At 41.4% G+C, this 144,179-nt stretch overlaps 3 protein-coding genes across 3 annotated transcripts; 1 reads left to right on the top strand and 2 right to left on the bottom strand.

The window, feature by feature from the left end:
- Nucleotides 1–13,821: 13,821 nt before the first annotated feature.
- Nucleotides 13,822–22,535, bottom strand: ghrhr2 (growth hormone releasing hormone receptor 2). Its single transcript, XM_064993547.1, has 13 exons — nt 22,482–22,535; nt 21,960–22,080; nt 21,646–21,753; nt 21,444–21,556; nt 20,894–20,991; nt 20,207–20,339; nt 15,459–15,612; nt 15,309–15,369; nt 15,014–15,080; nt 14,820–14,914; nt 14,338–14,467; nt 14,024–14,065; nt 13,822–13,914 (listed from the first exon to the last, which is right to left on the bottom strand). The coding sequence occupies exons 1-13, from the start codon at nt 22,533–22,535 to the stop codon at nt 13,822–13,824; spliced, it is 1,269 nt and encodes a 422-aa protein (XP_064849619.1).
- An 11,614-nt stretch (nt 22,536–34,149) lies between these two features.
- mapta (microtubule-associated protein tau a) lies at nt 34,150–78,257 on the top strand. Its single transcript, XM_064923674.1, is given in 16 exon segments — nt 34,150–34,423; nt 36,609–36,766; nt 48,924–49,106; nt 52,397–52,525; nt 54,175–54,198; nt 56,331–56,368; nt 63,285–63,348; nt 63,445–63,462; nt 63,618–63,874; nt 64,141–64,233; nt 64,562–64,654; nt 66,962–67,054; nt 68,540–68,621; nt 70,936–70,959; nt 70,962–71,041; nt 74,938–78,257. Coding segments are annotated over 14 exon segments (1,365 nt in total). The 5' UTR covers nt 34,150–34,423; nt 36,609–36,766; nt 48,924–48,940; the 3' UTR covers nt 75,142–78,257.
- A 3,521-nt stretch (nt 78,258–81,778) lies between these two features.
- On the bottom strand, nt 81,779–137,050 carry kansl1a (KAT8 regulatory NSL complex subunit 1a). Its single transcript, XM_064923673.1, is given in 15 exon segments — nt 81,779–83,414; nt 83,417–83,462; nt 83,780–84,023; nt 84,821–84,933; nt 85,407–85,586; nt 85,882–86,039; nt 86,316–86,537; nt 86,899–87,054; nt 88,015–88,186; nt 95,200–95,335; nt 95,499–95,656; nt 97,550–97,691; nt 124,545–125,940; nt 136,326–136,397; nt 137,033–137,050. Coding segments are annotated over 13 exon segments (3,204 nt in total). The 5' UTR covers nt 125,873–125,940; nt 136,326–136,397; nt 137,033–137,050; the 3' UTR covers nt 81,779–83,265.
- Between the last annotated feature and the right edge of the window lie 7,129 nt (nt 137,051–144,179).

Below are 144,179 nucleotides of genomic sequence, written 5' to 3'. Positions count from 1 at the left end.
AATTACATTTTTTACAAACAACGGTGAACAACCTTAGTTCAAGTGTCTTAAATACAGGTAAGGGTACAAGATTACTTTACAATCATAGTAGTAGTTTTGTACATAACACAGCAACAAGAGAAATAATACTAAAACAATGCTAAGTCCTTCCTCAAATGTATTTTTTGACAAAATGGAACTGGACATGATCCTTACCAATTACCCCCTTGGTTTGTCTTTAAAACATTTACTGAGAATAGAATAGTCCCACATCTAACGGAAAGACTCTGAGCAACGGTAAAGAGGCCGATAAAAAAACCTTCAATTAACCTAAATAGAGAACCTGATAGCCAGTTATGATAGCTCTACACACAAATGTTGAAATGAGACTAAGTTATCAGAGACAGTTTCACATTACACTACAACATGAAGATGTGACTCATGTAAGATATGATCTACTCATTGGGTCAAACAACATCATGGCTGGAAGGGAGGGGGGGGGGCTGAGTGATGATTGGAGAAAACTTATGGAAGGAGTAGATGACCAATGACAAAGTTGGTTTGGAAAACACCACATTTTGATTTTTTCTTTCACTTTGACCTCATTTCACCCTTTGCCTACTACGGAAAAATAGGGGAGGTCTTTCCAAGCAATCACATGCCCTCCCTTGGTGAAAGAAACCCAAAACCAACACCTTCTGCGTCCAAGAGCATGTGATACTCGGTGCTGCAACACACACACACACACACACACACACACACACACACACACACACACAGAGAGAGAGAGCAGATCGGTATACAAATGGCTGAGAACACCATTACACACACACACTGCAAAACAGCAATACCTTTTATCTAAACAGCTACACCTTTGATTCTGTCCCAATAGACCCCTTCAGAATGATGCTGCAAAACTTCTTAGGCAATCACGTGCCAGTAAAGTAGCTGGATGCCTGACTGATGGCCTACTTTCCAAGAAAATCAACGGATGATTTACGCAAAGTGTCTCATTACGAGGCACAAATCCACATTGAATATTGGCCTACATATCCATGTGTCTGGTTTAGAGGCAGCCTTTATGATTGGACAAATGTTTTAACAAATGTAATAACCGCTTTAATAACCACAAAACTCTGCACCTATAACCCTCCAAACTGCACTTGTAGCCTTGTCACCGTCACTAAAGGGGTCCATTGTGGCTGGGGAGCCAGCCAGGTTGCGTAAGAGGTGGCGTACTGCTGACAGGTAATAATACGAACGGGCCGCTACCACCTGATCTCCAAGTCTGCCCGACTGTCCAGGGAACAGCAATGCCTGGGGGCAATGGAGGGGCTGGGGGCCGTCTCCATCTCCCCACACCTCTGATTTGGGCAACATGGATTAGCGGCAGAGGAATGGTGGGGTACAACTGAGCATCCACAGCATCACAGTACCCTGCCTGTCTTCCATTAAGACACAGGCTAAATATAATCTGCCCCCTGGGAAGGAGGGAGGAAGGGAAATTGCCCAAACTGAACTAAAGGACCAGGTGCCTGGCCTGAAGTGTGCTTGTGATGAGTCAGACTGCCCTCACCTGCCAGGTTACAAAGAAAGGGGATATAGTACCGACACTACAAACAAATACTATATTTCAACAGTGTAGTAGCGCATTAAACATATGTAATTACGCACACACACACACACACACACCCGTACACATAGACAGACAGACAAGACAAGACAGACAAATGGAGACACTGTAAAGCTGGTTAAGTCAAATAAAACAATGAAATCCAAGCAAAACATCACTCCAAATATGCTCATAGCAATCAAAAAAATAATCTAACTGCATTTGTCAGGTGTCTCACCTGCAATCATTATCTGACATAGAATGTCTCCAATGCATCAAGAGCAGCTTTACAGTATGAGCAAAAACACTTTGCAGGAGTTTTAGATTGTCCATTCAATGAAAATGTGAAAATATCTTCATGCAGAACATAATATAGGGCTAGCCTTTCCTACTACTTTATTACAATTTAATAAATATTACAGTAGCTACATTGAAAATGTAACAATGAGGAGCAGTGCTGTTCTTTTGGTTTGTGTAAAACACATGGCAATACATTTGATTTGATGAGTAGCATATTGGGAAAGTATATTTTTTCAGATCCAATTTAAACCAAATCAATTAATATATGCAATTATCAACTGGTGGAACAGGTGAAAGAGAAAAGCTGCTGACCATCTAACAGGTAAGACATGTAAAAATAGCACCAAGGGTAAACAATGAGGAAAAAACTACATGATATTCTAGAACAGTGTGACCTGGGTCTTTACATAGTTCTGAATGGTCAGTGCTATCCGGTAACCTTGGGACGCTCTTATTCTAAATCCGAACCTTAACCCCTACCCTAACCTTTTAGCCTTAACCATAACCCTTACCTATCCCTAACCCTTACCTTAACCATTTTACATTTCAACTTCAATGGGTAGGGATGTCCCAAGGATCTCGAATTGCATGGACCAGCACGCCACAAAACAGAGCAGAGAGCGGTGGAGATTTTTTTTTTTTACCTTGCCCAGGAAAATAAATAGATTTCCACAGAACTCAAACTCCACAGAAATTCGCCTTCCTTCACGCCTTTTACTGAAGACTTAATTCTCTCCTTTTGGAGGCGAGTGCAGGCTCCAAGACAGCTGTTGCTGACACGGTAGTGTCTTGAATGAAACCGGAGAGTTGCTTCAGGTAGGATCATCACGTCAAAACTTTTTGACACTTCGAAGTTCCCACACTCGGTCCAGTCGGTCCTCGGTGCAACTCAGTCGGCTTAAACCGTCAGCATTTATGGAAGACGTAGGTTTATTTAGCAATGACATGCAGTTTTCTGTGTGACAGGTACTCCTTGAAATATGTCGACCTACTTAGAATGTGGAGAGTCGTGCAATGTTTCCTAGACCGAGCTGGTTCTTTCTGGTTCTGAACGTAGACTATCGGCTACAATTTATGTGCTATGTTTGAATGTCAATGTGTAGGCTAGGCTACGCTCATATGTTTTACCTTACACCTTTTCGGGTTTGTTATTCCTTACATTGCCTTCTTCTCATGAATGACTAGTGCATATTTTTTTTACCAGGTAGGCTATATTTTCCTCGTCGAATAAACGACCCGGATTAGTGGCCTGGAAGAAACAAAAAAGTGTATGTAAATGCACAAAACCAGAGTAGATTAAAGATTCGTTAGTTACGCGCATGTGCCGACAGGTGGAAATGCAGTGAGTGAATTAGTCTTGTGCCTTCCGATATCCCATCCGTGAGCCCACAATTCGATTGAGTGAGAGGAATCCTATCCTTGTAAAAGCTAAATTTGGCTGTAAGGTGCGTAATATGGTTATACATGGAAAATGATATGTGATTACAAACGTTTAATTTAGTGTCGTCGTCTGCTTCTTGGAACTTGTAGTGCCTCCAACATGATTTTCCCACGTCCCTGTCCATGGAGGCTATCTTCAGGACATGTTTGCTGTAAAACTCAAGCCTAAAGCACAGTCTTTATAGGTAAACAATATATTGGATTATTAGAAACATTACTTATTTTCTGCCATTCAATTTAATGATAAGACGTCAGAGGTAAAACCGTTTTAAGCCTGCCAACTGTTTTCAACACCCGATTATATAGTATGCTACATAGCCTACTCTTTAAAAAAAATAAGTTTAATTTCCAAATGAATATAAAAAGAAGCAAATCGGTTTTGATATATCATCAATGATATGGTTCTTCTTATTTCACCTTGCAGACCCAGAAGTTCTGAATAAAACGTTTTTTTTTGCACCCTTTCCACCCACCCCTTTCCTCTCTTCTCTTCACACTTGCTCATTCCAACCTATGTTGATCTAGACAAAACAGCTGAACAGAAACCTAATCTTGGGCTTGTTCGTTCACTCTGATGATGTTGCCATACTGCCACAGAATGACCAGGCGCTTCTTGGAAGGTTGAACTTCCCAGCGGGTTAGGATGGGTAACTTGGCTACTGATTTCAATACTTTTCACAGTAATACAAAATTCAAAAGGCACTCGCACATCTGAGCAATCTTTTTTGCAGGTGCATGGCAACAGTTGAACAAGATGAAGGAAAAAGGAAACTGCACACTGCTCTTGATAGTATCACTGATATTTAATAAGCTTATGTATCTGACGAAGGCCGTGAGGTATCAGTGATACTATCAAGTGCAGTGTGCGGTTTCCTTTTTTCTTCATCCTGTTCAACTGTTGCCATGCACATCTGAGCAATCTTTTTTGCAGGTGCAAATGCCTTTTGAATGTTGTATTACTGTGAAAAGTATTGAAATCAATAGCCAAGTTACCCATCCTAACCCCCTGGGAAGTTTTTTTAATATTTTTATTTTATTTTACCAGGCAAGTCAGTTAATTTTAAGAAGTTATTTGGCCACTTTAGTTGTGATACAAATCTTATTAAAACATATGGGTCAGGCTACATCAAATCAAAGTTTGTCACGTGCGCCGAATACAACAGGTGTAGGTAGACCTTACAGTGAAATGCTTACTTACAGGCTCTAACCAATAGTGCAAAAAAAGGTGTGTGTGTGTGTAGGTAAGTAAAGAAATAAAACAACAGTAAAAAGACATTTGAAAATAAAAGGAGCAAGGCTATATACAGACACAGGTATGGTTAAAGTGACTATGCATATATGATGAACAGAGAGTAGCAGTAGCGTAAAAAGAGGGGTTGGCAGGTGGTGGGAAACAATGCATATAGCCCGGTTAGCCAGTGTGTGGGAGCACTGGTTGGTCAGGCCAATTGAGGTAGTATGTACATGAATGTATAGTTAAAGTGACTATGCATATATGATAAACGGAGAGTAGCAGCAGAGTAAAATAGTTAGGGGAGGCACACAATTCAAATAGTCTGTGTAACCATTTGGTTACCTGTTCAGGAGTCTTATGGCTTGGGGGTAAAAACTGTTGAGAAGCCTTTTTGTCCAAGACTTGGCACTCTGGTACCGCTTACCATGCGGTAGTAGAGAGAACATTCTGTGGCTGGGGTCTTTGACAATTTTTAGGGCCTTCCTCTGACACCGCCTGGTGTAGAGGTCCTGGATGGCAGGCAACTTTGCCCCAGTGATGTACTGGGCCGTACGCACTGCCCTCTGAAGTGGCTTGCGGTCGAACAATTGTCGTACCAGGCAGTGATGCAACCGATGTTGCAGCAGTAGAACCTTTTGAGGATCTCAGGACCCATGCCAAATCTTTTTAGTTTCCTGAGGGGGGAATAGGCTTTGTCGTGCCCTCTTCACGACTGTCTTGGTGTGTTTGGACCATGTTAGTTTGTTGGTGATGTGGAAAACAAGGAACTTGAAGTTCTCAACCTGCTCCACTACAGCCCTGTCGATGAGAATGGGGGCATGCTCAGTGCTCCTTTTCCTGTTGTCCACAATCATCTCCTTAGTCTTGGTTACGTTGAGAGATAGGTTGTTATTCTGGCACCACCCGGCCAGGTCTCCAACCTCCTCCCTATAAGCGGTCTCGTCGTTGTTGGTGATCAGGCCTACCACTGTTGTGTCATCTGCAAACTTAATGATGGTGTTGGAGTCGTGCCTGGCCTTGCAGTCATGGGTGAACAGGGAGTACAGGAGGGGACTGAGCACGCACCCCTGGGGAGCTCCAGGGATGAGGATCAGCGTGGCAGATGTGTTGCTACTACCTACCCTCACCACCTGGGGGCGGCCCGTTAGGAAGTCCAGGATCCAGTTGCAGAGTGAGGTGTTTAGTCCCAGGTTCCTTAGTTTAGTGATGAGCTTTGAGGGTACTATGGTGTTGAACGCTGAGCTGTCGTCAATGAATAGCATTCTCACATAGGTGTTCCTTTTGTCCAGGTGGGAAAAGGCAGTGTGGAGTGCAATAGAGATTGCATCATCTGTGGATCTGTTTCGGTGATATGCAAATTGGAGTGGGTCTAGCGTTTCTGGGATAATGGTGTTGATGTGAGCCACTACCAGCCTTTCAATAAAGCACTTCATATCTACGGACGTGAGTGCTACGGGTCTGTAGTCATTTAGGCAGGTTGCCTTTGTGTTCTTGGGCACAGGGACTATGGTGGTCTGCTTGAAACATGTTGGTATTACAGACTCAATCAGGGACATGTTGAAAATGTCAGTGAAGACACCTGCCAGTTGGTCAGCAAATGCCCGGAGCACACGTCCTGGTAATCCGTCTGGCCCCACAGCCTTGTGTATGTTGACCTGTTTAAAGCTCTTCCTCACATCGGCTACAGAGAGTGTGATCACACAGTCGTCCATAACAGCTGATGCTCTCATGCATGCCTCAGTGTTGCTTGCCTCGAAGCGAGCATAGAAGTGATTTAGCTCGTCTGGTGGGCTCGTGTCACTGGGCAGCTCGCGGCTGTGCTTCCCTTTGTAGTTTGTAATAGTTTGCAAGCCCTGCCACATACGACGAGCTTCGGAACCGGTGTAGTATGATTCAGTCTTAGCCCTGTATTAATGCTTTGCCTGTTTGATGGTATGTTGCAGGGCATAGCGAGATTTCTTGCAAGCGTCCGGGTTAGAGTCCCGCACCTTTAAAGCAGCAGCTCTACCATTTAGCTCAGTGAGAATGTTGCTTGTAATCCATGGCTTTTGGTTGGGGTATGTACGTACAGTCACTGTGGGGACGACGTCCTCGATGCACTTATTGATATAGCCAGTGACTAATGTGGTGTATTCCTCGATGTCATCGGAAGAATCCCGGAACATGTTCCAGTCTGTGATAGCAAAACAGTCCTGTAGTTTAGCATCTGCTTCATCTGACCACTTTTTTATAGACCGAGTCACTAGTGCTACCTGCTTTAATTTTTGCTTGTAAGCAGGAATCAGGAGGATAGAGTTGTGGACGGATATACCAAATGGAGGGTGAGGGAGAGCTTTGTATGCGTCTCTGTGTGTGGAGTACAGGTGATCTAGAATTTTTTTCCCTCTGGTTGCACATTTAACATGTTGATAGAGATTTGGTAGAACTGATTTAAGTTTCCCTGCATTAAAGTCTCCGGCCACCTATGGGTGAGTGGTTTCCTGTTTGCTTTTTTCCTTATACAGCTGACTGAGTGTGGTCTTAGTGCCATCATCTGTTTGTGGTGGTAAATAAACAGCCACAAAATGTAACGGCGTTCTTCGTTTGTCGCAAGAACGTCGGACCGAAATGCAGCGTGTTGGTTACTCATGTCTTTAATGAAACAAATGACGATACATGAAATAACTTATAAATACAAAAACAACAAACGGAACGTGAAAAACCTATACAGCCTGTCTGGTGAACACTAACACAGAGACAGGAACAATCACCCAACGAAATACAAAGTGGAACCCAGGCTACCTAAATACGGTTCCCAATCAGAGACAACGAGAATCACCTGACTGATTGAGAACCGCCTTAGGCAGCCAAGCCTATACAACACCCCTACTCAGCCGCAATCCCAAATACTACAACCCCCAATACGAAAATACAATATATAAACCCATGTCACACCCTGGCCTGACCAAATATATAACGAAAACACAAAATACAATGACCAAGGCGTGACACAAAAAGTATAGCTGAGAACTCTCTAGGCAAGTAGTGTGGCCTGCAATTCATCACAATATGCTCTACTTCAGGCGAGCAAAATCTAGAGACTTACAAATATGCACAGACCGCCCCCCTCGTCTTACTGGAGTGTGCTTTTCTATCCTGCCGGTGCAGTGTATATCCCGCTAGCTGAATATCCATGTCGTCATTCAGCCACGATTCCGTGAAACATAGGATATTACAGTTTGATGTCCCATTGGTAGGATATTCGTGATCGTACCTCGTCTAATTTATTGTCCAATGACTGCACGTTGACGAGTAATATTAACGGCAGCTTTCCTACTTGCCTTCTGCGTGTCCTGACAAGGCATCCAGCTATGCGTCCTCTGTACCTGCTTCGCTTCCTCTTGCGAATAACTAGAATGCCGGCCCTGCCAGGTGTTTGGAGAATATCATGTGAGTCTTGCTTGTTGTTGAAAAACAATTAGGTGAGTGATCGCTGTCCTGATATCCAGAAACTCTTTTCTGCTTTAAGATACGGTTACAGAAACATTATGTACAAAATAAGTTACAAATAACGTGAAAACCCCCCACATAATAGCACAATTGGTGGGGCGCCCGTAAAACCGCTGCCATTTATTCTGGCGGCATTTTGTTACATGAGGTGTGCGACTAGGATTAGAACAAGTCTCAATAGTGTGCAACGCTGTCATCAAGACAAAGGGTGGCTACTTTGAAGAATCTCAAATATAAAATATATTTAGATTTGTTTAAAAAAAAATGGGTTGCCTTCCAGAGAGACATCAGAGATTGTAACATTCTCTGTTTCACAGAAACATGGCTCACTCGGGATACCTTATCAGAGTCGGTACAGCCACCCGGTTTCTTCACGTATTGCTCCGACAGAAACAAACATCTCTGGTAAGAAGAAGGGTGGGGGTGTATGCCTTATGATTAACGAGTTGTGGTGTGATCATAACAACATACAGGAAATCAAGTCCTTTTGATCATCTGACCTAGAACTCCTTAGAATCAAATGCCGACCGCATTATCTTCCAAGAGAATTCTCTTTGATTATAATCATAGCCTTGTATACCCCCCCCAAGCAGACACCTCAACGGCTCTGAAAGAACTTCATTGGAGTCTATGTAAACTGGAAACCACATATACTGAGGCTGCCTCTTATTGTAGCTGGGGATTTTAACAAGGCTCCCTAAATTTTATCAGCATATCGAATGCGCGACCCAGGCTGGCAAAATTCTGGATCATTGCTACTCTAACTTCCGCGACACATACAAAGCCCTCTCTCGCCCTCCTTTCAGCAAATCTGACCAAGACTCCATTTTGTTGCTCCCAGCCTATAGACAGAAACTAAAACAGGAAACGCCCGTGCTCAGGTCTGCTCAATGATGGTCCGACCAATCTGATTCCACACTTCAAGATTGTGGACTGGGATATGTTCCGGATAGTCTCAGACAACAACATTGAAGTATACACCGATTCTGTGAGCGAGTTTATTAGCAAGTGCATCTGTGATGTTGTTCCCACGGTGAATATTAAAACATTCCCCAACCAGAAACCATGGATTGATGGCAGCATTGGCGCAAAACTGAAAGCGCGAACCACTGCTTTTAGTCATGGCAAGGCGACCGGAAACATGACCGAATACAAACAGTGTAGCTATTCCCTCCGCAAGGCAATCAAACAAGCTAAGCGTAATTATAGAGACAAAGTAGAGTCCGAATTCAACGGCTCAGACACGAGACGTATGTGGCAAGGTCTACAGTCAATCACAGATTACAAAAAGAAAAGCAGCCCCGTCGCGGACACCGACGTCTTGCTCCCAGACAAACATCAAGTTTGCAGATGACACTACAGTGTTAGGCTTGATTACTAACAACGATGAGATGGCATACAGGGAGGAGATGAGGGCCCTCGGAGTGTGGTGTCAGGAAAATAACCTCACACTCAACGTCAACAAAACAAAGGAGATGATCGATGACTTCAGGAAACAGCAGCGGGAACACCCCCCTATCCACATTGATGGGACAGTAGTGGAGAAGGTGGAAAGTTATAAGTTATTCGGCCTACACATCACGGACAAACTGAAATAGTCCACCAACACAGACAGCGTGCTGAAGAAGGCGCAGCAGCGCCTCTTCAACCTCAGGAGGCTGAAGAAATTTGGCTTGCCACAAAAACACTCACAAACCTTTACACATGCACATTCGAGAGCATCCTGTCGGGCTGTATCACCGCATGGTATTGCAACTGCTCCGCCCACAACCTTAAGGCTCTCCAGAGGGTAGTGAGGTCTGCACAACGCATCACCGGGGGCAAACTACCTGCCCTCTAGGACACCTACACCACCCGATGTCACAGGAAGGCCAAAAAGATCATCAAGGACAACAACCACTCGAGCCACTGCCTGTTCACCCCGCTATCATCCAGAAGGCGAGGTCAGTACAAAAACAGCTTCTATCTCAAGGCCATCAGACTGTTAAACACCCATCACTAACATTGAGTGGCTGCTGCCAACATACTGACTCAAATCTCTAGCCACTTTAATAATAAAAAATGGAATGTAGTAAATGTATCATTAGTCACTTTAAACAATGCCACTTTATATAATGTTTACATACCCTGCATTACTCATCTCATTTGTATATACTGTACTCTATACCATCTACTGAATCTTGCCTATGCTGTTCGGCCATCGCTCATCCATATATTTATATGTACATATTCTTATTCATTCCTTTACACTTGTGTGTATAAGGTAGTTGTTGTGAAATTGTTAGATTTCTTGTTAGTTATTACTGCACAGTAGGAACTAGAAGCACAAGCATTTCACTACACTCGCATTAGCATTTGCTAACCATGTGTATGTGACCAATAAATTGATGTCTTCACTATTATTCTACAATATAGAAAATAGTCAAATAAAGAAAAACCCTTGAATGAGTTGGTGTGTCCAAAATTTTCACTGGTACTCTATATATATTAGTTTGGGTGTAATGTGTTTATTTATGGTGTATATACTGGGCACATTTGGAAAAAAAGAGACCTAGGTCTCAATGTGTCTTCCCTGTTAAATAAAAAGAAACTGTCCGAGTGCTGAAAGATCTGATAGAATGTTTGTTTTTATTGGGCATTTTCAAATGAATAATTTTCATATTTTACAAGTGTTTGTACTGAACTTATTTTTTAGAGGCAACAATATGTCTGTTTTAAGTATCTGTTGTCAACTGATGGCTTATAATCGATTTTTTTGGGGAGGTCAATATTCTGAAAAATATATTTTAAACACTGTTCTGCAATATATGCTTAAACAATTGAAGTATTTGCTGTGCGAGACCTGAGGGATAATGTTTGCTTTATAAATGTTGCTTTATGTTCTAAATTTAGGAAAACATACCAAAATGCTAAAGAAATTAGCCCTGGAGCATTTAATAGTGCTATAAAACAAAACAAAAATACTTTGAGGTTTGTATTACATATTTGAATAATCTAATGTCAATCAAGGCCTTTAAACACTTGTTGGACAATAATTGTAAAAAGGAAATGGCTTTTATAGTGTCTTACACAGTTGACATGAATCCAGTTAGTTGCATTTTATGAAAAAAAATACAAATATATTTGGAGGTTGTTCCTTTACGTCACTTGTCCACAGAGGGCGGATTTTCTGCAGGTTTTTGCTCCTCCCTTATACTTGATTGAGGAATTAATGTCACTGATTGGTAAGGAACTGCCCTCACCTGGTTGTCTTGGTCTTAATTGAAAGGAGAAACCAAAAACCAGCAGACATTAGGCACTCCATGGAATGACTTTGACACCCCTGCCTACATGGTATGATAGCTGATACGTTGGTCTATCAAAATATATTTAAAATTTTGATAAAAAAAAAAAGTTGAAGTTGTCCCGTCTTTCAAGAATCCCTGAGCTCTAAAACAGCTAAATGTTCTCTTAGCCTCATGGCAAAATGTGTAAAATAGCACGAGATTAGAAATACAACTGCAAAATGTTCTGTCTGCCAATGGGGGGCCCTTACTCAGACCTTGCGGGGGCCCTGTGAAACTGCGCTACACCACTATGTCGCTCAAGTCAGAATTTAGGCTAAAGGATGTTGACAATCGTATCATTAGGAAAGTAGGATGAGATGAAAAAACAAGTGACCTCCAAATCCACAGCATCTTGCAGTAATGCATCTCTAATCCGATATATATACTGTAGATTGTGCCATCCTCACATCCTCTAGTAAATACAGAAAATTACTAGTTCTGATAAAACTATCCACCTGTCGACTACTTCAAGCACTACACAATATACAGTCTATGCTTAAGCCACAGTATTATATACATGGTCATAAATATGTGAAATGCCATTGGTATAGTGTTAAAGAAAATATTTGTGTCAATGTATTAAACATTTAAAAACAGGAAAGGTAGCTTAGAACTGCAAATCTCCAGTTTTTCACTTCATGGCTCAATGATCTGACGGACAAGTGTAGGATATAACAACAAAAGTGATACTCTAGGTAAATTGTCATCACCACAATTATCAGTCATCAACACAAATGTGGCTGAATTATTTTTGTTGTATTACCCATTTTACCATGTGTGTAGCCTCATACAATAATCACCAAGACAGACAGAGGTACATTGCATTCGTAAAGTATTCAGACCCCTTGACATTTTCCACATTTTCTTACGTTACAGCCTTATTCTAAAATGGATTACATCGTTTTTTCCCTCATCAATCTACACACAATACCACATAATGACAAACCAAAAACAGGTTTTCATTCATGTTAGAAAATGTATTAAAAAAACTGAAATATCATATTTACATAAGTATTCAGACCCTTCACTCAGTACTTTGTTGAAGCACCTTTGGCAGTGATTGCAGCCTCGAGTCTTGGGTATGACACTATTTGGGGAGTTTCTCCCATTATTCTCTGCAGATCCTCTCAAGCTCTGTCAGGTTGAATAGGGAACATCGCAGCACAGCTATTTTCAGGTCTCTAGAGATGTTCGATCGGGTTCAAGTCTGGGCTCTGGCTGGGCTACTCAAGGACATTCAGAGACTTGTCCCAAAGCCACTCCTGCATTGTCTTGGCTGTGTTCTTGGGTTTGTTGTCCTGTTGGAAGGTGAACCTTCATCCCAGTCTTAGGACCTGAGTGCTCTGGAGCAGATTTTCATCAAGGATCTCTCAGTACTTTGCTCCGTTCATCTTTCCCTCGATCCTGACTAGTCTTCCAGTCCCTGCCGCTGAAAAACATCCCCACAGCATAATGCTGCCATCACCATGCTCCACCGTAGGGATGGTGCCATGTTTCCTCTAGACGTGGCGCTTGTCATTCAGGCCAAAGAGTTCAATCTTGGTTTCATTACACCAGAGAATCTTGTTTCTCATGGTCTGAGAGTCTTATAGTGTCTTTTGGCAAACTCCAAGCGGGCTGTCATGTGCCTTTTACTGAGGAGTGGCTTCCATCTGGCCACTCTACCATAAAGGCCTGATTGGTGGAGTGCTGCAGAGATGGTTGTCCTTCTGGAATGTTTTCATATCTCAACAGAAAAACTCTGGACCTCTGTCAGAGTAACCATCTGGTTCTTGGTCACCTCCCTGACCAATGCCATTCTTCCACAATTGCTCAGTTTTGCCAGGCGGCCAGCTCTGGGAAGGGTCTTGGTGGTTCCAATCTTCTTCCATTTAAGAATGATGGAGGCCAATTATGCAAAAAAAGGTTTGGTACCCTTCCCCAGATCTGTGTCTTGACACAATCCTGTCTCGGAGCTCGATGGACATTTCCTTCGACCTCATGGATTGGTTTTTGCTCTGAAATGCACTGTCGACTGTGGAACCTTTTATATGGACAGTTGTGTGCCTTTTCAATGCATGTCCAATTAATTAAATTGACTAGAGGTGGAGTCCAATCAAGTTGTAGAAACATCTCATGGATGATCAATGGTAACAGGATACACCTATGCTCAATTTCAAGTCTGATAGCAAAGGGTCTGAATACTTATATAAGGTATTTCTTTTTTTAAATAAATGTTCTAAAATTCCCCCAAATCTGTTTTCACTTTGTCGTTATGGGGTATTGTGTGTAGATTGATTATTGAAAAATGTTTTTAATACATTTTTCACAAGGCTGTAACGTAACAAAATGTGGAAAAAGTCCAGGGAGTCTGAATACTTTCCGAATGCACTGTATTTGTCCTTAGACTTAGGTTATTCAATGATAATAAACCATCTGAGATAGTCATCACCATCCTGAGTCTAGGCTACATAGTCCTGGGTTGCCAAATTGAAGACATTGTTTTCTGTCTGAGAACAACACCCCTTCATCGCCTTTCGAATTTCATTTTGTACCTGAAAAAACAAAACAATAAAGGTATTGATTTTGTAGCCTATTATTTGTTGTAAATGTAATTATGATTAATTAAATACATCACAGGGTTAACAAAATGGCACATCTTACCTCCCCATTCAAGAAGCAGTACAACAATGCAACTGTAAACCCCTGTAATTAAATGAAGCCGAATGAATAGTTGTTCACGATTTTAATATTTTCAGCCCTTTATGAGGAAAATAAGTTTTATCAGAAGGAAATAAGTAACAGAGACATTTTATACCAGTTTTCATTTAAGCCTTCCATATTGAGGTAATTATGAGTTATGAATCTGTTAAATTATTAATAATATTGATATTAGATCAATTGAATATTGAAAACCTGCAAATATGGCCATTCCAGAGCTGGGTTGGAGTACCGCTCAGTCTAAAATGCTCTCGTACCTGGAAGGAGCCCAGGACCAGCTCCAGGGAGAGTCGGGCCCCTACACCCACATGCTCAGGTAAGAGGGCAAAGACCACATAGTGCACTCCAAACAGAGGGATGAGAAGAAGGGTGGATCTTGTCAGCCTCCTGCAGGGGGCACCAGAGGAGAGAAAGAGAATGGGATGGTAAAGAGAGAAACATATGAGAAGTGAGAGCGAGACAGGAAGGGAGACAGGAGAAAGAGACAAACATGAGAAGCGAGACAGGAAGGGGGAGAAGAAAGTAGGGAGGGAGAGATAAAGAGGAACTTCCTGGATCCACATTAATTATGCTACAATACACTGGGGAAGTTTGACCCTTTTGAAATCCTACCCAATTCAGTCACTCTATAAACATATAGGGGGAACAGGGTGAGTCAAGCCAGTGGGTAAAATGAGCCAGCCCTTTTATTTTGTGCATTCTAACAGTTCAGCGCTTATGAGCGGTCAGTCAGTCTCACCTGTAGACCTGAAGTCCCTCACTTCCATTCTGGTCTGTGGTCTTGGTCTTCTGAATGATGATCCTACTGATGTTCACAAACACCACGAAGTTGATCTGTGGTTGAGAAAAACAGTGGTTTGATACCAAGTCTCAACCCTCTTGATTCATTAATTGAACAAGATTCATTAATGGACAGTGTTTTCTTGGTCTTACAAGGACAGAAAAGAGGATGGGAGTTTTGATGATCCACCACAACGCACTGTCAAGGTTGTCCCAGCATCTGTTGGGCAGAGAAGTTATAATGCTGGAATACTGTTGATTACAGTACTACACGATCACATTCAATATGTCAGTCTTCTCTTTTCTCGCCCTTGTTTGGGCCCCTTTATTTGCCCTTTTCACGTACTTCCACAAAGGAATATTGATACCAATACTTTCAGAAGTAGTACATGTAATTATGTCTAATGTAGACAAGTAAATAACTATTCTAGTTATTCGCTAGCCTCACCCTTCATTGTCAAACTGACTCTTCAGCAGGGTCCAAATTATGATGGTCACTGTGGGAGTGCCTGGAAGAAATGGAATGTACAGTCATATAAACACATACACACGCACAGATGCTCACACATACAAATACACACACACACACACACCTTACCCCAGCCTATGCCACTGTACAACCAGAAGAGTTTTCTCTTCTGCGCAAAGGTGAATACCAGCAGAGTTTGCAGGTACAAGCCCTCTACAAGAAGCCAGAAGAAGTTGGCCAAGACACAGTACTGAAAGAAAGTCACTGCTGCTTTACACGTTACCTAATGGATGGGAAACAAATTTCAATAACAACTACTTTTCTCACATATACAGTACTTAGACATTTAGATCTAGTAATTTTGACAAGTCTGTGACCACCGGTTCAACAAGTCAATAACAAATGTTCTTTATAATTTTTTATCTTTATACAGCATCTAATCATGTGTAATGCATTGTTGAAAACACATAGTAGTACAAGCAAAAGTCACAGGATTTGGAGAATGACATTTCAAATTTAAACAGGGAGTGGTCTCAACCCCCCCCCCCCCCCCCGGAAAAACAAATGTGTATGATAACCAATCAGCATGTTTGCTCAAAATCTGAGTGCATTACTACCCCTTAACATGCATTCCGAGTACAGGAAGGTCTGCATGAGCCCTCCTACAGGGAGAACATAAAGAGGCTTTCCTAGCTGCACAAGGATCAGGCAATGATTCCCATGGACCTCGCAAATGTTCTGGATTGAGTTTGTCATGAGACAAAAAGATGCTATTCACTTGCGCACCTGAGTCCTACAGATTGCTTTGGTACGTCTACCACTGTGGATGCCATGGCATTCCTTCAAGCTGCTGTTCTGGTGACTGGTGACTACTTTTGCTGTTCTCAGATGTTTATGCTTCAGGGTGCGTTGTAGACAAAAAAGAAACACGAGTAACTGAAAGTGTAATGAGCATTGGTGATGATGTATCAATTGGCTTGAATAGTGCTACTACTAATAGTAGATTGGATTATTGGAAATAATTTCCCAGGACGATCAAATTGCTTTACATTGATACGAGGGGAACCTCATCCATGACAGATCTGTCCAGCTATATTTGTTCCAGTGATCAACAATTCTCCTCAAATAGCTTTTTTGTTTATTTGTCATTCAGGGTCTGGTTGCTATAGTTGAATTTAGGGGCCAGTGATGATGCAGGATTAAGTGTGTGTGTTTGTATCTGTTTATAAATAAAAGAGCACTGTACTTTCCATTTACTGTCAGTTGTGTTACATCTGATAATGTAATAACGAAGAACCAATGACAGCCTTATGCTCAACAATAAAGATGGTAAGGTCAGGACATGGCAGCTCTGCAGTATTATTATTTTTTTTGTGTTATTTCTTACAGTATAAGCCAAGAACGTTTTTGGTGTTATTACATACAGCCAGAAATAACTTTTGATCATCAGAGCGGCAGCAACTCACCAGCATTACGACCAGGAATACGACTTTCCCAAATGGGATCCTTTGTTCGTACCTCCCAGGGCAATTTCATTTATCCCAGAGGCTGCTCCAAGACACCACCGGCGGAAAAGAGGTATTCGGAGTGGACTTCTAGTCTGACTCAGGAGGTGTGCAAATCATCCACCACTTCCGAGTATATTACTTGCTCATGTTTAGTCTCTGGACAATAAAGTAGACAAGCTCAGGGTGAGGATCTCCTTCCAGAAAGACATCAGGGACTGTAACATACTCTGTTTCACGGATCATGGCTCTGTGCAAACTGGAAACCACATATCCTGAGGCCGCATTTATTGTAGCTTAACAAAGCAAATTTTGAGGAAAACGCTACCGAAGTTCTATCAACACATTGACTGTAGTACTTCCGCTGGAAAAAAGCTTGATGACTGCTACTCCCACTTCTGGCATGCCTACAAGGCCTTTCCCCACCCTCCCTTAGGTAAATCAGATCACGACTCCGTTTTGCTCCTGCTTTCCTATAGGCAGAAACTTAAGCAGGAAGTACCCGTGCTAAGGTATATTGGATGATGGTCTGACCAATCAGAATCCATGCTTCAATATTGTTTTGATCACTTGGACTGGCATATGTTCCGGGTAGCCTCTGAGAATAATATTCATGTATACACCATCACGGTGACTGAGGACATCAGGAAGTGAAGTTCCAACTGTGACTACTAAAACAATCCAAACCAGAAACTGCGGTTAGAAGGCAGCATTGGCGCAAAACTGAAAGTGCGAACCACAACACTAAACCATGGCAAGGTGAATACAAACAGTGTAGTTATTCCCTCCATAAGGCAGTCAAACAGGCAAAACGTCAGTAGAGAGACAAAGTAGAGTCGCAATTCAACGGCTCAGACACGAGGCGTATGTGGCAGGGTCTACAGAAAATCACGGATGACAAAGGGAAAACCAGCCATTTTGCTCCCGGACAAACTGAACACCTTCTCGCCTGCTTTGAGGATAACACAGTGCCACCGACGCAGGGTGGGCTCTCGTTCTCCGTGGCCGCATAAGACATTTATGTGTGTTAACCCTCGCAAGGATGCCGGCCCAGACGGCATCCCTAGCCGCGTCCTCATAGCATGCGCAGACCAGCTGGCTGGAGTGTTTATGAACATATTCAAACTCTCACTATCCCAGTATGCCGTCTCCACTTGCTTCAAGATGTCCACCATTGTTCCTGTGCCCAAGAAAGCAAAGGTAACTTAACTAAATAACTATCGCCCCGTAGCTCTCACTTCTGTCATCACGAAGTGCTTTGGGAGGCTAGTTAAGGATCATATCACCTCTACCTTACCTGACACCCTAGACCCACTTCAATGTGCATACTGCCCGAATAGATCCACTGACGATGCAATCGCCATCACACTGCACACTGCACTATCCCACCTTGACAAGAGGAATACCTATGTAAGAATGCTGTTCATTGACTATAGCTCAGCTTTCAACACCATAGTACCCTCCAAGCTCATCATTAAGCTCGGGGCCCTGGGTCTGAACGTCGTCCTGTGCAACTGGGTTCTAGACTTCCTGATGGGCCACCCCCAAGGTAGGAAACAACCCCTCCACTTCACTGATCCTCAACACAGGGGCCCCACAAGGGTGTGTGCTCAGCCCCCTCCTGTACTCCCTGTTCACCCATGGCTGTGTGGCCACGAACCCCTCCAACTCAATCATCAAGTTTGCAGACAACACAACAGTTGTAGGCCTGATTACCAACAATGACGAGACAGCCTACAGGGAGGAGGTGAGAGCCCTGGTGGAGTGGTGCCAAGAAAATAACCTTTCCCTCAATGTCAACAAAACGAAGGAGCTGATCGTAGACTTCAGGAAACAGCAGAGGGTGCACGCCTCTTTCCACATTGAAGGGACCGCAGTGGAGAAGATGGAAAGCTTCAAGTTCCTCAGTGTACATATCACTGACCATCTCAAATGGTCCACCCTCACAGACAGTGTGGTGAAGACAGCACCTCTTCAACCTCAGGAGGCTAAAGAAATTTGGCTTGGCCTCAAGTCCTCTCAAACCTTTACAGATGCACAATTGAGAGACCACAACCGCAGGGCTCCAGAGTGTGGTGCGGTCTGCCCAACGCATCACCGGGGGCACACTGCCTGCCCTCCAGAACACCTCCAGCATCCGAAGTCACAGGAAGGTGAAGATCATCAAGGACATCAACCACCCGAGCCACGGCCTGTTCACTCCGCTACCATCCAGAAGGCAAGGTCAGTTCAGGTGCATCAAAGCTGGGACCGAGAGACTGAAAAACAACTTCCCTCTCAAGGCCATCAGACTGTTAGATAGCCATCACTATCTGGCTACAACCCGGTTACTCAACCCTGCACCTTAGAGGCTGGTGCCCCACATTCATAGACATGGAATCACGGGTCACTTTAATAATGGAACACTATTCACTTTACTCCTTTCATATGTATATACTGTATTCTATTCTACTGTATTTATGTCAATGCCACTCCGACATTGCTTGTCCTAATATTTATATATTTCTTAATTAAATTCTATTACTTTTAGATTTGTGTGTATTGTTGTGAATTGTTAGATACTACTGGACTGTTGGAGCTTGGAACACAAGCATTTCGCTACACCCGCAATAACATCTACTAAATATGTGTATGTGACCAATAAAATGTTATTTTATTTGATCAGTCACGTCTTTCTCATGCATTTTTAAATGTTGTTTTTAGCCTAAAGCAGGGCTGCTCAACCCTCTTCCTGGAGATCTACTGTCCTGTGCGTTTTTCAGTCCAACCCTAACTTAACACACCTGATTCTACTAATTAGCTGCTCAACAAGACCTTGACCGTAACTAGCTGAATCAGATACGCTAAATTTGGGTTGGACTGAAAACCTACAGGACAGTAGATCTCCAGGAAGAGGGTTTGGCAGCCCTGGCCTAAAGAATCGCAGAGTTAAGCATTGTTCTAGATCGCTTGATATTATCAGCGTCCATTTTTTATTTATATTCAAAATCTTAAGCGAACATGGGGTATTGTGTGTCCCGTACAGCTCAGTGTGTCTGGTGTGGCTCAGTTGGTAGAGCATGGCACTTGCAACTCCAGGGTTGTGGTTTTGATTCCCACAGGGGACCAGTATAAAAAATATAAGAATGCACTCACTACTGTAAGTCACTCTGGATAAGAGCATTTGCTAAATGACTAAAATGCATACTCTTACATACCTTCTTAATTTGAGATCTGACACTGGTCATTGCAGGATTTTTAGATAAAGGAGAATTTCCAACGTGAACTTGGTTCCATATGATACAGTGATAATAATGATACTGTGAAGCCTACTTTCTGTTGTTGATGTCCTTCCTTCCACAATCTAGAGGCCACAGTTGATTATTGTCCTACCGTTGAGACAGTGCAGTGGTCCATGCTCTCGTCTGCAAACAGTACGGCGTCCTTAACAAACACGGCCAGGCCACGGAGGATGAAGGTGGAAAACAGGTTGAGGTGGATGGAGGTCCTGATGCACAGCAGCTTCCTATGGAAGACACCAGACTCAAATGGGTAAAACTTTACTTGAAAGGTACCTACCTATGAGGACTACATAACACATTTATAACCCTTAAAGTCTACCATTCAAATAAAGCGTTAACAACGTATAAAGGCTTTATAAAAGGTATATAAGTAGTTTATAGATGGTTAATTATAAATTTATAGATAGTTATTGAATTAGTAATAAAAAAGTAACAACCCGTGATATAGAGGAGGATAAGCACAGTCCATGCACCTTTTTATTTGTGAACAGCCTTTAGGCACCTATAACGCTAAATCTCCATTCAACCTGCTTTGTAGTCTACAAAGCGTTAACTTGTGTCCAAGAAACCGGCCCATATTATTTATAGTCAGCAGACCTTCAAATGAAGTGGTACCAGGAAAGGAGATAAGGAAAGGAAGCTTAATCAGAAGCAATTATATAGCGTCACTTTATTTGAACTTTAGTGTTATGACACATTTTTTTTAAGTGTTACCACAATGTGCTATTCTGAGTTCTAGTTCTGAATGATTTATATTTGCTGAAATGTCAACGCTCACCTGAAGATACAGAAGACCAGAATGGCAATGAAGAGCGATGCCAGCGACAACCCATAGCCCACAGTATAAATGATCTTCACCGTAGCAAAGTAATTTTGCTTGAAGAAATAATCAAAAATGTATTGTCATACACACGGAAAAACAGTCAAAGGTCCCAAGTTGACAAAATGTAAATTAAACATGCCTGCATATTTTTTGTATTCATTTGCTATAATGACTACTCGTCAGTAAAGTCTAACATTTTGTCACAAGTGCTCATAAATGCCAACAATCACAGACTTGCATGTCACTGTATTGTATGCCTTATGCCCAAATGCAACCAACCTTCAGTGAGTAGACAACGGCAGATTTTGTACCGTAGCTGTATCCAATTTGTTGTGTCTTTATCTACATTTGCACCCGGTGTGATGATCATATATCATTATTATTCAAACTTTGACAAAAAAAATAAGTCAGCTGACATGTACACTTGATATTAAATAAAGATTTTGTGTGTGAAATGATCCTTTTATTAAAGTGTCACCTTAAAATGCTACTAAATCTACTCTACCTTATCCCCAGTCTCCTCCTCTTCTTCACTGCTGTCCTCAAAGTAACAGGCTTTGTAATATGGCAAGCTTGGCTTACTCCATCCTTCGGGGGTGCAGTTGCGTGTGATTAGAGCTGTAAAGAAAATATCACAGATTTAAAATATATATTGTTTAAATGGATGAGATGGTGGATGATATTATGAGTTGGGTGATTTATTGTACCTGGGGGAGAGTCTGGCTTCAAGAGGATCAGAGGACACGATACAGAGAGGCTCTCCCCATTTAGGGCTGCGGGCCAGCAGCTCACGCCATCCCACTCCATCAGACAACCTGTCATTTCCCACACAAAGTCATAAACAAGCAGTAAACGATGGCGGAAAGAAAGAAAAAAACAGGTTGAATGAACAAGTTATTTTTTTCACGTTATTTTGTATAAATGTATCTTAAAAATAAAGCAAAGGGATGTTAAACATGTAAAGATGTCCCCCTCTGTTTTTTCTACAAATGAATGACATTCTCATTGGAGAGAGAGCTACCTGTAGTGTTATTAGGAGTTGACAAGGACAGTGCCTTGGTGTTCCTCATCTGGAGTTTGCACTCGCCCTCTTTCTCCAAGAGGTGGAGGACAATGGAGCATTCAGGATGAGTGGTCCTGATCTGAGTGGCAGGAAGACGGACGGACGGACGTACAGATACAAGAAGGCAGACAGACAGAAGGACGGATGGACGGACACGGACAGACAGAAATACATTGATCCATTTCACCAGCTGTCTGCCCGTCCGTCTAATATATACAGTATTTATTACTATTTTCATTTTTTTACCGTACATTGGATAATAAACACACACATTCAAACTCTTTTAGCTAACAGTTTGAACTCTTTCAAGTTAATCGTTAATGCAGCATCGTTTATGTATCCTCTAGATCAGGGTTTCATAATGATTGCCCTGGAGACCCTGCACTAGATAAGACAGGCAAGCATAACCGTCAAAGTATATAATACTACAGTCATTAACTCAAGTGCTGTAAATACAAACATTTTGAACACTGCACTTACCACCCTTACACTACAAACAAGGATGAAAAATATGGCGACCAACTTGATGTCCATGTTCCTTGTGTTTATATGCCTTGTAAACATACTCAAAGCAGGTAACGTTTAATTCGGTCTTTATGGTCCCTCTTGCAGTCTCAGCTTCCCATGCAAAGAAGTGTTTCCTCCTTATTTGGCAGATGGTTAAGAGTTCACGGCCACCTCCCAAATGGTATAGCCTAGTTTTCAGGGTTACTTAGTCCATCGTCAACCCGCCATGTCAAACCATATTATTACTTAAAAGCCAATCAAAATCCTCACAGTGGCTTTAACAGTTCTCAAAATGCTCCAGACATGTCAGTGGTGATCTCCAAGCAGACACCAAACAGTCGTGGTGAAGGAGGTAGTGTATGCAAATGCAGTCTCTTTCAGTCCTGTTTCCTTATTCCCCTGCAGAGCTGGCTACCTTTCTCATTTACCTGTTTGTCCCCTTTTTCCCACCCGAGTGTGAGCGTGATTGGGGCTTTCTGCAGCAGTTAAGTCAAGTGATTTAAGGGATGACTGAACTTACATCTCCGAGATAAGAGGATGACATCATCACCTGGGAGGTATGCAGATTACCTTTGGCGAACACAGGTAAAAAGGCAAGGAAGTGTCTTTCATGCAAAACATAATGCATGCTGAAAATACAAAAACAACAACCCCAAAGTACCTTTGTAAATGACATATGTATACAGTAATGACTTGGAAGTGTTTTTCAGCATAGATGGACCTCGTTTCTTAGCTCATCCATTATTCAAATAGGTCTCTTTCCCAGTGGACCTTCTACCATGACAAGCAAAGGACAGTGAGTAAAAAAAAGTCTAGCGGCCTCCTTATTTAACAAATAACCATGCAATATTCAAGAAATGAGCACCAAGAGGATGGTAAGTGAAAATGAGAGAAGGGGGGGAAAGGGGTGAAAGATAGACATCACGGCTGAGGTTCACCATTGCTCTTGTTTCTAACAATTATAGGACTTTTTGTCATGACTAACCATTCGAATAATCCAACCCTCTAAAAAGATTGTACTTCACCAATTTAGGTTTAGGGTGTGCATTTTTACCCTCTATTTGAATGAAAGTAAGACATTACAGGGAATTCTTTCTAAACAATAATTCCCCCGCTAAGGTGGTTGCCCAGCCCAAAATTAGCCATGTGTGTCAATAGAACACAGATGGAACATGGTACTGTACATAGATGGAACATATAATAACGGCATGCAGGTGCTCATACTGTATATGGTTTCTTCCAAAGACATCCCCCAGGAGTGTGTGTTGGGGGTTATATACTTATTGAGAGCGTGGCATTTGTCCCAACATGTGTGTCTATCAAAGAAACCACCTCACTCCTACACTGCCACACCCTCTCTATTTTTTTTCTTGATTTTTGTGTTCTTTGGTCATGCCACCCAACGAGCCAAACCCCAAACAAGAGGATGCTGCTCTAGCTCCTGCGACATCCCCTGACTCAATTTCTGCTTCAGCTGCAGACCCAGCTCTTGTTGCAGACCCAGCTCTAGTTGCAGACCCAGCCGCAGACCCCTCTCCAGTTGCAGACCCAGCTCCAACCCCTGCTCCAAGTCCAGTCCTGGCCTCTGCTGCCGCTACAGCCCCTGTCCCACCTAAAGCCCCAGCCCATACTAAAGCCAAAGCCCCTACTAAAGGCCCAGACCCTACTAAAGCCCCAGCCCCTACTAAAGCCAAAGCCTCTACTAATGGCCCAGCCCCTACTAAAGCCCCAGCCCCTACTAAAGCCAAAGCCCCTACTAAAGTGCCAGCCTCTACTAAAGGCCCAGCAGCCCCTACTAAAGCACCAGGTCCTACTAAAGCCCCAGCCCCTACTAAAGTGCCAGCTTCTACTAAAGGCCCATTCCCTACTAAAGCACCAGGTCCTACTAAAGCCCCAGCCCCTACTAAAGTGCCAGCCTCTACTAAAGGCCCTGCAGCCCCTACTAAAGCCCCAGCCCCTACTAAAGTGCCAGCCTCTACTAAATGCCCTGCAGCCCCAACTAAAGCCCCAGTCCCTACTAAAGTGCCAGCCTCTACTAAAGGCCCAGCAGCCCCTACTAAAGCACCAGGTCCTACTAAACCCCCAGCCTCTACTAAAGTGCCAGGCTCTACTAACGGCCCTGCAACCCCTACTAAAGCCCGAGCCCCTACTAAAGTGCCAGCCTCTACTAAAGGCCAGCAGCCCCTACTAAAGCACCAGGTCCTACTAAAGCACCAGACTCTACTAAAGTGCCAGCCTCTACTAAAGGCCAGCAGCCCCTACTAAAGCACCAGGTCCTACTAAAGCACCAGACTCTACTAAAGTGCCAGCCTCTACTAAAGGCCCAGCAGCCCCTATTAAAGCACCAGGTCCTACTAAAGCCAAAGCCCCTACTAAAGTGCCAGCCTCTACTAAAGGCCCAGCAGCCCTTACTAAAGCACCAGGTCCTACTAAAGCCAAAGCCCCTACTAAAGTGCCAGCCTCTACTAAAGGCCCTGCAGCCCCTACTAAAACACCAGGTCCTACTTAAGCCCCTGCAAAGCTCCAGCCCCTGCTACAGATCCAGCCCCTGCTCCAGCACCTGCTACTGATTCGGCCCTTGTCCCAGAGCCCGAGACATCAACAGAGCCTGAAGTTGAAGGTCATTGTACAGGTCTGTAGTGACGCCTCAAGCACTGCGATGTGGTGCCTTAGACCGCTGTGCAACTCGGGAGGCCCAGAAGTTTATTTTTTATTTTTAAGCACATCCAAATGCACATCCATATTTTTGTTAGTCAAGAGATTGTTACCATGTCTCTATCAGTCAGCAGTGACCGGACACTTACTTGGAACCTTACTTTCTTTTAAATGTTTGGTCTTTGCAGCGATTACCAACTGTACCTATATCTCTAAATTAAATTTTATTAAATCATTTGGAATCTCATTGGGAAAGAAAGATGCCCTATGGAAACTTAACTGGAATATCTACATGGTGAAATGGGAACAAAAACAAAGGTGAATATGAGTAGCGAAGGAAAGTTTTTTTTTTTTTTTTTTTTTTACAAAATACAGTATCTTCATTAAATTCTTTACCAGAATGAACCCACCACTATATCCCTGCTGCATCAACAACATCTGACTTAAAAGGTTTAAAGTCAGAGAACCAATGATTGGACATATAAAAACTGCATTCAAACAATGATTTAACAGTGAATAAGTTTATGGCAGTAGGCTGAATATGGCATTATTCATGTAAAGATCACCTTTGCCCAGTGTGTGCCCTGGGCCAGAACCCAACTAATGCAGAAGTCATTAAAGTGCTGAGCAAGTCAAAACCAAAAGGTAAATTCTCAATGACCTGGGCCCGTATTTAAAAATTGTGAGAATCATTACAACAGGGCCCAATCAAATATCACATTCGGTACGAAAAGATGTCTAGCTAAAGGTGAACCTCAACGGAAGACTACCATAGTTAAAGACAGAAAGTCAATATGTTAAAAAGAGGCTAAATATTTGTGTTGGCCTCTCTTGTTGAGCTAGAAAGTCAGTACCAAATGGTTGAGCCAACTTCTGGCCACAATGGCAGGCTTTCTAAACAAAGCTTGACAGATGTATTGCACTGGACTATCTTGTAGTAGACATGACAAACAATACAGAACACAAATACATAAGTCAGTATAAAAAAATAAAAATAGCATGTCTTGCTAATGCTAATGACAGTGCATGTCAGAGCAAAAATCAAGCCATGAGGTCGAAAGAATTATGCGTAGAGCTCTGAGGGAGGATTGTGTCGAGGCATATATCTGAGGAAGGGTACGAAAACATTTCTGCAGCATTGAAGGTCCCCAAGAACACAGTGGCCTCTGTCATTCTTAAATGGAAGAAGTTTGGAACTACCAAGACTCTTCCTAGAGCTGGCCGCCCGGCAATCGGGGGAGAAGGGCCTTGGTTAGGGAGGTGACCAAGAACTCGATGGATCCTCTGAGGAGATGGGAGAACCTTCTAGAAGGACAACCATCTCTGCAGCACTCCACCAATCAGGCATTTATGGTAGAGTGGCCAGACGGAAGCCACTCCTCAGTAAAAGGCACATGACAGCCCGCTTGGAGTTTGCCAAAAGGCACCTAAAAAACAAGATTCTCTGGCCTGATGAAACCAAGATTGAACTCTTTGGCCTGAATGGCAAGCGTCACGTTTGGGGGAAACCTGGCACCATCCCTATGGTGAAGCATGGTGGTGGCAGCATCATGCTGTGGGGATGTTTGTCAGTGGCATGGACCAGGAGACTAGTCCGGAATGAGGGAAAGATGAACGGAGAAAGGTACAGAGAGATTATTGTGAATTTTATGAATAATGACTAAATGATGTATACATTTAACATAGAACTATACCTCACAGAATTCTACCCTGTTTTTCTATAATGATAAATAATGTTTGTTCATAAGAAAGAGGTTATGTAACATGGACCTGGAAGAAAGCAATGTATGTGTGTGTCGAAAGAGAACGAAGGGACCCATTAACCTATGTTTGAACCGACCCGGCTGTAACTCTGGGGAGATAAAATAGGACAGAGAGAGACCCTTCAGGTTTCCCATATCTGGTGGGGACCGGAACTGTCAGTTGAATGGTAATAAACTGTGGTGAGACTTCAGGAAAAAATCCTAATGTTAGTGTGTATGTATGTGCGTAGGTTAAGAGAATATTATAAAAGGAACGTCTTTGTATATGCACAGGAGAGCTCTCGTAAATAAACATTCTGACTATTGTAGACTGGCCTCTGTCTGTTTCATTTCAATAAGAACAAACTTGGTAACAGACAGAGTACTTTAATTGAAGTTCAGTTTATGAACATTGAGAACATCATTTTTGTGACACAGAGCACTCAGGACCTCCAACCGGGGTACATTTTGGAGCTCTTCTAGCTGTGCAGTTGAGGAGCTAGAGCAAGCACATTTGTAGTCATTTCGTTTGGAATACAACACTGCCTCCCCGCCATCACACAATTACAGTTGTTGTTTACGCAATCCCAAAAAGCTCCATTATAAATCACAATTTGGGTCAGACGGTGTCACGTCCTGACCATAGAGAGCCTTTATTTTCGGTGGTGGAATAGGTCAGGGCGTGACTGGGGGGTTAATCTAGTTTATATTGTCACGCCCTGGTCTATATTTATTATGTTATCTTCATGTATTGGGTCAGGCCAGGGTGTGACATGGGTTTATTTGTAGTGTGTTTCGTCTTGGGGTTGTGTGTGGTGTATAGATTAGTCTATGGCTGCCTGAGGCGGTTCTCAATCAGAGTCAGGTGATTATCGTTGTCTCTGATTGGGAACCATATTTAGGTAGCCTGGGTTTCACTGTGTGTTTGTGGGTGATTGTTCCTGTCTCTGTGTTTGTAACACCAGTCAGGGCTGTTTCGGTTTTCGACGTTTGTTGTTTTGTATTGTTTGTGTTTTTTTCATAATTAAAGATGTATCGAACGAATCACGCTGCATTTTGGTCCGATCCATATACCACCTCTTCGTCAGAGAAGGAGGTAGAAGAAACCTGTTACATATATTTTCTATGTGGGGTTCTAGTTTTGTTTTCTATGTTGGTGTTTGGTATGATTCCCAATTAGAGGCAGCTGGCTATTGTTGTCTCTAATTGGGGATCATATTTAAGTAGCATTTTTTCCACCTGTGTTTTGTGGGATATTGTTTATGGTTAGTTGTATGTTAGCACTCCATTGTCGTCACGTTTCGTTAGTTGTTATTATTTTGTTATGTGGTTAATTTATTTCTAAATAAAGATGTGAAAGCCAGATCACACTGCACGTTGGCCCGAATATGCTTCAAACGATCATGACAGACAGGCATGATTTGAAAGCTTGTTCTATTGTCAACATGACTAGCTAAATTATAAAATACGATCTTACAGTGTTAGGCTTCACGAGACATTTCAGAGAAACAGATGGTAATTTTGGTTCTAATAGAAAGGAGTCATGAGTACAGTCGTGGCCAAATGTTTTGAGAATGACACAAATATACATTTTCACAAAGTGTCTTTAGATATTTTTTATCAATCATTGTCGCCCCGATTTAACCTTAACAGGGGGACAAGGCAGGGTTGTGCACTGTCGCCAATGCTCCTTGCCCTAAATATCGAACCCCTCGCTCAGACGATTAGATCTCATGCAGCAATACACGGCTATAATACTAAAGATACTCTAAATAAGATTTCCCTATACACAGATGACATCCTCCTCTATGTAACAAAACCTCAGGCTAGTATCCCAGCTATTCTTGATGTGATCAATTTGTTTGGTACCTTCTCGGGATACAGAATAAATTGGAACAAGAGTGAATTAATGCCCATACGGTCGCAAAACACCTCCTGGCTAGAACATCTCCCAGTTATTTTTCTGAAGTTATCTTCAGAAAAATGTACCTACCTAGGAATTGTAGTTACCAAACAATACTCCTTACTATTTAAAGAGAATTTCCCCTCTCTGATACAAAAACTCAAAGCAAACATACTATTTTGGAGAACTCTCCCAATTTCTCTCCTCGGAAGAATTAATGCCATTAAAATGGTCTTCCTCCCACAACTGCTCTACCTATATCAGAACGTCCCAGTATTCATACCTAAATCCTTTCATAAACAACTGGACTCAATTATCATTCCATTCATCTGGGATTATAAAACACACAGGATAGGTAAAAAAACACCTCTGTAAATCCAAGATGGAAGGAGGACTGTCTCTCCCAAATTTTATATTTTATTACTGGGCCGCTAACCTCCGCGTTGTTACGTTTCTGCTGGATGACACACTTCCGTCATCCAGCTGGCTTAGTATGGAGCGTGAGGAGTGTCACCCCTTCTCTATTGACGCTGTGATTTTGTCGCCTGTCAATCTGGAGATGTCACTTTATTGTAACAATCCTATTATACATAGCACAGTCCGAATCTGGAAGCAAATTAAAGTCCACTTTGAGCTTAGACCAATGTCATTCATGCTCCCTGTTGCCCTCCTTTGCCCCTTCTAACCTTGATAACACCTTTGAGCAATGGGGAGAGCTGGGGATAAGTACCATAGGGGATTTATACATAGAAGGGACCTTTGCTTCCTTTAAGTTGCTGAGGGAAACTTATAGTCTTCCCAGAAGTAATTTTTTCAGATACCTACAAATTAGAGACTACGTTAGAAAACACCTCCCAACATTTGGGAATGCTAAACCTTCCATGTTTGACGGATGCATAAAATTATGCCCCACCTCAGATAAACTGATATCGCGTCTATATGATGCTTTTCAATCTGTTAGCACACCTTCTACAGATGCCATCAAGGCAAAATGGGTGAAAGAACTAGGGACTGACATTTCTGTGGCAGACTGGGAAGAGAGCTTGGAGTAGATCCACACATGCTCCATTAATTCCAGACATCGTCTCATACAATTCAAGGTTTTACACAGATTACACTATTCCAAAACTAAACTGCATAGGATATTTCCTGATACATCCCCTACATGTGATAAATGTCAGGCTGCGCAGGGTACACTACTCCACTGCTTTGCCCTATGCTCTAGCTTGCATGGTTATTGGTGTGGAATTTTTGGGATCCTCTCTGAAGTTTTGGAGATTTCAATAGATCCAGACCCGCTTCTGATAATCCTGGGAGTATCTGAGTCCCTAAACGGATTAACAAACCCCCAAAAACAACTAATCTCGTACGGTCTCATTTCGACAAAAAAACTCATCTTGTTGATTTGGAAAAGGAGGGAAGCGCCCTCTACCAAATTATGGCTCAGTGAATTGGCAAATACTATAAATTATCACACAATAAATTATCAACATTTGATCAAATCTGGCAGCCTTTCCTCTCCTACTTGGACGAGTCGGCGCTGTGAATTTGTACTTATTAACGCACTCTCAACTGTAATATTTGAATCTACCTTTGGGCAGCATGTGCTGGCCCTGCCACCCGAGCAGTTTGGGGTGGGGGGGGGGAATAAGTGCGGGATAGGGGGGACAGCTTCCCTCTTTCTTTCTACATGTCCTTGTTTTGTATGTCGTGTTTTGTATTATTTGTTTTGCACCCAGGGCTCTGGGTCTTGTTGTTCCTGAATGCTCTTTTATGTTTAGATAAGAATTGTATACATGTCTTGTATACCTATACCTTTAATAAAAATATTTGAAACAAGATATTTTTTATCAGATGTTACTATGGAATACTGAAGTATAATTACAAGCATTTCATAAGTGTCAAATGCTTTTATTGACAATTACATTAAGTTTTTGCAAAGAGTCAATATTTGCATTGTTGACCCTTCTTTATCAAGACCTCTGCAATCCGCCCTGGCATGCTGTCAATTAACTTCCGGGCAACATCCTGACTGATGGCAGCCCATTCTTGCATAATCAATGATTGGAGTTTGTCAGAATTTGTGGGTTTTTGTTTGTCCACCCGCCTCTTGAGGATTGACCACAAGTTGTCAATGGGATTAAGGTCTGGGGAGTTCCCTGGCAATGGACCCAAAATATCGATGTTTTGTTCCCCGAGCCACTTAGTTATCACTTTTGCCTTATGTGCTCCATCATGCTAGAAAAGGCAATGTTCGTTACCAAACTGTTCCTGGATGGTTGGGAGAAGTTGCTCTCGGAGGATGTGTTGGTACCATTCTTTATTCATGGCTGTGTTCTTAGGCAAAATTGTGAGTGAGCCGACTCCCTTGGCTGAGAAGCAACCCCACACATGAATGGTCTCAGGATGCTTTACTGTTGGCATGACACAGGACTGATGGTAGCGCTGACCTTGTACTCTCCGGACAAGCTTTTTTCCGGATGCCCCAAACAATCGGAAAGGGGATTCATCAGAGAAAATGACTTTACCCCAGTCCTCAGCAGTCCAATCCCTGTACCTTTTGCAGAATATCAGTCTGTCCCTGACGTTTTTCCTGGAGAGAAGTGGCTTCTTTTCTGCCCTTCTTGACACCAGGCCATCCTCCAAAAGTCTTTGCCTCACTGTGCGTGCAGTTGCACTCACACCTGCCTGCAAGCTCTGTATTGATGGTGCCCGATCCCACAGCTGAATCAACTTTAGGAGTCGGTCCTGGCGCTTGCTGGACTTTCTTGGGCGCCCTGAAGCCTTCTTCACAACAATAGAACCACTCTCCTTGAAGTTCTTGATGATCTGATAAATGGTTGATTTAGGTGCAATCTTACTGGCAGCAATATCCTTGCCTGTGAAGCCCTCTTTGTGCAAAGCAATGATGACGGCACATGTTTCCTTGCAGGTTACCATGGTTGACAGAGGAAGAACAAGGATTCCAAGCACCACCCTCCTTTTGAAGCTTCCAGTCTGTATTCAAACTCAATCAGCATGACAGAGTGATCTCCAGCCTTGTTTTCGTCAACACTCACACCTGTGTTAACGAGAGAATCACTGAGATGATGTCAGCTGGTACATTTGTGGCAGGGCTGAAATGCAGTGGAAATGTTTTTTGGGGACTCAGTTAATTTGCATGGCAAAGAGGGACTTTGCAATTAAATGCAATTCATCTGATCATTCTTCATAACATTCTGGAGTATATGCAAATTGCCATCATACAAACTGAGGCAGCAGACTGTGAAAATGTATATTTGTGTCATTCTCAAAACCTTTGGCCACAACTGTACATTCATTTGTGTGTGCTGCGGAAAACAAACATTGGCTCATTCTGTTCAGAACAACACAGTGTTTGACGCCATGTCATCTTGTAACTGTACATTAAAACAGTGATCATAAAACTTTGACACAGTACATGTATATGACATGAGTTTTAAGATTTGGAAATGTGAAGTACACATTTGGACTCACTGTATGACATCAAAGTGATATTTATTAAAATCCTCAGTGTCTCATCTCTCCAAATACATCAAGTAATCTTAATTTACAGCATTTCCCTCACTCAAACAACAAAACATGTGCACAAATTGCCCAATTACCAGGAGAGATGGGGGCAACCTCTTGTCGTGTGCGGTGCTGAAGTTCAGAGCGGCTGTCAGTCAAAACCCATACAGCGCTGTGAAGCGCAGAGCCAGAGCCCATGTATAGCATACTGTACAGCCACTATATTCCAATTTAGGGGCTTATTAGTGCCGAAATCTGCCATTTTCAACCCATATACGAGTCAATATAAACCTTGGATTGCTGATGCTATGTATTGAGAGGTATTTAGAGGCTTTGAAGCCACCGGTCGGCCATTTTGGCACTCCCCATTAGGAGCAATCCTGCATAGGAATGAATGGAATTCTACATTATTACAATTAAAGATGTACTATGCAGTTATCGCTCCGCCATTTTCTGGTTGCTGAATTTCTAATCGTTCGCCTAATTTCAGTTGTGACAAAACAATCAAGTATGGTGTAGAGGATTGCTGTGAAATATATTTTCCATCAACAAAAATATTGTATTTTCAACTGTTTGAAGTTGGTGTGCAAAACCTGAACTTAAAAACGGGAAGCATAGAAATAGCTCACATAGAACAGATCTACATCTGCTTTGATTTGCTTTCGATGTGAATTACAGATCTATGACACACATTTCTATGTGAATTTGGTTGGGTCGCCCAAAAGGTTACATATTGCATCTTTTATTTATTTTATTTTATTTATTTAACCTTTATTTAACCAGGAAGTGCTCATTGAGATTAAAATCTATTTTTTAAGAGCGCCCTGGCCAAGATAGGCAACAAAGCTGCACCTAGTGCTTCAGCGCACACACACACACACACACACACACACACACACACACACACATACGGTTCAGTTACATTTATTCCATTCCAGCAATTACAATGAGCCCGTACTCCTATAGCTCATCCCACCAGCCTCATGTGATATACATTTATTTTTATTTTTCAGCTTTGGTCAAACATATCATGTCAGGTGATCAGCCAGGTAAGTTGAACAAGGGCCATTGTCATTTAATTGTATTAAATAAACAAAATATACATTTTTTTATTCGGGTTGTAAGAGATATCTACTGTGGATCACCACACAAACAGGAGGTCTACCAGAAGAACAGCCATGAGGGGAACATGTCTATCCTGACCATTCCCTCTCATTCTATATCATGTCAAAGACACTATTCCCTCAAAAGTGTTTTAAATATCAATGTAAGCATTTACTGTAAGCGTTCCTTTAAAGTGTCATTCCACGTTTCAAATCCTACTCTCAACTCAGTGCTACTGCTGTCCATTACTTCAAATTATGAAAATATCCATCATCAGAGAAAATGTGATCTACTGAAAGTGTTCCCCTTAGCCGCGGAACAGTAAAAGTATTCTTTTCTCAAGGGGAATGCCAAGACAGCTGCTGAAGGAGAGCTCCAAGCACTGATTCTGCATCCACTGGGAATGTGAAGAACTCTCACAGGACATCCATGCTGAATCCCTTTCCACTGCTTTATGCTGGAATGCGTTGCAAAGTACTACAACAGAGAAAGTGTATAGTCAATCTACTTTACACTATAGCTTCATATATATTTTTTGTTGCATTCTATGTTTCTTGGTGAAAAGGCCTAATATAACTGAATATGTCAGTAACAATTTTCGGTCTACGTATAACCCTTTAGTTTGTTAACCATTGGTTACGTCATCATACAGTTTGTGTTGAACAATAACAAAGCGGCCACCGCGCTCCACTGTTTTCGAGGGAGGGGGTTGAAGAAATGTAACTACTGGGTCGTTCCATTTGAATTCGATCTCATTTTAGAATGCAACACTTTTGATTTGAACAAAACATTCCATATGTGATTGCACATGGTAGAAATGAACAGAAAGTGACTTTTTTGGATCTGAATACCAGAACATTCAGAAGAGAGGTCCTCAAAGTTGACTCATTTTGCATACCCCACCCTACCACGAGACATCCATGTCTTCACCACTGAAAAAGTTAAACGGTTGAGTTTGACATCGGTTGAAAGGTTACAAACAGGTATGTCAAACTATTTTATAACTTCTTGGGAAAAAATGTTTCAGTAAAAATTATGTAATTTTCTTCCCTTTACTGTCAATGATCTAAAAACGCATAAATATATATATATATATATATTTATTTATTTTTTATTTTTATTTTTTAAATATTCACATACAGTATGTTGTAGCTTAGACCCTGATTTACATCATCGGTGGTGTTTGTGTTGTGCCCGCCACCAGTTGAGACACATCTTACTCTTGAGCTTAAGCGTTTTTAGATAATTGACATCAAATATTTAAAAATGACCATTTTTATTTAAAAAGGTATATATATATTGCCGACATTATACAACTGCATGAAAATCTTTTTTTGTAAGCATTCAAATATATCAAAATCAACCTTTTATCTTAATCGATGACCAAGATATGGATGTTTCGTGGTTGCGTAAGGGGGGTAAAAAAAAGTCTAAATGGGCCAACTTTGAGGACCTATATCTCCTGAATGGATGGTCATTCAGGTCCAATGTGCACATTTCTACCATGGGCAAACATACTTCAACCAGAGCCAGTTTTCTATAAGTACACACTGTATTTATGATCGGTCCACTCAGTTATAGAATTATCATAGCTTCATGCATAGGCTGTTCAACATAAATTTGAGGTATGTGAAACAGACTGTAAAACATGAATGCCATGCCACCTATTGGTACACTACAATGTGTGAATCTGGATATTCTCCAAGACATGGACAATTAATTAAGTACACACACATAAACCACCTTATCACCAAACGTGTTGTGATGGTGTCTATAAACACGGTTTAGTCTGAAATAAGGCAAAGGGTGTGCATTTTTTTTTGGGGGGGGGGCACAAAAATAAGCTAAAGATTGAAAAGTAATCAGCATGTCTACATTAGTAAAACAATATTTTGGTGAAAATAAGATTGACAAAACAACGTATTAACTAATAATGAACTTTTTTTATAAACTACAAAAATATATATATATAAATCAAATACACATTGTAAATTGTTAACAAGAATGGGCAATTGCAGGAAGATATAGCCCGTATTACAGCCATATATTGTTGTCATGTGTTTAGTTCCTTTGAATGTCTTATTGCAAGGGCCCACTCTACTGTTGACAATGTTTCCTGGAGGCAGAGTGCTAGAGTGCTGACCCAGGATTTTTTATTATTTTTTACCTTTATTTAACTAGGCAAGTCAGTTAAGAACCAATTCTTATTTTCAATAAGAGGAACAGTGGGTTCAGGGTCAGAATGACAGATTTGTACCTTGTCAGCTCAGGGATATGAACTTGCAACCTTTCTGTTACTAGTCCAACGCTCTAACCACTAGGCTACCCTGCCACCCCATTTAAGAGAATGGTCTGAGGTTCTTAGGGTTAGTCTGATGAGGACTTACAGAAGCACCTTGGCTGAGACAGTGAAGTCCCGCCCAGGACAAATCCAAATCATCTTAAGCTAGAAAACTAGTGGCAGATGTTGTTCTGGGCAGAATTCCAGAGAGAGATAGAAGAGAGCAGTTGGGAGAGAGGGGAAGGGGTTGGGAGATAGGGGAATAGGAGGGGAAAGACAGAGATAGTGTGAGAGGGGTTTGGGCAGAGGAAGAGAGGGAGAGCTGAGAAGGCGAAAATAAGGAGGGGTGAAAGGGGGAGAGAGAGGCAGAGAGAGAGAAAGAGAGAGAGCGAGGCAGAGACAGAGAGAGGGAAAAAGGTTTGGCACATCTCCAGAGAGAGGAGAAAGGATAAGGAGAGCGGGAAAGTGGGAGGAGGGAGAGAAGGAAAGATGGGTGTGGGGAGAGGGAGGGGGGACATTTTTTGTTGGCAAGCCAAGATATAGTTAGTTCAAAATTTATATAGAGTTTCTGACTGTCTGTGAATAAATCCCCTGCTACTTTTTTAAAGTGCTGACTGGTTTGTCAAGTCAGTGTAAAAGTTGGCACTGAGTGTGTGGAAATAAATGCCAAAGGGAGGGCAGAGAGGGCGAGAGAACAGTACCACAAGTGTCTGAGTACCACTCCGTTTTTTGTAAAAAGTCCCCTATTATGTACTTTCAGTAAATTGCCTGTCAAATCATTTAATGCCAAGTGTAATTGGGGTTATTGTATGATTGATACATATGACTTTATGGTATGGAATAATCTGGCTGGTATGCATACCACAGTTAATTCAATGATCTGACAGACAGAGCCAGGCAGACAGACACTTCGAGACACCATCACAAATCTGCTGCTCTCTGGCGACTGCCTCCCGTTATGGCATCTTGGTTAACTGCGTCTGACGACTGTGCGCTCTGTGAACAACTGTGCAGCTGTAGAAACAACCACACTGTCTGCAAACAGGTAAGGAAACCTAGATAATTGTATTATTTACTTGACCCAAATCCACTGTAATTACACCGTGTTTTTTCTTATTGTAATGCGAACTCGATTGCAATGCGCGTCAAATGAAACGTCAAATGAAGCGTCGTAATTCTCAATCGGAATTGGTTTTGTCATTTATATTTTTCCATGAGGTGGGAGAGGTTGGGCCAGAGTAGCACAAATACAAATTGTGTTCATATTAAAATGTAATATTGTAACAGTATGGCCTAATATTGTGCCAAAAATCCAGTTTGCATAGACTTGTAGCCTATGCAAATGTATTGAATACATATGCGCATTATTGTTATTGGTTTTAGAGTGTTCATCATGCAACAATACACAAACATGTTTTTTTTGTATCTGCCATTATTTATCGTTACACGCAATGTAAGACATGTCCTCGCGATAGGCTATTCTTAAATCACAATTTCTCAGTGTCATCGGTTGCACGGAAGAACAAGAATGTGTTGTCGCCATATGATAAAAAACAACAACATTTTAACAAGGATAATCCATCAAATATTTACAATGTCATTATTATGAGGATAAAAGTGATTCGACGTAATTTGATGCCATTTACACTCTTCAGGACAGCAAATTATTCCTGTCATTTTTCTGGTCTGCAATTTGTAGTGATTATGTCTATAACACGGAACAGTCGGCTACCTATTTGTAGGTAAACAGTGCGTTTTTTCTGGATGTTTTGCATGTTCCTTACATCCGAGGCCCTACCAAAACATGGCATCGTTGTGAGTCAACAACGACAAGCTTGCCCGGTTATTGTGCCTCAAATATCATTTTTTCTTTTCATCATTAGATATTTGCATAATTAGGGTTTATCAAATTGTAAAATTGTTTTTTTTCATGAGCGACTGAACAAAAGTGGTGCGAATTTCCCATAGCCTGCACTCAACAGAAAAGCCATACCCATTTCTAGTTGATTAATATTGTACCAATGGTATGCAATTCCGCCCTTTCCTCCGTGTGCAGAGCAGTCAAACCTTTGAGAAGACATGCAGCCATTGCAGCAGTGTGGCTGGTCATCTGATTTTACACATATGGGTGATGGGTTTGTTTAGCGCAATAATCCGCTTGTGTTGGTCGAGGGGTCTAATCTATTGAAATGAGGCGTGCACAAAATCCATGAGCGCATTATATTCGCCTTGAGTATAATCTAGACAATGACAAACCTATTGTATGCCAGCCTCCCTCTTGGAAGGAAAATACTTGAGGCAATCGATGACACGTGTCATCAATTGCTGTGGGTTTAATCAGCGGCTTGGTATGAAATGGTTAGAATGGATGTCAGTAGTAGCCAAATCTCCATTTCATTCCACGGACACGCCTTTCCTCTCTTCTCCTGTCTCGAGGAGCGGCGGCGATGCAATGATGGAACAGTCTGATCGGGCAAAACCAACCGTTTGCACCGGTGCACATTGCCTATATGCAATATAACAATGAGAATGAAATGTCAATTTATAAAATTGAGAAAGAATTAGGAAGACTTTTATCAAATGGATTGCATTCTGTAAAATGGATTGCATGGTCTGTAAATTGAATGAAAGCCATTGCAACGACATCGACATGTAAACTCATAGGCTACAGTAGCCTATAGGCAAGCTTGCAAAAATATGTAAAATAGTGGACGTATTGACATGTTTTTGGTCATGTGTGGAGGTGTTGAAACACCCAGCTGCAAGTTTCTACAGCAGTATTGATGCACTGGCACTAATGGAATGTAACCTACTAGCAGTTCTGGTATTTGCGTTTATATTTGCAGTGGAACCTGTGTTCCAATACTCCACAAAGCTGACAGACAAATCATTGACAAATGTAATTGACTTGAACTTGAATGCTTTAAGTTAATTACAGCAACCAATTAGAATGATTTATCAAAACAACTCTCACACCCAAATTGGGAGAGAGGGCAACCCAACAAATTCCTTCCTGTTGAAGCAACCATCCAAAAGTTCTCCAAAGGTTTATAGGCTAAAGCAGAAAATCAGCTAATTCAGGATATGAATTCAAATTCAATTCATTAATAAAATAAATTGTCACAGTTTCCGCCAGTCACCTTATGAATTTGAAATAAAACAATTTTCAGTATGGATTTCTTTCCAGCTTTAAATTCAAATGGAATTGACTTGAACGCTGCATCTTGGTCTCAGAGCATTTCGTATTATTCTGGACATAAACCAAGACACTCCATTTAGTACGATATGTTACGTTTCGTATTGTATGTATTCATCAGTGGATGTCCATCACCCATTTTGTATGATATGTTATGAATTACAATTTGTATTATATGTTAAGAATTAGCAAAAAAAAGGTAAGTAGTTTAACATTGGCTAATTAGATAAAATCCTAAAGTTGTCCGTGATGCGATTCAAACACGCAACCTTTGGGTATCTAGACGTTTGCGTTATACGTCAACCCATCCACCCCGACCAACCACCCTACTTTCCTTTTAGCCTTATGTGCCATCTGTCTTATGTAACCATACCAAATGTAACATAGCATACACATTTTATCATCAAGGATTTACAAATATTATGTTACGTCTATTCTATGAGACCAGGTTGGAACCCAAATGGTGTAGGGGTGATCAGGATCAATTCAAGAGTTTCAGGTGGCGACAGACCTTCTAGAATAGCCTTTAGTAGGCCTACCAATTAAAAATATTCCTTTCAACTCAGAGAGCATGGGCTCCTGAGTTCTGCAAAAATATAGAATTAGTTGGATAAATGTAGAAAAGACGGACAGAGACTTGCTAGCTACGTTAGCTAGCTAGCAGGGATTCTCTACAAGGAATCTGCCTCCCGAAAAAAGCTTCTCCCATGTGGGTGTGACACCTACTCCCGTTGCCTGCTGCACTGCTGCTTGGGTTCCACCTGGCGATCTGTTCACTGTCTGCCAGGGCCTGTCTTTCCCTGTCTTGTATAGGTACCCCCACTACACTCCCCCCTCTCTCCCCAGCTTTCACTCATCCCCAGCACACATGCACTGTTGAGACGAGTGACTCTGAACTTACAATGGCTAGCCCCAAGTTGTTATGTTTTCACTTGTGCTTTATGCTATTTGCCTCGTGACTCCTGCATGCTTTTTTGACTATGAACTTGCTTGTTGACCCAACAGTGAAACAGTCTATGTTTGTTCCCATACTCTGGACTCTGACTCTCTATTGGTTACACAGACTCTTGGCCTCCTGTCCTATTCAAACCACCTCTCGCCAGTTTTGTATTCATGCTACCTGATGAAATTGCTGTACAATATGATCTTGTTGCCAAATGTTATAAGTCAACACTGCAGAGCTCTCCCTGTCCTCTGCCGTGCCCTGATTGTATTACTGTTGATGATATCTGGAAATGTGCATGTACACCCTGGCCCATCTTCTGTTGCTAGCCCCAATTCTGATGTGTGCTCTGATATCTGCTTCGCTGATTTGTGCTATCATAAAAACCTGCTTTTTCTGCACATTAACACTAGAAGCTTATTACCTAAAATGGATCAATTGAAAGTGTGGATTCACAGCCCCAATCCAGATGTGTTGGTCGTTACTGAGACATGGTTATGAAAGAGTGTTTTGAACACTGATGTTGACCTTTCTGGTTATAACCTTTTTTGGCAAGACAGATCTTCCAAAGGTGGTGGAGTGGCAATCTTTACCAAGGAACACCTTCAATGCTCGGTTGTCTCCGCCAAGTCTGTCCCCAAACAATTTGATTTGCTGGTTTTACACATTAAAATTTCAAACTTTTGCTGACTGTTGCTGGGTGTTATCGGCCACCATCAGCACCGGCCTGTACCCTAAATGCCCTATGCTATCTCATGGCCTCTTACACTAAGTCTGAATTTGTCCTCCTAGGTGACCTAAACTGTGACATGCTTAAACCACCTGACCAAGTCCTAAAGCAATGGGACTCCCTAAATCTTTGTCAGATTATTACCAATCCCACAAGGTATGACTCCAAACACCCAGAAAAGGCTACTCTCCTTGATGTTATCCTCACAAATAATCCTGATAGCTATCAGTCTGGTGTTTTCTGTAATGACCTTAGTGATCACTGTTTCACAGCCTGTGTTCGTAATGGCTGCTAGCGACTTGAACGTGCTGCAAAAAACACTCAAACTGGACCGTTTATCTCCATCTCTTGGAGATAAAACTCAATCGTGGTCACTCTTACTGACAGTCGTGGCTGTTTTGCGTGATGTATTGTTGTCTCTACCTTCTTGCCCTTTGTGCTGTTGTTGGTGCCCAATAATGTTTGTACCATTTTTTTGTGCTGCTACCATGTTGTGCTGCAACCATGTTGTTGTCATGTTGTGTTGCTACCATGCTGTGTTTTCATGTGTTGCTGCCATGCTATGTTGTTGTCTTTAGGTCTCTCTTTATGTAGTGTTGTGGTGTCTCTCTTGTCGTGATGTGTGTTTTGTCCTTTAATTTTAAATCCCAGCCCCCCCTGTTCCCGCAGGTCACCTTTTGCCTTCTAGTAGGCAGTCATTGTAAGAATTTGTTCTTAACTGACTTGCCTAGTTAAATAAAGGTTCAATAAATTAAAAAAGCAATCAATGAAGCAGTTTGTTCCTCATCAAATGGATTTATTCCAGCAGATATTCCTGTTGAGGCACTAACTGACATTTGTTTGGGGGGGGGGGGGTGCACTATTTAAAAGGCGCTATTAAAAATGACTTTGTCCTAGACTACTATGTCCCTCAGACAATTATAGAATCTAGCATAAGAAGTCCAAATGAGGTCTTTCTTGAAAATGATTGTATTGTATTGTTAAAAGGGAGGAGAAAAGTCATACTGGGCTTTTAACTGCATTCTTATACATGGTTAATTGGCACCATGCTGATGGAAGACGTTGGCTCATTGCACCACGAGTCTTCATTAAAGTGTCAGAAAGGGGTGTGTGTGGCAGATCGTACTGTAGCTGCAGACACTGTGTACATATTGGAACTTGCAGCAGCTGCAGCGTCTGAGGCCATCACAGTTCATGTTCTATCACGACAGTATCAGAATTCCAGATATCCTGAATTCAAGTGACGAAGGAAAATGCTAAGCTTCAATCAAATTCCAGACACTTCCTATGATTGAATACTAATTATTAGCATCTCTGCTTTGCATTTTAGGAATGCCTTATGCATTGTTCATAAGACCTTATATATGTGCTTATAATGTAATGTGTTTATAGGAAGCGTTACCAAATTGTTGGTAAAAAAAAAAGAAGACATTTCCCAATCCTAAATTAAACGCACAGGGATCTTAGCCTTGAGTCATGAAGCCAAAGACATTTAAAAAAATATCCCACCACTGTGAAAAGTATGTCCGCAGTTTCTAAGCCAACGTGTGTTTGTGGACGATGACGTGCTGCCATCCCATGCTGAGTGAGCTATACTTATTACGCAGGCTGTGCCGCAAGCTGTTTCACTAGCTTCCAGCAGTATGATGCGAAAAATGAGGCTCATTTTAACGGTAATCCTTAGCCATTTGGTAGGCGTAGGCCTGTTTTAAAGGTAGAATTCAGCGTTGTTTCTATGGTACTACTTCCTGCCTGAGGATGGAGACGAGGAGTATACAGAGGGAGTCATGGTGAAAGTAGGTCAGAGATACAGAAGCAGTCAAGCATGAGGGCAGCTAGCTAGCTCACGCAGCAATAGTGAGCATGCCATCAGATACACTCACTGCGTCGGCAAACCTTTTGTTTTTGTATTGCAATCCATTGAATTGGCTATTGAATCTATTTCCCGTTTGTATTACAGACTGTATATGGTTTAATTGTTTTTACAGTTTATTATTGATTCTCTGTCATCTTTGATGTTGAAGGAAAACTTTTTTCATGATGTTACTGAGTCATTAAAACTGCTGCTTTGATGAACCGAGTCATTTTGCTTGGCATAAACCCTTTAGGGGCTTTAATACAGATTTGTATATTTTCTTTGTAGTAAATCCTTAGTTTTCTTTGTAGTAAATCCTTAGTTTGACAAAAAGAACTGCAGCAAATACTCCCATTTCATTTTATCTCAACCTTGGCCTTGGCATTTAGGGTCTTAGGAAATAAGTGGTTCTATAGGTCAAGAAGAGCTCACTGTTGGTTCACAGTAATAATGTCAGTCATTTCTTTGGGTACGTCTTGGTTCTCCCAGAGCTATGTCAATATCTTTGTTGATCATGCTCTTTCTGTTGCCGTCTATGCTGGGTTTGCTTTAGAATCAGGGCTTATTTGCCAAGATCCCATTTTCACACGCTCCACGTGGGATCGGTTGCAAGTCACTGCCAACCTTTCTGTGCCTTCATGAAATTCCAACATGCAATATTTTCCAATATGCAATAAAGTCCTCTTTTTATTTAGCAGTTGAAATTGAAGCCAGCGAAGATTGAATTCTGTTGCAATAGACTGGTCCTAAATAACATTTATTTTAGTGCCAACAGCAATTCGTTAGAACTCACTGGGCACACACTGGTTGAATCAACGTTGTTTCCACGCCATTTCAATGAAATTACGTTGAACCAACGTGGAATAGACCTTGAATTGACGTCTGTGCCCAGTAGGAATGTCTCTGTTGAATTCAGCTCCTTCTACCACAAAAGACAACCTGGTGAAGTGTCTTTGTTGTTTCTCAAATGTTTTTTTTTTTTGAGAGGGGTGGATTCTCAAAGCAGGATAAGATTACATTTACACTCTTTTCTACATAGGCACTATCCCTGACAAAATAATAACATGGGGAAAATTAGCTGTTGCCAACCTTGGTGACTGAAGTATAGAAACAGCATAAAATAGATATGCTGGTTATCAGATAAGGGATCTAGTTCTTTTCGACCTTGGGTTTGCCTCTGTTAGTTCTCTTAATCCTCAAAGCTCCCGGACATGGAGCGTCAACTTTCTCTGAGCGATTGTTTTCTTTGGCATGGACGCAGCAGCTCGCTTGTTGTTTTGACTTCTGTTTTGTGGAAATCCACAATGAGAGTGTTGTGAGGGAGTTGTGTCAAATATTGAGAGTAACTGCATAAGTGAATAAGTTAAGTTACATGTTATGTTGGCTGACAATTGGTTAGCTATGCTAGTGTAACAGTATAACTTTAGACCGTCCCCTCGCCCATACCCGGGCGTGAACCAGGGACCCTCTGCACACATCAACAACAGTCACCCACGAAGCATCTTTACCCATCGCTCCACAAAAGCCACGGCCCTTGCAGAGCAAGGGGAACTACTACTTCAAGTTCTCAGAGCAAGTGACGTCACCGATTGAAACATTATTTAGCGCGCACCACCGCTAACTAGCTAGCCGTTTCACATCCGTTACACTCAACCCCCTTTTGACCTCCTCCTTTTCCGCAGCAACCAGTGATCCGGGTCAACAGCATCAATGTAACAGTATAACTTTAGACCGAACTACTACTTCAAGTTCTCAGAGCAAGTGACGTCACCGATTGAAACATTATTTAGCGCGCACCACCGCTAACTAGCTAGCCGTTTCACATCCGTTACACTCAACCCCCTTTTGACCTCCTCCTTTTCCGCAGCAACCAGTGATCCGGGTCAACAGCATCAATGTAACAGTATAACTTTAGACCGAACTACTACTTCAAGGTCTCAGAGCAAGTGACGTCACCGATTGAAACGCTATTTAGCGCGCACCACCGCTAACTAGCTAGCCGTTTCACATCCTTACACTAGCCTTACAAACCACATAGCATATCATTACAGCAGTTAGTTGTATTGACCGTTTAGTTAGCTAGCTATCTAACGTTAGTTGGCTACTAATACATGGAACTTGCCAGTATATTAACTATATGCTATCTAAATAACTACATTTATTGACTTGATTATTCACGTCATTCTTAGCTTAGCTAAGTGGTATAGTCATTGTGCGTTGTCAGTGGACATTGTCAATGAAGTCATAAGATGTCTACCTAGTAATTTGTTATGCTAACAAGCTTGCAACAGCATCAACTTTTGGGAGACAGTCGAAACGCTAGTACACTCACCTGAAAGGATACTGTTCGATTACAGTATACTAAAAACTAATACTGAACTAATATTATATCATATGTAGTATATACTCATTTAGTATGCAGTATACAGTATGTTATGGGTATTAGAACATAGCTAGCATTTTCCACCACCATCAACAAAACTCCAAATTATGGAATTTCTTGTGGAAGATTGGTGTCAGATTCCTCCATTAGAGTTCCAGACACTTGTAGAATCTATGCCAATGTGCACTGAAGCTGTTCTGTCTTGTGGTGGTCCAACGCCCTATTAAAACATTCTATTTATTTATTTTTAGTTTATATACTTATACTTTTTATTGCCTCACACCCATCATTTTACTTATACATGTACATATTTCAATACATATTTCATTTATAATTCATTTGTACATTGCCACACATACTAACAAGATCACTGTCCATCCAGCATGGACATTTGCACCCCAGTTAAGGGTTCCTAATCTAGGGTGCTCTGAGGGCTTGATTCCCTGGTCTGGTGGGTACTATGGCCTACTATGGTACGACTTATCATTTGTGCTATATATGAGGACCAGGATTGTTTGTTTAAACAGTCAAGGACAGAAGATATGCTGGTGCACCCAGTGAAGGTCAGGTGTTCAGGTCAAGCAGCCCACACCAACCCAGTATCACATATTATTGTGAAATAGACACAAATTGCTTATTGGAAATGAGTGACAGGCACACGAAAATAAAATAAATACATTTTAGTGTGCAGTATAGGATTTTTTAGACAGTGCATTTCAATCACAGATAAAGAGAGTAGGTTACTTAAGACAGAAACAATAGGAGGGAGGTTGGGCAGGGGGAATGGGTTGGAGTGTAACGCGAATAACGCAAATGTCTAGAATCTCATCACGGACAACTTTAAAATGTTTGCTAGTTAGCTACATTGCAACTACTTAGCATGTTAGCTAACCTGAATCCTTTAACCTAACTCCCAAACTTAACCCTTTATCTACTTAGGTAGCATTTTAGCTAACTATAACCCCTAACCTTAACCCCCAACCCTAACCTTAACCCGTAGCCTAGCTAACGTGAGCCACCGAGCTAGCCTAGCTAACATTAGACACAACAAATTGGAATTTGTGTCATGTACACAAATGCGTTATGATGAAAGACGTTATGATAAAAAAAACATCTAATACACATCACCAATTTTGAAGAAGTAATTTGTGTCTATTTCACAATAGGCTGCAATAGTGTGTTGGCCCACACACAGTAGGTTATATTGGGAAGAATGGTAGATCATCTAGGCCTGATAATGCCTGAGTGTAACGATTCTCGTCTGAGGAAGAGTATTCAAGATCGGACCAAAATGCAGCGTGGTACATGTCCATGTTAAATGTATTACAACTGAACACTGAATACAAAATAACAAACGTGAAACAACGAAAATCGAAACAGTCCTGCAAGGTGACACAACACAAAACAGGAAACAACTACCCACAAACACAGGTGGGAACAGGCTACCTAAGTATGGTTCTCAATCAGAGAGAACGATTGACAGCTGCCTCTGATTGGGAACCATACCAGGCCAACACATAGAAGTGCAAAACCTAGAACAAAACATAGAATGCCCACCCCAACTCACGCCCTGACCAAACAAAATAGAGACATAAAAAAGGAACTTAGGTCAGGACGTGACACAGAGAAGCCGGTGTTTGGAGGATATATTGGAATGGGTGTTGTCTCAGGCCGGCAAACCGTGCCACTATATCCTTCAAACACCGGCTTCGAGGACATTATCACTTTTATACAGTGGGTTACCAAAATATTCAAAAAATGATAGAAATAGTTTCATTAAAACATTTATTTAGATGAATTTATTCATACTGTTTCATCTTTCCACGAGATAGTCCTGACACAAATCTAGGGTTGCTACCCAAGCCGGCTGGCCACAGACGCAACCCAGTTGTTAAGTATTTTTTGTTCTGTATGGATGCGACCCAATCGTTCTGGCTGGTAATGTTCTTATCTCTTGCTTGCTAGATAGCCAACTACAGCTAACGTACAGTCAGGTCAAACAGTGCAGCCAGAATAACAGCAATGTAGCTGCATTTGCATTAGTTTATTAAGCTGTTTTCTAGTAAAATGTATTTGGATACGTTCATAAGAATGAGCTACTGATGCGCGATTTCACCTGGCAGAGAAAATTTGCACTCTTGTCAGGACACTATTGTTCAGAGGAGCTAGCCAACAACACAGCTAACACAATCACTTCAAACTTTCACACCTGCACCCACTCCCCCTCTCGCTGCGCCAGGATGCCCATCATTACACACACCTGTCACCATCATTATGCACATCAGCCCTCAATGGACTTACCTGAATTCCCTCACGTTTTGATTGCCTTCCCTACATCTGTCTGTTCCTCTGTTTCATCCCCGTGTCAGCATTATTGTCATTTTGTTTTCCCTGTCCAGATGCTCTCTGTGTTCTGTTTCATGTCCGTTGTTCCATTAAATGTTCACTCCCTGTACTTGCTTCTCGTCTCCCAGAGTCGGTCCTTACACAAACTGAAGCTGTAAAGACTGCATACTAGCTGCATTTTGTTTTTCATTTTGCCTGTTGTTTATTTCTTTGTATATGTCCATAGAAATTATGCTAATTCATGATTTTGAACTGTCTGAGAAGAGCTGCCTGCCTGTGTGTGTCGTCCCGACTCCCGAAACCTACACATTCATTACAATAGGACCGCTGGGGATCGAATTTCAATATTGAAACAATGTTGCAAATGAGAGAGAGACCACAAGTTTTATTCAAATCTCCGCTATTGAATACCAATTCCTAGTATAAAATAAATGGGAGATAATGTCTAGATGCTTTTTACAGTGGAGATCAAGTTTATATATTGTCTGACTGGGCTGATGTGACAACCAGTGGATTGCGCAGTGAGACGGAACAGAGTAAATAGGCATTTCAAGTCATAACTTTAGCCGGTGGTAAATTGTGGAATAGACACCAGCTGGAATGCGGTTTTAACCAATCAGTGTCCAGGATTAGACCCACCCGTTGTATAATTATCAATGATCCCCATAATTTTACCCCGAGCTATTTTGTGAATTCGCAATCATGTTTAGTAATGACTTGATGCCGGAATTCAGACAATAAATATGCTTTTTATCATCACTTACGTTTTGTATTTTGTGGTTCTTATGTGTGTGTGTGCACGTGCATGTCAGCTGGTGTGTGTGCTTGTGGTCAGGGTATCAAAAGGCAATGTGCGTGGTGTGTGTGAGAGAGAGAGAGGGAAAGATGAAAAAGCCGATAGAAATAGAAAAAACGCTGACGTAACCATAGGCTTTGATTTAATCTGATACAGTATGTAATCCTCATTTTATGAGGTCTGAAGCCGTGGAGAGAGCATGTCCTCACACACTGGTCTCCAAGTCCTTGATAGTTGATACACATCTTAATTACATATTTCTAAAGATGTTACTGGAAAACAATAACAAAGCAATAAATTAGCTAAAACCTCAAGCTTGACAGTTGAGTGGCTTTTCACTTCTGTTAGGTCACAAGTATAAGCGCAGTGTCCGTCTGATTGAGGTTGAGTGAATCTTAAGGAGGAAAACACAGAGGTAGTCTCTGGTTGTTTATGGAAGTGCGAGTTATCACAGTTAGGACACAACGCACATGGGCACAGGGGACTATTTTCGTCTCGTAACTCTACACCAGGTACCCATGTTAAGAATATAAATAACCTGATTTTCTTAGGCGCAGTGTCTGTTTACATTGAGCCGCTGCTGGCTGACTGGCTTATGTCAGGCGGAAGAGACTCTTCAACTTTCAAAGGTTGTTCATTGAATTACTTGGCAAATTCTCAGGACCAGGTACTGGCAAGTTCCTTTGCATCCTTGATTATCTCTATTGGATTCCGATAGTCACCTGTATCTCTCGGAAGAATAGGCTCTCCAATGCAACACAATTTTACTTGATCCACCTTGAGTGAAATTGACATTCTCTGCTGAGCTCAATAGTGGAGGTTCGTAAAAGTGGATAGCGCTAAAACGATGACGTCATATCTGAATTCCAATATTTTTATGTGCCTTTGCCACTGGCGCGTTTACATTTTTTGGGTAACATATATTTGCCACTTTCTTCTGCTCTTTTGTATAGCCTGAACCTGACTTGCTATGGATCAACACCAGGACTATATGAACAACGCCCCTAACACCTACAGCTACAACTCCGGGGACACCATGAGCGCTTCCTTAGCCGGCATGACCATCAACGACCTGCATCACCAGGAGAACGGGGTCCAGCTGGGGCACAGGAGCCCAGGGGATGGCCCCATGAAAGGTCAGCTATTATATCTATCTATCAGCCTGTAAAATAGGCTGCTAAACTAGCACAGACCGTCAAAGCACACGCTTGCTCAATTAACCTCCAGATAGAAACAGGGATGTTTTATTGAGGGTATAGCTACTGCGGGGCCCAAAATAGCCTTAGAGGATGGGTGTGTAAAGGAGCTTGAAGGGTAAAAGAATGTCTTCATTAAAACTGCACTAGCCAGAAAAGTGTGATCAGGGGTTGCTTATTGTAGTCAGGAAGAACACAACAAATGACTTAATTTACACAGCTTATTTTTATAGCTTTATATAAGTCAACAGATTGGATCTGTGTGGGCGTAGTGGGCAGAGGGTAGCTTTGTAGTCAACAAGCATTACGCTAGCCACAAAAACGTGTCCAAGACTGCCAAATCTAGATGAATGTCTTGAATGATGGCCTTTTTTTTCTCTCTCTAAAGTCACATGCCATTTCTTAGTCAAAATTCTCTGCAATGAACGGGCCAAGAGGCTGAGGCTTTCTGATTGTTCTATTTTTTAATCCCTTTACATAAAGCAAACAAGGCATGCTTGACTGGGCCTTCAGTCCCCAGATTGCAGCTGCACTCTCCCGCTCTCCTACTCTGCAATACAGGGATCTGGGTCAGGGACCTCAGAACGCTCCCTGCGCCTCCGTCCACCACCACTGTTACCAATTCATCCCCGTAAACAATCAAGCTTTCAGGACAGTACATAGATCCTTAACCTTTTGTAAAGGCACATTATTAATCAAATGGGTAGTCAATGGAAGGCTAAGACTAGGGAAGGAATGAGGAGATACAGTACAGTAGGGAGGTTTGCCCCATGGCGTTGATGGCATATTGCAGTGCCTTCAGAAAGTAATCTTACAAAGTGGGATTAATATGGATTTAATTGTGAAAAAAATTGTCAACGATTTACACAAAATACTCTAATGTCAAAGTCGAAGACAAATTGTAATATTGGTTAAAAAAAAAGAAAAAAGAAATCACTAATATACTGTATCTTGATTAGATATGTATTCAACCCCCTGAGTCAATACATGTTAGAATCACTTTTGGCAGCGATTACAGCTCTGAGTCTTTCAAAGTCTCTAAGAGCTTTGCACACCAGTATAGTACAATATTTGCACATTATTCTTTTAAGAATTCTTCAAGCTCTGTTAGTTGTTGATCACTTGTAAGACAGCCATTTTCTAGTTTTGTTATAGCTTTTCAAGCCAATTTAAGTCAAAACTGTAACTAGGCTACTCAGGAACATTCAATGTTGTCTGGGTAAGGAACTCCAGGGTATATTTGGCCTTGAGTTTAGGTTAATGCCCTGCTTGTTTTGGAACATTTTTTATTCTGTACAGGCTTCCTTTTTTTTCATACACAGGCTTCCTTTTTAAACCAATCTACCAATAGGTGCCCTTCTTTGTGAGGCATTGGAAAACCTACATGGCCTTTGTGGTTGAATCTGTTTGAAATTCACTGCTCGACTGAGGGACCTTCCAGATAATTGTATGTGTGGGGTACAGAGAGTCCATCAAAAACCATGTTAAACACTATTATCGCACACAGAGTGAGTCCATGCAATTTATTATGTGACTTGTTAAGCTCATTTTGACTCCTAAATTTATTTAGGCATGCCATAACAAAGGGGTTGAATACTTATTGACTCAAAACATTTCAGCTTTTCATTTTTATTTAATTTATAAAAATGTTGAAACACAGGCTTCCTTTTTAAACCAATCTACCAATAGGTGCCCTTCTTTGTGAGGCATTGGAAAACCTACATGGTCTTTGTGGTTGAATCTGTTTGAAATTCACTGCTCGACTGAGGGACCTTCCAGATAATTGTATGTGTGGGGTACAGAGAGTCCATCAAAAACCATGTTAAACACTATTATCCCACACAGAGTGAGTCCATGCAATTTATTATGTGACTTGTTAAGCTCATTTTGACTCCTTAATTTATTTAGGCATGCCATAACAAAGGGGTTGAATACTTATTGACTCAAAACATTTCAGCTTTTTATTTTTATTTAATTTATAAAAATGTTGAAAAACATAATTCTACTTTGACATCATGGGGTAATTGTGTTTAGGCCAGTGACAAAAAATCTAACACAACAAAATGTGGAAAAGGTTAATTCGTGTGAATACTTTCTGAAGGCACTTTATATAGAAAGGAGAGAAGAGCACAGTAGCTGTACTAGCAGACTACAGGCGGGGTCACCAACCTCTCACAATGGGGGTTGGCTGTTGTGCTGCAACGAGCGCAACAACAATGATGATAACCTTCTCTTTTTATTCCTGCTGTGCCCCCCAAAATGGCTGCTCTGCCCAAGTAGTACGTAGTCTAGCTTTCCCTAGTTTACAGCCCTCACTAGTGCACTCGTTCTCCCCCTTCGTCCTTCCCCTAGCCAATCGGACAAGCAGGAAGCTACACCGCTCTGAGTCAGGTTCCTACACATGGCTTAACAGTACTTGCACCGACTGTACGGCACATAGTGAGTACACTCTACTAACTAGTAGTTACGGGAGACCACTGTGATTTGTTTGTAGTCATCTAGCGTAGATACTAAATATTGACTTCCCAACGGAGTCAAGCGTGTTTTGTGTAGTTTAGTGGTAGATGAGACCATGTCATTGGCAATTAGTGATAATTCTTACTGATTAAAGGGATGGTTTCACCCTTTCAGCAATTTCCATTTCATTGCCAGACTGACTACTGCTAACTTAAATAATTGTCACTTATTTTTTATGCTGAAATATGTTGGCAATTGATTGTTTGATGATGTAACAAGCTTGTTCATCGTACGATAAGAGCTAAAGGAACAGGCGCCATTCTCTGAAAGGGGAATTAAAGAACTGGTCAACGGGTGCAACATTAAGCCTGGATTTAGGGACTAAACATTACAATAATACCCAATGGCTGGGTTTAAATGTTGAAATAAAGGTATTTTGGATTTAATTTCACAGCATTTGTTGACATTCACTACTTCCATAACCAGTGTTTGATGTGTGGAAAATGTGGATGAGGTTTTTCAGTACTACACACCATATGCACTTGGGGCCAGGGCCATAGATAGATGACTGCTTGGCTTGGGGCCATCTACTAATGACGTGTCTATGCAGTTGTGTTCATTAGGCACCAAACAGACTGAAACAGCACAGGCTACATGCACATGTCAAATATGGAACAGTAATTTAACATTTTCCCTTTCATAACCTTTTCCTACGGTGTGTCCTTCTGAACACGGCCCAGGTTTCTAACCTAAAGCTTGCCTTTCTCTCCCAGTGGAGCCTGAGGAAGCCACACTAGAGGACAGAGCGGCTGAACCACAGTCTGAGCTCTCTGAACTGGAGAGCAACACCTGTGATGAGGAGGTGCAACTTAGCGCCTCTAGTGAGGAGGAGGTGCAACCTGGTATGCACCCACCACCACCACTGCACCTTGCATTCAGCTTTTAATACCAATGTTTCTTCTATCCGTTTAAAAAAAAAAATAATCCTTCACTATGTGCAGTACGTGTTTCTTTGCAGGTTACCATTTTAATATTACTAAACTATTCATTTGTATCATTTTAATATTGCTAAACTATTCATTTGTTTCAGAGCCATAACCCCAAAAAAGCTTTTTCTTGGTTTGCAGACTTTATTTTCGTTTACAAATGTCGGACAAACTATATGACTAACCTTTGCTTTCTTCTCAGTTTGATTGATTGTGTCTGGCTCTTGTGTTTTAGATTTTCGCTTATGATCAACTGTCATAATAAAGCAGAATGTTATTTATTAATAATCCATGACATGACCAACCATGTCTTCTGACCTAAAGTGTGCATTTCTCTCCCAGTGGAGCCTGAGGAAGCCAGACCTAGTGAGGAGGAGGTGCCACTGCACCTTGCATTCAAATACCAATGTTTCTTCTATCCGTTTAAAAAAAAAAATAATCACAGGTTGACTGAACCACAGTCTGAGATTTCTGAACTGGAGAGCATCTGTGATGAGGAGGTGCACCTTTGCACCTCTGGGGAGGAGGTGCAACTTGGTATGCACCCAACACCAGAACAACCACGGCCTTTTGCATTAAACTTTTCTAACTTTTGTTATTTTATATTAATAGCTGGTTCTGCCAATCTTTTGTAGGTAACATGATTATGTTATGTACTGTATCAGCTTAATATTGTTTTAACTATTTGTTGGTTTCAGAGCCACAACCTGAAGAGAGTTAGTGTTCTTGTTGGCTTTTATTAATGCTTACTTTAATGTCATTTCTGGGTAAACCTTTTTTTTCCCTTTTATGAATCACTCTTAATTATCTTAATACTTACTTCTCTCATTAATTTCCCCCAGTGCATTTGGTTTTGTGTGTGTGGTCAAGTTTGCAGCAGACAAATCACAAAGCATAACTTTTTCCCTGGTCCATACACAATACCATAGCAACAGTATCTCAACTAGAATTACTGTCAGCAGTGGGATCAAAACACACGCCTCCATTCTGAAACCAGATAGAAACCGGATATGTTACACATAGCATTATGGGTATTGTAGTACACTGCACACCATGTTATATGTTACATAGCCCAAGAGAAAAGGGAAACAGCAGGTTGAAAGGACCCTGTGATATGTTAGAACAGATCAGGAGCCTTCAGATATGGAGGATGCCACACTAATGGAGAACACAGTTGCTGTGCTGCCAGAAGGAAAACCAGGTTAGATGTCATGTTGGACCATGATTTTTCAATGAAAACAGTGTGTCAGGCTCAGCATCTCCCAACGTCTAGCAATACCTATAACCACCCACACACACAGCTGGATTTAGATATGGATTGTTTAATCAAATGACTTTGTTTTGATGTATGTGAAAAAGGCAAAGGGAAAGATGAGTTGCTGTGGCTTTTGTGCATTAACCAAAAAACGGTATGCATGGTTTCAAGTATTCTAGGCTGCTCTGCTTTCTTTGCAGTTGCGTGGTTCTTTTGGATGTTATGCACTGTAGCATGTAATGTGTTTGACAAGACCTAATAGTTGGATCCTCTTTTTGTTTCTCTGCACTGCCTCACCGTGTTTGAACAGCAACTGGAGGAACAGCCTCAACAGGTATTTTAGTCGATCACACTGTGGACAATGTTTGCTAACACTTTGGGTATATCTTAGATGAAGTCCAGATCACTATTTTATGATATTAGCCATAGCTGCTACAATACTATTGGTGCCATACTACTAAATATAATACGGTAATATAAACTGCTGTGATACATGTTTAAAAGAATATGATGGTTGTTTAAAAGTTCTCAGCATAGTTAGACATATTTTTTTTTAAAGGCATATTTTGGAATGAAATATGCACCATTCAGTGTGTATCACAGCATATCATCCCAGCACATCTCACAGTTATGTTTACATTGGTCTCATAGTCATCTGTTGTCAATCTTTTCCATTGATCCAGTTGTGAAGCATTTTGTCCATCTTTACATCATGAATGTTAATGTAAGTTGTTATGTGCATTTTATAAAGCCATTCTATCCATTCCGCACTTTTCATAGCCGCTGGACAGACACAGAGAGCGTCCTGTGACTTCTTTCACGACACTATTATAAACACAAAAACATTTATTTTTGTGGTACTTTTCTGTGGTGTTCTCCAAATCATGACTATGTAGTTCACTGTCAAATTAATTTCTCTTTTCTTCTCAAATAAAAATTTTTTAACGGGGAGACGGAAACGAGTGGAGTAAATTCACAATTAAATCTGCCTTTCAAAAAAACTAGAGGAACCTGGTGTGGGAATCCTCAGTGGATTTGTGTTGGCGCCGCCTAATGGATCGGAAGCTGCTGAAGACTCAGAGATTGGGGCAGGACTTGGCTTCAAGACCTTGGGAGCTTTCTGTTCTCTGGACTCTGAAGCTGAAGACTCAGAGGGAGCACAGGGGGAAGGGGACTTTGGGAAGAAGTTGAGTAACTCTTTATGGACCTCTGGAGACCATACCCAGGGGTCAGAGGGGAGAGGGGACCTCCCATCCGCCAGGGGGGTCAGTCCAGATTCTCAGAGAGCGCTCAGTCTTGATGCACCTGAGTGCTCCTCTGGGCAGAGCGATCCGCTGGGCACCTCTTTAGTCCGCAGCACAGCCTTTGAGGACCTCACCTCTGTTGAAGAGAATAGATTGTGGGTAGATGAAGACCAGGGTCTAAGGATTTCAAAAGAAGCCAAAAAACAAGGACTGGCTTTCGATTATGCCGAGTCTCTCCAACAGGCTGCTGCTGCTTCTAATACTGGATCTAAGGAGTTTGTGCCAGGAAGCCCTGATTCCTTTCCGGTTCACAGTCTATCCTCTTCCCACTTTTTTCTGGAAAACTCTGTACCAGTGGACAGAAGCCCCAGACATTATTCAGAACATCTCCAGGAGGTACATGACGCTGCCTCATCAGCTTTAAAGGACACTGCCCATTTTGATGTGGACAACCGGCTGGAGCGACAAATAGAGCCACAGGTCAATGGAAACACGGTGTCTTCTGATAGTGACAAACATTTGACAACAGTACTATTTGACATAGGTGTAAATAACCCTGTTTTAGAATTAGAAGGGGCAAGCTATATGTCCATACCTGATTTCGTCGAGGATCCCAAGACAAGAGATGTTGTACAGTCCACCAAGACCACAAGCGAACTCCAGAAAACTCCCCAAAGTTCTCCCGCAAGAAAGTCATTGGTCCCGGTTGCTATATACAAAGGTCTGTTTGCAGTTCTATTCACCAAATTCCAAACTAAATCTTCTTCAGTTAATTTCATCCTCTTTATTTTACCAAACAGCTACCGTATGCTATGCAGCATTCGCTCCCCTGAAAATGCGCTATGGAACTTCACGTTTGGCTGAGGATAAGCTTGTCGTCCTCCCTTCCCTTTGTTTTTGTTTCCTCCTGTCTGTCTTGTTCTTTCTGCTGGCCTTGCAGACCCAAAAATCCACTACGGTTTACGGATCTCACAAATGCTTTGAGTGTTTCCAGTCAACAAGTCCTGTGTGTTACAGTCACTATGCATGTTTTTGAGAGTTCCACATCTTTGTGATTGTCTTTCATTTGGTCTCCACTTCCCTATGCACACATACATACAAAGAAACATGTCAATGGCCTCTCGAAGTTTGTTCACTCGGTGAGCTAAAAAAAAGGGCAATGGATATTTAGGTCTGAAGGGTCCAATATGCTAAATGTCTGTTTCCCCTTTTTCTTCCACAGCTCAAGCAAAGATTGAAAACGACAATGCTGATAAGAAGGTAGGCAACGTATCCCATAGCAGTACACATGGACAATGCTACAAATTTCTTCTTAATTTGTCATTGAAAACTTATTTGAAATCATATTTCCTTATCAGTATGAACCTTAAACTCATGTGAATCCATGCCTGTTTCATAACATTTCTTAATTTACTTTCAAGGTATTCAAACAATTTTTTTACACTCATTGCTTCCAATCATACAAAGACAACCAAAACTGCCACCAAAGCTAGACCCACATCTGGCCTTAAAAGACCCTCCCCAGTCAACAGAACCAGAAATGGGCCCACCTCATTACCCACTAGAGCCAGCAGTGTAGGGGCCAGGCAGTCCCGTGTAAGTATGGCACACGCCTGCACACGGCTGAGAGTGGTACAACCCATGCACCCCTGCATACGGCTGATAGTGGTGCAGGCCAGACCTTAACGCCACCTAACAAACAGCATTGTTTTCCTGTGCATCAACTGAAGCCAACACTCACTAACTCCCAGTCTTGCCTTTTTTCGATTGTAACCCCTTATGATTGTAAGGGTGTGTTTGAAGGTTTTCAAAATATACATTAGATGAAATGGGGCCCACACTCTGGATTGCTCAATTCTTAATAGGTGCAATTCTATTGCTATTTGCTAAACATAAATACATCATTCATAGTAAAGGTTGAAGAAAAAACATGTTTTTCCATGATATCATTGTTAGTACAGTTGAAGTCGGATGTTTACATACACCTTAGCCAAATACATTTAAACTCAGTTTTTCACAATTCCTGACATTTAATCCAAGTAAAAATTCCTTGTCTTGGGTCAGTTAGGATCACCACTTTATTTTAAATTGTTTAACTTGGGTCAAACGTTTCGGGTAGACTTCCACAAGCTTTGGCCCCATTCCTCCTGACAGATTTGATGAAACTGAGTCAGGTTTGTAGGCCTCCTTGCTTGTATACGCTTTTTCAGTTCTGCCCACAAATGTTCTATTGGATTGAGGTCAGGGCTTTGTGATGGCCACTCCAATACCTTGACTTTGTTGTCCTTAAGCCATTTTGCCACAACTTTGGAAGTATGCTTGGAGTCATTGTCCATTTGGAAGACCCATTTGCGACCAAGCTTTAACATCTAACTGATGTCTTGAGATGCTGCTTCAATATATCCCCATAATTTTCCTTTCCTCATGATGCCATCTATTTTGTGAAATGCACCAGTCCCTCCTGCAGCAACCTCCGGGATTCACGATTGGGGAAGGCTTGCAAGTCTTCCCCTTTTTCCACCAAACATAACAATGGTCATTATGGACAAACAGTTCTATTTTTGTTTCATCAAACCAGAGGACATTTCTTCAAAAAGTATGATCTTTGTCCCCATGTGCAGTTGCAAACCGTAGTCTGGCTTTTTTATGGCAGTTTGGGAGCAGTGGCTTCTTCCTTGCTGAGCGGCCTTTCAGATTATGTCGATATAAGACTTGTTTTACTGTGGATATAGATACTTTTGTAGCTGTTTCCTCCAGCATCTTCACAAGGTCCCTTGCTGTTGTTCTGGGATTGATTTGCACTTTTTGCACCAAGTACATTCATCTCTAGGAGACAGAATGTGTCTCCTTCCTGAGCGGTATGACTTTTGCGTGGTCCCATGGTGTTTATACAATAGTTCAATCTGATGTATAGACAGGGGTGAAAGTAGATTAGTGTTTTACATTTCTTTAATGTAATTTCTTACCGGCACAGGACACCCAAGTGCGCTCATGCATTTTTTTTCAATACTACAAAAATTACAGGGGAGCTTACTCTGCTGACACTGTCACGGATTCCCCCAGTACTGTTGCTCATTCCGTGCACCAGTTCCAGTGCACCAGTTCCAGAGGTCTACTTTGCCGGCTGAACTGTCTCATTACGCACACCTGATTCCTATTCCCCTGATTAGTATTTGTATATATGTGCCCTCTGTTCACCATTGTCTTGTTGGTTATTGTTCCCATGTCCGTTGGTCTGTGAGTACCTGTGCTTTGTTATTTTGGTTTTCGTGCTGCGTGTATTGTGCACTTGTTATCACGGCTCTCACCCCATGTATTGTTGTGCATTTGTTATTACTGGTCTCGCCCCGTGTAGTGGATTGCGTGTCTCGTTCTGTGTAGTGGATTGCGGGTCTCGTTCCGTGTATTTATTCAAGGTTTTACTTCGCTCTTTTGTTTGGGTTACATCCCTGTGTTTTTGTATACATGTTTGTTTTGGGCTTCGTACCCGTGCCTTTTCATGGCATGTTGTATATTTTGGGTGGAGTATTAAACCCCCCCCTATTACAAATTCCTGCGCCTGTCTCCAATCATTTATACAACGTGACAGAATAACCAACCCTAAATGGAGACAGTGGGAATGGCCCGTCTGACCACGCTGCAACTAGCCCGTCCCATGCGCCTGTTTCCAATCATTTATACAACGTGACAGACGGACAAACAGATCAATAAAAATGATTGTCTGATCCATATAATCGGCCTACGAGACGGGGGAGACATAAATGCAATATGAAGTCCATCTAACCCGGAGGAGGAAATTATTGTCCAAAAACAAACTAGTGGCACTGACCTAATGATAAACAGTGAATATGCATACTCACTGCTGTTCTCCTCTGGTGCAAATGGGCTACTGTTTGCTCAATTAAGTAAAGAATTTTAATTTTGAACTAAAAAAACAGATTTGAGTCATTTTCATTGTCATCCCTTTACAGCAATAGACTTTTTACAGCAATAGACATCTGTTACAGAACACCTACGTGTAATGAAATTCTGGCATTGTCATTAGGCCTACACTTGTAGCCTGAATTGATGCATCCACAGTTGTCCACGTGCACCTCGATCTCTGCCATTCATCTCCGCCTTGTCTGCATGCTAGTCTCGGCCACTCATCTCTGCCTTGACAAAATATAAGTGTTCTCAAACCACAATGCAATTTGGAGAGTATACCACCCGGTTTCCAGTCAATTCGCTAATTTGTCATGTGGCTGACCTGCTGTAATGGTGTAATAGCCATGAGTTTTTTTTTGGCCACGTTGTATTAATTGTGGTAGGCTCACGTTTTACCGCCGTATCCCCCGCTATTTATTTTACCGTGTCGCTGTACCAGACCCTGCTGCCTTACTTCCATGTTCAATCTCAATGTCAATCACGTTATTGGAGCTACTAGCTACAGCATTGTCAGACTGCATCGGGATGGGTGTATATGAAGGATCAGAACCCTGAATGGACCTTTGGTCCTGGTTAAAGTTCTGACTAGTGATCCAGTCCTGGTTGGATCCACGGACAGACATTCTTAAGTTTGAAGCCGTACAGAAGGACCAGTAGAATGAGGAGAATGATGATGACAACTCAGTCCGAACATCTCTTATGCACTCTGGACATACTTTAGTAGTACCAACTTGCTAACGGTCATTAGGTCCTAATGGCCTGGTACTCAGGGCTCTATTGTCCCTCTAACCATTTTGACATCAATGGAAATGCTATCGAAAATAACATCAAACACATCAAAACATCATGCATTTAAAACTCACCTCAATGTGATAATCATTTTGAAGAAAGAAGTTCAACAGCAGGTTGATACTGAGTAAAACTTGGTCGTTCTGGGTGTTATTTCAAAACCTAATACCCTGACTACACCGCTCGCGTCACGTGCGTGAACGTTGCAAAATACATTTAGGAATCTGTTATTCAATTATTGCACCCACACTGCTCGTGTCAACGAGCGTCTGTGTTGCCAAGGGCTAAAATATAAGTAATTCCTATTTCTGACGCAGATCGCGCTGCAAGTCCTGCCTCTCCCATCTCCTCATTGGTTTATAACAGCAGGTACCCACGTGCCATCTCCTCATTGGTTATACCCACATCAGTGATTGAAAGATGAACTGTTGTGGTAATACTGTGAAAGTTTAGATGCCAATCACCATATAAGTTCAACAATGAAAAGGCCTGGAAGGAGGAGAGATGACTAGAAACGATTCGGTTGACCGTTTTTATGTGTGGAGTTATTGTCGGAGTAGAGGACCTTGTGCATTTCAGGTAAAATAACAACCTAATGTTTATATCCTAGGACAAATTAGCTAGCAACAGCAAGCTAGCTAAATAGGACAAATTAGCTAGCAAGTGCAAGCTAACTAGCTAAATTGCCATAAATGTTTAATGCTTTTCGACCTGTCCCCAAATTAATGTCATTGGTTCAGAGTTTGTTTTGATATTTTAACCTGCGTGTCGTTATCGCGTTTGGTGTAGGGGGACAAAATAAATTTATGCACGATGGCGCACGGCCGCAGCCGGTTTGGGTTCCGTGTAGTAACTAAATGGACAGTGCTTTCAAAGGTGATGATTAATTCAAAACACTCATACGCATGTCAGAGCTTATGCATAGGGTTATGAGCCCAAGCACGAACTACCCATGGCAGAACATAAAACAAATCTGCTTTAAGATGTCTTTGGTACATAATTAGTCTAGCCCATACTCCAAAATGAAACACATTTGAGTAATTGCCTTTTGAGTGTGGACTGTATTATTATGCATACTGGATGGACTGGTTACCTTTTACTACGCTCCAAAATGTCTATCCACTAGTCTCTGAGAAAGTATAGCCCTAGGTGATGCTCTTGGTTAAGTGATTGTGCAGAGCGGCTATCAGTTAGCCTACGCATTTTTATTTGATTTTGAATACCCTAGTATATTTTATATCTTCATAATTAATTGGTTACACATTACCGTCACCTATACAGAATATCTCACCACCATGTTTCCATCTCCTCTCTCCTTTATTCCTTTCTCGAGCACACAGAGGGGCTGTCAACAGTTTAGTGAAATATGTTTCATTGCGAAAACAGATTTCACTTGGTTTCCCAAATTCAGCACTGGGTAGCTGCAGGAACAGGCTTGGAGAGCCCATTGCCTGAAGTGAAATAAGTGTTATTATGTGTATATTTCTCAGCTGCTCATATTAAGCACAGCTCCCCTATAAAACTGAAGTAGCTTACCCCGCATCATTAAAAAATATGTTTTGATTTCTAAGACATTGTAAGGTTTGTGTCATTCACAACTAAAGTTGCCAAATAACTCGTATAGGATCGGTTTCAAATTACACCCGACATAATATGTATACTCGCTCCAGAATGGGAAAAATATCCTTTCTATATTCTTCTCACTATTAAAGAATATAATATCAAATAATGGCACGGGACTTATAAGCATATCTTGTCAGCTAAGTCAACATGCCTACAGCCTATGACATGGTGACTTGCCAGATAACATACAGTAGGCCAACTCATATTCTGAAATACATTTTCTTCAAATCATAATGTTTATTTACACCTGAATAAAATAAATAATGGAATTGTTGTGATTGTATATTCAATTGATGTATTGTACTTTTTTAAATGAAGATGTTGCAATGGTGCATCAGCGTCTTGTGTGGAGGCCTGGTGATCCTAAATATGTTTGTTAATTAACTGTCATTTACCATGAGACCGGCAGTCTTTTGCATGACAATAAATGGCTGAAAAATTGTTGATACAGTTGTTGGTTACCCAGCTAGCTAATTTTAGCCATATTAGCATTGCTATGAAGTCAGTGAAAACACAAAACAAGAGATGTTATCCAAGAACAAGATGAAATCGCATATGATTCCCCAAATTGCAGTTTCTTGCCATTGTTGGTAGCTATCTGGCCATCCAGAATCACAACAACTCAGACTTTTGCCCCGTTGAAGCGTGTGCATAGGTTTCGTGACGTTGTCAGCTAACCCACCTATACCTTTTACACTTCCAGTATGAGTCTCCTCCTCCCTGTATGTCACATTTTAGAGGGACAGTCTGTTGAATATCTGTAGCCAGTTATGATGCAGGGTGAGCCTTGAGTGTGTCCAGAGTAGATGTGTATGCTCACTAAGAGTAGCAGAGTGAAGTGTGTTCCATCTTGCCATGCCAGTGAGTAACTCGTTAGCCCACGATAACGACTTCCTGTATACTGAAACTCTGATCCGTGCCTCAATCAATCACAACACGGCCAATTCCGAGAAACAAGCCCTTGCACAGTTTCACTGTCACACCTTCAGTACTATGAATTATGTATACAAGGCTGCAGTGATGGTGTATAACCAACTCCCATGGGGGTTGTCATCTGTTACAGATACTGTACATTGTGGATGGTAGTTAGCTGAAGCAAGCTTAGTGTCGCACTATGCATGTCTGAGGCCGATGCTCTTTGTCCGTATTGAAAGCCACTTGAATGATACTGCACTTATGCATTGAGACTATATAATCTTGCCATGCATTTTTCCATGTTTAAAGGACTGCAATTGACCCCTAAAATAAAGCTTGTTTTATGGCTCTGAATGCACGTTCAGCATGCAGTCAAGGCTAATGGCCACATTTCGGGTAGCTAGTGCTCTTAAACCGTATCCAGATTGACAGAAGGGTGAGGGTTATATCATGGTTATATTCATAATAACTTATCTATCTAAATACACTTGGAGTAGCATTAGCTACGGGCTCCCGAGTGCAGCAGCGGTCTAAGGCACTGCATCTCAATGCTGGAGGCATCGCTACAGACCCTTGTTAGATTCCGGGCTGTATCACAACCGGACGTGATTAGGAGTCCCATAGGGCAGCGCACAATTGGCCCGGCGTCGTCCGGGTGAGGGTTTGGCCGGGGTAGGCCAATGTAAATAAGAATTTGTTTTTAACTGATTTGCCTAGTTAAATAAAGGTGAAATAAAAAATAGCTAAATTTTCAATAGGCAATGCAATCTAGGTAACTAGCGAGAAACAAAAGTATAATTTCATATTTGAAAAATACAATATCAAAGAGTGCTGATGGACCAGTCAATCAAGAGCATGTTGGTTGATAATTTCTCACTAATGTCCTTTTCAACCCTTTGTTTCTTTTTCTGGGGATGTAAAGACTTTGGGTGGTGCCAGGCCTCAGGCCCCCGGAACCAAGATTCCCGCCAAAACCCCAGCTCCAGGTATGTAGCTAGCTAGCCTGCAATGTGCAGCACAAAAAGCATTATTGACAAACCTCTGATTATGCCTAATGTATGCTGTTTATTTTTGTGATACAGCAATCGGCAAGAACAAAGGTAAATCGAAAAATGTATTAATTTTATTGAACCCATTAGTTCAATCAGGACTGGCCTTCAGTTGTTTCTTTGTACGATCTTTCATTGGCCTTGCAATAACTGTCCATTTACGGTCTTCAAAAAGGCTCACTGTACCCTTTCAATACTCTCTAAAGACAACACCAGTGGACAGAGCAGCCCTGGTACTCCCAAGTCCCCCTCCAGCAAGACTCTTCCCGGAAAGCCCTTGGCTGTGGCCACAAACCAGGTGAAAAAGGTTGCGGTGGTGCGCACCCCACCCAAGTCTCCTGGCTCTCTCAAGAGCCGCGCCCCTGCACCCCTCACCGCAGCGGCCCCCTTGCCGGACCTGAAGAACGTCAGGTCCAAAATCGGCTCCACAGACAACATCAAGCACCAGCCTGGAGGAGGAAGGGTAAGTTCGGGCTCTATTTGGTATTACTACATGGCAATGTGCCTCACACAACCTTGATATTCCATTCCTCTCATCCATCCATCTGCTTTAGTGTTTTACACAGGGATGGAAGCTCTCACTCCGATGACGAACTGTTGCGTGGCTAGTCGTTGTTTTGAGAGATTTTTTTATCCGTCTCAGACAGCTCACTTGAATTAGTGTAGAGTCCTCTGCTTTGAATCCCTTGAAGGATAACAGTCTCTTCCCCTACCTCTGCACTTTTCCAGGTACAAATAATTGAAAAGAAGATCGACTTAAGCAATGTGCAGTCTAAGTGTGGCTCCAAAGACAATATCAAACATACACCCGGAGGTGGCAATGTGAGTAACTAAGGGATGAACTCAACACCTGAGTCTTGAGTCTCTCTACAGTTATGATCATCGAAGCAACCTTTTTAAAAATTGGAAATGTCCTACCCCATCTTTGCTGGCTCTCATGTCATTCCTCATCACAAGCTTAATTATCATAGGTGCACAAACTCTACAATGTACTCCTTTAAAGGATTAAGTGAGTCAAAATGTCTGCCCTATGCTTTCATCCCTACAAGCGGTCAGATTCTCCCTTTCTTTTGGTATGGTCCTCATCTGCAGCCTCGCTGCATTTGACAACTCAAGGCTAATACTCCTTTTCCTTTACTTCTACTTTCAGGTCCAAATCCTCGAGAAGAAGTTGGACGTAAGCAATGTCCAGGCTCGTTGTGGATCCAAAGCCAACCTGAATCACACTCCTGGAGGAGGCAGGGTGAGTAACGAAACCTTATTCACAAACCTGATCGTTTCTGTTCCATCACTGGCCCGTCTTTTTGACCCTGTGGGAATCATGATAAAAGAGAGGAGAATAGTGCAACAATCAAATAAGCAAACATCTCCCAATAACAAGCAATACCCTGTAGTATCATTAGCAGGCAGCAGCTACTTAGGGGTCGATAAATATTTTATAACTCGTTAAAGGGCGTCCTGAAAGCTTCTGTGGATACTTTATATTGACTATTAAAAGTGTTAATGAAGGACAACATTTTTTAACAATTTTATTTGTTGACAGGTACCATTATCTAGCGTGCACAATTTTGCACATAATGTTTTGATTTAATTTTCTGGTTGAAAAGACATTATAATAACCAGATTGCATCCAACTGGTTTCTGTTATAACCAGGTACAGTAAAGGTGTCTTTTTCATGAGATCAATACCTCATGGGAAAGACATCTTGTTTGGTTGTTATCTGGTCAGATCACAATCAGAAAAATACATATTTTCTGGTTGCCTAACATTTGTTTAAACGTCCTTATACAACAAGTATACAACTTAAAGACATAATAACATGTAAATTCAACCAGTTGTGCCCACTGGGTAGGTCATTCATGAGAACAGATTTCACTACCTCAGTCTTCCACTCCAGCAGCCTTGCTGCATTGGATTACTCCAACATAATGGTCTCTTTCCTGGCTTTGAGTAAGTGTCACTAGTGCCACTGGTGTCTATGTATGCAGATGACACAACACTACATGTCAGCTACTACAGCGACTGAAATGACTGCAACACTTAACAAAGAGTTGCAGTTAGTCCTCAATTTTTCTAAAACTAATAGCATTGTTTTTGAGACAAATCATTCCCTAAACCTCAACTAAATTTTGTAATAAATGTGGAAATTGAGCAAGTTGAGGTGACTACACTGCTTGCAGTAACCCTGGATTGCATACTTTTATGGTCAAAACATATTGTTACAAGAGTTGCTAAGATGGGGAGAAGTATGTCAAAAATAAAGCACTCCTCTACCTTAACAGCCCTATCACCAAGGCAGGTCCTGCAGGCCCTAGTTTTGTCGCACCTGGACTACTGTTCAGTCGTGTGGTCAGGTGCCACAAAAAAGGGACTTAAGAAAATTGCAATTGCTTCCGAACAGGGTAGCATGGCTGGCCCTTGGATATACACAGAGAGCTAATATTAATAATATATTTTTTAACTAGGCAAATCAGTTAAGAACAAATTCTTATTTTCAATGACCACCTAGGAACAGTGGGTCAACTGCTTTGTTCAGGGGTAGAACGACAGATTTTTACCTTGGAGATTCGATCTTGCAACCTTTCAGTTACTAGTTCAACACTCTAACCACTCGACTTCCTGCTGCCCAATATGTATGTCAATCTCTCCTGGCTCAAAGTGGAGGAGAGATTGACTTCATCACTACTTGTATTTATGAGAGGTATTGACATGTTGAACTAATGGTGCACAGCTCGGACACCCATGCATACCCCATAAGACATGCCACAAGAGGTCTCTTCACAGTCCCCAAGTCCAGAACAGACTATGGGAGGCACACATTACTACATAGAGCCATGATTACATGGAACTCTATTCCACATCAAGTAACTGATGCAAGCAGTATTAGATTTAAAAAAACAGATAAAAATACACCTTATGGAACAGTGTGGACTGTGAAGCAACACAAACATAGGCACAGACACATGCATATACATACACACCATACACGTACAGATGGATTTTGTACTGTAGATATGTGGAAGTGGTGGAGTAGGGGCCTGAGGGCACACAGTGTGTTTTGACATCTGTGAATGTATTATAATGTTTTAAAATTGTATAAACTGCCTTCATTTTGCTGGACCTCTCGAAGTGTAGCTGCTGCCTTTGACATAATATATACAAATAAAAATACCTTTGTACTTTTCCAGGTAGAAATACTTGATCAGAAGATCGACTTTAGTAATGTCCAGTCTTAGTGCTGCTCCAAAGACAATATCAAACATATACCTGGGGGTGGCAATGTGAGTAACTAAGGGATAAACTCAACACCTCCTGCATCATGAGTCACTCTAGAGTTATGATCATCAATGCAAACATTGGTAAAAAAATAAGTTCCTGAAAAGTTCCTTTCCTTCTCTACTGGTCCCTTGTCATTACCTACAACCAGTCTAATGTATTTTTTATACGGAGTTCTGGTTTCGCCTCCTTTACCATGGTCCTCATACGCAGCCGTGCTGCTTTCTGATTGCTCAAGGATAACAGTCTCTTCCTACATCTGCATTTTTCCAGGTACAAATACTAGAAAAGAAGGTGGACGTAAGCAATGTCCAGTCTCGCTGTGGCTCCAAAGATAATATCAAACATACACCCGGAGGAGGCAATGTGAGTAGGCCTTACTAAAGGGTCGAACCCACGGCTCCCTGCAGAAACCGCTTTTGCCAAAGCCCTTCCCTTTTCCAGTGGGATAATTTGCATCTGCACTAAGGAACTAGTCAAACACCTTTGCACGGAAATCCCTGCCTCGATTGTGTTAATCTGTCCCAATCTGTGTGACTACAACTCTCCCACTACTACAACTGTGAGATATTAATATGTTGTTTTAACAAGTGGTCATAAAGCCTCTATCAACTGTCATGAGCGTGTCATATGCTGTACGTAATTATAACAATAGATGTTGGTGAAATGGTCCAACACATTTATGTTGCATGCAGTGGTACGCAACAGGGTTAGGTGTCTATTCCATTTCAATTCAGCCAATTCTGGAAGCAAATGCAAATGTCAATATTCATCATTAAAATTTTAATTTCAATTCACTCCCTGAATGTACCCCATCCCTAACTAGCTGACCTAAATTGCTGTTTGTGTCAGGACCCTGATATATCATATGGCATCAGCTGCAACTACCAAGGAAATCTTATGCAATGCTCATGACAACCTAAAGTAGGCTTAATGATGTTTCTCCCCACCCCCCTCTAGAGAATATGTGTACCTGTGTTTTTCTGTGGTTGCCGATTTAAATAATGTCTAAACTTTACCTTTAAGCAAAATGCATGGAGTACCTGGACGGGTACTTAATAAGTGGGACCGAACTGATCAGCTGAGTTTTGTAGTATACTTTTTTCCTAAAATGAAAAATACTTGCAAATGTCAAGCACACAAGCATCAAATGGGACAGAAGCCACCCTTAATGCCCATTAACAAAAGTGTGTCTGTCCTATGCTTCTGCTTGGAGTTGCCAGCCTATTGTAGTGAACAGCAAATAAGTGACCTCATTCAAGCGAGACAAAGAGCTTTGTGTCGAGAGACACCAGCCGGGCCCTTCACTCCGGGAGCCTGGCTGCATGTGATGAGGTCATCAGATCCAGAGCTTGGATTGTGAAACTTGGCTTTTGAATCTAAAAGCAACTTTAACCCTTCTGGATATAAACTTGACCAAGTCAAATGGCAATGTACTGTATAATATATACATGTAGCAATTCGAAATAACAGCAATTTGAGATACCGCTACAAAGTTTGCATTCTAAATGAATGCCGGCATAGAATGTGAGAATACTTAATGAACTGAAAACACTATTTAAAGTATTCATTGAGTTTCAAATGATACAGTTAAATCAGCACGGGGATCTTGACTTTGAGTCAATCGGTATTGTCCAGTAATAGTGTATATCTTGTTAACAGTGTTTTACTCTCCCCAACGACCATCTGACTTACACTAACAGGCCAATGCAGAGGGCAAGGTCCTATGTGGTTGCATGCATCACAAGATCAACATCACCAATACACATTTCTCCTTCACTTGGAGGAAACATTTCATGAAATGATATGTATCGATTTTTTTCTGTTTTTTTGTTTTCTATCCCTGCACAGGTTCAAATAGTCCACAAAAAGATTGACCTGAGCAATGTTAAATCAAAATGTGGTTCTACAGCCAACATCCACCACAAGCCAGGTAGGTCTTAAACGTAAAGGGACATTACACTACAAAATGAAAGTTTGTCATTTTTTTTCAAGACTTCAATAGTAGTCTTTCCCTCCCCAATGACGTGTCCAGAACATTTAGAATAGGATGGCCAAGGTGGGGGACAGACCCAGTTTAGGGGGTCCATAAAATGTTAAACCTTAATTGATGCAAGGCGGATTTTTTTTCTTCCCAATACAGCTATGGTGGTTCAACACGTTAACGCTTAGGTTTGGTGTCTTCGAAACTTCCATCGGTAGTTTTAGTTAAACATTTTGCTTGCTCAATGAAAGATCTCTTTTTGAACATCTCTTTTTTTATCCTGAAAGGTGAGTCATTTTAAAGCGGCGCTTGATTTCTGATTTCCCAAGTGCAAAGCTTTGGGATGGACACCCAATAAAAGAAGACAAAAGATCATCTAAGATGGCGGTATATACAGTACCAGTCAAAAGTTTGGATACACGTTCAAGAGTTTCTTTATTTGGACTATTTTCCACATTGTATAATAATAGTGAAGACATCAACACTATGAAATAGCACTTATGGAATCATGTAGTAACCCAAAAAAGTGTTAAACAAATACAATATATTTTAGATTCTTAAAAGTAGCTACCCTTTGCCTTAATGACAGCTTTGCACACTCTTGGCATTCTCTCATCCAGCTTCACCTGGAATGCTTTTCCAACAGTCTTGAAGGAGTTCCCACAAATGCTGAGCACTTGTTGGCTGCTTTTCCTTCACTCTGCGGTCCAACTCATCCCAAACCATCTCAATTGGGTTGAGTTCAGATGATTGGGGAGGCCAAGTCATCTGATGCAGCACTCCATCACTCTCCTTCTTGGTCAAATAGCCCTTACACAGCCTGGAGGTGTGTGGGGTCATTGTCCTGTTGAAAACAAATGATAGTCCCACTAAGCGCAAGTGACATGGGATGTCGTATCGCTGCAGAATGCTGTGGTAGACCTGCTGGTTAAGTGTGTCTTGAAATTCTAAATAAATCACTGAGTGTCACCAGCAAAGCACCATCACACCTCCTCCTCCATGCTTCACGGTGGGAACCACACATGCAGAGATTATCCGTTCACCTACTGTCTCACAAAGACATAGCTTAGAACCAAAAATCTCAATTTTGGACTCAGACCAAAGGACAGATTTCCACCAGTCTAATGTCCATTGCTCGTGTTTCTTGGCCCAAGCAAGTCTTTCTTCTTATTGGTGTCCTTTAGTAGTGGTTTCTTTGCAGCAATTCGACCATGAAGGCCTGATTCACGCAGTCTCCTTTGAACAGTTGATGTTGAGATGTGTCTATTACTTGAACTATGTGAAGCATTTATTTGGGCTGCAATCTGAAGTGCAGTTAACTCTAACTTATCCTCTGCAGCAGAGTTAACTCTGGGTCTTTCTTTCCGTGGCAGTCCTCATGAGACAGTTTCATCATAGCATTGTAGTTTTGCGACTACACTTGAAGAAACGTTTAAAGTTCTTGAAGTTCCAGATTGACTGGCCTTCATGTCTTAAAGTAATGATGGACTGTCTTATTTGAGCTGTTCTTGCCATAATATGGACTTGGTATTTTACCAAATATCTTCTGTATACCACCCCTACCTTGTCACAACACAACTGATGGGCTGAAACGCATTAAGGACATTCCACAAATTAACGTTCAAGGCACACCTGTTAATTGAAATGCATTCCAGGTGACTACCTCATGAAGCTGGTTGAGAGAATGCCAAGAGTGTGCAAACTGTCATCAAGGCAAAGGGTGGCTCCTTTGAACAATCTCAAATATAAAATATATTTTGATTTGTTTAACACTTTTTTGGTTACTACATGACTCCATGTGATTTCATTGTTTTGATGTCTTCATCATTATTATACAATGTAGAAAATAGTAAAAAAATAAAGTAAAACCCTGGAATGGTGTGTCCAAACTTTTGACTGGTACTGTACATTGTTGGATTACTTCATTGAGTAAAAATGTATTTAATAACAGAGCATTTTCTAAAATCCAAAGTTCCATATGCAACTACCAATGGGAGTTGAAAGTTCTGGAAGTACCACCATACAAAGGGTCACTGAAAAGTTGCTGAGGGTGCTTTTCATATTGCATATTATGTTACAATTCTGTAGCTCTAGCTAGCTCTTTTCTCAAGCTCTAGCTAGCTCACATCCAGAGGGCTGGGCACCAGCGAGCTGACTGGAGGACACAGAGGAACAACAATTGGTTTACAGATAGGTCAATCATGGTAGCTGTAAATGTCTGTTTTTTTAAACAATTGTATCATTTTGTCATTTCTGTAATAAGGTGGTGGGAATGTTGAGATCAAATCTGAAAATTGGATTTCAAGGTCCAATCAAAGATCGGCTCCATGGACAACATTGGGCACGTGGCCGGAGGTGGACAGAGGAGGGTAAGGCGACAAAAACCATCATTCTGGAACATCCTTATACACTGGCCCTTGGGGGAAAAGCAGCTATGTCCCTGGATTACACATCTAATATCATGATATGTTCATCTTTTCCCTCTGTCCTGAAGAACTTCTCTACTGCTTGCTCTGAGCTGTTCTTTTATGGCATAGCCCCCAATTTGGAATACCTTGCTTGGCAAATGCTCTGTGAAAATCAATATTGATCAAGGCAACTGTAACATGGCAAAGAATGGAAATGCATCCTTGTTACAAAGTACCGATGCAAAATATTTTCTTTATGAATCACGCATACTAACATAGAGCTGTGGAGTCCCATGGCTGAAATGACAGAGATTGCTGCTCCAGACATAGACCAACAGCACTGTTGTTAGCTTGTTCTTGCATTAGGCTAAATACATTCGCAGTATGTACTTTTAATACTTCAAAGTACCAATGATTGTATCTTGTTTGCCTGTCCGCGTTTGACCTTTAAGACATACATGAGCGTTAGGAATAGTGAGTGGTCTCATTGAAAATAGGCTAAGGCTGCATTGGACCCCTGGGTGACTGTGGCTGCCTAACCGCCTGCTCTCCTTCTCTCATCCGCTCTCCTCCCATGTGTACTTCATCGCACCGCTACGTGTTAACACCCACAATCTTTAATCCTGGCTTCCTGGGCCCAATCCCAAATCCCTAGACCCAACACCCTATGCACTTATGTAAATCTCAGAGGGTTTAATTGGTACAAGTAATATGGTGGCCTATTAGAGGGCAAGATGCAGCTATGACTATATTAGTTGCACCTGTCAAATCCTTTCAGATCTCCACTAGGGTGCAGGAGTCCATTTGGGATTGAGTTCTGCTTTTCTTGTCTAAGCTAACTAGGTTCCCCCCTCTGCCACATTAGTAACATCACAGCTATAGAAAGCTTCCTGCCCTGTTCCCATTCCATGATTTATTTTCATCCAACTATATATTTTGTCACTTACATCACCTGGCACTTGGTTTGTTTGTGAGCATTATTATAATTGATATTTTTTTCCTCCATCACATGTTTTTTTGTCATCCCCCCCCCCATTGCTGGGTGTCCTCTGTAGAAAGAGAAGGGGAAGGAGGCTGGAGCCAGCCATAAAGACAGCCCATCAAACAAGGGCACGTACGGCCCTTCCCCTGCTGTCACCCCTCCACAGTCACCCCAGCCCCTCCCCTCAGCACCCATCACACCCATCCTGATGAACCCACTCATAAAGATTGAGGACTCCAGTAAGTACACCACATCCACCGGTGCCAAGCAGGGAGAGTGTGTGGAATGTTGTGTGTACACTGCAGTATATCTTGGATATTGAACGTTTTTAACGCATCCCTGTCAGGGTAAATGGACACCATTTTCAAAATGTAGACACCAAATTTCAGGAGCAGGCAGCTCACATCTAATGCTTCAATGAACCTCTTTACCAGTATACGGTGACGTAATATTATCAGAATATGTCACGAAACCCCCCGGTACTGATGCTCATTCTATTCACCAGTTCCGGAGGTCAGTCACCGGCTTTCTAGGCTTCACCGAACGGGATTCATTATCAACCCCGGATTGTCTTGTTTGATTACACACACCTGGTTCCCATTTCCCCTGATTAATATGTTATATATGTGCCCTGATATATATACAGTGGGGCAAAAAAGTATTTAGTCAGCAACCACCAATTGTGCAAGTTTTCCCACTTAAAAAGATGAGAGAGGCCTGTAATTGTCATCATAGGTACACTTCAACTATGACAGACAAAATGAGAAAAAAATCCAGAAAATCACATTGTAGGATTTTTAATGAATTTATTTGCAAATTATGGTGGAAAATAAGTATTTGGTCAATAACAAAAGTTTCTCAATACCTTTGTTGGAAATGACAGAGGTCAAACATTTTCTGTAAGTCTTCACAAGGTTTTCACACACTGTTGCTGGTATTTTGGCCCATTTCCTCCATGCAGATCTCCTCTAGAGCAGTGATGTTTTGGGGCTGTTGCTGGGCAACACGGACTTTCAACTCCCTCCAAAGATTTTCTATGGGGTTGAGATCTGGAGACTGGCTAGGCCAGTCCAGGACCTTGAAATGCTTCTTACGAAGCCACTCCTTCGTTGCCCGGGCGGTGTGTTTGGGATCATTGTCATGCTGAAAGACCCAGCCACGTTTCATCTTCAATGCCCTTGCTGATGAGAGGTTTTCACTCAAAATCTCACGATACATGGTCCCATTCATTCTTTCCTTTACACGGATCAGTCGTCCTGGTCCCTTTGCAGAAAAACAGCCCCAAAGCATGATGTTTCCACCCCCATGCTTCACAGTAGGTATGGTGTTCTTTGGATGCAACTCAGCATTATTTGTCCTCCAAACATGACGAGTTGAGTTTACCAAAAAGTTATATTTTGGTTTCATCTGGCCATATGACATTCTCCCAATCTTCTTCTGGATCATCCAAATGCTCTCTAGCAAACTTCAGACGGGCCTGGACATGTACTGGCTTAAGCAGGGGGACACGTCTGGCACTGCAGGATTTGAGTCCCTGGCGGCGTAGTGTGTTACTGATGGTAGGCTTTGTTAATTTGGTCCCAGCTCTCTGCAGGTCATTCACTAGGTCCCCCCGTGTGGTTCTGGGATTTTTGCTCACCGTTCTTGTGATCATTTTGACCCCACAGGGTGAGATCTTGCGTGGAGTCCCAGATCGAGGGAGATTATCAGTGGTCTTGTATGTCTTCCATTTCCTAATAATTGCTCCCACAGTTGATTTCTTCAAACTAAGCTGCTTATCTATTGCAGATTCAGTCTTCCTGGCCTGGTGCAGATCTACAATTTTGTTTCTGGTGTCCTTTGACAGCTCTTTGGTCTTGGCCATAGTGAAGTTTGGAGTGTGACTGTTTTAAGAAGTTACAGTTACAGAAATCTTGCTTGTTTGTAGGTGACCAAATACTTATTTTCCACCATAATTTGCAAATAAATTCATAAAAATTCTACAATGTGATTTTCTGGATTTTTTTCTCTCATTTGTCTGTCATAGTTGAAGTGTATCTATGCTGAAAATTACAGTCCTCTCATCTTTTTAAGTGGGAGAACTTGCACAATTGGTGGCTGACTAAATACTTTTTTGCCCCACTGTATTGTGTATTACGAGTATCGTCCCGTGTCGGTCAACGAGGTTTACCCTCCCTCTTTTGTTTGGGTGTATTAAAAACCCCTGTTGTGTATTCCTGCGCCTGTCTTCAAAATTCTTTATACCAGCGTGGCAGAATAGTCTGAAACATATATTTATTACATGCATATTTAGTGCAATAAAGGGCAATTTGGCCAGAAAATACATTATTTTGCCCTTGAAAGTTATAGTAAGTAGATGAGATCAGCATCATCAAATAAAGGAGTCCGGATGTCCACCCAGAATGCATAGCGTTTCCACTGTTATTTACCTAGTATTAATAGGAAACTTTGTCGTAACAATGTGTAAGTTCTGTTACTTCAAAGATTTTAACGCAATTGGTAATTTATTAGACTACATACCTAATATTTTATCTACCATAAAGTGCAACCAATACCTCAGTGTGTAGAGTTATGTCGATTGCGGCTGGCGTCCAGTAAGGCAGTCACATTGTTTTTGACGCTGCTCGTGTTTACTGTTTGTTTAACTTGTGATCTGCAACAAAATACAGCAACTGTACATTTTATAATACTGTCCTATCATTCTGTATATTGTATATAGTACATGAAGATTATGTGTAAAGTCCTTTTTCTATATTCTGCCTGTTTTGTCTGTTACTACCAGTACCACTTCAGTAAGTCAAATTCCGGGTGTGTGAAAATGTACTTGTAAAAGTGATTCTGATACCTTATGATGTACCCTCTCTTCGATCGGCAGATTGAGAGCCACAAGCTGACGTTCCGTGAGACGGCCAAGGCACGCACTGACCACGGGGCCGAGATTATCTCCCTGGAAGACGAACCCCTGTCCCACCAGCTCAGTACCTTGTCCTCCTCCGGCTCCATCAACATGGCTGACTCACCGCAGCTCTCCACACTCGCCGACCAGGTATCTGCTTCTCTGGCCAGCCAAGGCTTGTGATTGGCTTGGTGGCACACGATGGCCGACCGGAAGTCTCCTGACCGACCACACTACTTTGACCGCCCACGTCAGAGGAGTCATGACGCCTGTCGCCTTCCTCCTCCTTTTCACGGGACTTTTTTAGCTATACCCATCACTGTTTCTCTTCCATCACCGACTGTTCTTCTTCATGATGCATTTATTGTTAGAAAAGAGGTCTTTAAAAAAAAAGAGAGATTCAAGTCGGTCAAGTTAGATGATTTAATTTCTCTCTTGATCTATTTTTGTTGTCATTATTTGTACCGGTTGTATAAATGGCCCTTTTTAAGAGTTTAAAGAGAACAAACATCCAAACAAACCCAGAATCCTACAAGTGTTTCTGGACATTTTATTTGAACTTTCACCCATATTTAATTCACTTTAACTCGATAAATCATTTTACTGTCACAATGACTGCGATTCGAAGCCCTTATTTTACAAATGTCCATTTTTGATGTGCAAATGATCTGTGATGGCTGTCTCCTGAATGGCTTTTTGATACATGGAAAACAAGAGGTTTGTGAGAAGTGGGCCCCCTTTTACAATGTAGTGAACATAAGAAAACACATCATCCATTTACAGGGTAGTATGAGGCAAAGAAGTGAGGAAAGGTGGGCTCATGTAGCAAAAGCTCTCATTCAGACAGTAAAATGCTTTTAGACCACCCCAACTTGCTGTCTGCTTTGGGTGCCTCTATACACTGCATACCAAGGTAGTATAGTTCAGAGGTAAACATTTTCCTTCATGGACAAAAGAAGGGATACATAATGTTTAGCATAGAAACCTTGGTTTGTGTTGCACACACTTTTCTATTTGTATTCTGTGGATATGACATGTATTTGATATGGAAACATTTGTATCGGGCCTGCTACTGTCAGTGTTAATTTATTTTCAATATTCTATTATGGCTCTATTGTAAATGCGCTTCAGCTTTTGTCTTATGCGGTGTGGCAGTTTACATTTAACATATGTAGGCTACTAGTGACAAAATATTTGTTAATGTTTAAAGATGACATGAATTAGAGGGGAATACTGAATGACTAAATTAACAGGCTTAGCTATGCCAGGCAAATTGTCTAACCAATTATGGGTTGTGTCGTTTAATATAAGACACGTAATTTCAGTCAGGGACTGAACTTCTTACTAATTTGGCTTCAGATCACAGTAACGCAGAAGGTGTTAAACTCACCCATTTTTTTTTATGACCGACGCTTTCTGAACTTTCAATTTCATGGACATGGCTTTGTAAAATGTATAAGATAACTGCCTCATCAGTTGAGCAGCTAAGTACTAGAACCAAAAGTCAATGCAAAATACTGAAAAAACAGGCAGTCAAAACAGAAGAAAAACATTTATCATAATAAACTCTGCAACACATGTAGTCAAATTAACAAGATATTAAAGGTAGACTCAGCAATATGACATCATCATTCACAGTGGGGTAACTTCCTGCTTACACACAATTCTGCCCGACTACATTGCAGATGCCTGCCAAATCTCACAATGCTTGAATTGGTGTTAACTATCAGCTAAACACATCATATGATTTAGCAATCTGGTGCCCGACTGCACAGTTGATGATGTGGCACGCAAACATTGGTTGATGCAATCCAGCGCCTGAGCAGGCGAGAACAACCAATGTAGTGCGTTCAAGAAAATCAGAAAAGAACAGACTTGGAAGAATCTTGACGTCAGTGATCTTCAGGTCAGACAAGTCGGAGCTCTAGGATGATGCCCGAGATTCTGAATTGTAATTCCGAGTTGGATGACCGTCCATTCAAAACTATTTTTCCCAGTGAGAGCTGTTTTTCCCCCAGAGATCTCATTTGTTTGTCTGTCTGTGCACTAAAGTCGGAGATTTCCTTGTTCAGAGTTGGCTGGAACGCACCAAAAGCAACAACTCCAGTCGCCAAGACTGCCCCTATTGGTTCTTTCAGGTTTGCACCCTCCCTTGAGGTATGTCCACATTGGAGGAGCCAATTTGCTGTTTTGGCAGATTAGAATTATGTTAATTGATTTTTGTAAGCAGGAAGTTGCCCTGCTGTATGTGATGATGCCATGTTGCTCACTCTACCTTTTTAAGTAAAACATTTTTTTTTACCCTAAAATGTTTAACCATCTGTCACATGGAGAAACGTATCTTTCGGATAGATTTAGATGTAGGCCTACTAATTGCCTACGTACGAGCATGCTCGTCACACTTTCCTCAACTTGTCTCACGGGTTATAAAGCTATGGTCCTTTCCCTGGAACGCATACGACGGATATTTACGAGACTCTCACATGCTCAAATGGATAAGTGTTTTATCCTAATGTAAACCCACCGTGGTTCACCAATCACCACTATATTATTCTCGTCATTGATTGCCTTCATAACTCCGAGCAAACATACCATCTTAAAAGTCCTTGCATGCATTTCATGTAAGAGTAAGCGGTCTGCCTCTCCTTTTTACACTGTGCTTTCATTGTACCTCCTGTAATATCTGCTTTGTCTATATAAGGATACATGTAGGTATTAGTGCGAGGGAATAGAACCCAAAAGGCAACCCTTTCCTTTATGTGGAGATTAAGGCGCATTGATAACATTATACGACTTCCCAGTGTGTGTGTTTGACTTGTATTGCCAATATATATTTCATTGAGGACTCGGGAACTGGCCAGGGCATTTGAGAAAAGGTGTGCTTGCAAACACTACAATCTGCATGCTAAACTGTTGGTTACTTTTCATCATAATGGACAACATTTGTTTGAATGTGTTAAATGGGTATGTGCACTGTGTTCTGTGTGGATTACTGAGACTAGTATGTTGGAGGGCAGGTGCTGATAAGTTCCAGTACTAACATTATCAGTACTCAAGGGGAAAAGTTGGGGAAAGGTATTTTTTTGTTTTTTTTGGTGGTCCTCTCCGCTGGCCTCTGTTCTGAGGTCAATGGAAAGAGTTTGCAGTAACACATTTCATCGTCATCCCTTTTGTTATTTTTGCCGCTGTACAGTTGTGTGGAAAATGTGATTGTTGATATTGTTATTGTGCATTTTATCAATAACTGGTGTATGATGATTCTTGTCGCTGTGAATTTAAAAATAAACTGTTAAACCATGTTTTGTCCTTCGCTCTGAAATCTCAGGTTCACATTATTGACAGCAAAAACATGACACACATTTGTGGTCAACTATCCCTTTAAATTTGCACAATCGTTTCCAATACTGAGGCATCAGTCAAACTTCCATTTTGTGGTTAAGTAGCCCTAAACCCTCTGCAGTCTAAACCCTGTCTAAGCTAACATATGGAATTGTTTTATGAAGGTAGTACCAAGGATATTTGAGCTGTTTGATTTTGAATGAAGTACCAAACTGTACGGACGTTACAGCCGATTTAGGGTCATGGTCTGACAAGCACTTCTCTAGCTCTGCAACCTTTCACCACAGATGCAGAAGTATGACATTGGCGGATGCGGTGGATTGACACGCATCCAATGCAAAACTAAACATACCTCTAGCTTAAATTGATGGATTTTTGATCAGTATTTAAAAAAATGCTAATTAGATTTCCGCAGGGCCGTGGAAATCAACTCTAGGTTAAGTCTCAATATGTTCTCCAATACTGAAACGTCAGTCAAACTGACACGACTGCCAGGCAACCCGTTGTATAGGACACACTTCTCTCTGAATTATGAAGGGTTTACTGTTGATTGGTGTATACTAGGAAGTGTTCTAAAATAGGTATGTTATGGAAATATTGCATGTGTACTGAGTCCTAAATTAGGCATTGCAGTCTGGGTGCTGCATGGGGACATGCTTCAGTAAACACAGATATCGTGCATCGACACGTGTCATTAAAATGTAAGAAATCTTATAGGAATAAGAATTCTTACATATTTTCCTGTGAGATGAAAGGCACTTTATTATGGAAAATGATGGCATTTTGTCCACTATCAAAGTCTCAGGACAGTCAGGTTCAGATATGGTGGAATCCCTCCAAGTGGAAGGCAGACTAGAAGAAACGTTTGGCGCAGGCAAAGGGAAAACTGTTCTTGCATGGGAGATCGTTCCACCCACTTTGGTACCAGCACCTCCACCCCCAGTTTGTGACAAGTGTTCCATTCCTCTCTCATTATTAGGCTTTTTTTTCGGATTAGAGTTGACCAAGTCCACCTTGGACCTGTCCGATCAAATCCATGCACCTTCCTTGTGGAGGCCGCTCAGCCCATTTCAGTCGGCCCTCTTTGCAGTTGCTGATGAACTCGTACTCTTCGGGAACTGTGCACTGAGGCCAGGTTCGTTCCGTGGGTCAGGTATTGCAACTCTGCGTCAGCCCAGGTCAATTGTGTGGAGAAGGGCTTAAAGCAGCGGCTGTTGACTAATTCCCAACCACTTTGGCAGGGGTTCTGGGGTTAATATGCATCCTGGTCAGGTAAGGGATTTCCCTGCCTGGCATCTAGTCAGGCTAAGGGTACAGACTAAATGAATAAGCACTGACATGATGTTTCTCTCTGTCACAAGGTGGGTAAGAGGAAGTATGGTCTTAGGGTCTGCACTGCAGCTCTGGGTCTGTGAGAAGAGCTGGGAGGCAGGCAGTAGGTCCTACCCTTTTATCACCCTTAATGAGGGTGGCAGTGGTAGGCATGGCATCATTGGCAGATGGTTTGTGGACGTGGCACATTCACTAAGCTAAGACAAATTCTGCATCAGTCTTCTTCCCAGGTACATGGTGTACAAAGAAAGTCCAATTGAGTTTTACAAAGACACATCTGCCTCCTTTATTGCCACAAATTATGTTCAGAAAATGTTAATGACTACAATACTGAACAGCGGAGTTTGAAGCACAGCAGAAATTGCTTTATTATATCTGCTCAGAAAACCTTTTTTTTCCACCTTCCAAAGAAAAGCATTTCTCATTTACGGTCAACGTGCATTCATGAGCGTTAATGGCTATGGTACTTTAGAGGCAAATCCCTTGCAGCGTCTCGATCAGGGATGTACAGTTGAAGTCAGAAGTTTACATACACCATAGCCAAATACATGTAAACTCAGTTCACAATTCCTGACATTTAATCCTAGTAAAAATTCCATCTAGGTCAGTTAAGATCACCACTTTATTTTAAGAATGTGAAATGTCTGAATAATTGTAGAGAGAATTATATATTTCAACTTTTATTTATTTCATCACATTCACAGCGGGTCAGAAGTTTACATACACTCAATTAGTATTTGGTAGCACTGCCTTTAAATTTTTTAACTTGGGTCAACCGTTTTGCTTAGCCTTCCAAAAGCTTCCCAAAATCATTGGGGAGAATTTTGGCCCATTCCTCCTGACATAGCTGGAGTAACTGAGTCAGGTTTGTAGGCCTCTTTGCTCGCACAAGCTTTTTCAGTTCTGCACACAAATTTTCTATAGGATGGAGGTCAGGGCTTTGTGATGGCCACTCCAATACCTTGACTTTGTTGTCCTTAAGCCATTTTTCCACATTTTGGAAGTATGCTTAGGGTCATTATCCAGTTGGAAGATCCATTTTTGACCAAGCTTTAACTTCCTGATGTCTTGAGATGTTGCTTCAACATATCCACATAATTTTCCTTCCTCATGACGCCATCTATTTTGTGAAATGCACTAGTCCTTCTTGCAGCAAAGCACCCCCACAACATGATGCTGCCACCCCCGTGCTTCACGGTTGGGATGGTGTTCTTCGGCTTGCAAGCCTCCCCATTATCCCTCCAAACATAACGATGGTCATTATGGCCAAACAGTTCTATTTTTTGTTTCATCAGACCAGAGGACATTTCTTCAAAAAGTACAATCGTTGTCCCCGTGTGCAGTTGCAAACCGGTCTATAGATTTTTTAAATTGTGGTTTTGGAGCAATGCTTCTTCCTTACTGAGCGGCCTTTCAGGTTATGTCGATGTAGGATTCGTTTTTACTGTGGATATAGATAATTTTGTGCCTGTTTCCTCCAGCATCTTCACAAGGTCCTTTGCTGCTGTTCTGGGATAGAAATACACTTTTCGCACCAAAGCATGTTCATCTCTAGGAGACAGAACACGTCTCCTGAGCGGTATGACAGATGCGTGGTCCCATGGTGTTGATACTTGCATACAATATTTTTTCTGTCTTGGCTAATTTCTTTAGATTTTCCCATGTCAAGCAAAGAGGCACTGAGTTTCAAGGTAGGCTTTGAAATACATCCACAAATACACCTCCAATTGACTCAAATGATGTCAATTAGCCTATTAGAAGCTTCTAAAACCATGACATAATTTTCTGGAATTTTCCAAGCTGTTTAAATGCAGTCAACTTAGTGTATATAAACTTCTGACCCACTGGAATTGTGATACAGTGAATTATAAGTGAAAAAATCTGTCTGTAAACAATTGTTGCAAAAATTACTTGTGTCGTGCACACAGGAATGTCCTAACCGACTTGCCAAAACTATAGTTTAACAAGAAATTTGTGGAATGGTTGAAAAACGAGTTTTAATGACTAACCTAAGTGTATGTAAACTTCCGACTTCAACTGTATGCCATCATTTGATCGGAGTTGACGTCAAGCATTACACAAAGTTGTAGCAAACCTGTGCAATGTTTTCCTATGTGTGAGAAAGTGAAAGAACACTTGACAATTATCCCAAGTTAAACAAATGTTTTAATGGTACTATTTACAAAAACAATTCTGCTTTTGATTAGGTTAACTGCTGCAACAATTGGACCAGTACATTTACATCTTGCTTAAACTACAAAACAAAGTACAGGGATTGAAGGACTGTGGCGTAAAAACAGGTGTAAAATTATACAACCATAGATTTTGCATAGCAATTAGTTACGAGGGGAAATGGTGGTGTGGTTATGACATTGTGGGGTGGCAACACAAAAAAAGCATTCTGCAACAGAGTAGTCTCTTTAGATCGGATCGATCTTAGGGGGGGACAAATATGTTCTCAGCATTAGAAATATTCCCTTAACTGTAAAACCTGAGGTCTGGGTTGCTTCTAGCAAAGAGCTGCTACATATGAAACTAGAGAACACACTTTTTCTTGTCAAGTTGAACCAGAAACAACTTAATTATCAACATTAACAAACATTGTCCAATAATTCACCAGCATGTAGCCTCATACCAATGTCCGGAAAACAAAATGAAAAAGCTATTAGCTGTGTGATTTTACCATTTGAAATACATTTTACTATGTTGACATAATACTACACCAATGATAATTTGAGAAAAGGGGAAAGTAAACTAAATCGATATTAGGGTCATCCCTGATCATCATTCACTTCCTTTCCCTGTGTGGCAAGTTCCTGTTCAATTATGTGCTCTGGTGATTTGATTAGCATTAGCATGGTTTAGCATGCAGTAGTGCTCCCTGTAGGTTGGACAAGTGCTTAGGATACCCAGGTTCCTCTCTACCGCAGTCACTCCCGCAAACAAGAAAGCGAGAGCTCAGTGGGATCAGAGGCGCCGGGTGCTCTGCAAAGAGATTTTCTAAAGGAATGATTACTGTCCAAAACACAAAAAGAAAGAGACTTAATTGAACAGACAATACAAAAAAATACAAAAAGTGTCAGGAAAGGAATGACAAACAAAAAAAGACATGCAACCCAACAAAACTACTTGGCAATGAAAGAAGATGTGCTCCACAATTTCTAATACCACCCCCCCCCCCACCGCTAGAGGGGAAAAAAGGACACAAAACATCCCAAATGTACCTGTTAATTTGGGAGTATGAGGATTTTTTTTCTTGTTTTGTTATTTGTCACACCACTAGAAAATGTACATGGGAAATACAAGCAAACTAGTCAATAGAAAAACACCCTTTGGCCATACTTTGAGGAGTCAGCTACATAGTGCGCTACAAGTGTACACGCCACATATGGAACACCACTAAGCCCCATGTACATCGTTTTAGCCTACAACAGAAATAATTTTTGTAACATCTAGAGTGTAGGGAAAGGCTTCCATCTTCCGTATAATGTTCACTAAAAACTGTGAAATAGTATTAGACTGGTGTTTGAATATCAAACAGGAACCCTTTTAAATAGACTTTTTCTCAGTTTGAGGTTCTGCTTGTTAATGCCAGAGAGGGGTAGGGGTTGAGGAAGACCTCGGCCTGTCAGTCATTCATTGGTGGGCATGGCCCTTCTGTTTGGGGGCGTCGTCATCACAAGGCAAGGGGCTATCTGTGTCATAGCCTGTCGACGGGCAACACGAGACGCTGCGCATTCGCGACCTCCTCATCTCATCTTCCCCCTCCACCTCGGGCTCCGGAACGGGTCCTCCGGCAGGGGGAAGTTTCGATGCTCCCACGGAGCCACCGTCTGTTCGGGGAAATCATTGGGTTAATTAATATAAGTACAACTGAATACCATCAAATCAACAATTTGTTAATCAAGTTAAACTAATGATGCAAATTGACAAAGAAATGGTTACTTCTCATTCTTCATGTTCCAACATTTACCAAATGAGAGCTCAGAATGTACAGAAACGTCCTACTCTTCTAGGGACAATATAACCGCTATAACTTTGTGACTGCATTCCCATATATGTAATCATCACAAACTACTGGGCACAGCGACTCGAAGACCAGTCGCTGTTATTCTTCATGTGTGCATGTGTCTGTTACATTCATCCTCACCCTCTCCTCGAAGGTGAAGTCGGGTGTGGAGCAGCGCGTGTCCTCACTGGACAGCAGGCGGTGGGAGTCGCGTGAGCACGGCGTGTGGGGGTTGGAGGTGGCGTCCGGACTTATGGGCGACGCCACGTGGCTGTAGTCGTGCAGCAGGGGGCAGTGTCCAGGGTCAGGGGACGCCGGCTGGGGAGTGGGCGGGTTGGTGCTGCACAGCAGCGGTGTGGTCCTGCCATCCATGGACTTGTACGACCTGAGGGACGGTTGTGGTGTGAGTGGACCGTAGAACACATGAAATGTGCCACAAATGGAGACCAAACCCTGTTACTACCTACCACTTCTTTAGAGAGCCCTGTCCTTATCATTTATCAAATGATCATAACTTTTAGTGGAAAACAACCTTGTAAGAACATTGTTTAAGCCTTTGGATGTATAAGTATATGGATGTGTACAAAACATTAGGAACACTTTCCTAATATTGAGTTGCACCGCATTTTGGGGAACAGCCGCAATTTGTCGGGGCATGGACAATACAAGGTGTGAAAAGAATTCCACAGGGATGCTGGCCCATATTGACTCCAATGCTTCCCGCAGTTGTGTCAAGTTGGCTGGATGTCCTTTGGGTGGTGGACCATTCTTGATACACACGGGAAACTGTTGAGCTTGAAAAACCCAGCAGCGTTGCATTTCTACACACTCAAACCAGGTCGCAATTGTATCAAGGCTTTAAAACCCTTTATCCTGTCCCCGCCTCTTCATCTACACTAACAGAAGTGGACTTAACAGGCGACGTCAACAAGGGATCATAGCTTTCACCTGGACTTACCTGAAAGAGCAGGTGTTCCTAATGTTTGTACACTCAGGGCATATTGACAATGTGCAAAGACCCCACTAAAATATTTCCTACCAAATTATGTGTTGACATTAACCAAAAAGGTCACAGATGTAGGAAGTAGAGCACATTTATCTAAACTGAGACATATGGCAGTGATGAGGTACTATGCTGTGTATGAGTGTGTGTTGGGTATACTATAGGCGACCCCTACTGACCTGCTGCCCCTCCTCTTGGCGGGGGCCAGGGCCATCCAGGTCCAGCGGGAACGCTCCTGATCCTGGCATGGCTGGTGGAGCTGGGAGAAGGCCGCGTCGGAGAGGTCCTCCATCTACACACACAGAAATGTGTTATTAAGATAGGACTCCTTGATCCATAAAATCAATCAAGTGTATTTATAAAGCCCTTCGGACATCAGCTGATGTCACAAAGTGCTGTACAGAAACCCAGCCTTAAACCCCAAACAGCAAGCAATGCAGGTGTAGAAGCACGGTGGCTAGGAAAAACTCCCTAGAAAGGCCAGAACGTAGGGGAAGAAAACTAGAGAGGAACCAGGCTATGAGTGGTGGCCAGTCCTCTTCTGGTTGTGCCAGGTGGAGATTATAACAGAACATGGCCAAGATGTTCATAGATGACCAGCAGGGTCAAATAATTATAATCACAGAGGTTGTCAAGGGTGCAACAGGTCAGCACCCATTCAGATTATCTCTACCGAGTTAAAAGAACGGAGCAAGGTCAAACCTTGGTCATTCAAAGAACATGGCAGTTCCCAAAGCAGGGCTTAGGAATGAAGCAACATCTTACCTCTGTGTCGTTCTCCTCCTCTGCCATGGGCTGGGAGAAAATGTCAACTTCCCGCCAGTTGGGGGTGACAATCTCTTTGTATTGTAGTTTCTCTACGCGCGTGGTGGCCGCCACCGACATGGGGATCACAATGTTGTTGATGTCAAAGGAGCTCTCGCCTCGCCTCCTCCGGATGGGCTGCTGGGGGGTGCAGAGTTTAAAAATAAAACTTTTATTCATACAGCTATTTATCCAGTTAATTATGAATAGGTAAGGGGCGTATTTAATGAGGGGAAACGTTCAGAACAGCGCAGATAGAAATGGAACAGAGCTGATATGAAGCCCAATTCTACATGACCAAAAATCACATTATACAAAATGCATATTTTATCTGAACGTTTTGTAACATTGCACCTTTCTGAACAGAACCCGTGCTGTCACATTCATGATTCACCTAGACCACACACACAGTCAATAAAAGCTGTGATGAGCTTACAGGGGTGTTGGAGAAGCTGAGACTGTTGGGGCCAATGGGGGTGGAGCTCTCCGAGGAGGTGGACAGCTGGCGGGTCAGCGAGGGGCTGTGGAGAGACGAGTGCAGGCTGGCCAAGGACGAGCAGGGGCTGCCCGAGTCCAGGAAGAGCTTTGGGGTGGCTGGAAGAGAAAGGGGAAATAGAGATTAACAACTAGTCATGACTCACATCTTTTGCATTATAAATGGATAGCAGATTGTGTGTTCCGAGCAGACGTGGATCAAATACATAACCTATGTCAAATGATGTACATGAGGAGCTCGATTTAGCTTGGGATTTGCACTTTTGGGATTAGTCCATTGATCAACTTACCAGGTGCAATGGAATCAAACACAGCTTAACTATTGGAAAGTATTTGACCCATGCCTGGTTCATTTGAGTGGTGCGGTTAACTCACAGCCGTGGGTCCTGTCCAGCAAGTGCTCACGGGGCCTCTTGCGACTGTAGCTCCGGTCATAGGGTCCTGTGGAGGGTGAGGGGAGGCCATGCAGAAGCCGCTCGGCCTTACAGAGGGCCTGGCCCTCCAGCCTGGTGGCGCTCAGCACCCCACCGTTGCCATCCAAGTGGTGGTGTTGTCGCCGCTGCAGCTTATCAGACCGGCTCTTATAGTGAGACAGTCCTGTGGGGGAAAGGGGAGAGACACTGGTCAGGGGATTTTTCATTCTATACAGCTAGGATGGTATGTGTGTGTGTCAAGTGACTTCCTGGTAAAAAAAATTAGAATAATAAAAAAAACTAAATGTGACAACGTGCTACACTCGCCATTGGCTGACAAGTTCATTTCCAAAGGCTGTGTTTATCTCCTTTGGGTGCGAGTTGGTGTGTATCTTTGTGTCCACAAGGGGTCATGTGTACTCCCTGACTGTGGAAAACACCCTGCTTTCCAAAGTTTGTGCAAATAAGTAGGTGTGTATGACTACACTAGGTGTGTATTGGATTGCTTCATATGCGTGTGTGTGGTCCTGCCCACATATACTCACTGTGTGCCATGAGCGAGTTGGCCAGCTTGATGTGCTTGTCTTTGGAGGAGAGCTTGTGTTTGATCGAGAGCTTCTTGAGGGGCTTGGTCCTCTCGGGGGCCTTGCCCTGCCAGTGGCTCTTCATCACCTGCTGCAGCCGCAGGCTCATACACACATCTAAGGAGAGAAACACGCACTACGTGTTATCCACAAGAAGATATGGTTGGTGCAGATGAGAGAAGGAAAGGGAACAAGGTGGGTGGGGGAATGGAGGGAAGAGGGGTTTAAATAAAAACCCTCTCCATTGTGATAAAAGTGTACAGTAGGGAAGTGAAAAGGTGCTTCTGGAACGGCAGTCAACTAGTCTAAACTACTATAGTTTAGAGGTGGTTACGTCACAAACAACAATTTGTTTACATTACTGGGGTCACCTTGTTAGGAGGCATTAAGCAACATTACGAGAGCATTTTTGAGAGAAAGTTACAGTAGTTAACAAATAAGTAAGTTAATTGCTTAGCCCCACAGAAATTCACATTTATTTACAGTTTTTAGCTGAAGCTCCCTCACCTTTTCTCCTTTTTCTGTGGGTGGCAGGTAAACTAGACTAGCTCAGAAGCACATTGTCAGGGTTGAAGTAAATGTTAAAAAGTCACGAGTTGAAATAACCCGTCATTATTTCAAATGTAGCTTATAAGAGTTGGCATGTTGGCTGTTTAGAAGCTGTTAGCTAGCATGCTAGCTATCTTCATTAGCCAACAAGAAAGTAAGTCAAAGCATATCCTCCACACAACAACTATCTTGCCATTCCATTTTATTTCAAATCCTGTGGTTTGTAGCAAAAAGCTGGTTGTCAAGATGAAATCTAGTAAGTCGTATTGACTGATATAGGTAGCAGCAGGTAGCTAGCTTGCTTTGCTGATAACAATCGAGGCTAGCTAAGAACAAAAATATCAGAAACAGTGACAACGCAGCGGACAAAAATGACTCACTTTTATTATATAATTAGTCTATTGGGGCACAGAGATATATGGAGTGTAAGATATATGGAGTGTATGGTATCTGTCCGTACTGGGTTGGCTCCTGGCTCAAGGAAAAATAATAAAAATAGATTCTGGTTCTATGCTCCTGGCTCCTTACCATCAGGAAGGGAGAGGATTGGGTGGACGCCCGGGTCCAGGTGGGACAAGCGCTCCAGGGAGGGAAGCTCGTACTGGGGGTCTTCTCTGGGTGCACTGGGGCGACCCCCGCATGTCACACAGGAGGAGGGGTTGACCCTGCAGCTACACAGAATAGCGCTGGTTCTCGGGACCTGGGAAGGGACAAACCAAAAGTCACTTGTTTATTAATTTAATCCCATGGGTCACAATAGTTGTACTTAAAACAAATATGACATATTATGATGTCTCGTATCATTTAGAGCAGTGTTTTTCAACTCCAGCCCCCAAGTACTGACAACAGCACAATTTGTTGTTGCCCCAGACAAACTCACCAGATTCAACTCATTGAGGGCTTGACTGTGACTAGCGGGAAAATACAGTTGAGGTGACTTAAGGATTTATGCACATTTTGACAGATGGAATTCCATGACTTGTCACCAAATTTCCATGACCAATGTACATTTAAAAAGTAAGCGATATGTGATAGACACTGGGAGGCTGCTCTCTAATCCCATGCACCATCTCCTGTCATTGAGCAAGGATCTAACACACTCCCTGCACAAATTAGAATACCTGTTAAGCAACTGTATAAAACCCAGGTCTGGAGATCTACTGGGTGTGGGTGGGTGTGCAGGCTTTTGATTCAGCCAGTTCATCAAGTTCCGGTTGAGCAGCTAATTTAAAACATTTGGTTTGTTAGAGGGTGACTAGAATAAAAGCCTGCACACCCATTGGCTCTTCTGGGGGATGGTTGATCCCACTTGATGTATAACATTGCCAGCTTGATGTGCTTGTCTTATGTGCTCTAGAGGAGATCTGCATGGAGGAATGGGCCAAAATACCAGCAAGTGTGTGTGAAAACCTTGTGAAGACTTACAGAAAACATTTGACCTCTGTCATTACCAACAAAGGGTATATAACAAAGTATTGAGATAAACGTGTTATTGACCAAATACTTATTTTCCATCATAATTTGCAAATAAATTCATTAAAAATCATACAATGTGATTTTCTGGATTTTTTTTCTCATTTTGTCTGTCATAGTTGAAGTGTACATATGAGGAAAATTACAGGCCTCATCTTTTTTAAGTGGGAGAACTTGCACAATTGGTGGCTGACTAAATACTTTTTTGCCCCACTGTGTATAGCAGCATTGCTTATATGGGGGGGGTGTATTCGTTAGTATCTCTGTCTCTCAAATAATAATGAGCTAGGGCTGGCACTATTTGAGAGACAGAGATACTAACGAATACCTACCCACAAACTTTATTCTAGAGCTGGCTGAATATGTTTTGACGTGTAACTTCTTCAGGTTGATGATGAATACCACCTCCAAACGAATGGAACATCAATGGGCTCCACATTCACACCGAGCTATGCTAACCTTTATGTGAGTCTTTTTGAAGAACGTTTTGTTAATAATGGAAACAAATTAATTTGAGGAATGGGAAAAGAGCTGTCAGACTTTATGGCATTACTCAATGACATTGACCCCATCACAAATTCACTATTGAATGTGACACTCAACTTGTTCATTACCTCGATGTATGGATTGATAAATCAAATTAAACCCTGTTTACAACACTATATAGAAAAGACAGAAATACTATATTACAGGGGGAAAGCTTCCACCCTGAGCCACTAAAAAGAGGACTTCCAAAAGGCCAGTTTATCAGACTGCACCTTACATGCCACTCCACAGAGGACTATCTAGAAAAAGCAGTGGAGATGCGCAAAAGGTTTCAAAGAAGCTATTCTCCACAATGTGTGAATGAAGCTCTTAATTTGGCATTAGGGAAAACACGAGATGAACTGCTAAAGAAAAGACCCACTCGGGACTAAAGAACGCTAATGTTTACAACTGCATATACTTTGAACTTTTGAAAAGTGGGAGATGCTGTCAAGAAACACTGGCATGTTTTATCATTTGACCCAGCTTTGCATGCTGAATGTAAGAATCCACCACTTATTGTATAAAGGAGGTCGCAATTTACACAATAAATTGGTCCATGCCAACTGCCAGCCACAAAATAAAAATCAGCCAGGCTCTTTTACGCCCTGGTAGCTATAAATGCAGAGGTTGTTCACAGTGCAACAACACGATGAAGTGTGAATATTTCTGCCACCCACATACAGGAAAACGGTTCCAAATAAATTACATTATTATGTGCTCTACCACCCATGTTATCTATATTATTAAATGCCCATGTGGGCTGTGCTATGTAGAAATCCACATATATTTACAGTTTTTAGCTGAAGCTCCCTCACCTTTTCTCCTTTTTCTGTGGGTGGCAGGTAAACTAGACTAGCTCAGAAGCACATTGTCAGGGTTGAAGCAAATGTTAAAAAGTCACGAGTTGAAATAACCCGTCATTATTTCAAATGTAGCTTATAAGAGTTGGCATGTTGGCTGTTTAGAAGCTGTTAGCTAGCATGCTAGCTATCACAGCTAACTTTGTTAGCCAACAAGAAAGCAAGTCAAAGCATATCCTCCACACAACAACTATCTCGCCATTCCATTTTATTTCAAATCCTGTGGTTTGTAGCAAAAAGCTGGATGTCAAGATGAAATCTAGTAAGTCGTATTGACTGATATAGGTAGCTAGCTTGCTTCGCTGATAACAATCGAGGCTAGATAACAACAAAAATATCAGGAATAGTGACAACGCAGCGGACAAAAATGACTTGTCTTGTCTTTTGACCAGTATACGCCCACACCACTGTTTCGTAACAGGCAAAGCAGGGGGCACAGATATATGGTGTGTATGGTATCAGTCAGTACTGGGTTGGCTCCTGGCTCAACTGTATTTTCCCGCTAGTCACAGTCAAGCCCTCAATGAGTTGAATCTGGTGAGTTTGTCCAGACAGTTTTTTTTACTCCTTCTTCCAAATGGTAGCTATAAATGCAGAGGTTGCTCACAGTGCAACAACACGATGAAGAGTGAATATTTCTGCCACCCACATACAGGAAAACAGTTCCAAATAAATAACATTATTAAGTGCTCCACCACCCATGTTATCTATATTATTAAATGCCCATGTGGGCTGTGCTATGTAAGTAAAACCTCTCATTCTCTCAAACATAGAATCAGTGAACATAAAAGTTCAATTAGGAGAAACGACAGGGATTATCTAGTAGCAGTACACGTTAATGACCTAAAACATGACATTTCTACCTTTAGATTTTGTGGCATAGAGGAAGTCAAGATATCAGACGGTGGCGGTGATATAAATAATACTCTGAGCAAAATAAAAATGGGATTTTCACCCTCCAGACATTATTTCCTAAAGGTCTTCATGATGAAATGCCTATGTATGTTATGCTGTAAATGTGAACATGAATTATGCCCCCATTTCAGATAACACTGATGTTTTTCTTGCGCTGTACCCAATGATGTATTGTTATATTTGGTAGCACTTTGTTTTTCCTTTAGACTCCATTCGATGCATTGAACGGATGTGGGTGGGGCTAGGTCTACATAAGGGTGCTAATTAAAAAAAACTCAAAAGCTGACAAAGGCCCCTGAGGCCAACACGTAAATCTTATTAAAGATCATTGATACTATCAAGAGCAGTGGGCGGGTTCCTTATTTTTTTCTTATCTTATCCAACTGTTACCATGCGCCTGCAAAAGAGAGAGCTCAGGTGTGCAAGTGCCTTTTGAATTTTGAAGCCACATAATCCAAAAGGCTACAAATAAGTTATCTTAAAAATTACTGTTCGCGAATCACATATGTTTTTGATTCGATTCACTGTGATTGAACCGAATACCAAAATAATACAATGGCGACGTGAATCGTTCGTTACAGTCAAAAAATAATAATATATATTTTTTTAAATCGCTCAAGTACGTACATCAAACTTGTATGGCTTAATTCGCGAGAGTCGGTGGAAAGTCTTTTGGGACATGACATAAAAACATTAATAGGTGGTAATAATAGTTATAACAGTGAACTAGGGGGTACAAGATGTGTTTTGACTTGGGTACAAAAGTATTTTCTCTATTATAATTTATAGGCTAGGCCTACCCGCTGCTGCAATGTCTGTAGTCTCTCTTTCCAAGAGTTACGACCCACTCGTCTCGCACACATGCAGGTGATGAGCGCAAATACAGATGCTCTGAAGTGTAATTCTGAGCCTGGCTGAAATGCTGATTTTTATTTGATTGATCAAATATAAAAAACTGCCTCAAATTACATTAACAGAAATTATGAAGTTACTTTCCATGACTTGTCCAAAATTTAAGATTATCATTTTCCAAAGCCTTTTCCAGGGCTGGAAAACACAATTTCAAGTGTTAATGTAATGTACATTGCCTCCCGAGTGGCGCAGTGGTCTAAGGACTGCATCGCAGTTGCTAGCTGTGCCACTAGAGATCCAGGTTCGAGTCCAGGCTCTATCGCAGCCGGCCGCGACCCATGGGGTGGCGCACAATTGGCCCAGCATCATCTGGGTTAGGGAAGGTTTGGCCGGCAGGGATGTCCTTGTCCCATCGCGCTCTAGTGACTCCTCTCCTGTGGCGGCCCGGGCACATGCACGCTGACACGGTCACCAGGTGTACAGTGTTTCCTCCGACACATCGGTGTGGCTGGATTCCGGGTTAAGCGGGCATCGTGTCAAGAAGCAGTGCGGCTTGGTTGTTTTGTGTTTCTGAGGACGCATGGCTCTCGACCTTCGCATCTCCAGAGTCTGTACGGGATTTGCAGCGACGAGACAAGACTAAACTTCCAATCGGAAACCACAAAATCGGGAAGAGGAAAAAAAGGGGCTAGAAAAAAGTGCATGTACAATGAAAGTACTTTCTTGTGCTAAACCCAACAAACACACCACTGAATGTTCTTGAATTGTGCTCGGAGTCTTTCAAGTGCCTTCTTGCAAACTCTAAGCATGCTATCACGTGCCTTTTTCTCAGGAGTCTGGCCACTCTCCCATAAAGTCCAGATTGGTAAAGTGCAGTAGAGACTGTTTGTTACTTCCACAACTTATTGACTCAGGTGTGAATACTTATGTAAATGAGATAATTTAATAAATTTGCAAACATTTCTAAAAACACGCTTTCACTTTGTCATTATGGGGTAGTGTGTGAAGAAGGGGGAGATTAAAAATATTTAAAAAATAAAACATTTTGAATTCAGGCTGTAACACAATGTGGAATAAGTCAAGGTATATGAATACTTTCTGAAGGCACTATAAGTACAGTGCATTCGGAAAGTATTCAGACCTTCACTTTTCCCACATTTTATTACTTTACAGGCTTATTCTAAAGTGGATTAAATAAAACATGTCCCTCAATCTACACACAATACCCTATTTATAAAGCATTTAAATCAGAAATGTACATAAGTATTCAGACCCTTTGCTATGAGACTTGAAATTGAGGTGCATCCTGTTTCCATTGAGATGCTTCTACAACTTCAGAGTACACCTGTGGTAAATTCAATTGATTGGACATGTTACGGAAAGGCAAACACCTCTCCATTCGGAAAGTATTCGAACCCCAATATTTTATTAGGTCACAGCATTATTCTAAAAATGATTCAATTTACCCCCTCAATCTACACACAATACCCCTTAATGCATTTCAGAGCAAAAACCAAGTCATGAGGTCGAAGAAATTGTCCATATAGCACTGAGACAGGATTGTGCCGAGGCACAGATCTGGGGAAGGGTACCAAAACATTTCTGCAGCATTGAAGGTCCCCAAGAACACAGTGGCCTCCATTCTTAAATGGAAGATGTTTGGAACCACCAAAACTCTTCCTGAAGCTGGCCGAGAGGCCAAACTGAGCAATCGGGGGAGAAGGGCCTTGGTCAGGGAGGTGACCAAGAATCCAATGGTCACTTACAAAGCTCCAGAATTCCTCTGTGGAGATGGGAAAACCTTCCAGAAGGACAACCATCTCTGCAGCACTCCCACCAATCCGGCTTTTATTGTGGCCAGACGGATGCCACTCAGTAAAAGGCACATGACGGCCCGCTTGGAATATGCCAAAAGGCACCTAAATAACTCTCAAGACCTTGAGAAACAAGATTATCTGGTCTGATGAAACCAAGATCTAACTATTTGGCCTGAATACCAAGATCTAACTATTTGGCCTGAATGCCAAGTGTCACGTCTGGAGAAAACCAGGCACTGCTCATCACCTGGCCAATACCATCCACGCGGTGAAGCACGGTGGCGGCGGCATCATGCTGTGGGGGTGTTTTTCAGCGGCAGGGACTGGGAGACTAGTCAGGAATGAGGGAAAGATGAACGGAGAAAAGTACAGAGAGATCATTGATGAAGTCCTGAACACTCTGGAGTAGGTTCTCAGACGAGGGTTCACCTTCCAACAGGACAATGGCCCGAAGCAAGACAGCGCAGGAATGGCTTTGGGACAAGTCTCTGAATGTCCTTGCGTGGCCCAGTCAGAGCCCGGACTTGAACCCGATCGAACATCTCTGGAGAGGCTTGAAAATAGCTGTGCAGCAATGCTCCCAATCCAACCTCAGAGGATTGACAGAGAAGAATGGGACTAACTCCCAACTACAAGTGTGCCATGCCTGTAGTGTCATACCCAAGAAGACTAGACACTGCAATCGCTACAAAATGTGCTTCAACAAAGTACTAAGTAAAGGGTCTGAATGCTTTATGTAAATGTGATTTTTTATTTGCAGTACATCTGCACAAATTTCTATACAATTGTTTTTGCTTTGTCATTATGGGGTAGTGTGTGCAGATATATGAGGGGAAAAAAACAATTTAATCCGTTTTAGAATACGGTGGTTACAAAATGTGGGGGGGGGGAGAAACCAAGGTGTCTGAATACTTTCCGAATGCACTGTCGGTCGATCACTGCTTGCTCCCTTGGTCACTTTTTTTAAACAATATGGACTACGGGGAGTGATACTATTGACATGACATTTGCATAGCATCATGTCGGGGAAAAATATAGGAGCAAATTTGATTTTGATATAACAATTAGTCCTTCAGAACTTATTAGGTTAATAGCCCACTCAAACACACAATAGAATCGATAACAATACAGTCCTATGAAATCCACGAGCACAAGAGGATAAATAACAAAACACTCAACACTGGAAAAAGTTATTGTTTTAGTGCTGGGCAGGAGGAAAGCATACTATGGATCTACATGTATCTGCAAGTTCACAAGCAGAAACATACCTTGCCATTGAGGTTAGGTACTGTGTTAGGCTGTACAAGTCTCCGTCGTCTGCAGTTGAGTAAGGGGCGCGTGCGGGCGGCCACACAGGTGCTGTCATTGGGGCTGGGTTGGTGTTTGGTGTTACTCTCTGACACCCTGGAGAGGAGAGACAATCAATCATTGTTATTACACACAAGAAAAGAGCAAGTTAGTGCCTTATTTTCATAGGTTCTTCCTCCAAATAGATACACTTGAAGAATCTATGTTTAAGTTAGGTTAAGTATTCTGTGTGTGTGTGTGTGTGTGTGTGTGTGTGTACCTGTTGAGGACCCCATTGACCGGCCTGCCATTCTGGCCTCTCCAGGGTCCAGACTCTGTGATGGTGACCTGACAGTCCTGGGGAGTAGGCTCAGTCTTAACTCCTACCCCACCCACCACCAATGCACTGGGCGCCACACCTCCCAACTCCACTGAGCCCTGAGGGGTGGAGTGAAATACCGTACATCAGCCACAGACATGAAATAATACTGTATAGGCTACCAACTACAGTGAGAGACAAACCCACATCCTACACAAGGTGCGTGTGTGATGGTGTAATTTACCTGCTATATTTGTATCATGTGACTTGCAAATGGGATATATTGTGTGTGATAAGAGCTACACTTGATTGTCCCAGACAATTAAGACCGCATCTTAAAAAAAGATGGCCGTATACAGGACGTTTATATAGGTCATGTGTGTACTAGTACTACCACAATAGTGAATAGTGGCACTACTATATTTAGTGCTACACGGCATGTGGTATTGCTCATGCTCATCTCTTTACAGGCCACTTTCACATGTACGTGGTGCCGGTCTGTACGGAAATGGCCATTCAAATTAGAGGTCGACCGATTATAATTTTTCAACGCCGATACCGATTATTGGAGGACCAAAAAGGCCGATACTGATTAATCTGACAATTTTTATTTATTTGTAATAATGACAATTACAACAATAGTGAATGAACACTTATTTTAACGTAATATAATACATCAATAAAATCAATTTATCCTCAAGTAAATAATGAAACATGTTCAATTTGGTTTAAATAATGCAAAAACAAAGTGTTGGAGACGAACGTAAAAGTGCAATATGTAAGAAAGCTAACATTTCAGTTCCTTGCTCAGAACATATGAAAGCTGGTGGTTCCTTTTAACATTCAATATTCAATATTCCCAGGTAAGAAATTTTAGGTTGTAGTTATTATAGGAATTATAGGACTATTCCCCTATATACTATTTGTATTTCATTAACCTTTGACTATTAGATGTTCTTATAGGCACTTTAGTATTGCCAGTGTAACGGTATAGCTTCCGTCCCTCTCCTCGCTCCTCCCCGGGCTCGAACCAGCAACAACAGCCACCCTCGAAGCAGCATTACCCATGCAGAGCAAGGGGAACAACTACTAGAAGGCTCAGAGCGAGTGACGTTTGAAACGCTATTAGCGCTAACTAGCTAGCCATTTCACTTCGGTTACACCAGCCTCATCTCGGGAGTTGATAGGCTTGAAGTCATAAACAGCGCAATGCTTTGACGCACAACGAAGAGCTTCTGGCAAAACGCACGAAAGTGCTGTTTGAATGAATGTTTACGCGCCTGCTTCTGCCTACCACCCCTCAGTCAGATACTTAGATACCTGTATGCACAGTCAGATTATATGCAACGCAGGACACACTAGATAATATCTAGTTATATCATCAACCATGTGTATTTAACTAGTGATTATGATTGATTGTTTTTTATAAGATAAGTTTAATGCTAGCTAGCATCTTACATTGGCTTACTGCATTCGTATAATAGGCAGTCTCCTTGTGGAGTGCAACGAGAGAGGCAGGTCGTTATTGCATTGGACTAGTTAACTGTAAGGTTGCAAGATTGAATCCCCCGAGCCTACACGGTGAACATCTGTCATTCTGCCCCTGAACGAGGCAGTTAACCAACCGTTCCTAGGCCGTCATTGAAAATAAGAATGTGTTCTTAACGGACTTGTCTAGTTAAATAAAAGGTATAAAAATAACAATATATATATTTTTAAATCGGCGCCCAAAAATACCGATTTCTGATTGTAATGAAAACTTGAAATCGGCCCTAATCAAATCGGCTATTTCGATTAATCGGTCGACCTCTAATTCAAATGGCTAAATGGGTTAGAGCATGGTCGAAGCAACACCAGGGTTGTGGGTTTGACTACTGCATGGGCCACATATACTTAAATATATGTCAGTGACAAGGCTATCACCTCTGCAAGTCGCTTTGGATGAAATGTCCATATTACCCTTATATTATTAAACCGTGCACAATTAGCCCAATATTGAGGCGGCGCTGTACCTTGTTGGCACGGATCTGTCGGTAGACGTCTGTCTGCTGGCGGATACGGTACTCCAGGTCTGAGATGTGGGCCTGGAGCCAGTTCCAGTGGCTGATGATGGAGGCCCGCTCGATGGTGTAGCGACTCTCCGCCCGCTTCCATCTAAATCGGAAAGTCACAGACACACAGGGGTGAACAAGTTTTCATCTAACCAACTTGTCTGTGGTCTGAACTTTTACATGGATAAAATAATTTCATTGCTGTGTAATTGGAATCATTTCTTCTTGAATGCCTACACGAATGAATGCAAAAGCCACATACTATTGCCCAAACATTATGCCAATATTGAATTTTTCAACATTGGGTAATTCACAAAATCACACAATATTAACGACCATTTAGATCAAATAGCAAACATTCAACTTCTGTGGCAAAGTATCAATACTGAGGGACGTGTTGTCACGGTTGCTTCTTGTTGAAGAGGCATCAGCAAAAGTTAGTTTGTATAGCTAGCTATCCTCTTATCCCGTTTCTGAATTAATTTGTGGTCGTTTCCATCTCGCAAACAAAATAAGTGAGGTTTTATTTGTGTACTACCATATCTCGATAACATAACCAAGTCTGTCACTGGTATGGGCCGGTAAATATCCTACAGCTAGCCAATTGTGGCCGCAAGCTAAAACCAGAGAGAGAGAGAGAATTCACTGTTTCATCTGTTGATGGTTTGATGTTTACTCAAGTCTTTCCACATGTAATTGATTAAATCAGATTTTATTCTATAAAGACTAATTGTGTCAATATGTTGTGATTGTAGAAAAATCCTCACAGCCGTTTTCCATACTAAAACGTAAAGTACAACTTGGTGCGTACCAGCTTACACCATGTTTGAACTACAGTAGGCACACCGTGCGAGTCAAAACTACAATCATATATTTGGGCCATTTCAATCACTCTTCGGCAGGTAGCCTAGTTGGTAAAGAGTGTTGGGTCAGTAACCGCAAGGACATCTGTCAATGTACCCTTGAGCAAAGCACTTAAGCCTAATTGCTCCTATTTAAAAAGATTTTAAACTAGGCATGTCAGTTAAGAACAAATTCTTAATTACAATGTCGGCCTACCAGGGAACAGTAGGTTAACTGCGTTGTTCAGGGGCAGATCGACGGACTTTTACCTCGTCAGCTAAGGGATTCGATCCAGCAACCTTTCGGTTACTAGCCCAGCGCTTTAACCACTAGTAGGTAACCTGCCGCCCCCATAAGACGCTCTAGATAATAGAGCCTGCTAAATGACTAAAATGTAAATGTTTGTGGCTTTTATAGGCAGGGAGCATAAATTGTACATAGCATTCAGAAAGCATTCAACCCCCCCTCCTGTTGGAAGATGTACCATCGTCCCAGTCGGAGGTCCTGAGCACTCTGGAACAGGTTTACATCAAGGATCTCAGTACTCATCTTTCCCTCGATCCTGACCAGTCTCCCAGTCCCTGAAAAATATCCCCAAACTTGTTTCTCATGGTCTGAATCCTTTAGGTGCCTTTTGGCAAACTCCAAGCGGGATGTCATGAGCCTTTTACTGAGGAGTGGCTTCCGTCTGGCCACTCTACCATAAAGGTCTGATTGGTAGTGCTGGAGAGATGGCTGTCCTTCTGGAAGATTCTCCCATCTCCACAGAGGAACTCCGGAGCTCTGTCAGTGTGACCATCAGGTTCTTGGTCACCTCCCTGACCGAGGCCCCTCTCCCCCGATTGCTCAGTTTGGCAGGGCAGCCAGCTCTAGGAAGAGTCTTGGTGGATCCAAACATCTTCCATTTAAGAATGATGGAGGCCACCGTGTTCTTGGGGACCTTTAATTCTGCAGAAATTATTTGGTAGCCGTCCCCAGATCTGTGCCTCGACACAATTCTGTCTCGGAGCTCTACGGACAATTCCTTTGGCCTCATGACTTGGTTTTTGCTTTGACATGCACAGTCAACTGTGGGACCTTATATAGACAGGTGTGTGGCTTCCCAAATCATCTACAATCAATTTAATTTACCACAGGTGGACTTATCAAGTTGTAGAAACATCTCAATGATGATCAATGGAAACATGATGCACCGGAGCTCAATTTCGAGTCACATGGCATAAAGTCTGAGTACTTAGGTAAATAAGATGTTTTTAATTTGTAATTCATTTGCAAGAATTTCTAAAACTCTGTTTTCGCTTTGTAGTAATGGGGTATTTGGGTGTAGATTGATAAACTAATACATTTTAGAATAAGGCTAAAGTAACAAAAATCACACACAACATTTTAAGGGGTCTGAATACTTCCCGAATGCACTATACATCCACTATCTTCTACCTGGCCTTTAAAAAGGTAGACTGTGATATGATGAAGATGCTGAAAGTACATATTGGGTCAATTTCCACAACTACTTAGGGCGTTGAAGCACAAGACTCAATTTGGCATTGTTTTGGACCACGTAAAAGTGTGAAGCAAACCCCGAGCTCATGTGACTGAAACATGTCACCCTATCGCAATATATTTTCGCTGCTCGTGGCAATGTAATTTCTGAATATTTTTTTCCTCACACATAACAAGCTGGTAAACTATTATACTATTGGAATAGTAAATTTTTTACGATGGCGCCGGAGGGGAGGGCTGCCGTCTTAACGGCTCTTAACCAACCATGCTATTTTGTATGTTTTTTCGCGTTGTTCCTAACTTTTTTTGGACATAATGCTGCTGCGACAGAGCTTCAAGTTCCACATCACCAACAAACTGACATGGTCCAAGCGCACCAAGTCAGTCGTGAAGAGCGCACGACAAAATCGATTTCCCCTCAGGAGACTGAAAAGATTTGGCATGGGTCCTCAGATCCTCAAAAGGTTCTACAGCTGCACCCTGGAGAGCATCCTGACGGGTGGCATCACTGCCTGGTATGGCAACTGCTCGACCAAGGTACTACAGCGGGTAGTACGAACGGCCCAGTACACCACCGGTGCCAAGCTTCCTGCCATCCAGGACCTCTATGCCAGACGGTGTCAGAGGAAGGCCATAAAAATTGTCAAAGGCTCCAGGCATCCTAGTCATAGACTGTTCTCTCTGCTACCGCATGGCAAGCGGACCGGAGCGCCAAGTCTAGGTCCAAGAGACTCCTAAATAGCTTCTACCACCAAGCCATAAGACTCCCGAACAGCTAATCAAATGGCTACCCAGACTATTTGCATTGCCCCCTCCCCCCCTCTGGAACACTGCTGCTACTCTCTTATCTATGCAAAGTCACTTTAATAACGCTACCAATATGTACATATTACCGCGATTCTGGTGCCCCCGCATATTTACTCTGCACCGGTACCCCCTGTATATAGCCCTGCCATTATTCACTTTCGCTCTTGAAATAGTTATTCATCTTACTTTTTTTGTTGTATTTTCTTAAAACTGCATTGTTGGGCTTGTAAATATGCATTTCAATGTAAGGTCTACTACACCTGTATTCGGCGCAAGGGATAAATAAAATTTGACAGTGGTTTTGCTGCTTGTTACTCATCTTTTTGTGTGAGGAAAAGTAAATGTGAACAATTCTTACTACTTCAAAGTGCGCCTCTGCAAAAATATTTCTTCATGTTCTATAATTTTTGGGAGTGGCAGCGACATTATAGCAGCAGCCGATGCAATGGGGAAGAGCAGTGGCCGCTGGTACTTTCTTTCCTAAGATCCAATAAGAAGGACTAAGCCGTTGCATCCCTGATTGAGTCGGTCTTCACCTCAACTTTGAGCCGAGGGCTGTGAGAAGGACCCGATCACGGGCATTAGCGAATAAGAACTGGGATGTGTGCCAGTGAGAGGTGCTCCGGAGTGCAGAGAAAGAGTAGTGCGAATTTGACCGGCAGAAGTGAATTATAAATATTGTAGGCCCGAGGGCACAACGGCCACTTTGGCAGCAAAGCATGGATTTTGGGGGGCTAGTGGTGTAGTGTGAACGCAGTTTACGCGGGTTACCCACCTTCTGCATAAAAATGCATTGCAAGTATAGGGAGCGTTACTGTATTCACCACAAACTCAATTTAAGTATCTAGATTTACCACCACATCACTGATTATCACCAAAGGGGGAATTATCTTTTGGATAAAGGACAAAGTGACATACTGTGGAATAGGATAATAGATCAGGAATGTGATAAATTAAATTCAGTCAATACAGGAAGTAAACTTAAATTCCAACTCCAATTGTCCTAATTGAAAAGCAGTGAGGAAAACAGGAATTTAATTTTCACTAATCTCTCTTCAGGATACCTGGTGGCTTATTAAATGCAATGCAAGTTTTCTAGGTATTGCAGATAGAAATATAAGGCATAGAGCCAAGGAGATTCCCATTTCAGGCGAAAGAGACAGAGCTAGATGCATATTATTTCCGTAACACCACGCCCTCCTGAACAAGCTCTTATCTAATCAATGAACCCGGTATCTCATTTAAATCTCTGGGGTTGCGTCCCAAATTGGCACCCTAACAGCAGCAGCATGAAGCACCATATTGCACATTCGATTGCACCAATCAGTCAGGGACTGTGGAGTGCCTCGCAGATAGGCAAGTGTTGAATTGATCTTCCGTGGGGGACCAGGCTGGTCTATACACGTGTTGTAGGATACGTCAGCTCAGGTGGTGATCCATTTCTTCCCTGTCAAATAAGAAACATTTGTGGGTGAATCTCAATTGTATTTGCTTGATTCCTCCGAGGTTCCTCCTATCTGATTTTTTGAGTAGGCAGGCAAGGAGGGGCACAAGAAATCAAGAAAATACAATGGAGGTTCCCCCACTGTATTCTGTATTAGCCACTCCCACAAAGCTGTAGTAGGCCAATCTAGCTGGCAAACAAAGGAAGCCATGTGGTAGAAAGGTCACATAGAAGGAGAAGCAGGATGCAGAATACTACAGGGACAATTAATTAAATAAGCCTAATTTATTAAGACTGGTGGCCAGGCCTGGGTCACATGTAGTAGGCAAGCATTGTGGAAGGTTGCAGATTAACATGTCATGACTAGAGTTGATGTGATACATTTTTCTAACATGTCAGAGGCATGTGTCCTATAATAGATTACAACCATCAACAATGTTGTGGCCTGCTGAACGCAGCCCTGGGGCATGTCCATTAGGCAGCAAACGGAAGAAAACAGACGGAAACGGGGGGACTAAAAGAAACAGGGAGGGACTACATTTCAGTTGCAAAGCATTTTATAACGTTTCGTTTGCTGTATGCCCTATTGAACACGACGCCGATCGTCTCTTTCAACCAAATATCCCCACCCTGCATAGAAAGATGCTGACTTGAGGATCAGTGACCTCAGATATCAGAGTGAGGGTCTAAAGGAGGAATGACATAACTGAGCAGGGAAAATCCTCCCTCACAATAAACAAGGAGCTCCATCTTGCCATCTCCCAACCAGCTTCACACGCCATCCTCCCCCACTTCACACCCCACCAGCAGCACTCACTACCAAGCCTGTTTTTGTCTGTCAGCACATTCCCCAAAGTGGCGCTTTCCTAAACACAGCACATATGTTATACACAGTAACCAGCACCACAGCATAATACTAACCTTGGCTTACAACACCAAATACCCTGCAATAGTCGTGCTAAAGGCTTCCAAAAACCAGCAGGCTAGCCAACAGCATAAGGCTTGATGTTCAGGGCCAGGCAATGTCCAGCATCACAAGCACACCTTCCTGGGGAAGAATGCAGACTTGAAATATAGATGTCAGTGCTACTAGAGCTGCAACGGTCATTCAAGGCCTTCAGTTGGGCCATCACAATCACTGATTGGTTGTCACCTACATGACCAACTTGACAGGCAATAACACAATAGCAAAATCAGTTTTAATCTCAAATTGACAAAAATATGCCATATATGATGATTTGGGCATGTGCATTACAGAAGGGCTCCAGAATATGACCAATTTAGCTACATTTAGTTGACTGATGTAGCTGGCAAGGTAACGGTTGTTTAACTTAACAGGAAAAAAATTAAACTGGTGTTTTTTCCCAGTGCTGAGCTAGTAGTCTAACGTTAGCTAATGTTTCAACCCCTCGGCTAAAGTGAATTAGCTAGCTAGTAGCTAACACAGCCAGTTCAGCTCTAGCCTGTAGCTATCAGTCAGATATTAATAATAGCCACCTCATATTGCCATCTAACAGTCGTTGTTTGAATGTAAATGTTTTGTAGCCTTTTTGTCCTGTTTCAACCGATTCATTTCGCTAGCTTTCACCAGTTGATGTACCGTTAAGAGAGCTGGCCAAAACTAAGCATAATTTGCCAAATTCACACTAGACCCGAATCAAACAATGAAACTAGCAGCCAAACGATTTTAGATCAACAATTTGCCTTTTTTTGTGCAATGTGAGTTATTATTAATGTCAGTAGAGCACTGTAAAGTAATTGATTTATCAGTTTCACTAGCTAATTCCCTGCTTTTCACACTGACAAGGTATAAACAGCTCTACAGGCTTCACAGTCATGGTGCAGCATCAGTACACAACACTATGATTATTATGTCTTTGCAGGATGAGATGGTGACAGGTGCCCAGCAGGGTCAGACTTCCAGGGAAGACCAGTCTACGGAGCTCAGGTGAAATGCAGTGAATTCACAATATCAGTGAATGATACAAAGCTCCATCTTGAGTTGATGGGTAGACCTACAGTAGCTACAGGACAGCAGCTTAAGCCTAAAGTTAGTTTGGGATCTGAGCTTAATGGTAATTTCAATTATTGATTGATTCTATTCTTGGATAATATAACGTATAAATATACATCAAGGTAATTCTTTGTCATGCCTCATCTTTGGAGATTCAGAGGGTTACAGGTCTCAGCAGGGTCAGGCAGCAGGGAAGACCAGGCTGTGATGGAGCTGAGGTGAATTTTCACAGACGCAACACTTTATTTTGTCTGTGCAGCAAACACTGGAGAAGCCAGACGCGTCAAAGATTGACACTATTTTACGGCAGTCTGACAAACCTCCAAACTGTAAACAAGGGTTGATAGAGGCTTTTGCCAATGACACAATGCATGTAAAACAAAAATGAGGAAGACCTGGTAGAAGCTATTGATGAATGGATAGTGATATGTTTGCATGCCAAGTTCATATAATCTCAGACATAAATTACTGCAGTTTAAGAACATCCATAGAACACACTATATGCCAGTGTAACTGAATAACATGTAGAGGAATTACATTTCAGAGTGCTGGATGGGTAAAACACAAAAAGGATACATATATGGTCTTGAATTCAGGCAGAGTATTTTCTTATATCGGAGCATGTCTACAGATTCTCACTTCTCCCTGTTTTTGTTTGCTTGTTGATACTGGAGACTTATCAAACAAACAGTGTAACAAAGCATCCAAGAAATGCATTGCCATTAATTGGAAGGTTGGATATCCTCCCACAATGGATGGCAGAAATGTCAGGTTATGCATCAACAGACTTGATTTAATACAATATTAAGGTCAAACTGGGAAACTTTCGCGAGGTCTGGATGCCTATTATGGAATACATTAACACAAAAGGAGTCTATTGAAATATTCCCACGTCAGGGGAGATACCCATTTAGGAAATCCCTAGCTGCTGGGCTGCTTAGTCCTAGCCTTGGGGGTCTACCGTCCTGTGGTTTGTCACTCTGGCCTTGGGAGTACACACCCAAAACAATTATGAATGTTTCACTAAGATCCTTAAGCCGAGTGGAGTGTGTTGACTTGGGGCACTTCAGGGTGGTGGATCCCTAGGCACAGGACGAGGCGACGAAACTATATTGTGTGCACGTAAAATATCTCTACAGGCCTATGAGATGAATAGGGTGTGCGGTTTCTGTGTGTTATGCAGCTGTATATGTCTCTGTATTTTTTTAATTCAAAAAAACTTTTTAAACCTTTCCCTTGGGAATAAAAAAAAAGTGGGGGAAAAAATATTTTGGGAGCGAGGGGGGGGGCATGCAGGTGGCTCGGGCTGGCTGACAGAAATTTCAGAGGATGTCTTAATAAAGACAATAAGAAGTCTATAAACTTATAAAAGAGTTGTTAACTTCTTCGATATAGGGGGCACCCTTAATTTTTGGATTAAAAAAACTTTCCCGTTTTAAACAAGGTATTTTGTCACGAAAAGATGCTCGACTATGCATATAATTGACAGCTTTGGAAAGAAAACACTGACGTTTACAAAACTGCAAAGATATTGTCTGTGAGTGCCACAGAACTAATGCTATAGGCGAAACCAAGATGAAATTTCATACAGGAAGTGCCCCAGATGTTGAATGTGCTGTGTTCCAATGTCTCCTTATATGGCTGTGAATGCGCCAGGAATGAGCCTACACTTTCTGTCATTTCCCCAAGGTGTCTGCAGCATTGTGACGTATTTGTAGGCATATCATTGGAAGATTGACCATAAGAGACTACATTTACCAGGTGTCCGCTTGGTGTCCTCCGTCGAAATTATTGCGCAATCTCCAGCTGCGTGCACTTTTCCATTTGGTTCAGAGGAGAAAGGCAACTGCCACAAATGATTTATCATCGAATAGATATGTGAAAAACACCTTGAGGATTGATTCTAAACAACGTTTGCCATGTTTCTGTCGATATTATGGAGTTAATTTGGGAAAAAGTTTGGCATTGTAATGAATGAATTTTCAGGGTTTTTTCTTAGCCAAACGTGATGAACAAAACGGCGCGATTTCTCTTACACAAATAATCTTTTTGAAAAAAAACCTGAACATTTGCTATCTAACTGAGAGTCTCCTCATTGAAAATATCCGAAGTTCTTCAAAGGTAAATTATTTTATTTGAATGCTTTTCTGTTTTTTGTGAAAATGATGCCTGCTGAATGCTAGGCTAATGCTATGCTAGCTATCAATACCTCTTACACAAATGCTTGTGTAGCGATGGTTGAAAAGCATATTCTGAAAATCTGAGATGACAGTGTTGTTAACTAAAGGCTAATAAGCTTGTGTTTGAATATATTTCTTTCATTTCATTTGCGATTTTCATGAATAGTTAACATTGCGTTATGCTAATGAGCTTGAGGCTATGATTACACTCCCGGATACGGGATTGCTCGTCGCAAGAAGTTAACATCTTTGGGACTGGGGGGCAGTATTGAGTAGCTTGGATAATAAGATGCCCAGAGTAAACTGCCTGCTACTCAGGCCCAAAAGTTAGAATATGCATATAGTTAGTAGTATTGTCTAGCGAAACATTGATAGTGTTAACTTCCTGGTGACAGGGGGGCAGTATTGAGTAGCTTGGGTGAATAAGGTGCCCAGAGTAAACTGCCTGCTACTCTGTCCCAGATGCTAATATATGCATATTATTAGTAGTATTGGATAGAAAACACATAATTTTCTAAAACTGTTTGAATGATGTCTGTGAGTATAACAGAACTCATATGGCAGGCAAAAACCTGAGAAAAATCCAACCAGGAAGTGGGAAATCTGAGGCTTGTATTTTTTTATTTACATTTACATTACATTTAAGTCATTTAGCAGACGCTCTTATCCAGAGCGACTTACAAATTGGGTTTTGATTTTTTAACTTTTTTTAAGGCCCTATTGTAGATAGTGGGATATTGGTTATGTTACACTTCCTAAGGCTTCCACTAGATGTCAACAGTCTTTAGAACTTTGTTTGAGGATTCTACTGTGAAGTGGGGGCTCATAAGGGCTGTTTGAGCCAGGTGTCTGGCAGATTGCCTAAGGCTCTGAGGCGCGGTCACGAGAGAGTTAGCTCTCGTTCCATTGCTTTTCTACAGACAATGGAATTCTCCGGTTGGAACCTTATTGATGATTTATGTTAAAAACATCCTAAAGATTGATCCTATAGTTTGACAAGTTTCTACAGGCTGTAACGGAACTTCGACAGACGGGACCTGAACGCGCTTTTGGATTTGTTTACCAAACGCCCCAACAAAATAATTTATTTGGACATAATCAAGCAAAACAAACATTTATTGTGGAAATGCGATTCCTGGGAGAGCATTCTGATGAAGATCAAAGGTAAATGAATATTTATAATGCTATTTATGACTAATGTTGACTACCCAATATTGCGGATATCTTTGTCTGCTTTGTTGTCTGAAAGCTGCACTCAGATTATTGCATGGTTTGCTTTTTCCATAAAGGTTTTTGAAATATGACACAGCGGTTGCATTAAGGAGAAGTCTCTCTCTAATTCCATTTATAACAGTTGTATTTTCATCAATTTATAATGAGTATTTCTGTAAATAGATGTGGCTCTCTGCACAATCACCGCATGTTTTAGAACTCCTGAACGTAACGCGCCAATGTAAAATTATATTTTTGGATATAAATATGAACTTTAGCGAACAAAACATACATGTATTGTGTAACATGAAGTCCTATGAGTGTCATCTGATGAAGATCAAAAGGTTAGTGATTAATTTGACCTCTATTTGTGCTTTTTGTGACTCTTCTCTTTGGCTGAAAAATGGCTGTTTTTCTGTGAGTTGGTGGTGACCTACCAATCGTTTGTGGTGCTTTCGCTGTAAAGCATTTTTTTTATATCAGACTGTGGCTGGATTAACAAGAATTGTATCTTTAAAATGGTGTAAAATACTTGTATGCTTGAGGAATTTTAATTATGAGATTTTTGTTGTTTTGAATTTGGCGCCCTGCACTTTCACTGGCTATTGGCGAGGTGGGACGCTGCCGTCCCACATATCCCAGAGAGGTGGGTTAAAGGAAAACTGTATGAAGTTGAGTGAAGTTCAATCTTGTGCTTCTCTGCGCAGTCTCATTTCTTCTGCGCAGCAGTCCGAGGGGAGATGTACTCGCGCAGCTGAGAAGGAACATTGCTTCCAAGTAATAGAATACAAACGTCAGTTCGGCTATTCGAATAACCGTACCCATCCCCACGGCTAACTAGCAGCATATTATATTTAGCAGCCGATTATATTTAGCAGCCAATTATATTTAGCGTTTTGATTTCTCATCTCCTTAGATGAACTTGCCCCAAATGAATAAGTGTAACATTTCCACACACAAAAAAACATTAGCCATTGAACAAAATACATTTTAAATTTTGGAGCCCTATTTTGAGAGTGATGTACACGTAGCAGCAATAGCCTAATTGTCAACCCAAAATGAATCACAATCATTAAATTGGATAGACGAAGCAACTTATTTCTTATAGCTCTGTGAATGACTTAAAACACTATTGTTTTTCTATTGTGTGACGCAGCAACAATTTTGGTGTGCTCAAGTTATCAGCTGGTGCAACAACAAAAAAAAATAATAAAAAAATAATAATAATAAAAAACTTCTGGAGCAGAGTAGGGTTTGGGCAATATTTCGATAATCATCGTCAATAGACCATAATGACAGCAATCGCTGATGGTGGCAAAATAGTGATGCTGACGATGGTTTAGTGTATTTGAACTTGACTGGCACCGCACAGGAATGAACAGAGTTGGGCAGTGCTCAGCAGGGCAGCACATGAGTGACATTGAGTAATTCACCTATTCCTATAGCCCATTTCAATATGATAAAGAAAGCAACAGTCAAAGAAGCTCCATGTGTACCAAGTGAACAGCTCACTAATGCAATTTTTTTAAATGTATTTATTTCACCTTTATTTAACCAGGTAGGCCAGTTGAGAACAAGTTCTCATTTACAACTGCGACCTGGCCAAGATAAAGCAAAGCAGTGCGTCAAAAACAACAGCGTTACACATGGGATAAACAAAGATACAGTCAATAACAGAAAACTGTATACCGTGTGTGCAAATGAAGTAAGGAGGTAAGGCAATACATAGGCCATAGTGGCGAAGTAACTTCAATTTAGCAAATTAACACGAGTGATAGATGTGTAGATGAGGATGTGTAAGTAGAAATACTGGTGTGCAAAAGAGCAGAAAAACAAGAACAAATATGGAAATGAGGTAGGTAGTTGGTTGGTGGGATGGGCTGTGTAAGCTGCTCTGACAGCTGATGCTTAAAGTTAGTGAGGGAGAAATATATAAAAGTCACCAGCTTCAGTGATTTTTGCAATTTGTTCCAGTCATTGGCAGCAGAGAACTGGAAGGTAAGGTGGCCTAAGTAGGTGTTGGCTTTGGGGATGACCTGTGAAATATACTTGCTGGAGTGTGTGCTAAATCAGACACTGTGGTTGGATTAAAGAGAAGTATCTTTAAAATGGTGTAAAACACTTGTATGGTTGAGGAATTTGAATGAGATTTCTGTTGTTTTGAATTTGGCGCCCTGCACTTTCACTGGCTGTTGGAGAGGTGGGATGCTAGCGTCCCGAACGATCCCAGAGAGGTTAAAGAAGGTCTAGGTGACCCCAGAGTGTCTAAAGGTCCAGACGTACACAGAACGGTGGCATCTGCGTAGAGGTGAATCAAAGAATCACCCGCAGCAAGAGCGACATCATTGATATATGCAATACAAAATGGGATTAAAGTTACAGAATTAATAGTAAGCAAAGCATGTAGCCTCAATTGACTAGGTAGCTAGCGGACTACTTTAGCTTAGCCTCTTTGGTCTGCAATCCCGTTAACGGGATGATGTGACAACAGCTAGTGGAAGTGCAGGGCGCAGAAACAGAAATTAAAATTCCTCAAACATATATGTATCGTATACCGTTTTGAAGGTAGTCTTGTTGTTAATCCCACCAATGTCCGATTTCAAATATGCTTTTCAGCGAAAGCACCACAAACAATTATGTTAGGTCACCACCAAACGACAATAAAAACAGCCATTTTACCAGCCAAAGAGAGGAGTCACATTAAGCACAAATTGATTTTACTCTATCACTAACCTTTGATGATCTTCATTAGATGACACTCATAGGACTTCATGTTACACACTACATGTGTTTTGTTTGATAAAGTTCATATTTATATCAAAAAATCTGTTTACATTGGCGCGTTACATTCACTAGTTCCAAAAACATTTTTTTTTTTTTGCAGAGCCACTGACTCAACAGAAATACTCATCATAAATGTAGATGATAATACAAGTTACACATGGAATTATAGATATACTTCTCCTTAATGCAACCGCTGTGTCAGATTTCAAAACAACTTTACGGAAAAAGCAAACCATGCAATAATCAGACGGCGCTCAGAACAAGTCAAATTAGCCGCCATGTTGGAGTAAACCACAAATTACATGCTATATATTCCATTACCTTTGATGATCTTCATCAGAATGCACTCCCAGGAATCCAAGGTCCACAATAAATGCTTGATTTGTTTGATAATGTCGGTTAGTTATGTCCAATTTGCTACTTTCGTTAGTGCGTTTGGTACACCTATCCAAACGATGGTGCTGGTCGACCATTTTTTCGGCCAAAATCTTCAAAAAGTTATATTACAGGTCGAAGAAACATTTCAAACTAAGTACAGAATCAATCATTAGGATGTTATCATACATTTTCAATAAAGTTCCAACCGGAGAAGTCCTTTGTGTCTTGAGGAGGAACGGAAAGCAGGAAGATATCATGCGGTATGCGCGTTACCTGGAACTGGCTCTCTGCCAGTAGTCTGATTCATTCCCCTCTTATTCAGTCCCACAACACAGTAGAAGCCTCGTTCAAATTTCTATAGACGGTTGACATCTTGTGGAAGCCCTAGGAAGTGAATCTACATTCATATCGGGAATATGGGGAATGTTCAAACCATATAGGGAATGGTTTGAAAATATACCAACCTCAGATTTCTCACTTCCTGTTTGGATTTTTTCTCAGGTTCTTGCCTGCCATATGAGTTCTGTTATACTCACAGACATCATTCAAACCGTTTCAGAAACTTCAGTGTTTTCTATCCAATACTATATACATATATTAGCAACTGAGACTGAGGAGCAGGCCGTTTACCCTGCGCACCTTTCATCCAAGCTACTCAATACTGCCCCTGCAGCCATAAGAAGTCAGGTAAATAACATTAAATTGGCTTGGCTTCGTCGGCTACAGTGTCTCTCCCTCCCTATCCTGTCCACTCCAGCGCTGCAGCACAACTGGCACGTATCTCTCTTACTTTTCTCCATGTGCATGCCACACAAACACCTGTTCCGTACTGAATCTACCTCCACCAGAAATTAATATCAGGAAATATTAGCTCCCACATAGCCTCTGACCATGCTTTCAACAACATCCATTTTTTGTTATGATTGATTAACACACTGTTCTAACTGAACCCAAAACCAATTTTGAAAATTCTCACATTGTTATGATAGAGGATTATTACACATGAACATACATTTTAACATCAAAATAGTGTGCAATAGGCGCAGCACTAATTCATTAATTAATAACACGAGCACCTATTCCCATTTTACCATGACCAAAGTTAATTATTAATTCAGCCATAGGCTGCAGATGGAATAGGGAGCGTATGATTGTGTAATTATTTAAGGGAATTCGTTAAGTTTTCCAACCACTGTACTTTTTCCATATTTTGTTACGTTCCAGCCTTGTTCAAAAATTGATCAAATTGTAGATTGAGGGAGACACAAACAATACCCCGCAATAACAGAGTTAATACGTTTGCAAATTTATCAATAAAAACTGAAATATGTCGCATTATAAACAACGTGTGAGCTCCGTTCCAAATTCTCACTTCATTTTGTTATAGTGTTGGGATGGCGACTTGGGGGAAATATGTGCGAGATGGAATTTATTCTCTGTCCAGCTTGCTTATCATCTTCTTGAAACAGTCTTTGCTGACTGTGTAAAAAAGGAATCATGTATAAAGCTATAAAGTAGGGGATGGTTCTTCTTCAAACGATTGAATAAATGTGAGGGAAGCAGCAGAAAAGGACCCTCCAATTCTGGTTTATTGATCCCACCACTCGCCATCTACAGAGTTTCTGGCTGCTTCTCACAAAAGCATAGTTTGAAATCTGGCAGTTAAGATTAGAATTTTGATTACTACGTGCATAAAGGCTGGAGTCGTTTTAACAAAATAGCCCATCTACAATTTTTTCAGCTCAGATTTACTCACGAGGCAATGGCAAACAACGCAGCGTAGGCATAGCCATAGAGCTGACCCCAATTAGTTGACGAGTCGATTGTGTGGTCGTTGGTCGACCGAGATTGTATATTTGTTACTGCTCGACTAAAACACACATTTGCACCCATCTCAGTGAACTAATCCATTGCGGAGGCTTAGACTAAAATATAATTTATGCTCGATCCGAAAATTTGGTCGGAGGCTCCGTATGAAGCAATTGCGGAGCCGAGCTCCGTACCGCATTGCCATGCACCTCCCAAATGTTTTAACAATACGGAAGACTGAATAGCTCCACATTGACATGATTGGTTGATGGTAGGTGGGGGAGCAGTACATCCTGTTGAAAACAAACGCTCTACCTTGACAACAGTTCTGCACTCCACCATAAAGCACAAGAAGTATGAATTCCCATATCACTGCAAATGCTGCCTGGCCAATGCAGACATCGTATTGACCACGCGCCCAGACGGACAATGGACCTCTCTCTCCAGAATGCACTCCCGCCAATTTGTGCACATTCATTGTTTCATAACGCCAGTGTGCGAATTGTTTGCATTTGATTGTTACTGTATATCAATTCCCCATTACATATATCACCAGTATTACATTTACTGTTAATTCATAATCTACAATGTTTGTTACTTTGGTCACTTCCTTTATTTTAATACATTCAATATTGTTATTCAGAGTCTTCCCATTCTCAGTGGACACATTGTTTGCTGAGTGCAAAACCTATGCTACACTTGTGAGAAACAAGTTTTGGTTTATTTCATTCCATTTTCGAGTTTTGTCAATCTAGTCAGTGTCTTTTGTTTGGAGCGCTCCTGTTGATGTTAACCTGTTGAAACTCTGGGGGCGCTATATCATTTTTGGATAAAAAGACGTGCCCGTTTTAAGCGCAATATTTTGTCACAAAAAGATGCTCGACTATGCATATAATTGGTAGCTTTGGAAAGAAAACACTCTGACGTGTCCAGAACGGCAAAGATATTCTCTGTGCGTGCCCTAGAACGTGAGCTACAGGCAAAACCAAGATGAGACGGCATCCAGGAAATGAGCAGGATTTTTGAGGCTCCGTTTTCCATTGTCTCCTTATATGGCTGTGAATGCGAGAGGAGTGAGTCTGCCCTTTCTGTCGTTTCCCCAAGGTGTCTGCAGCATTGTGACGTATTTGTAGGCATATCATTGGAAGATTGACCATAAGAGACCACATTTACCAGGTGTCCGCCCGGTGTCCTGCGCCGAAATTGGTGCGCAAAACTCAGCTGCAAGTATTTTTCCATGGAATTCAGAGAAGAAAGCAGGCTTCCACGAACGATATATCAATGAAGAGATATGTGAAAAAACACCTTGAGGATTGATTCCAAACAACGTTTGCCATGTTGCGGTCGATATTGTGGAGTTAATTCGGAAAAAGTTTGACGTTGTAGGTGACTGAATTTTCGGTTCGTTTCGGTAGCCAAATGTGATGTACAAAACGGAGCGATTTCTCCTACACAAAGATGCTTTCAGGAAAAACTGCACATTTGCTATGTAACTGAGAGTCTCCTCATTGAAAACATCCGAAGCTCTTCAAAGGTAAATGATTTTATTTATTTGGTTATCTGGTTTTTGTGAAAATGTTGCGTGCTAAATGCTACTCAAAATGCTAAGCTAGCTTAGCATAGTCTTACACAAATTAGTGAATTGCTATGGTTCAAAAGCATATTTTGAAAATCTGAGATGACAGTGTTGTTAAGAAAAGGCTAAGCTTGAGAGTAGGCGCATTATTTTCATTTTATTTGCGATTTTCAGAAATCGTTAACATTGCGTTATGCTAATGAGCCTGAGGCTTTAGTCACGATCCCGGATCCGGGGAGTTTCAAGATTAAGTAAGGACGCGCACACAGAAGTAGGCCTATAGGCTACCCGGCCTGCGAGCAAATGTAGGCATAAAAAAAAGGTGCCCATTTGGGAGTTTCTGATAGTATTTCTGATTGGCTTAACGCACCACCACTAATGACCTGTGGAGCTTCTCAAAGTAATGTTTTCACCTCAAAATTAACTCTTTATATCCATTGAGAATTATAATAGTTCCTCAATGTATTTGAAAAATCTTTCTAGCTCTCTTTCAATAACCACTCAGCATTAAAGGGAAAAATGTCATGCTTTGATACAATGAAAATGTCATAAAAAGTGCATCAAAGCTGAGACCGAGAGACTGAAAAACAGCTTCCATGTCAAGGCCATCAGACTTCGAGGCTGCTGCCCTATATAGATAAGACTTGAAAATCACTGACCACTTAAATAATTGGAACATTGGTCACTATAATAATTAGGGATGAACAATATATTGGTGAATATATCGGACGATATTAGCTTTGACCGATGTCTAGTTTAACGCCGATGTTAAAAATCGATGTATAGGTATTCAAGGTAGCTTTGACAACGTAGGTACATGACGTAATGACACCCCGTAAAATGTTGCACTACACATGCAGCACAGCGTTTCTGACTTAGCCCACACAATGTTTGCTGTGTGGATTTAGCAGTCAACAAGTCAAGCATCATTTGAAAAAGTAAGATCGTTTCAGCGAGACAACTCAAAGGCGAAATCCATTAAAGCCAAGATAATGGTATTCATTGCCATTGACAATCAAACGTTCTGTCGCGGGTGATGTTGGCTTTCGCCGACTGGTCGAGCACCGGTACACACTAAGCGAGCTATTTTTCAGATGTTGCCCTACTGGCGTTACACAGTAATAGCATCACTGCTATTAGCTTCACAACATGCATACTACGGAACGTGTCAAAAAAGATATAGTAGCACTGTCAAAGCTGAACAAAAAAGTCAGCAAACAAGCAAACCTCGGACACAAACGATGTGTTTACAAAAATGATTTAGGAATCCTTGTAAGTATTAGCAAGGTTGCCACTTGTTCACCTATTGAAATGGAACTTCAGTTCATAAAAATAAATCGCGAGGCAGCTACTTAACCTTGTTGCCCAAAGCTAATGTTATAAGCAGCCAGCTTGCTTCATCTGGCTAGTGAGGCTCGACCGGACTGGGTTATGTATTGTGAAGCTAGCCACAATAAGGATTAGGCACAATTGTGGGATTTGCGGTTTGCCTTCAAACTAAAAGTATGTTATTGACAGTGATGCAAATGAATACAAATGGTAGAATTATGCTATGCTTTTCATTTGAAGGCTAACCACTAAGTCCACTATTGTGACTAATCCTTACTGTGGTGAGCTTCACATAGATGGGTCAAATAATAACAGTCAAATAAACCATAAATAAACCATAATCAAATAATAACAGTCCTATAAATTAGGGTTATTTTAGACGGCACCTAGCTATATAGTTAGCTAGCTAACTAAAGCTACTGAAACAGATGTCATTTTGCTATATTTTTTGGGGGGGAAGAACATTGTTTACATCCATGAGGTAGCTAGCTTTGTGATCAGCACTGTAAGTGCGCGAGACAACTTTACCAGCATCATAGCATATGCATATGCATATGAAATACGAGTGAGTGTAATCAATGTATAATAACTACGTAAAAAATGTATGAACACATTCAATTATTATGTGACGTGCAGTCATATTCAGGTCCTGATTGGTCAACAAGCATATTTGAAACATCAAATAGTGTTAATTTTTGGGGGACACGCAAAGACCCAAACGGCGTTCCTTATAAATCATGGTTGAGAATGAAACGACTTAACAAAACAGCTCAGTAAGAAACAAACTGATCATTTTTTGCTGGTAATGGGGACATAAATAAATGGTTAGTGTGGTGTGTGTAACCTTTATTTAACTGGGCATGTCAGTTAAAAAATAAATCCTTATTTACAATGAGAGCTTGGACAACGCTGGGCCAATTGTGGGCCGCTAATATTTTAAACATTGATATTTTCCTTGCCAAAGAAAAACAGATACCGTATCAGCCAAAAATGTAATATCGGTGCATCACTATTAATGTTTACATATTTTGCACTACTCCTCATCTCATGTATACACTGTATTCTTCTGTATTTTAGTCTATGCCGCTCCGCAATTGCTCGTCCAAATATTTAGATATTCTTAACTCCATTCCTTCACTTTAAATGTGTGTATATTGTTATGAAATTGTTAGATATTAACTGCACTGTTGGAGCTAGAAACACAAGCATTTTGCTACACCAGCAATAACATCTGCCAAACGTGTATATGACCAATAAAATTTTATTTGAAAATTGGCCTAGCCAATTACTTCTTATCAGTACTTAACTTGACAGAAATAGGTTCCGGTACTCAGTTTGGGTGCTGGTACTGTTTATATTTAGGTCCAGGAGTTCCACAATACATTTGAGATAATATTCTATAAGAGGAACAAGAGCTCAAGCAGAAGAAAATTTGAGGTGCCAGTACTCAGCTCCAGCCCAAGTCAAGCACAGCTTCTTATTCCCTGCGCAAATAGCCTAAAGCTGTCTCTGTCCTGAGCTCACTGGCACAGGAAAGTCTGAGGGCCCAGAATATTTTAAACGTTGCAAGTTCGCCGGACCCAAGTTAATAGTTGATACCCTTCGTTTCAAGCTCGTTGCACAGGCCATGAATAGCCAAGGTGATTTATAGGATATTTTTAAATCAGGATATTTTCTACCTGCATGCTGCAATGTTATTTGTTGGCTTTATGTAGGCTATTTTTAAAACAGTTGGCAATGGCAATAGACGGTAGTTTTTTATGCATGTATCATCTTCATTTAGATATAAATTTTGATTAACCACATGACAATGATGTTGAGATGTGAAGACAAATTAAATGAAAACCATTACTGACATGCAGATCGGTAGAAATGGTAAGATAAATTGGCATTTCACACGAGAAAGGTTGCAGACTCCTCATGTAGCCTATTACCGGCAACTTCATGAGAGTAACGAAAACCAGCAGGAGAATAGTTGGGTCAGGTTACGGTTTTCTACTTACCTAGACCTTTGGTGCCCTCGAGACATTTGCCTTATTTCAACAAGTTCAATGCATATAGTTGATTTTATTAAGACATATAAGGTGTGTATTTGGAAAAATACACATTTAACCTCTTGGGTAGGGGGCAGTATTTTCATGTACCGGAATAAAAAGCGCGGCCAAATTAACTGCCTTGTTCAGGGGACGACAGAATTTTACCTTGTCAGCTCGGGGATTCAATCTTGTAACCTTAGAGTTAACTAGTCCAACGCGCTAAACACTTGCCTCTCATTGCACTGCACGAGGAGCCTGCCTGTTACGCTAGTGCAGTAAGAAGCCAAGGTAAGTTGCTAGCTAGCATTAAACTTAATCAATCATAATCACTAATTATAACTACACATGGTTGATGATATTACTAGTTTGTCAAGCTTGTCCTGCGTTACATGTAATCGATGCAATGCGCATTCGCGAAAAAGGACAGTTGTTGCTCCAACGTGTACCTAACCATAAACATCAATGCCTTTCTTATTAACATCAATACACAGAAGTATATATTTTTTAAACCTGCATATTTAGCTAAAATAAATCCAGATTAGCAGGCAATATTAACCAGGTGAAATTGTGTCACTTCTCTTGTGTTCATTGCACGCAGAGTCAGGGTATAGGCAACAGTTTGGGCCGCCTGGCTCATTCCGAACTAATTGGCCAGAATTTTACGTAATTATGACATAACATTGAAGCTTGTGCAATAAAACAGGAATATTAAGACTGATGGATGCCACCCGTTAGATAAAATACGGAACGGTTCTGCATTTCACTGAAAGAATAACTGTTTTGTTAGAGCAGTCCGAGCGATGGTGGGCACCAGCAGGCTCATAAGCATTCATTCAAACAGCACTTTTGTGCGTTTTGCCAGCAGCTCTGCTGTTTATGAATTCAAGCCTATCAACTCCCTAGATTAGGCTGGTGTAACGATGTGAAATGGCTAGCTAGTGAGCAGGGTGCGCGCTAATAGCGTTTCAAACGTCACTCGCTCTGAGACTTGGAGTGGTTGTTCCCCTTGCTCTGCATGGGTAACGCTGCTTCGAGGGTGACTGTTGTTGATGTGTTCCTGGTTCGAGCCCAGGTAGGAACGAGGAGAGGGACGGAAGCTATATTGTTACACTGGCAATACTAAAGTGCCTATAAGAACATCCAATAGTCAAAGGTATATGAAATACAAATGGTATAGACAGAAATAGTCCTATAATAACTACACCTAAAACCTCTTGCCTGGGAATATTGAAGACTCATGTTAAAAGGAACCACCAGCTTTCATATGTTCTCATGTTCTGAGCAAGGAATTTAAACGTTAGCTTTCTTACATGGAACATATTGCACTTTTACTTTCTTCTCCAACACTTTGTTTTTGCATTATTTAAACCAAATTGAACATGTTTCATTATTTACTTGAGGATAAATCGATTTTATTGATGTATTATATTATGTTAAAATAAGTGTTCATTCAGTATTGTTGTAATCGTCATTATTACAAATAATCTTTTTTTTTTTTTTTTTTTTTTTTAAATCGGCCGATTAACCGGTATCGGCCTTTTCTGGTCCTCCAATAATCGGTATCAGCATTGAAAAATTATAAATCGGTTGACCTCTACTTGAAATGGTAAAGAGCACTAACCAGTCCAGGACTGCTGATTTTGTTGACAGTGGATCTTGTCACATTGAGCTATATTGTAGAGACAAGTTCCGATACCTCTTAGTTCAAGCCAAAGTCTGTTTACCATGCTTATGATGCATCCCAGTATTAATTCGAAAGAGGTTCACAGTTTTAGTGGTTTTCTTTGAATACTAGCAGGCCTGTCTCCTGGTTGTGTATTTGCTGCCCATATTGAGAGATCAGTGTTTCTGAGGCAAGAATCTCATTACATCACATGCATTACATTGGCCTAATACTGACTATAAAGTAGGGCTGGGAATTGCCCGGGACCCCTCGATACGATATCACGATACTTAGGTGCCGATACTATGTATTGTGATTCTAAATGTATTACGATTTGGTACTGTGATTTAATTGCAATTTGGTGTTCCAAGTACATTGGTCACCATATACATGTCTGCTGTAGGGGAACAAGAGAGCCTTGAGAAAACAAAAGTGTTAAATTGCCTCCGTATTAAAAAAAGAAAAGAAAAAAAAAGAGGGCGAGCATTTTCGAAGGAAAATACTGCTGTTTTGGTGCAGGTACAGCCAACTAGCACAGAAATATTGATATTGATCAAAACTATACGATATCCCCCCATCACTAATAGAAAGTGTATAAATCGGTTTGAGGTTGCAGTTCTGCTCTCGAAGAATAAATTCTATCCATTCTAGGGAACTAGAAGACCTTAAGTCAGTTAGCCCTAATCCAGTTCATGTTTTAGCTTTATACACGGGCCTAGTGCATAAAATGTGTACAAAGTTTTCTAATAATCAAGCCAACTAAGTTGGCTGAGGCCATGGCTTGCAGCACATGCTGTTGCTCAGCATTACTGTGCAGTTTTCAAGCATCTCCCCCCTTGTGTACCGTTTCCCATCCTGTTCGACACATCTGGATTTGTTTAGCTCCAGTGAGTTCCTCACCAACATGAACCCACAGCCGGAGTTACATAACCCCTTCTCTTTATGATTGCAGCTCTCCAGCTGAATTTGATCCTCTTCGCAACCCACACCCTCTGCCTAGTGCTGCTGTGATCCATGCACAGGCTCTTATTCACGCTTCCTCTGAAGATAGGAGTTAAGTGAGTTCTCATTGGGAAACGATATTTGGTAGCTAGGCCTAATGCTATGCTAGGCTATCGATAAACTTACACAAATGCTTGTCTTGCTTTGGCTGTAAAGCATAATTTCAAAATCTGAGATGACAGGGTGATTAACAAAAGGCTAAGCTGTGTTTCAATATATTTCACTTGTGATTTCATGAATATTAATATTTTCTAGTAATATCTTTTGTCCTTTGCGTTATGCTAATTAGTGTCATGATTACGCTCCCGCACCCGGGATGGGGAGTCACTAGAGGTTAATTTGGGCACGCTTTTCATCCGGACAGTTGATGACAATTCTCCCAGATCCGGGAGCGGTAGTTCCAACCCACCGTTCCTAGGCCATCAGTGAAAATAAGAATGTGTTATTAACTGACTTGCCTAGTTAAAAAAAAGATTAAATAAAAAGGTGTAAAAAAATAAATCTTGAAATCGGCCATTCCGATTAATCAGTCAACCTCTAATTTCAAGATTATAGGCCAGGCAAATCCTAAATCTGGAATTTCAAAGCCAGTTACATTGCGGATTTCCACTCTTCCCCTCAAATCAAGGACTGATTAAGACCAGGGACACCAGGTGGGTGCAATTAATTAGATTTAAAAAACCATGGAGGTGGGTGCAATTAATTAAAAACCATGGAGCAGATGGGGCTGGGCGTTATACCGTATCCATCCACGGACAGGTTTGGGTTATTACTTTACCTTCTATAACAGTATTTGAATGTTTGGTTTGTTAAAATGTGATACGCCGTGTGTAAGATCCATTTTTATAGTTTACTCCGCTACTTGAGTCCTCTCCCCACACCTCTTTCCACAAAGACCTAGCCCCAACTCATCTCTCGAGGAGCGCATTTGTTGTTCCTCGACCTCGAGACACTTGCATTCAGTCAGCATGGCCAATGCAACAATGTTGATGACAATGACGTGGGTTTCACTTTGCTTCTTAATATAAATCCACTAGCATTCTATAATTAGACAATTAGTGTGTTTCATAGATCTGCAAATGGATAGTTTATTTTCTTGGGAAGTTGGGCCTAAATGTACCGAGTCAGAGCAAACGTAGTGAGCTATATACAGCCTGATAATACCAGTAATGATATAGACCAAAATCAGCATGTTATTTGTGCAACATCATCTTCTAAATCAAAGAGGAATACGTGAAGCATTAATGCCACACGAAGTAGCAAAAATAACATTCAATGTCGCCAAAAGACTAGAGTCCCCTAGGAAACGCATCAACACTTTGGTTACTACCCTGTCACAATAACTCCTCCCTGGCATTTTCATTCGCTGTCATGTCAAACACTGTATTCAAAGTGCCAACTATTATATTCTAACTACAGAATTAGAATAATCATTCTATTTCAATGATTCCGACAGTTCACACAAGTGGTTTGCTCTAAATCGCAAGTCAAATTGCGATTGCAAAAAGATAAGGCCTAGATTGTTTGCCCATATAGTGCAGACCTACATGGATGGCAGTGTGGAAATTCTCTCAAGTGAGTGTAGGAAACACAAATGTATGAAAAAGCTGAAAATTATTTTTCATTGAACTGAACAGTATGAAAAAATCAGAATGGAGAAAGACCCATTGAAATCACTAAGAATGTATGTGTTGCCACTCTAGGGTCACATGCACTACTCAAAGCAAAGGTATAACTTTTATTCAAGAAACATAAAATATAGTATAAAAAAACTAACATTTGTTATTTATTATGATATGTTTTGGCCATATCACTCAGCCCTAGGAGCACACAAAAAATATGCAGAAAGAGCAACCGTCAAGCAGTGAACCAAATTAATTTGAGTGGGGGTTAGGCTATAGGTCTGTTACGCTGAAACAAAACCACCACTGAACCCTCACCATGTAGAAAAGGCTTAGGCTATAGGTTTTGGAGATGTCAACCTATACTATCGCGATTATGTATCCATAAAGCATTGTGATATATGATCGTATTGCCTCCAATTGTGGTTTGTGTCCGTGTGGCGTGCACATGATTGAGCAGTGATTGTCTGATGAGGAACGGGATGTCTTAACATAGTGATTTAGGTTATACGTTATCGGCTAGACAGAAGCAGTCTAGTCTTCAGAACTGAATAATAATTGCTTTATAAAACAGTAAATAAATAATGTTCTCTCTCTCAAAGCTGTGATTGCCTATTCCTAGGCTTCCCTAGGCTAGGCCTAGTAGGAGGATGGGTAATTGGCTATTAGGTTTTCAACCTCGCATGGAGGGTTTCCCCGGCCCGCATAAATAGTTAATTTCTTAATAAGCAAACTTGATTAAACTTGTCATTAGATGTTTCTATAGGCTATTGTTTGTTCGCTCTCATTCCCCTGGCTACTTTACATTTTTAGGATATTCAAACAAATGAGAAGGAACCCTGTTACATTAATTATTTGATTGAGAGAAAGCAATGCTTAAAACTATGTAAGCTTAGCCTATAGTAGAGCCCAAAGTCATATTCATAGCCTATCAGAGGGAGAAATAGGGAATATAGGCTAAACATTTTACTTTTTTTTACAGCAAGACAGTTGTGTGTCGGTTATATATATTTTTTTTTAATGAACAGGTTCAGGATATAGCCTAAGGCCCATGCATCCGACAGAGAAAGTCGCAAACAGAGACGCAGGCAGCGAGAAAGAGATTCCGACTAGACATTTTGTGCTACTTTTTTGGTGGAATCTTCCATCCACGCCTGGCTTACATTCCACTCTTGCATTCTGTATATAACATGTATATAATATGCTATAGTAAATAGGAATAGACAAATTACTGATTTTAACGTGCTGCCCTTCTGTGCGCTGCGAGACTGCTCTTCACTGTGCGGAGCCAGTATAGTTCAAATAGGCTAAACCAGGGATATTCAACTCTTCCCTTACGAGGTCCGGAGCCTGCTGGTTTTCTGCCCTACCCAATAACTGCACGGACCTGGTCTAAATTAGTCCCTGATTAGAGGAGAACAATCAACAAATGCAGTGGAACTGGCTTCGATGTTCAGAATTGAGTTTGAAGGGGCTAAAGCACTGTCTGGTCACATATTGATGACGTCAACATGCTATCGCACTAAGCTAGTCTACTTCCCATCCCAGGTACAACAAGGCTCTACCCAAACTGCAAACCCTTTAGGATAGAAATCCAATTAATTTGCTATAAATGGGGTTACCAAACAGTTCAAGTAGAACAATTTATCATGTAGTGAAGTCTGTACATCACTCTTTCCCCATCCAGACAATGAATCAGCCATGTCAATCTCTATGCTTGTGCCAATAACTCAGGCTCTCTCTGTATGGATACAAAAATATTTAGGCCAAAAGTCCAAAAGGAACAGGAAGGGGCTGTAAAATAAGTTCTCTGCTTTGTTAATCATCTACCAAACGCCAAACAAGTCACCAAGTCCATTAATGCCGCTGACCCAACTGGCAGTCTATTTTCACTCAAAAACATTAAGCAGAAATGAGGCACTCTGGCTTGTGCCTCGCGTGGAATACATTTGAAAGCCCCCGCTGAGGAAAAACACGAGAAAGTGGAAATGTGAAAATTATACCCTTTGCATTAAGTCACATTTCCGCTTTGGTTTTATCTAAATCAAAACATGTATTCTGTATGTGCTCTCTGTTCTCTCTCTGCATATAAAAAGTACATTCAGCTCTAGCCTTGGTTGTGGCAGTACAGCACTGTGGACAGGAACTTAATAGATTCACACGGTGTACTCAGTCTCTCCAGTAACTACAGCATCACACCCACAATACAACACCAGCTCTTCCAAGCAACTGGCGTTATCACCCCCTTCCTGAAGTTTGATCCTTCCATTCAGGGAGATGGGACATCTCTAATTGCCATTAGCACCTGTTAGCCCAAATAGAAGGTTTTTAGTTCATCTGCACAGAGCAGCCTTCTAGGTGAAAGCTGGGGACCCTTTGTACCGTGTAGATTAAGATCCCATTATCCTGAGTAGAATAGTTAGGGGAACACCATCTCACCTTCCATCTATGTTAGTCCCACTTTGTCCCCTTCTGGCAGGCAACAAACATCAAGAAGATTACATGATTTGGTTGACGAAAAGCTCTTTCAGCCTGTGATGCTGCTTGAGCCAAAGAAAAGGGGCATGGTAAGTCCCTTCTGCTCAATACACTGATGGTCACAAGGTGCAAAAAGAGTTTGTTTTTCAAAAGACCCATATGGCCTTTAGCTTGGCATATGAACACTCATCACTTCAGTCTCACCATTTTCTAAACCTTTATATGATGGAACGTCACTTGGGGTCCTCGTGTCACAACGGTGCGTCCTGTGGTACTTACATTTTGATGTGCCGCTGCTCAATGTCCACTCTGGTCAGCACCTCCTCCTCCAGGTCGGTGTCCCCTCCCGAGCTGCTCTCCGTCACATCCGAGTCGAAGTTGCTCTCAGCTACGTGCAGGTTGGCCGTGCCGCTGAGGTAGAGGCGCTCCAACTCTATGGGGATGGAGCCGCTCTTCAAGAACCTGCCCAGGTTGTCCCTGGCTCCCAAGGAGTGCCGGCCCGCGCGCCATGTGGCGGTGGTGTCCCCCTTGCGCGTTGTGGTGGCGGGAGGCAGCATGCTGAGGGATGAGTCCAGAAATCCCCCCAGCTGCTGCTTAACGTGGCGCTCCACCTGCTTGGCCTGCACCACCTGCAGCCGCTTGCGTAGCCGCCGCATCCGTCCCTCGATCTCACCCTGGCGGCTGCGGTTGAGCAGAGTGCGCTCCTTCACCTGGGCGTCCAGGCTGCAGAGGGTGGAGGAGGGGGACTGGGGTGCCGGAGAGCAGACTGGGGACCCCTGCTGGCTTCTGCCTGCCCTCTCCCAGTCAGTCACAGGCAGCATCAGCTGATTTGAGGGTGTGTCCGGCTGATTTGAGGGTGTATCAGGCGCCACAAAGTGAGCTGGTTGCTGCTGGAGGCCATTTCCTCCTGCGCTGTGAGAAACCCCCAGGGAATGCTTTTGCTTGACGGGCACCTTTATGATGGCGCCCGTGAAGGCCTTGGAGTCCAGTGGAGGCGTTAGGGGCTGAGATTCAGCGCTGGCGGAGGGTTTGCTCCTGTTCACCGCCACCACGGAGCCCGCTGCGCCGGACATGGCCAGCTTCTTGGCTAGGCCATTGATGGCCGCCACGGCTTGGCCACCGCCGTTGCTGCTCATGAGGCTCTTCAGTTGCCCTCCGGAAAGCTCCAGAGTCTGCCGCTTACTCAGCAGGAAGTCTCCCCCGCCGTTGAACAACGAGCTGGGCAGGATGCCGTGACTCTTCAGCACAGACTGCTTGATGAGGACTCCTTGCAGTTTAATAGACTCCTTGGTGGAGGGGACGGGGGTCACATCGGAGCACAGGTAGGAAGCTACCAGCGGCTGGAGCTTGCCCAGGGTTGAGGCCGGGGACTGCTGATGCTGCTGGGTCGGCTGCTCCTGGTTCCCGCTGCAAAAGTTGTGGGAGTGTTCGTCGGCGGCGGAGACCTTGCATTTGCCGGTGCCGCTGCTGTTGTGGATGAGGATGTTGCTTGTGTTGCCGTTCTCTGTGCTGCCCGGGGAGAGACTGGAGGACTGGGCAGCCAGTTTGAAGCGGATGTGGTGAGCTTCGGCTGGGGCGTCGGTGAGAGCGGGCGCCATCGCAGCCATGCAGTGCAGAGAGACGGACTGCGCAGCCTGCTCCACACCACCCGCTTACTGCCCTGCCAGAGGACAGCCTGGTTGGTCAAGAAGAGACAAAGTCAGACACCATTACCACACAGTAAAGGTGTGATAGACAGCAGACACACCCAATTCTGGTCGGTGACCAACAAACCTGCCTCAAGTAACCACAGGTGGACTAACACCTCCTTAAAATGCTACAATGATTAACATAATTTACTCTAAGGCAAATTAGAGATGTTGTGGTTCACTTGATAAATCTAACAAATTATATAAGATAAAAGCATTTACTTAGAGAAGTTGAGAAAACAAGGAGTATGTAGTCTGCTTTAAATTGGCCTATTAATTTACAAAAAGCATGCAATTGGTACCTCTAATTGCATATTAAATAGCAACCTTCATGTTGATAAGCAGAGCATACTGCCTAAGACCTAACAGACCATAGTCAGGGTGGTAAGTATGGTGTTGCCTGAAAACAGGATTAAACAAATAATTTAACATGTATCTGTTGTTTATTTAAATTAGGTCTTTAGTTAGGGCAGAGTCAACATTAAGAATATCCAGCAGGCTAGACTACTTTGTGATCTAATAAAAAATATTCAGGCAAGTAGATTTATGAGCCCATTTCTTTGTGATTGAACTTGCTTGACTAGCCTACATGGTTAACATGTAGGAAATAATGAAAACAATGTGGTCAACAGCAAGAAACTAGCCTAGCGGAACCTCAGGCTAATAAATCCTACAGCTAACTGCACCTGTGCTTGTGTGAACAAGTTGGCCTTCGTCATTTAGGACTACTCCCCAGGCTCCTCCTTAAATAATTATCTGTGCCCTGTGACCATTGAATTCAAGGATAGTCGGATGATAACGAGGGAAAGCAAAGCAGCCAATGCAAATGATTCAAACCCTACGTCAGATGCAGCAGGGTTTGGAGGTGTAAAGCAGGTGGATTTAGCCCAATAGCCCAAAGCACATGACATTCTGACTTCCTGTGTGAAATTCTCAGACACACAAGTATCCACATTTCCTAAATCATATGTAGGCTACTAGATCATGTTCACAAGGTACAGCCTTGCTCGTGGTGCAATCAGTGTGTATGGTTAATGCCGATTTTAAGGGGGACGTTTATTATTAGATTGGTATTTAATTCCGGTAAAAATGCGAATCTGGTCCAAATTCGATCTATGGAATCTAGCTAGACAGAATCCACAATGATAAAAGGCGTTCTGCTTCTTCCCTGTATCATCTGTCAGGCGATATGAATTGGGGGGGGGGGGGGGGGGGGGGGGGGGGGGCTCAGTATTCCACCGCAGTTTCTTGTCAGCGCGCACAAACGCCATGTTGTATTTCCGAGGGAGATTCAATGCAATTCATCCACATTAAACCGCCTATTCAGCGCTGATAACTCCAATAGACTTGTCCCTATCAAAAGGCTTGACGTTGAAAATGTCAATCTAATTATTACGTTGACGTTATTCATGCATTGGCTACTGTTTTCGATATATCAAATTTCCCTTTATTTTCCATGACGCCTTGGTAAAGGATTTGTTCGCACAATGCCCCCTACAAATGTTTACGTTTATTGTTTTTGTCTTCAAATTCACGTGTCCAGTTACTGATTCGAACGTAATGCATCTCAACTAATGATTTAGCTAGCTCGCTCCAAGTCGTGTGTATTAAATTATTATATATCTTATTCTAAATGGCAGCGTTAACGTTTGCTAACCGTGCAGCCAAATGTTGGCTAACGTAAAATCAATAAGCACACAACTGCCTAGCTAGCCTAGTAAGCTAACGTTATATTGTAACGTAAACAAAACGTTTGTAAAGCAATAGCAAAAACATTTCACAGTGTATCTTAGTTCATAAGGTTATAGTTTAATTTTAAAAAAATACAATGGCTATTCTAGACATGCACATGATTCTGGCAAAGCAATTTGTTCTCTAAAATAAGCCACATGCAAACCACGTTTTGCTTGACAATGTGTGATTGCTAAATCATTTTAATAGTTTTTAATAGTCGACTTGAATTAGGTACATTTTTGTCGAATGCTAAACCGGACAAGTTAGTCGGAGTAAAGACTAAGTCTTGTTAGCTAGCTAACAAAGAAAAAGGAGGAACCTACCACGTGACGAGGCGCACTATCCAAGTGAATTTCGGCAACAATCCCCCGCAGTTTTTGAAGGAAATGTAAACGGATACCACAACAAAACACAATTTGAATCGATTAATCAGCCATTCCCCTTTCTAAAAATGCAATCCTTTTTTATTTAAGACCCCGTTTCAAGCGCTCCAGATTCGTTCCGGAACCAAGCAATGGGCGAATCAACTAACGTAGCAAGCTACACCTTGCTTGCTAACTAACGTTAACGCGCTAAAGTTAGCTAGCTAGCGCGCCTCGCTACTAGTAATAGCAAGTAAGTGTAAAAATTGTCCTTTCTGGTCAAAAATACTTCTGTTAATTATTTTACAACAATCCTTTGTCGCAAACTCCGTTCCCCACACCCTAAGGTGTTTGAGAAGGCCAGTTTTTCTGGTGTTTGAGAAGAGCCTATTTTCTCGTTTTAGGGAGAGACGCTCAGAAAATGGCGGCTTGCTCCTCTCCCTCTGATTTGAGTCTGACAAACAGAAGTGGTGGTGGTGTGTGAATTCTGGTAGGCGGGAGACATTTCTCATTCTCGCCGCTAGACTGAAGGGCAGACAAGAGACTACATGAAATGCCCAAACGTGCCATAAGAGGGGGCTTCTTAAAGCATTTCTCTGTATGTGCATGTAAAAAGTGTCCCACAAACAAAAACCTGAACAAAAGAGTAAAAGCCTCCCCTGACACTGTATCAAAATTGTACTTGCTACACTCGCAATAACATCTGCTAACCATGTGTATGTGACCAATACAATTTGATTTGAATTATTTCTATAATATCTGTAGTGCTCAATGAATGGCACACCACGAGAACAACCTTTACCTAAATTATTTTTTATAATTTGTCATGAGACAAACAAGAGTTATACTAGGGCTAGGCTATTCATACATCTGATGTACCAATACACACAATGGACTGTGTAAGGATGTACAGCAATACGCTGCTAGAACCAAGTGCACCACAGATGTATACATCCCCCTTACAGATAAGATAACTGTCGAAATTGGCATTGGAAATGTCTGCTACATTGTCAGAGTGTGATGAAATAGTGGGTGCTTGTTTTGCCCCCTGGTGGGTGAAGATTTAATTTTATGCCCAATGAAGGGGTTTACCACAGAAGTGTCAAACTCATTCCACGGAGGGCCGAGTGTCTGCGGGTTTTAGTTTTATTCTTTTCAATTAAAACCTAGACAACGAGGGGAGTTCCTTACTAATTAGTGACCTTGATTGATGAATTAATACAAGGGTGGAGCGAAAACCCACAGACACTCAGCCCTCTGTGGAATGAGTTTGACAGTTGTTTATAAGACGTACAATCTCCACCCACCCAGGCGATGCAAAATTAATTAGTGCAATTGCTTCTGCTTTGGTTACTCAAACGCTACGCTCCCAGTGGACCAGACATGTTACTCTCCTGGGGTGTGTTCACAGAACGGTGTATGACAAAACAGTGTGCAATGTTGAATTCAACAGATACGGTACTGTACAACCAGTTTTAAAAAATTGATTATGGTGGCTGGCCCTGAGGACAATTACTGTGTGGTGTGCTGCACGAGTTTTGCAATTCCAAAATGATCACAGCCATATTGATCAGGCCACACCCACCAAACAGGAGCAAATGTACCTCAAAGGCTGTTGAAGAACAGTGCACACCGTTTTGGGGAAATGTGCCATTCAGTACAAACCATCACACAACATAGCTAACATTGACACAAACTAAAATGCACACCTGGGGTGTATACATTACCCCGAACAAAAACACGTTTCTATTGGAAAAATTCAGGTAGGTCCCTCCCCGTTCCGTTTGCTTGTGTTTGGTTCTTTAAACGGTAAATGGTTCCTTTGCGAGACTTAATGAACACACCCCAGGTTTGTTAGTGGGTTGGTCCCTGTTCAACTAGACATTTCACACAATGTGCCACTTTACAGCAAAGTATTATTACACAGACTTTTCTAAAATATAGGTATCCAGGTTGTTTCTTAAATCATCTAAGAAACTTCATTGAGGTACAACATTTTAAAAACATTAGGATGATTTGGACATGAAGTGCGAAAATGCTAATATAGGTACTATTGACTTGGATCGTATTTGTGGCACAAATGCATAAAAGTTAGCATTTGAAAGTGGCCAGATAAACAAAACCAAAGCATGGATTGTGGTCATATCTTGTCCATAGACTGCTTACAGAGTAAGGAAACAAATATGTAATTTAATAATTTCAGTGAACTATCCCATTAATTGCATGACAAAATAAAAAAGTCCTGCAAGTGCGCACAAGCAGGCACAATGAAGAGTCTTGCAGGGGACTTTTATTTTTCCAAATGGTGAAGTGATGACATAATTAACCTGCTCTGGCGACCCACATTTAGGAAGAAGTTGTTGTAAAGTCACGTAAGACAAACATCTAAACGATGGATAGAATGCTTATTACCAGAATATTCGCTAACATTTTACATTCAGACTCAGGGTAAACAGCCACCACTGTGCAGCTGGTTTTTATAACATACTATCGTAACAGCAAGCGATGTAACGTCTCCCTATTGCGCTCGGCCGACCGGTCTGGCATGTTCGGTCTTTACTAAAACTTTCCTGTGAATACTTTGTACGATACTTAAGACTTAAACATTGACCAATTAATCACAGGGTATCTGCAGATTCCATGAAGATGAATTTAAGACTTTGCATGAACTTTTTAATGCCACTTGGAATGCATTTTAATACCTATTTTGTGCATGCAACATACCTGCTAATTTTCCCCTCCAGAAATGAGCCCATGTCAAAAAGCTGTATTTTTAGGGCTGGCTCTTTCACTATTTTTACCATAATGGGCTGGTGTGGCTACTGCTAGCTAACAATAAGAAAAAGGTCAGTTTTCCAGGAAAAATATGAGTATTGCAATCTCCGATGGAGCAGTGTGGATAAAAATGTAGTACAGTGGCATATCCCATCCCTGCATTGAGGTATGTTTTCCAACCCACATCTCACGCCGGCTCCACTGTGTCTTAATGTAACCATTAATGCGTTCTGACCCCAGTGCAGCTCAGTGTAAACAAGCATAACGGTAGAGTCGGCATATTCTGGCAAATATAATGGGCTAATCATTCATTAGATCACAAACTAGGTGTCCAGATTATTGGCTTTGAATCGATACCAATACCAGCTAATGATACTCAATACTACAACAATACCACTGTGAACAAATGGCTTAAAGTCAGACATACAGCACTGTTACTGTTTAAAACACGTGGTCAACTCTCCGTCTGGATAGCTAGGCCACTGGATGTGCAGGCTTTTAATCCAGCACTGCTCAAACACACCAGTCAGCTTAAAGTCCTGTTGTGCAGTTTATTGGTAGAATCTGGTGTTAGTGGAGCTGGAACGAAAGTCTACACACTCAGTAGCTCTCTTGGAGGTTTTATGCTATAACACACAACAACCAAAAAGTTGAAGAAAATAATTCCCTCATTCAGTGAATCGGGTATCAAATGACTATACTTTCAAGCAAGGTAGCAAAGTGGGAGGGCTGGAGACCAACTTTTTCCAGTGCCAAGTAAGTCATGAAATAAGTTAATGCCTTCAGAAAGAATTCGCACCCCTTTACTTATTCCACATTTTGTTGTTACAGCCTGAATTTAAAATTGATTAAATTGAGATTGTCACTGGGCTCACACAATATCCCATAATGTAAAAGTGAAATTATGTTTTTAGAAATGTTTACAAATTAATTAAATTAAAAGCTAAAATGTCTAGAGTCAATAAGTATTCAACCCCTTTGTTATGGGAAGCCTAAATAAGTTCAGGAGTAAAAATGTGCTTAACAAGTCACATAAGTTGCATGGACTCATTCTGTGTGCAATAAGTTTTTAACATGATTTTAAATGACTACCTCATCTCTGTACCCAACACATACTGATAATTGTAAGGTCCCTCAGTCGAGCAGTGAATTTCAAACACAGAATCAACCACAAAGACCAAGGAGGTTTTCTGATGCCTCACAAAGAAGGGCACCTATTGGTAGATGGGTAAAAATGAAGAAAAAAAGAAGACATTGAACATCCCTTTGAGCATGGTGAAGTTATTAATTACACTTAAGATGGTGTATCAATACACCCAGTCACTAAAAAGATACAGGCGTCTTTTCTAACTTCTAACACTCAGGGATTTCACCATGAGGCAAATGGTGACTTTAAAACAGTTACTGAGTTTAATGGCTGTGATAGGATAAAACTGAGGTTGGACCAACAACATTGTAGTTACTCCACAATACTAACCTAAATGACAGAGTGAAAAGAAGGAAGCCTGCACAGAATAAAACATATTCCAAAACATGCATCCGGTTTGCAATAAGGCACTAAAGTTTTTGTCCTGAACACAAAGCATTATGTTTGGGTCAAATCCAACACATCACTGAGTAGCACTTCATATTTTCAAGCATGGTGGTGGCTGCATCGTGTTATGGGTATACTTGTCATCGGAAAGGACTAGGGAGCTTTTTAGGTTAAAAATAAAACAGAATAGAGCTAGGCACAGGCAAAATCCTAGAGGAAATGCTGGTTCAGTCTGCTTTCCAACAGACACTGGGAGACAAATTCAACTTTCAGCAGGACAATTATCTAAAACACAAGGCCAAATATAAACTGGAGTTGCTTGTGAAGACAACATTGAATGTTCCAGTTGACTTAAATATGCTTCAAAATCTATGGCAAGATTTGAAAATGTCTGTAATCACTGCCAAAGGTGATTGATTCTAACATGTATTGACTCCAGGGTGTGAATACCTACGCTACTGTTCAAAAGTTTGGGGTCACTTAGAAATGTCCTTGTTTTTGAAAGGAAAGCAATTTTTTTGGTCCCTTAAAATAACATCAAATTGATAAGAAATACAGTGTAGACATTGTTAATGTTGTAAATGACTATTGTAGCTGGAAACGGCAGATTATTTTATTGAATATCTACATACGCCCATTATCAGCAACCATTTACTCCTGTGTTCCAATTGCACGTTGTGTTAGCTAATCCAAGTTTATTTTAAAAAGCTAATTGATCATTAGAAAACCCTTTTGCAATTATGTTAGCACAGCTGAAAACTGATGTACTGATTAAAGAAGCAATAAAAAAAACTGGCCTTCTTTAGACTAGTTGAGTATCTGGAGCAGCATGTATTTGTGGGTTCGATTACAGGCTCAAAATGAAGAAACAGAAACAAAGAACTTTCTTCTGAAACTCGTCAGTCTATTCTTGTTCTGATAAATGAAGGCTGAATGCCAAGGAGGAAACCTGGCACCATCCCTACTGTGAAATATGGTGGTGGCAGCATCATGATGTGGGGGTGTTTTTCAGTAGCAGGGACTGGGAGACTAGTCAGGATCGAGGGAAAGCTGAACGGAGCAAACCTTGATGAGACTGGGGTGAACGTTCACCTTCCAACAGGACAACGACTAGGAACACAGCCAAGATAATGCAGGAGTGGCTTCGGGACAAGTCTCCATGTCCTGGAACATGATCTAATATCTCTGGAGAGACATGAAAATAGCTGTACAGCGACGCTCCCAATCCAACCTGTCAGAGCTTGAGAGGATCTGCAGAGAAGAATGGGAGTACTACAACAAAGTACTGAGTAAAGGGTCTGAATACTTATGTAAATGTGGGGTATTGTGTGTAGATTGATGAGGAAAAAATACAATTGAATCAATTTTAGGATAAGGCTGTAACGTAACAAAATGTGGAAAAAGTCAAGAGGTCTGAATACTTTCCAAATGCACTGTAGGTGAGAAATCAATTTTGAGTTCAGACTGTCACACAATGTTGCTATTTAATCTATTAGTTCAGGGAACGCATGATGGCTATATTTTGATGTGCAACATGTCAAAAAAGGATCCAGAATAATCACATATTTTTGTCTCTTTTTGCCTGCATGTTTTTGTGCATATTGACCTAGGCTATTTACCACATGAGGTGGGAACTCAAAATACATTAGCTAGGTTGATAACTGTAAATATGATATTGTTGCTAGACAGCCATGCAATTGATCTAACAGTACATTTTATGTCTTACAAAAACTGTCCATTGGTAGGCCTAAATAGGCTACTTGATGTATACCACAAGTGGCACACTCTGCTCCGTTCTGCTGGCGCATCATCTCAATTACGTCCTATATTTGTAAATGGGTTATTTCCTCTATTGACAGTTGAACTTTTTCCCTACAATTACATTTCAAAATGTTGATCAACTGTCAGTAACCTATGCTTGTGCTTAACAGAATGTATCTCTCGAAGGGGGGAAAGGGTATTAGAGTTAGCAGCGAAACAGGGATAGGGCAGATACTTTCATTGCCAGAAGCAGGTTAATGCACTGTAGTGTTGACCAAATAATGGTTTTAGAACCAAAAGAAATCTGTAATTTTTGATCTCAGCTATGGAGTGGTCTTCAAATTTTATAGGCCCCTCTGACAATGGCTCAACCTGCACATGAACTGTGCACATGTGGATAGCGCTCTAACATCTTGAAAGTGCTCCTCGTATCATTTCATGTTAAAAAAAAAATGTTTTGCAGTGGTGGAAACAATTAAGCAGCAGTCAAAAACATAACAGTCATCTCCATCACATTAGCCTTTAAATTAGATAAATGAACTTAAGGACCCACGGACACCCTCAATCATATTCACCAGACATGTTCTGCCCAATGCTCGGGAATCATCTCCCTCCAAACACCTCCCCCAGTCTGGTGAACTTCTGATTCTGAGCCACACCTTGCAGTCCTGCGATTTGCTAGGATCCAATCATTACTTTATATTTGTTTACTCACACACAGGCCAGATTTGAGTCATTATTTCAGGCTTATTTGCACTATGCAGTTGCTGCTGGTCTTGTATTGCAGGGCTCCCTTGCCGAAAAGACCATGGTCTCAATGGGCCTTCCTGCTTGAATAAAATGTTAAATAGCCTTAAAACGAGGTAAGGGACCGGACCGACTCCCTGACAAACCAGCAAGTTGAAATGGAATTTTATTCAACATTCTGACTCACAGTAGGGCCATTAATTTGAATGAATGTTTTAAGGCGATATTCCAAAATGCCTGTATCGCAAGAATATAGCTTTTCATTTAAAAAAAATCTAATTTATGAGCATTTGTCTGCTTGTACTCATGTCTTTTTGGTCTTGTCTCCTTTGTTCCTTCTCTGCTGTGTGCACCTTCCTATTTACTCAAATCCCACCAAGCCCCTCACAACAAAGATGAGAGATCCCTTCTTCCTCTCTGACAAGCAGTTTCAACTAGCTATTTGAATTTGAGGTTTGGACCAACAGAATCAGTCCTATGGACACCGAAAAACATTGAGACATTATTTTACTGTAACCTTTCTAATGATACCCTTTTTATGTCTCAACTCCTCAAATTGCACGCAGAGCAGACACTACTAAAACAGGAGTATCACTGAACATTGATTCTGAAAAAATGAATGCTCAGTTTGTCACACAATTTACCACATACCCCCGAGCAACATTTTAGCCAAAGACTGTTATACGAGCTGTCTAGTCTGTTTAATAAATGTGCAATAAGCATAAAACAATTAAGGTATTAGCAACTCGTTCTCATTCTGAGAAATAAGGTAGGCCAATTGACTTCAACATCTGAACAAAGTAAACTGGCTAGCATGCTGTTCAAACAGTTGAAGACGTACAGAAGGATGTGTTCATAACAATTCAACTTTTCTCTTGTTAGCTAGCAAATAGATCCAAGACGCTAAACATGAAATAACAATTAGCTGGCTACTCACTAGCACGTGGGCTTGTGCTTGAGAGATTGTTTATGAGATCTGTACACAACTTCTATAATGCCTGCTACAAGAAGTTAGTCATTATTAATGAATGTGCATTGTGCATGTTATGGAAAAACATTTGACAAAAAAGGGCATTTCCATAAAGACTTGAAAGCCATATCTGTTATATATCTATTAGGTATAATTTCACAAACCCTGAACGCATTAGATTATTGCTGACTGTTTGAAATGCAGTGTATTTGACCTTTACATTGTACAACCAAGCTCATTTAGAGATTGTGAATCGTTGACCAATTTGAAAAAAAATCAAGACATAATTAAAGCCATATTGCCCAGCCCTACCCCACAGTGTTCTTTTCCGAGGCTGCTGTACATCACTGTGCATAGTATTTCTTGTGTGTATTATTGTGTTAGTACATTTTGACCTGTTGAATTAGTTATACATACCTCAATAAGATTAATGACGTTGTAGTACAATGTAGTTAGGGCTACACATTTTTTTATTTTTCCATCTCTTACCTGTAATGTATGGTCCATTTGTGAAAAACAGTAGCCTGGATCCAAATCTCCAAAACTCATTGCAAGAAGATACTACCTAACAAAAAATGTGGGTTAATACAAAAAAATAGAAAAATAAAATCACCATTGGTTGTGTCCAGCTTTATGCTTCAACCCCAATTGAATGGCAGAGCCAATTGGCACATCAACAAAACATGACCTGGGATTTGTACTTATCTCAACAGAAACACCTGATAAGCGTATTATTTTGGAGTGTAATGTCCCTTTAAGACAGGTAGCGCTAGCTATCTGTGCTAGTGACGTTTGATAACGTTACCTAAGCTAACGTTAGCTACTAAGTAGCAAAGCTACTGTACAAGTTAAACATTAACATCAGCTAACGCATGTAACAGTGCATTTCGGCGCAATAACGGGCATCATATCACAGAAATAAATACTTCCCCAGTTGTTCTGAAATCATATAATTTCTGTCATTCAAATATTTTGATACTCTCTACCTCACACCGCTCGCAAAAGCTAACGTTAGCTAGCTGACAAAGTGCAGCTAACAAGTAGTGACCAATATAATGCTGTTTTATGGGCTGTTGGACTGCAAAAACAGAAAATACCGATATCACAAACAAGTCTGTGGTTAGATGTGCACTGAACGTTTTTCCTTTATCCATTAAATTAGTTTTCTGAACAAAAACAAGAATATGCACGCTCACCTGTTCGTGCAGTAACCAACCGATCCTTGAGGTGACAACACCCACCTACAAGCTTAGCGATTGGCCAGTGCTGTGAATCTGCATGTTTTTATTGGATTACCTAGCTGTCGTTCTTTATTAAAAGCCTTACAGCGGAAATAGTGAAGGGTCAATTGTATCCCATATCCCATGGTGGTCTATAATTCTTACTAAAATGCAACTTTGATATGGGTAAAATCCCTATTAAGCTTGCAAACTTTCATAAACATGTACTTCTAACTTGGAACCTCATGTACAAACACAATTTCTCCCCACATAGGTATACAATATGGAATAATAAAGACATAAAATACAAAAACAAGTCTTTTTTTTCCAGAACTGGTTTGACAACAACATTATTTGGGTTCAACAATTATTGAATAATGATGGACAACTATATGATTATCCAGCATTTATGAGAACACACCATGTTACATTCACTCCTGAGGAGTATCAAACTGTTGTTAGAGCTGTCCCTAAAGGTGCTATTTTTCTTTTAGGAGAATATAACACTACTCCAAGTGAAACTATTGAGGAATTTGTAGCCTCAATACAATTAGAAGGAATTGACATTTTAAACTATAAATGTAATAACATGTATATAAGGAAACTATGTCAAAATGTTACTATTCACTCTGCTAAAATGTACTGGAATGCAGCCCCAGGACAAGTGAACTGGAACAAAGTTTCGTTGTTGTCTTGTAAATATTGTATATCTAATAAGGTGAAAGAAGTATCATACAAACTCATTCATAGAATCTACCCCGTAAAGACCTTTATTATACACAGATTTAAAATAGTTATTGATAACAAATGTGTATTTTGTGGTTGTGACCCAGAAACTCTTGACCATTTATTTCAGGACTGCTCTTATGTCAGAAGATTTTGGAGTGAGTTAGAAGATTTTATTTAAAAGAAACGACTATGAATTTTAATTTGAGAGACTCCGATGTTATGTTTTATTTTGATCCAAATGATATGGACCCTGATTTAACTTTCATTGTTAATTTGTTTATCTTTCATGGAAGATTCTGTATCCATAAAATGAAGTGGGCAGAGAACAAACCCCTCTTCACATTATTTAAGATATCATTTCAAAATAATATTTAAATTCTCAGTAAATGTAAAAACAAAAAAGCAATACGCACCATAAAAGTATTTAACAAACTGAAAATGATTCTTGATATGTAATAACCCTGTCTGTTAGGTTTATGTACTCTTGTTTGTATATTTCTGTTTTTGTTTTGTTTTGTTGTGTTCATAATAAATAAATAAAATTAATAAAACAATAAATACATAAATAAAAGTATCCCATATCCTTGGGACGTCTATACCCGTACCTTAACCATTTTAAATGTCAACGTCAACAGTTATTTTGAAATACAAACTAATGGATACATAGTCTACACATACTTTCCATAAATCAGTCAGGCCAATTTGAGGCAAAAGCCATTTTGAGGCGGCGTTTTCCCTTGGAGGAAAATTCTTGCTGTAAACCAAATAATCAGATCAAATGAAATTGTATAGGTCGCATAGACATTCATATTTAGCAGATGTTATTGGGGGTGTAGCGAAATGCTTATGCTCCGAGCTCCAACAGTGCAGTAATATAAAAAAAAAAATACACAAAAATACACACAAATATAAAACTAAAATAATGGAATTAAGAAATATATAAATATTAGGATAAGCAATGTCGGAGTATAGAGTATAAATATTTACAGTATATATGTGATGGGATATAAAGTAATTGTGGATAGTAAAGTATGTGAATAGAATATGTAGTATATCTGTAGGATATAATAGTATATAGTATTGTAATGAAATAGGCAGGGAGCAGGTCTCAATACCTATCGACTGTGCCCCAAAAGCATGCTCAAACCGCAGCGTCTACATGGGTCGGTTGTACATAACTCCCTCCCATTCATTTCCGTCCAAGGCGGTGAAAAAATATACATTTTTCCCAACTTTATGCAAAACACCAGCGGCGACCAATCATATCGAGTGGTTCTCATGACGAATTTGATGCTATGCGACCCAAGGCTGGAGACTTTCTTCAGCGAAGATGGCTGACAAAAATACTAGGATGGAAGCAAATGTAAGTGATTATAACGTCATAACGAATCATGCAAAATATCTACAATTGACATGAATATGTTAGTTAATGGAGAGACAAACGATTTTGCCATTTTTTGTCATTAAGTTAATTTAGCTGGCTTGCTGACATTAGTCAGTTAGCTGGCTAGCTAACATTAGCCAGTTAGCTGGCTATCTTTATGGGTTTTGTGACATGAGTATGAAATTGTAATTCTGGTTGTTTAATATTTTAGGGACTCCTGAAACAACCAGCAAACCAGGCTGTCATCTTGTGAAACAGTGGATGTAAAGAATCTAGCTAGCTAAAGCATTTACTGCACATTTTATGTACAATTGTGTAAGCTTCCCTTGCTGTTATTTGCCCTGCAATGCAGATGAAATAACGTAAATTAGCTAGTTTACTATGTTTTTGCTTATTGTGCAGTGGAGGATAAAAAAATACCTGTATGCCTATGGATGTGTAGCTAGCTATGCAGCCTGTACATTTTAATATATTCACTGATCATGTGCTCTACATTGGCAATAAAGGTGCAGTTCAGGTATGAATGTCTGAGATTATTTTTCAGTCATATCCAATGCCAGGAGTATCAAATTAGTCTTTGATGCTGTTTCTGCATGTATGTATTACAATTATAGTGTTTACCAATCTTGTTACTGGTACATGAATGGCTATGATAGCTATGCAATAGACTAGAAACATGATTTAACTACACTACACTTCCTATGCATCATGTAAATACTCTAAAACCGGTTCATCTCAATATCTATTTTCCTAGGTGTAGTATTTCATCAAATGAGAGACTTAATTTCAACCAGAAGAGAATGTGAAACACTTAATTGAATTAAGTTATTTAAGTGTTATAAATACATGCATTATATATATTAATTGTAATATTATAAATACAAGTTCAATCTTTACTTCTGTTGTGCATTATAAAAACAGGAAGAAAGAGGTGGCGAGAGGTGTAAAATACAGAAAGGGAAAGAGGTAAGGCCATAGGAGCAGGGAAGGCAGCATATGAATAATTAATCATAGTGCTACCCTAATATTCTCTCAGTTCATCACAATTACACAAGTGTGTCTAGTGGTGTCTCCTAACCAGCCTTGGGCTCCCAGTCGGCCCGAAGGTTATCTTAAGAGTGGGTGAGGTGGCGATGACGGGACTGGGGGTTGGCATCGTCTCTAACATCAAAACCTAACTGCAGACGAGAACGAGAGCATGTTTAAGCTTTTTTTACATTTTTATTCTAAAACTCAATCATCAGGAGGTAAAAATGCTAAACTGACTCTGGGACTACTGCATCTCTATTTCAATGTAAAGCATCTCTTTAATAATACATCCTGTTGACCTGACCAAGTGACCTCTCACCTCTGTTCATGCTGTGCCCTCTATGTAGCCAGTTCAGATGCGGGAGGTGTTCACCGACACAGCTGATATAACCTAGAGAATTTAGGGAGAAGGGGAAAGATGGATGAAGTGAAGTGAAGGAGAGAGATTGTTATTGAGAAATTAAAGTAGTTAAAGAGAGTGTTCAACAGGAATATGTATGTGTGGCTTAAGTGGCTGCAGAGTACTCTATACTGAAAAATATGAACGGACACACGAGGACATCAATATAGTGTAGTTATAGAAATAATGAAGTGTCTTACTATTCTCCATGGTTGGCTCTCTTGCCTATTCTTTGAAGGTGGAAGGAGCCAGTTATACACATGAGCCTGCACAACGCAATACATCAATCAGATTGATACATGAGTGTGTAGGTGTGGGTTATAGGGTGTCTAATTGTTCTACCTTTTTCCAATATGGGTGACTTAAAATAGCCTGTTTTCTTTTTGTACATACATCACACCCTTACCTTAACAGCACCCTCACCTGAGAAGTAGAAATCAAAGGGAGAGAAATGGGAATTGAATAACTGCAGCTGACATAGCTAAGTAAATGGAAGAATACTCTTAGTGCAATGTGGATGGCTCTTAAAAGAGACTTTGGTTGTGCATAGTGTAGTCTATGGTGTTGCCAGGGAACAACACCCTCTTTGAAGAAGTAGGAGGTGAAGATCTCCTGCACACGGATTGCCTCTCTTGCTGTGTTGTTGACCACATCCTTGACACATCCTGCAGAGCAGCAGACCTCTCCTCTGGCACACAGCGGCTCGCTGCAGATCCCTTCCCGGTCCTCGTGTCCATCCTCATGAAATTAAGAAGGACGTAGGTAGCCTCCACACGCCTGAATTTCCCCAAGAGGCAGTCCCAGATGGCCTTGGTCACCCAACCTTGCAGTGCCCTACACGGTAACTAGGTAATCATTTTGAAAGAATCTCCAGTTACAAGGTATCTGAAGGAATATGGAAGATAATGTCATTATTAGACTTTTTCACCACCAGGTAATTGTGGATTACTAAAGTATAATATCCCTTCTGCACACACATGTGCATGTGTAGCATGTGACAATAACATGATCATATCAAGGATAGCATCACAAATGAATACATAAATACCACTTGAAGATTGATGATGAGTTGATCATTTGATCAGCTGTGCAGTGCTAAGGCAAAAACACCACTGCTCTTCATTGGGACCTCTTCATCTGTAGACAGGCTTTCATAGCTCTCTTTATCTGAGGACAGAAAACCTCACAAGAAACAGACTTCATTATACTCAAATTACACCGCACTAAAAACTATGTTACCATTATCTCTGTCCTCACTTCTAGGGACTGGAACTACACAAGTACCTGCCCTATCCAGAATAGCCTACTCTCTCACTTTGACAGTTGGAACTGCTATCCTTTCAAGCTCCTCCATGGTTGTTAGCTAGCTACCTACAAATGCATTTTGAGTTTGTTTTTTTACCGTGATAAATACATCAAGATAGCTAATATGAAGTTATGTAACAGGTGATATTTCATTCACTTAGCTATCTATACAGTATGTAAAGTTGGATAGATAGCTCGCTAGACAACTAGCTAGCTCATTTAGCAGCTCATTTGAGTTAGCCTGCACTGAAGCTAGTTAGCTACTAATACATTTTTTTTTTACACTTTCAAAATGAATTTACTTACTTGAATAGGTTCACCCAGCCATGTGGACAATTGGAAACAGGGCAGCAAAGTTTGTTTGCCACCAGAGCATATTACTATTGAACTATTTACCCATTTACATTTTTTAATTAACTAGCCAAGTCAGTTAAGAACAAATTATTATTTACAATGATGGCCTAGGAACAGTGGGTTAACTGCCTTGTTCACAGGCAGAACAACAGATTTTTATCGTTTCAGCTCGGGGATTCGATCTAGCAACCATTTGATTACTGGGCCAACACTGGAACCACAAGGGTACATGCCATCCCCACTAATAACCAGACCTTCATACAAACTTGCTATGCTGAATTCTTGATGCACAATCGAACGTGCTGCTATATGCTGCCAGCACGCCCACAAGCGAGTCACAATGGGCAGCCGAAGCGGCACACGGCAATTTACCTCTTGCTAGTGTACATGCCCGTTTAGGAATGCGCTCACTGGCCAAGCACAGCTCACTGGCCAAGCACACGTACGTTCGTGGATGCAAGGTCCGATCCCACTTCTGACACCAATGTAATGAATACGTTCGTGGATGCAAGGTCCGATCCCACTTCTGACACCAATGTAATGAAACAGGCAGGGAGCAGGTCTCGAACCCTCAACCTTCTAGCCCGAAGTCCAGCGCGCTATCGACTGTGCCACAAAAGCATGCGCAAGCAGCAGAGTCGATTATATATTCCATTATTGAAGTGACCAGTGTTCCATGTTTATGCCTTCGGAAAGTATTCAGACCCATTGACTTTTTCCACAGTATGTTAGGTTAAATTGTTTTTCCCCCTCACCAATCTACACACAATACTCTATAATGACAAAGCAAAAACAGAAATATGACATTTACATAAGTATCAGACCCTTTACTCAGTACTTTGTTCAAGCACCTTTGGCAGCAATTACAGCCTTGAGTCTTCTTGGGTATGATGCTACAAGCTTGGCACACCTGTATTTGGGGGTTTCTCCCATTCTTCTCTGCAGATACTCTCAAGCTCTGTCAGGTTGCTGCACAGCTATTTTCAATATTGGTTTCATCAGACCAGAGAATCTTGTTTCTCATTGTCTGAGAGTCTTTAGATGCCTTTTGGCAAACTGCAATTGGGCTGTCATGGGCCTTTTACTGAGAAGTGGCTTTTGTCTGGTCACTCTACCATAAAGGCCTGTTTGGTGGAGTGCTGCAGAGATGGTTGTACTTCTGGAAGGTTCTCCCATCTCCACAGAGAAACTCTAGAGCTTTGTTAGAGTGACCATCGGGTTCTTGGTCAACTCCCTGACCAAGGCCCTTCTCCCCAGATTGCTCAGTTTGGCCGGGAGGCCAGCTCTTGGAAGAGTCTTGGGGGTTCCAAACGTCTTCTATTTAAGAATGATGGAGGCCACTGTGTTCTTGGGGAACTTCAATGCTGCAGAATTTTTTTGTACCCTTCCCCAGATCTGTGCCTTGATACGATCCTGTCTCGGAGCTCTACAGACAATTCCTTCAACCTCATGGCTTGGTTTATGCTCTGACATGCACTGTCAACTGCGGGACCTTATATAGATAGACAGGTGTGTGCCTTTCCAAATCATATCCAATCAATTGAATTTACCACAGGTGGACTCCATTCAAGTTGTAGATCAAATCATATCAAATCAAATTTATTTATATAGCCCTTCGTACATCAGCTGATATCTCAAAGTGCTGTACAGAAACCCAGCCTAAAACCCCAAACAACAAGCAATGCAGGTGTAGAAGCACGGTGGCTAGGAAAAACTCCCTAGAAAGGCCAAAACCTAGGAAGAAACCTAGAGAGGAACCAGGCTATGTGGGGTGGCCAGTCCTCTTCTGGCTGTGCCGGGTGGAGATTATAACAAAACATGGCCAAGATGTTCAAATGTTCATAAATGACCAGCATGGTCAAATAATAATAAGTTGAAACTGGAGCAGCAGCACGGTCAGGTGGACTGGGGACAGCAAGGAG

Source organism: Oncorhynchus masou, chromosome 18, assembly GCF_036934945.1.
Source record: "Oncorhynchus masou masou isolate Uvic2021 chromosome 18, UVic_Omas_1.1, whole genome shotgun sequence".
NCBI lineage: Eukaryota > Metazoa > Chordata > Actinopteri > Salmoniformes > Salmonidae > Oncorhynchus > Oncorhynchus masou.
The sequence above is the reverse complement of the archived record's forward strand: the minus strand, read 5'-3'. Positions and strand labels throughout refer to the sequence as shown.

What these genes read in the sequence shown, in the direction of transcription:
- ghrhr2 (XM_064993547.1), bottom strand. Translation starts at nt 22,535, where the DNA reads ATGGACATCAAGTTGGTCGCCATATTTTTCATCCTTGTTTGTAGTGTA. An exon ending in AGGAGGAGACTGGGGATAAG is followed by an intron (nt 20,992 to 21,443) that starts GTAGAGTAGATT and finishes TATTTCTTCAAG; the next exon opens with CAAAATTACTTTGCTACGGT. An exon ending in GTACAGTGGCATAGGCTGGG is followed by an intron (nt 15,370 to 15,458) that starts GTAAGGTGTGTG and finishes CATTTCTTCCAG; the next exon opens with GCACTCCCACAGTGACCATC.